We start from the raw sequence: 127,563 nt of genomic DNA, 5'->3' as shown, positions 1-127,563 counted from the left end.
ACCAAAGCCATTATGTTCTGTTTGTGTATAAATGTGCGTAGGAGTGTGTGTGTGCGGTGAGTGCATGTGTATACCTAGGTAATATGCTTTAAGGCAAAAGGGGAGAAACTCTTCCCACAGCAACAGGCATGGATCAAAGTAATTGGACAGTTTGGTTCACACTTGGGCAGTCTAAAGCCCTTGTGTGTGCGTGCGTGTGTGTGTGTGTGTGCGTGTGTGTGTGTGTGTCTGTGTGCGTGCGTGTGTGTGTGTGTGTGTGTGTGTGTGTGTGTGTGTGTGTGTGTGTGTGTGCATTCTCTACCTCCCAGATCTGGTAGGAAAATACAGTGTGCATCCTTTCAACTACACACACACACACACACACACACACACACACACACACACACACACACACACACACACACACACACACACACACAATCTTTTTCCTCTCTACACTGTGTTAATAAAGGATGTCAGTAAAAGTGTGTCAAAGTCTCGCTCAGTGCAGAGGGAGCAGGATGTAAGGTTCTGCTCCGATACAAGATCAGAAAGAGTGTGTATGTGTGTGTACGTGTGTGTGTGTGTGTGTGTGTGTGTGTGTGTGTGTGTGTGTGTGTGTGTGTGTGTGTGTGTCCCCCTCTGTCAGCGCAAGGCATAGATGTAATTGTGGGCCTTTTGGGTGTTTTGATCCATGCCTGCTGAGTTTCCATGTCTCAGATCACACAGGCATTTGCTCATTTTCTTGCTGCCTGTCTTTCTTTCTTTCTTTTACTCCCACTCATTACAATCTACTGTATCTGCACTCAGAAATTTGTATTAGTCACACATGAGACACACATAATTAATACTGGCCTTCTCAAACCATTATTCTGTCTCTTGAAGGTGGAGGCTGGCAAAGAAATTAGAGAACAAGCCTAATGGATGGGAAAGAAGTGAAGGAGGGTATCAGTAAACGGACAAGGGAGGATATTACAGAGAGAGATTACAGAGGAATAGAAATGAAAAGGAGGCATTAAAAGAAATCAACCATGGACTGAAGCAACACTGCTCATGAATTTTGTTGCATGTATTCTCTCCGATAACAGTAATGTGATTGGGGGGGGGGGGAAAAATCAAAAAAGAGAAAGTTGTGAAGGAAGGAGCAGCAAAGCGAGGCATCTGAATCTGATGGTGAGTTTCTTTCATTCTTTCATCCTTCCTGTTAGTTACGTGTCGGGAAACTGGGACAACAAAGTCCATCTGGAGCTCCGACACACTCCTGAATCCAGATAGAGAGCAACACACACACACACACACACGCACAGAGAAAAGTATCCTTGATGTGTGCGGTTGTGTTATTGACTGATGTGATAGGGGATAAGAGGGAAATTACCATCTGAAGGTGGTCTGCGTTTTATTCAAATTAGATACACACATATGCGTTGTGCTTCCATGCTTGTGAGGGCTCTCTATGGCAGAATGTATTCCCCATCCCATTAACTAAAACTTTAAAGGGCAACTCCATCAATTTTGCACGATGATGTCTGTTTACAGATGTAAGAGTTATTGCTTCTGCTAAAAAGTTGGACGAAGACTGTTGATGCTTAGGAGGGAGCTGCATGAAAGCCAAATAAATTGCTTCCAGTGACTTCACTTGAGTCAGCACAGGCTGAGAAATAAATTATGGGGCTATGAAAGTAAACTTGCAATACTTTCCATAAGGCCTCAGTCGCACAGGACTAGAGACCAGTTGCCAATCTCTGTTCAGTATGGAAAAAGCTGTACTCCCATTGACCCACTAGCAGGTTGTCACGGTCACCAGTTTTTTGAGCGGAACAGACCGGCTTGCCTGAAAACGCTCGCTGACCGGAAAAGTGCAACTGAAACCAGAAACAGAGAATGTTTGCATGCAAAGTAAAAATTGTGACTTAACCTGAAACCAACAAGTTTCAAAAGGCAAAGCTTTTACTTTAAATTGAGAATTGAGTTGTCACTTTCAGATCTCAAAATAACGAGCTGAGCAACAAAATTCGAAATGTTGGGGGTTATTCTCAGAAACATCCCATAAATTCAGCGGTCAATCTGTTTTTTGTCCATTAAAATCCTCCCATGATGAAAGAGGTCATGTGTCAAACTTCCTGTAAACTTCTGTCAAAAAATGCCACATTTACAACAAAAACAATATCACATGACTGTTCCACTCAGGAAGCAATCATTGGTGTTTGCATCAGTGTTTGCAAAGGTCGCTCTCTATAAAACTGGAGTTTTCAACTAACACCATGTGATCAGCATTTCTGACTTTCCCCATGTGAGGGAAACCCCAGAGTCATGAGGAAACTAGATATAAAAGGTACAAAATCATGCCAGAAAATTCCAACGTTCTTATGGGGCCCATCTGTGTGGAGTTTGCATGTTCCCTGGGTGCTCTGGCTTAATCCCACAGTCCAAAGACATGCATGTTAGGTTAACAGGTTGATGCTAGTTGTGAGTGGCTGTCTGTCTCTCTGTGTCAGGCATGAGATAGATTGGCGACCTGCCCGGGCTGTACACAGTGATGGATGGGATAGGCTGTCCTTGAACTGGATAAGCAGTTAGGAAGATGAAATGGATGGATAATGTACAGTAAGATGCTACTCAACCTTTGAATTACAGTTTTTGAGTTGAATTAACAGACTTAGAGTACACACACACACACACACACTCACTCACATTCCAAAATCCTTCTGCCTTGTAAATCCTTTAGTCGGTGTGAAATTATTTTCTGTTCAATTATATTAAATGCTGTGCCTCCAGATGAATTTAATTGCAATCTTCCTCTCTCTGTGTGTGTCTCTCTCTCTCTCACACACACACACACACACACACACACTCCCTGCCTCATTCATGTGATGGGCGGGTGCTGCTAGTGTGGCAATGTGGAGAGGTAATTATTTGCTTGGCCGGTCTGAGCCTGCTTTGAGTCTCAAGGACGGACTCGCCTGCAGCTACAGTACCAAGCAACACAACAGACCAAAGCTGGCAGTGTTAATGCCTGTGTATGATGCAGTGGTCGTGACTTGAATGAAAGTACACTGTTTGGTTGTCATGTGTATGCATGCTGAATCTATAGGTGGCGTATAGCTCATCTTCAGAGCTTTATGCTCCGCGTATTTTGAAAACAAGTCTTGATGGGTGTATGCCTATATGGAACAATAGCTTTTGTAGTGACATCCCTGGAGGTTCACACCTCAGGGAATCAGCACCAGAGTCCCGCCATTACACACACACACACACACACAGAGAGAGAGACACGAGCGAAGTATAATAGCAGGGATGCAACAACCTCAATTTCCTCAAGCTGGAAATTGAGGTTGGGAAGGAGATTGTGGAGAAAAGCAGAGAGTGTGGGTGGGAAGGAAAACAAAGGGGGTAAGTAGAGATTTTTCGAAACGGAGCCAACCGTAGGGAAGAAAAGAAGAAGTGGAAAGAGGAAGAGGGAATAAGTAAAGACAGAGATTGGAAGAGGCCCTTTGGAGGATGAACATCAGTCATGAGAGATGAGCTGATCATCACAGCAAGGCCAGACAGATAATGTTTCACTTTCTGGCCCTATAAAATCTTTTACGACAGCTTTCCCTCGATGCTGCTACCTATTTTTATTTGACTCTGTGTTTGTATTTATGTGACTTTGAGAGTGCGTACTTGAATATTTATGAAGTACATGTGCACGAATCAGATGGTGTGCTACAATTTGCATTTACCAGCTGTATGTTAGTGCATGTGTCACGTCTGCAGTGGCGGACGAAGATTGAAGAGAACGTGGACCCAAATGCAGATGGAGGTGGATATTAACAAAAATAGAGCCTTTATTTTGGGCTCCACAAAACACTACAAACAAAAGGCGATGGGAGGCTGTGATAAACTAACAAAAGCCTAAACTGGGGAACGCTAAACATAAAGACATGAGGTGCATAGAAACACAATACAGAAACTGGGAACCTGAGACCTGAAGAAACTTGGGACTTAGGAAACATGAGGGAGGTAAACAGACAACCCAACAACAGACAGTGGAAGACTGAGCACTAAATACACAGAAGAGTAATGAGGGGATGAGGACCAGGAGGGAAGCACAGCTGGGACTAATCGCACACACACAAGACTGAGAGGAAGCAAAACTGAACACTCTAACACCAGCTGAGGCACTATCAAAATAAAACGGGAAACATGAGACACAGACTGAGACGCGACCACTAAATTACAGAATATTAATAATTAAAACATTAACACTGTTTTGAACACCAGACCCAGTACCATGACAGTATGCATGCATGCGTGAATGCACATAAACAGGAAGCTTATCAAGGGAGGAGTGTGTGTGAAGGGACTTTCACGGTGTCATTTTCTTGGGTGTGGGTGTGTGTGTTTGTGTATGTTGTTGTAGAGCCATAAAGTTGCGCTAGAGAGTTGTGAGTGATAGCCTTGGACTACCACAGCCAGGAGACCAATAACAGTAGGCCGCTCAAGGAGGCTTCTGCCAAGTGACCAATGATTAGATCCAACTGAAGGAGACCAGAGCCGAATGACCCGTCATTCCTCTGTTTCATTCCCCCTCTGAGCCCCATTCCCAGCCTCCCCCATTAACAGGAGTGCATTTCCACCGTGAGTAGCACAGAAATGCATTGGTTTGCTCTCTGACTCCTTAGTTGTTGGGGTTTTTTATAGTTGTGAGGAGGGCTCAGTGGGAGAGAGAAGGCCGGATTATAAAGTTATCCAGATAACCCTTTAATACAGGGTCTCTTAAACTCAACAGCACATAAATGAAATGTGAAATCTATTCTCGGTTCCCAGAACACAAGCTGATGTAAATATATAACCACTCATGCCTGGGAGGAATCCACTCGCAAGAGGGAACACAGCCAAATTGATGCTGATGCAGAATTTATGTTCAGTTAGGAGTTACGAGAGTAAATCAATGTGCAAGATGGGTATGTAAATTATTAACTTAGCTGCCATTTTAACAACAAAAAACAGTAAGTCAAACACAGACTGTATGTGTACAGTCGAATGTAATCATTGAAACTCATTTAATTGAAAGTAATTCTAGGATGCTGTATCAAATATCAAATATATGTTGTAACTGTTCTTATTTTTGTTTGTTTGTTTCTAACATGTGTGGTCATTTCGAATTTAATGCCACCAAGACATTTCAAAGACATTTTATACCGACTCCTGTGTTGTTTCACCTCATCTTTTCTTAAGATGATCTGTAGCTTATTGGGAAGTGAGGAGACCGGTGTCTTGGCAAAGCCTTTTTCATTTCCTAATGCTCCGTACATCACCAGGAGGGGACAGGTCTGAAAAGTAGGACAACTGCTAGACTGCACCATATGCACGTGTGTATCATTTAGTATTAAAGTTGACTTCAGATATGAAGGTTCCTTAAGACACGTGCATTAATGCAACCTAATTGTATCACAGATGCTGGCTTTTGAGCTGTGTGGTAAAACAAGCCAGATGTTGCCCCTATGCTCATCATTTCCTCAGAGTATTGCAAGTTTAGTTCATTCAGACCAAAGGACAGTTTTCCATTTCTTCTTAGTCCATTTTAAGTGATTTTAGTAGAAGAAAAGGCATTTCTGGATCTTGTTCATGGTTTTTTTTTCTTCTTTGTATACTTTGATCTTGAATCTGTGGATGGTGGAATGAAAAATGTTTTTTGGAAGTGTTCATGAGCCAACGAGGTGAATTAAAAACAGAAGTGTAACTGTTTTTAATGCAGTGCTGCTTGAAGGCCCTTTTTAACAGAATAAGTGGGCTTTAATCTAAAAAAAAATACCCCTGAGCATTCACACAATTACAAGGAGGCGAAACCATAGACAGTATAAGAGACGGACAGAGCCACTGTGACATCACTCACTGGTTAGTGAAGCTGAGTGTTATCACCATCTCGTTGTTTTGAAACCGGAAGAGACAAAAAAGGGGCCAGTGCTGAAATCTCTGACTCTTAATAACGACCACTTTACAAAATGAACTTGATATTTTATTCAGTATGACCTGAAACAAGCGACTCACCTGATCAGGAAATGTTTGCTGTGGGAGTCGTGGGTTTTTGTCTCACAAACCTTTGTGCAATCACAGGACTTCCATGTTGGTTTCACTTTTCAAAAAACACATCCATTTTCAGTTTCTATGGTCTAAACACAGCATAACTTAAAAAAAAATAAAAGATCACATTATTTACAACCCCACCAGTTAAATGACAGATTTGTATTGGAAATCTCAGGATTTGTGCTCATGCATACATAGATGTTATGTGATAAATTTCTCTCACTGTGGGGAAATTGCACAGACTCAGTGGTAATTGGAAAGTCACATGAAATCAAAGGAACTATTATTGTATTATACGTCTTTGCAGCCCTTCACTGCACCTGCCTTTATATGTGCTATGCCTTGTGGTCTCTCAGCCTGGAGAATGGTCTCCAGAAAGCAGAATACTGCCGATAGATTTAAATTAAGGTTGTTTAGCTCTTTTGCACATGTGAAATATGTGTTTTTATACTAAGTTGGACTCCCTTTTTTCTTCAAAACTGCTTTCATTCTTTGAGGTATACATTCAACAAGATGCTGCAAACATTCCTCAGAGATTTTGGTCTATATTAACATGATGGCATCACACATGCTGCATATTTGTTGTGAATTTTTCATTCTAACACATCGCAGAGGTGCTTTTTGGATGGTGGAGGCCATTTGAGCAGCGTGAATTAATTGCTATGTTCAAACAACCAGTTTCAGATGATTTAAGCTTTGTGACATGGGGCTATCAGACAATGGGCACATGAAGGGATGGTTCAACGGGTTCAACAAGTATCCTCAGATAGGCTGTGGTGTTTACACAATGCTCAGTTAGTATTGAAAAGTGTATCAAGATAATACCCCCCACACCATTACACATCCAGTAGCAGTCTAAGCCACAAAGCACCTGAACCTATCCAAATGTCAAGGCCCTTCAGACCAAGCCACATTTTTCCAATTTTCTATTGCCCAATGTTGTTGATCCCATCTGCATTTTAACCTAAGTTTCCTATTCTTAGCTGACAGGAGTGGCCTCCTGGTGTGGTCTTCTGCTGTTGTAATCCACCTGCTTCATGGTTCAACATGTTGTGCATTCACAAATGCTCTTCTGCATGCTTTGGCTGTAACCAGAGGTAATTTGAGTTATTTTTGCTTTCCTATCACCTCAAAGGAAGCTGATATTCTTTTCAGATCTCTGGCATTAACAAGGCATTTATTTTCTCCCAGAGAATTGCTGCTCACTGGATACTTTCTCTTTTCCATTGGGGAGACGGTTGTGTGGGATCATCACAGTAAATAAGCAGTTTCAGAAATGCTCAGAGAAGCACATCTGCCATGTTAAAAGTCACTTAAAACACCTTTCCTCCCAATTCTGATGCTCAGTTTGAACTTCAGCAGGTGTTCTTGACCCTGTCCACATGCCTAAATGCACTGAGTTGCTGTCATGTGATTGGCTGATTAGATATTTGCATTGTAATCCGTTAAACAGGTGTAACTAATAAAGTGGCTGGTGAGTGCATGTATAAATAAGTCCAGTGTCTCTAACAAGTTAAAGTGTTTCCTTCTAAAGGAGTATGATGTGTCACTGTGAAATCGTTCTCGCTTCCTTGACTTTTTGTTACTTCTTTGCTTTAATAATGATGCTGCTGCTGGTTTCATGCTTCCTCAAAGCCTTGGTTTATGTGTGTGTGTTCTATGTTCCTGTGTCTGTGTGCGTTTGTATTGACTTTGTAGTATTGATCGGATAAAGCAGCAGGGTGGTCCTGCACTTAGTCATCAGCACATCCTGAAGCTGAAGAAAAGCCCTGTTTCTCAGAACCTGGCAAACAAAAGCGGTGAAAGTTAAATCGGCCGTATTAAACTGCTCCTCTCAGTCATTTATTTATGGAAAAAATGAATCTCTCCGACTGGCTGTTGCTCTGCAGGGCCAATCTATGAGTAACACATCTCCCATCTGTGTAATTCACAAACTGACCTCAGCTGTTTGACTTATTGATTTTTGCTAGAGTGGGACTCCTAAAGCATCCCTCCCCTCCTGTTGGTGGGACTCCATCCAGAACATAAGGTGTTCCGGCTCTCTGGCTCTGGCAAATCCTGTGGTCGTCCCGGGGTTACTGCGGGAAGGGAAGAAGGTTCTGCCTGGCTGGGCCGCCGGGTGCCCCGAGTGTGTCTGCATGGGATGGCTCCCACAGGGCCCACTCCCACAGATCATTATTGTCCATGAATAGCTGCTGCATTGCAGATGGAGAGAAAAGGGGGACGTGAAGGAAGGAGCGTAGTAATGGATGGATGATAGTAATGGCTTATAGAGAAGAAGAGTAAGCTCATGTGCATGGGCCAAAAACAAGAGACATGTCTGTCTAAGATTGTGCATGTGTGGTGAAATCTTATTCTCAAGGAAAACTCAGGCCTTCCCGCTGTGGTGATTTGAGGCAGTGCAGGCTATTTTCAGTATCTGCGTAAGAAACAAATCATCACATCAGTGTATTGCAGCCAGCTTCCAAAAAGTGTAAGATTGTTCAGAGGCAATAACATGGACGGCGACTCAGAGAAATAAGGGTGCAGAAAGGAGTGAGTGAACACCATTAGACAAGGTGAGTAAGAAGATGATGAAGAGGTTGTGTCCACCGCCTCATTACATTTTAGAGTCTCTGATTACCATGTAATGATTGCTGCAGCCTCACAAACCTTCGTGTTCACTGAAAGCTACAAAGACACCTGTTTGTCTCTTAGCAGCTCTGTAACGACTTATTACAAATTATCCTATGTAACCTGAACCGTGCCCTGTTGTTGCAACCAGAGTCTTAACACTAAAGCTCTTTTTTTTTTTCAAAGGTGAATACCAAAATTGTTACTATGTGAAATTCAGCCTCACACTAGTGGGATGTTTGTTGCATTTACTTGAAAATCACAAAATTAACTGTGGCGTCACCCGCTGAACTCCACATTTGGAAGGTTTTAGCTGTTTCCCTGTTGCTTTATTTTGGAGCCAGATGTGGATTAAAGGGTGGAGCAGTAGCTTGGTTGGCAAGCTGCACTCATAAGCTGCGTGGGTGCAATGCGCACACACATATCAGCTAATTAGCGTGGACTTTAAAAAAAAAAAACTACAAGAATTTCCCTCAGCAAAACTGAAGTACCACACAGTGAACCGTAATTTGTTAGATAGTCCTTTAAAAATACACACAAATGCAGTTATGGGGTTCCTTAAAGGTCACTGTTGTCTGTGAATTCTACTGACATACACCTGGGGGGACAAGAGAGGTGACAAAGAGAGACCAGGTAGGGTGGAGCAGGTGGAGATGAATATGATTTGTGATTTATGCAGTGTTGGGTAAGTTACTTTAAATTAATAACTTAGTTACATTACTAGTTACTTCTATCAAAAGTAACTCAGTTACTTCAAGTTACTCGTTACTTTCAGAGTAACTAGTTACTAGGGAAAGTAACTTTGGTTTTACTCAGAATTCTCTTGTTAATGTGTTGCTTCCGTAACTGGATACCCAGCAAGATTGCCAGTCTTCTAGCTTGCTTACTTGCCACAAGTGCACTGTGCCACCTACCAATAGAAAGGAAAAAATAATGTGCACATTTCCACGAGAGAAATCCCACGCCTGATTCTATCCTAGCCTGTTTTTTACATCCAACACAAAAAACTGCAGTCGTGGTGCTTTTGATTGTACTCAGAACTCGGAAATTCTGCCTTCTGAATAGGAAGATGTAGGTAACACCAGACTGAAGATGAGCTGCACACAGAGCTGGACTGGGACAAAAAAATTGTCCCGGGCATTTTGACTAAAGACCGGCCCACCATTATAGGAAAAACCATAAAGCCTTTGAATGAAAATAAACACACAGTGATGTACACTGTTCTGATGGTAAATATGTATCAATCTATCAATCGTTTGTTGTAAGACTCAGATAGTTATTTTCTTTAAAAGTGAGACATTTTAAATGAGAATAAGAAAGTATTTCCTTGTGCCCCCCTTTCCCTTTTAATGCCCTACATGGACCCCTGGCAACACTTTGCTAGACCCGCCCCTGCACAGTTACCAGCTGTCAGCTACTTAGAAAAGGATCCTGGTGTTATTTGTCTCTCAGAAACAGTTCATAACTTCTCTTCAACTCATTCATTCACCTAAAAGGTAAACCTGTTTCTCCATCACAGCTCTGATGATTCAGGAAGGACATCTCCTGGTTTCATCTTCATGTTTCCCTCTCACCACATAACCAAACCGATATCATGACCAGCAGGTTTACAGCTGTGGCTCCAGCCAACATCAGCTGATACTAGAAATTAATATTAAATAAATTCTAACAACAGCTGATCAAGCTTAAAAGTGCTGCTGTTGTTTAGCGTGACATCCGCTGGTTTCCTCTTTCTGGCGCAAAGCGGACGATAAATAAACAAGAGAGAAAAGCCGATCAGCTGATCATTGATCAGTTTCATGATTGAAGTAGCAACAGGAGAGGGAGGGGGAGAGAATGAGAGAAGAAGAGGCAGCTGTGCAGCATAAAGACAGAATAAATCCAGCTTTGTGTCTTTTTCATTGTAGCTGAAGTCCGGGACAAACTGTTCCTTTTCACCTCAATACGAAACGCGTAATATTTTCTCTGAATACCAGACAATTCCGTTTTTTACGGGACGGTTGGCAACTCTAATAATTAAACTTATGAACAAAATAAAGTTCAACATCAGTAACATAGCACCACCCAGCTGTATAGAAACTCCGTCATGCTAGCTAGCACGCAGTACGAAAAAGTCAGCATAACGAAAATAAACTCCACCTAAACTTGGTTCATATCTGACCCAGGTGGACTGCAGGTTATAACTTCTTACCTGAAGTTCAGTTCACCTGACACTCTCGGACCAGTGGCCGCTTCGGGTCTCTCCTCTTGCCTCCCTTTTCCTTCATCCACCTGCTGGCCTCCACCACTTGCTATTGTTATTGAATCTGTGGAAGCTCCGCGATAGCCACCACACGAAGTAACGAATAACGAGCCTATCTAAATCCCAGTAACGAGTAACGCGTTCCTGATTTTGGCATAATAACTAGTTACCGTGCTCGTTACCACAATAATAACGTAGTTACTGTAACGCGTTACTTAATAACGCGTTAGTCCCAACACTGCATTTATGACAGAAGAAAAGTAGCAAGAGTGAAAGGGAAAGTTTATAAGATGGCAGTGAGGCCTACTGTGATATATGGTTTGGACACAAAGAAAGAAAAAGGTGGAGCAGGAGGTGCTAAGATTTTTATTGACGTTGACCAGGATGGTGCAGTATTAGAAATGAGTGTATCAGATGGACACTTTGGAGAAACGGCTGACATGGTCCTCCATGTGCAGAGGAGGGATACAGGATACACCGGACAAAGGATGTTGGAAATTGGAAGAAGTTGGAAAAAGAGGAATACCATGGATAAGATTTGTGGATGTAGAGAAGGCAGAGAGATGAGGATGCTAGGGATGGGGTGTTTCACTGTGGCAACGTCTAAAGGGAGCAGCCAAAATATGAAGAAGAAGAAAGCAGCTATGCATAGAATGAAGTCATACAGTTTGTTAATGAAGAAATTTAATACCCACATCAATATGTTACTGCAGCTCAAGCTCAAGGTAATTATTTGGTTAATAGTAGCTTAGTTCTTGGCCACATGAGGAGGAAGCTGAGTTGGAGCGTATGGGCCTGTGCAGGTAAGACTATGGGTACCCCTCACATCTCTTTGGAGCTAAAAAGAGGTTATTCTTTAGCTTGTATAGGTAGTTGGAAAGCACGATTCTGCTACAATTAATATTAATTTGTTGAGGCTATTCTGCACTAACAGTCGATCGTTTTTTGTACTTTGGGGGAAAACATGGCAAAAAGTTCTTAAACAGCACTTTTCTACTCTATCTAAACACTCAAAGTGCTTTACACAACATGCCTATATCTAAGTTCATTAAGTGCTTTTATCTAACATTCACACTCCAATCAAGGCATCAGAGAACACCTCAGGGTTCAGTATCGTGCCCAAGGTTACTTTGGCACAAGGGCTACGGCAGCCAGGTACTGAAACACCAACCTTCCGACTAGTGGCTGACTAGTCTACCTTCTGCACTACAGCCACCCCCAATCTCTCCTGCTTTACTTCCAGCTTAAGTTATTTTTGCACTTTTATTACTGTAATTATGGATTTTACCCTGTAGCCTGTAAAGGTGGCCCACTGCACAGGTTTATTAATTATACAGGGTGTGACTGTGGAGTTTGGTTTTTAACCTGTGATTTGGGGACTTGTGCATGTGTGAGTGCAAGCCAAACTGCAACAGTTTGACAGTATTGCCTCTCCTCTTGTGTTTTTTTTAATAAAAGTGCAACGTGAGTTAGGTCAAATACCCCCATTAATACTTTTTAAAGCTAAAAAAGTTTTAAGTTGTAAGAATTTTTTGAAGTAGTATCAAAGAACAACAACAAAATGTTCACTCTGCCAACTCTGTATTTTGCAGCAGGTTGTAAACATGCATTTTAAGGCTGTACCGTTAGACATTTTAACATGGCTGCCCGTGGGGACTGACTTTAGGAGGCAGCCTCAGGCACCAAGTGAAACAGCACTTTTTCTTTTTTTCAGCTTTGAAGGTTGCATCCTTTTAGTAAACAAGCAATTTCACATTTTTCACGGACTTCTTACATTTTCCAGAGTGGTCTGGGATTAATCGATAGAACCAAAAATTACTTTATCGATCCTGAAAACAGTTAGCAGCAGCCCTAGTTGGTCGTTATTTTCATTTTGATCGACTAATCGACCTCAGCGCGCACAACAAACTGCCTGTCTGCTGGCTTCCATCTCCTATTAATTAATATCGACTGATTGTCTGGTCTGTTGAGTAATGACGGGGAAAAAGACGGTGATGGTGATGGTCCACTCTCTTTCAGCTCTGTGTCATTTGGCAGAGCTGTGACATGAACGTGTCCTTGTGGCAGATGTTTGTGGTTACTTGAAATGCTCTGGCTCTTAAGAGTAGATCTCCTCCTCCTCTCTCCCTCTCTCTCTTTGTGTGTCTGTATACTCCGCTATATTCAGCTCACTCCTCCAGTCGCGGTTACCGGGCGTGCGGTTGCCAGGAGAGACGCGCGTGCAGTGCAGTGTACAGTTTTAACGGCAGAGCGGCACGGGATCTTCCCCGCCATTTCCTCGTGTCGAGCCCTGGAATGTCGAGTAGCGGCTCGGGCTCTTCCTCGCGGAAGGAGTTCGATGTGAAGCAGATCCTGAGAATCCGATGGAGGTGGTTCGGTCACCCCGCGGTCCCTCCGCCTCACTCCCCGCCGCTAGGAGACTACTTCCCCGGCAGGAGAGCGGGCGGCAGCTCCGGAGACGGACCCTCAGTTAGCGGCTCTAGCAACTCGAATTCAAACAGCGTAAACCCCAGTGCGGGGAGTCACGGCGGTCTGGTGGCCAGTGGCAGCGCTGGGTCTAACCTGTGTAACGGCAGCAGCAGAAAGTTTGCTGATCCGGCTGGGAGTCGGGGCGGTCCGGGAGGAGCGGCAGCTGGAGCGACGGGGAGCTCCTGTCCCCGCTCGTTCAGCCAGCCAGAGTGCCGAAGCTCCTCCGCAGCGCTGTCCTGGGTCTCCCCGCCGCCTCAACGTCGCTCTCGCCCCGTGACGAGCATGGAGCCCCCCGGGGAGGCCCCTGCACCCCAGCTGGTGTCCGAGCCCCCCGGGGTTGAGGAGGAGGAGGCGGCGGCGGCGACAGCAGCGGTGGCGGCAGCAGCATGCAACGAGGAGAACAACAACCACCCGGAAACAGACTCCAGCTCTTGCAGGTAGTAGTAGGGGGATGCTGTTGGCAGTTTCTGACTTTTCAGGTGAAAGTTGTGAGCAGAATTTCTGCACTTAGTTGTGTGAAAGACGCACACTTCCCTGAAAAGTTTAAACAAGAACTCCTCGGTGTTCAACTTATCAGAAGAGCATTTGGCAAGCTGTAATTCTTCTAGTTGGGCTGTTTGCAGTCTAGTGCGTTGTTAAGATGGGATCTACTTTCATTTACGTTGGAATCATGTGTTATAGTAGGCCAAACATTAACGACAAATGAAATGGCTTAAACAAGTACAATAGCTCAAAAGGAAGAAATACAATTAAATAGAAGATGTGAATTTATTCGCAATCATGGCTCAAGAGTTGGGAGTTCGCCTTGTAATCGGAAGGTTGCCGGTTCGAGACCCGGCTTGGACAGTTTCGGTCGTTGTGTCCTTGGGCAAGACACTTCACCCGTTGCCTACTGGTGGTGGTCAGAGGGCCCGCTGGCGCCAGTGTCCGGCAGCCTCGCCTCTGTCAGTGCGCCGCAGGGTGGCTGTGGCTACACTGTAGCTTGCCATCACCGGTGTGTGAATGGGTGGATGACAGGTTGTGTAAAGCGCTTTGGAGTCCTTAGGGACTAGAAAAAGTGCTATACAAATACAGGCCATTTATCATTTATTTTCTTTATTGTTGTTCCTTTTGATCTCTGGCGCACACAGGGTCTATGGAAGCTGAATTCCCCCCTGATGAGTTAATAGAATAAGAAGGCTGTTCAGACAGCATGCTCTCACCACTCTCAACATGCAGACAGATGGAAAGATGGATAGAGAAGGTGAGGGCTGAGTACATTTGGGTGTGGTGCACTGACTTCTCCCTCCAACCAACTAATAACACTTCACCAGTCAGGCTCTGTTATTAGACGATGCATGCAAACACAAACAGAAATTCACTCTTGTGCTTATGGGATTTTCAGAGTCATTTACAATATGACTCTAGGGCTGAGCTCTGCATGTTGCTGCATACTGCACTTGACATTTGTATTGTTTTGTTTTCAGCATCAGAGTCGAAGGCTTTTATTCTTAATCCTTAGGGTTCTGCATGCTTGTGTTCACATGCGGAAAGAAGTGTGTTGCATCTGTGTGACCATCCAGCTGTAGTGGTGTGAAAAAGCCATTTAATTAATAGTTGCCTTGGAGATAGGAAAACAGGGTAATTAGGATGTCCTAACCACACTTATATTATTGTGATGCAGTTGTAAAATACGGGCAATGTTTAGGCAGCTTCTTTAGGTGTGTTTACTATACAGGCAAAATGCGTCTGGTAGCCTTCTATCGTACTCCGTGTTCCCCATACACCTCAGAAAATATAAAAGGTTCATTGGAAACAATGCACGCACATGTGTGCACACACAGCTTTCATCAGAGCCAAAGTTGATATACCTATTTTTTTAAAAACCGATTCATCTTTGATGTCTCTTCATGAACTTGTTTTCACCGCAAACGTGTATGTTTCTGCTTGTGAAGGAGAAAACTGAGGTCTTAAAAATACCCATTGTTATGCAAGGCTTAATGTCGTATCTTCAGTGACGATGGTAGTCCGGCGGCGCTTACACGGCAAATTACTTCTGCCTAATAGTAACACAAGCACGCACACACACGCACATGCCTCGTTAACACAGGCAGAGAAAATTTTCACTGCACGAGTCTGAATGGAAACGTATACGGACGAAGCCATGTCCTTGCACACATTATTGTTGCCATACCAACCCAGACATTAGTGTATGCTGCATACATGTGTAGCTTTTCAGCATGTTTGTTTTGTGGTGTGTGGGGGTTTGTTTGTGTGTTTCTCTGTGCGATTCATCCTCAGAGAGCTCCTGTGTACAGTGTGATACTCCAAAACACGGGTGGCAGAATCCCAAATGGGATCATGGGAAGGGACGCGCACAGAATCCCAGAGCGACTGAAGGCACTGCTCGGCTCCACTCATCTCCTCCTCTCCTTTTCACTTTCACACCCCACCCAGCTTTCCCTCGTTTAATCCTGGTGTACCTCCCTTACTTACCCTTTTTCTCCTCCTGTCCCACATTCATCTCTGCCCACCCCTGGCCACTCATTGCCCTCCCCCTCCACCCCTTCTTTTTTTCCCTTGCTAATGTGTTGGGAAGTGAGCGTATTAAAGAGGCTGGGAGAGAGACACCCAATGACAGTTGGGCGAGTGCCCTTGCCTGGTGCGGGGGTTTAAAAAATCTGGCTTCATGGTGTTGATTTGCCCTAGACACACACTCTCTCTTCCTCCTTTCTCTCTCTGTCCATATTGAGTGGTTGCCAGGCTCAGTTAAGGGGACTGGAAGGCAGCGTTCCCCTACTTCAAAGCCGTCTCCTCTGGCAGTATTTAGCCACACCATTCGTCTACAGACACACATCCACACACACACACATGCACATGCTAGAGAGCAGGAAAGCCAGCCAAAAAGCCTCCTTGGAGGGTTGGAACGGGATAGGAAAGAGGGAGAAAATTGAGGCAAAGATTAATGTTGGGATGAGGTGGAATGAAGAGAGTGAGTAATGAGATTAGTTGGAGATATGAAAGTTGGAACAGGACAGAGAGAGAATGCACATAGGCAGAGATGAGCCTGGCTGTATCACATGTAGGGATGGGTACCGGTATCCGGTGCCATTCTGACATAAACGGTAGTAACCAGACCGAAAAGCAGCACACATTTCGGTGCTTTATTTCGGTGCTTTTTTTCCCCTGAGATGTCATACACTTTGGATTCCAGCCAATCATTTTACCTTTGCAAGGATAGTAGGCGGGCCCAGGTACGTACGTTCTTTTAGAGCAGAGCTACAGATTAAAAATGCCCAAAGCGAAGTGGTCAAAGTCTGGCTGTACTTCTCAGTAAAAGATGCAAACTCAGCAGCCAGCAACAAGTGCTTTAAGGTGATACTGTGCAAAGGAGGTAACTCCTCGAATCTGATGAAACACCTGGCGACGCATAGCGTTTTGTTAAAAGCCGAGAAATGTGCCGTAATTGATAGCTTGCTGCGAGACCTCACATCGTGCACCTCTACTGCGGGTGTGGTGCCTGTTATCGGACCCGGAGTTAGCAACATCCCCCAAAAACCCGAAGATTAGAGTCCTGGCCCCTAGCCCTGCCAGTGTAGCAGAAATGATGAGGATGATGATGGCAGCAGCAGCCGTTCTTCTCCACGTGAGTAGCTTAATGTTGTTCGTGTGTAATTTACGTTGAGTAGGCTAACCATGTTATTACATTAATGCATGTAAGGTGAACTAGCAAACACAGTCGTAGTTACATGCGGCTGTCTTCTTATTTGATGGCACATACTCCCTTCACCCTGACCAAAAAGGCTAAAATGACCAAAGAAAAAGTGGAAAACAGCTAAACATGAGAGGTTTTTGGACAAAGTTTGTTTTTTCTCCATTGATTAAGCACTGCTTCCAGCCAAGAGTGATGCCATATATGCCCCATAGCTGCAGAAAAGTCTAACATTGTTATCTTTTTACAAAAAAACAGCTGAACATGAGAGGTTTTTGGACCAATTTTGTGTTTTCCATTCTTTAAGCACCAGTTCGAGCACTGTTTAAGCACCGGCACCGTTTCAAAAGTACCGGTTTGGTACTGGTATCGGATAAAACCTAAACGATACCCATTCCTAATCACGTGATTATACTAAATATGTGCATAAACGCACCAGGTGCACATTATTTTCTTTTTTTTAAACAGAGTGAGAGTTTGTTCATTAAAGTCACAAATGAGTTCTTATCTCGTAAGACCTAAGCTTGCATTAACTTGGTTTGAAACGGTGACCTTGTTATGCCTGCTCTAACATCAAGCAGGTGCGGACCTCCGCTTAAGAGGTCGCTTTTCTGTCCACATAAATGTAAATCTGCCGGTTATTGATAAATAAAGAGTCTTTAGCTAGAAAAATGGTTCATTATGTTAGGGCTATCAAAAACCCAAACAGAGTTGAGCCATTAAATCTTGTGTTACATCTCCAGTCTCTCTAGATCCTTGTCGGGCTTGAGCATCTGAGAGTTTTGTATTTTTAAGACATTTTTATAGACACAAGCACTAACTATTAAGCTGGCTTATATATGTTGTTAGCTCACCGTTATTACAAAGTGTTAGACATAGAAACAGCCTGGCTCCATATGGAGTGGTTCACACATTCGCCTAACAAGCAAAAGATCCTGATTTCGAGAGGAGAATCAGATCCCATGGGGATTGCATCAGGAAGAGTATCCGGTGTGAAAATGGAAGCAGCTGGAGAATGGAGAAAAGTTGCTAAAACAAAAGAACTTTTTTTTAAGGAAGAAAATGACAACTAGATGAATGTTAGAACTTAACAACACTGACCCTCAGTTGTTCAGCTCACATCTGTCCACTTATGTTCCCTAATTAAGGTAGGATAAATCATTCACTGCTCTCACTCTCCTGGATGCGCCGTTAACCCCTCGGCAGCGTTGTATCTAAAGGTGGAAAGCCAGCTTTGCTTTCTGTGTCACTCGGGAGACAAAAAGTGGTAATGTTGATTTTATTTTCCACAACAGATTTCATTTTCACACACAAATGTTCTAATTTATTTTTATATTCAATTATAATCACATTAAGAATATTTGCAACAGCCTCATTATATGCAGTAGCAGGTTATTAGGTTTGATGCTGAGCAGGCGATAGACAGTATATTGAAGGTGGCTGTAGCCACTCTGGGGTCACACTCCAGTTTGTAGACTATTGTTTTGAATCCTTAAGTTTTTTGTTTCTTTGTTTTTTAGCTAGGACTAGCTAGGGGTGGGTGATATATCCTCAAATTTTCATCACATTATTTCAAGGAAATTTGCAATAATTATATTTATGACAAGATGCCAGCAGCAACAGCATTAGATTTGCTGCTGGCAACTTATTACTTAACCTTGGAAGTTTTCAGGAGTCTGCACAGTATTGTCACATAATACAGTTTAAACTGAAATGTAGTTTCTTTCTGGGATGTTGTATCTTGGGTCGAGCTATTTAACCAGCTACTTAAAGCGCTTCTGTTGCACCATTTCCATCCACTGGGTTGCACATCAGCTGTTGCTAGCACATCCTCCTCCAGCCGAGCCTTTGTAGTCTGGTTGTACTCGATGATGCCTCAAACTATGAAGCAAATTTGTCGTTTACACCTTTAGCAAGAAGCAAGCAAGCAAAGTGTGCTGCTTTTGTTGGAGGTTGTTGAAGTAGCTTTCTTCTCTTTTTAGTTACTAAACCGTCATCGGGGAGCTAACCTGCTCTCACTCTCAAGCATGCCTGGTATTGTGTCGTTGCCAGGCTTGCTAGGGAACGTGAGGGTGTGGTGTTGCTATATCACTGATATTCTGATATGATGTAAAAATCTGTGGTGGTATAATCACGGACAGGATGACTTGACACAGCCCTAGTGTGAGCTTTTCAGCAAGGTGCATCACTCTGATATTAGTTTTCCTAAGCAAAGGAGTTTTTCTTTTTCCACCCCGAAAGAGCCAAAGAAAAGTCATAAACTTTGTAATAAATCTCTTTTTTTAACCATGAGTATTGGTTTTGTTTTCATTTACTCAGTCTACATTTCTGTTTATTAAAAGGCTAAAAATAAGAGGGAAGTTCATAAAGTAACAGTAAAACGGTCTCTTCTCCTGTATTGTGCATGCATCAATTATGTATACATGCTTAGTCACTGCCTAAAATGCCCTTTCTGAGTTGGGTGGGGGAACAAAAATACACTTTTAATTAAGATGCAGATTTTGTCTGTAGAAAAGCATCTCAACGGAAAATGTGTATACCCATAAACAGAAAGAAAAGGATGCATCCATCTTTTTAATATACAGTCTATGTTGTATACAGGACCTTTGGAGGTTGCCGTGCTCAAAACAGTTGCCTGCTATGTCTGAGGAAAACAGATAAGACTATTGGGACTCAACACAAAACAGTAAAAGCTGTAGGATGGAAAATCTAAAACAGTGAACACAAATAACCATGTAAAAATTCATGGTCAGGTGGTAATTCCCCAGTACTAAAAAAAAAAAAAATTTTAACTACACATTCTTTTGAGCTAATGAATCCTATATTTAATGTCAGTGCTGTAAAACATTTTCATCTCACAAAGAAATTCAGAGGAAATGTCTGTCTGTATTTATTTATGTGCAAACATGTATAAAAAAATATGGATCGGGAAATATGTATAGCAACTTCAAGTGCCAAGTGATAGTTTTTTTTAACATGCTACACCAATACGTGACAATGATTTCTGAGTAAATAATCCAATCTCTAAATTGTTTTGTACAAAAGTCACATTTTGTAACACCTTTTCCACAATTTATGTCTGTGTATCTCTTTCTACCTTTCTCTTTATTCAATCCTGGTAGAACATGCAAGTGAAAAATTGCAATTTAAGACAGTTTGACTTGAAACAGCTTGAGCTTTGAGCACACACACACACACACACACACACACACACACACACACACACACACACACACACACACACACACACACACACACACTTCACTAAAAGAGTGTGAGTTCTCTCCTGACTGTGGAGTTGAATTCATATTATCCTTGGAGTATCAGTTTATTTTTATGTCTTTGTGCTGCAGGGCCAGTCCTGCCTCTTCTGCTGTTAAATTAAAAATGGAAGTACAGCACTGGCTCACATAAATTAAATGCTGGTTTGGGAGTCATGATGGCTGGTAATTCACAGGGTAGCTCATCTCTGACAAACACGCATGCACAAATAAACTCAACAGTAATGTCGAAGCCTTCCTGGTCCTAAACTCTGCTCTGTCTCCTGTTGTTGGTATAAATGCAAGGAAACTGGTTGCCATTAGGGAGCAGAGTAAATTACTGCATATCCTATGGGCTTAGCTCCCATAGCTATTTAATTGGCAGATTTTCTTTAAAGAGGGCTAAATTTATCTGGCCATTTACTCCTAGTAATTGAACCATTAAAGATCTTTTGTCTGCTCCTGGCGACATACAAAGAGGGTACATTAGATGACTCAGAACAGCTGGTGTAGCTCTCTTCACACCTCTGTCTCTTTGTTCACCAATAAATCCACTGAAAGTTACTGTCTCTTTCTCTTTCTGTCTTTGTCCGTGTGTGTTTGTTGGATGTTTGTCCTTGTCTGTGTGCCATTGTGTGGGCGCAGGACGTCTAACAGTAGTGCCACGCTGTCCTCATGTGTGTCAATGGAGCAGTGCGCGTGTCCGGAGGAGTGCATGTTTACCGCTCTGTCCCATGCTGATGTCACCTTCCGCAAGATGGAGGGCTACCTGCGGACTAGACAGCTTTGTGATGTCATACTGGTGGCTGGGGAGAGGCGAATACCTGCTCACAGGTAGGAGCAAAGGAGCACTAAAATTCTAATACACGGACAGCAAAGGCTGTGATGCTAATGGTTATTGTCATTACTACTACATTCGGTAACACTTTGTAATGCGGTTTGCAATTAAGAGCGTAATTCCCCTGCAATTGAATGGATCTTTAGTGTACTGTATTTGAAATTACAGTGTAATTCTATTTACTTACAAATACTTAAAGTAGATATGCTACAATAAATAATAATACTATGAGTTAATTTTTAATTTAAGCAATGTATAAGTAATTTTAGGTAGTACATGACTTCTAGGTATTTTACAGGAAACGACACTCATTTTGAAAGTTGTATCTAATAATGGTTGTGAAAAAACAAAAATGAAGTTAGACTTTGTTTCCATCATCAAGGTCACATAAGCCTGCAAATTCTGATGGTATTTATTATTATTTGTTATTTATTTTTAATATAGAAGGGAAGAACGATCCTTATCACACTTATAATGGTAAAATACAAGAATAATTGAATAATAGAATATCGATCCTCCACATCAACATAATGAATATTATATAAAGATGTAAAAAGCCAAGATCCACTCTGTAAAATGTAAAATATTGTTTGTTTTTCTGCAAAAGGACAGTGAAATTGTACACTAGTACTTAAATTTAGTTACAGTATAATTATTTATTAGTTTTCTGTAAAGAAAAAAAATGACTTACCTTATTCTAGTGTAGCTACCTTTAAGTATGTGCATTTAAATATAATTACATTGTAATTTCAAATAAAATATATGGAAGTTCCAATAGTGCCCTTAGTCACAGGCTGTATTATAAAGTGTAAGTGATCAAGGAACTGACCTCACAGCCCATTGTTCACTCAGTGGGCTAGTTTCAGTCATTGTGTAAATGTACTGTTCATAAGGTTGGGGAAAAGTCACTTGGATGAATGACGAAACATTTCTCCCACTGAAAACGCTACGTCCAGATGAACACAATCAAACTTTTGGGATATAAAGTGTAACCTTTGTAAAATTTGTTAGTTTTGTTTGTGATTAATAATGATAATGATTTCCCAGAGCCTGATGATGGTTTCTGTAATAAGTTCAAAATCCTTACAAGAGTAAATCAAATTGAAATGCTGATGCTCTGATCAATGAGTAGCCGGCTGTCATTACTGCATTATTACAGTAAATGATTACATTATTTAAAAAAGCACTTAGTAGTAATAGTCAGCCCACGCCTGTCTTTGTATGTGGATCTCTTTAAGGAGTGGTGACTGTTTCTGAAGTCTGTAATAAGTCTTGTGCTCAAAGACTTCCCTTAGTTCCCAAAAATAAAAAACTGAAGGAACACAAAGGTTAAAGTGTGCAAATTATTTCAACTTGACGAAAGTGAGTATTTTATCTGCACTCCAGCTGAAATATTTGTAAACACACATAAAAGTCTTCTATAACAGTGGGTGTAAAGGAAGATGAAAATCCAAATAGCATTAAAGTTAAGCTGCACACACAGGGAGCCATTCAGTCGTTGTGTATGGCTGTGAAGCTGACAGTTTGATTTCGTGGCCATTATAAAACTCCGCCCTTTTGGCCTGACCTCCTTATCACCACACTGGGAACAACAAACCTTTCAAGTTAAGACTCTGCTCAACCTTTTAATTAACTGATTACTATACAGTGTAAAGGAATTTTACTACTTGAATGTGTGTTTTGTGTTACACTTGATCTCTCCACTGTTACCTTTAAAGATAATGGCATTACAAAGATAGTGGATGCGTTAGTGCTATAAATCAATATCCTAATTTATTTAATCCTTTCAGTAGCATGATAGTACGGAGCCCCTCTGATGACATGGTCCAAAAAATAAATAAACTGTGGCCACAAAATACTACTTTGTGCCCTCGAAATAGCATAACGTGCCCACGAAATACTTATTTGTGGCCACGAAATATTTCGTGGCCACACGAAATAGTATTTCGTGCGCACATCACATTGATACAATTCCTGGACAGCTGCGTATAGAGACATAAGCATAAGAGTAGGCTAAACCTATACACCATGGCCAGAGACAGAATGATTGAGTTTTACTTTTGTCATGGTCTGCGTGGCAGACCGTGGGTGTGTGGGGAAGGACTCAAAATGCGGAACTCCGTGCGATTAATGCAGTGTGTTTATTTACAGTGAAGTAAACAATACACAATAATAAATCCCTGTGCGTTTCCAAGTCCAGTGCCGTGTCTCCTTCTCAGTGCTCTTGCTCCGTGTCTCCGCTCCCGTGAAAGTTCTGCTCGCTGCTCTCCCGTTCCCGCACTCCTGCTGGAAAATCCACAGAGGAAGCCGTTAACACACAACTACAAAGCGACAGACTCGCACTCACTGATTTTGCTGGGAACACTGAAGGGTAGTCACTCAACGATCCAGCGTTGAGGAGCTCTCAGCCACACTGCTTTGTAGCTCCTCCGACGAGGCTTGATTGGTGCCAGGTGTGTGTGAGGATCCTTGGGTGTGACCGGTCAGCTGGCAGGACCACACCCACCAGGCCTGAAGGTGCCTGCCACAAATAAGTATTTCGTGGGCACGTTATTCCCATTTCGTGCCCACGAAGTAGTATTTTTTTGGACCATGTCATCAGAGGGGCTCCATATGATAGTACTGGGATTTGGTTAGATTTTTTTGTTGGAAAAGAACAGATAAACTAGATAAACCAATGGAACGGCGCTGGAGCCTATATTTAAACATGCACACCACGCCAGATTTTCTGTGAGCCAACATAACCAACTTCAGAGTAGTTTTTTCACTTTCTATGGTTTCTGCTCGCCACATCGCTGTGAATCTCTCCCTGTGTGGACGCAGCTTTAGGCTAGATGAAATGTAATGTTCTGCCACTTCATGGCTTGCTATCATTGTGTTTTTTTTATTATATCAGCTGTCTCAAACTTGCACTGTTGGCACTGTCATCTCATTGGAGGGCCGCTTTAGTGCTCATGTAGTACAAAAAACAAACAAACAAACAAACAAACAAGAAAACACCCACTAATATTTGCGAAAATGTAGTGTTTTGTTTGTTTTTTAAAATTTCTAATATTGTATAAAAAGATTAAACCCCCCCCCCCCCCCCCCCCCATTCTTAACTAACTGAAGCCTTCATTGAACTACCAAATAAACAAATTAGTACTCTCTTTTTAGCCAGACACATGGCATCACTTCTGCTATAATTTTGTTCATATTTAACAACATAAAAATGCAGACATAACTGTACACATTAGTTTTTGACTGCTAGTGAAAATTGTTTTCTTTACACATGAATCGCTGAACTAACAGAGCTAATCCCTCAACATGTTTGTACTCTCTGCTCATGTTGCCTTCATATTAAATAATTTTTTGCTTCATAAAGAACTTATTTTAACATTGAACTCAACAACAAACAAATCCTCCCTAGCAAAAAAAGTAACTTCAGGCGCCAGATTGCTTTATATTTCTTCATGTCAACATACACGTAGGGGTGATGTGGGCTGCAAGTGGCCCCTGGGTTGCGAGTTTAAGACCCCTGTATTACCGTACTTTCCACACTATAAGGCGCACTTAAAATCCTTTAATTTTCTCAAAAATTGTCAGTTCGCCTTACAATCCGGTGTGCCTTATGTTTGAATTCTGGTTGTGCTTACTGACCTCGAACCGATTCTATGTGGTACACGGCGCTCAAACATCTGTGAAAAAATGTAGTACGACCTTGGTAAGCTATGAAGCCGCACCACTTGATGGATTGTCGGAGCATTACGGCTACTGTAGTCAGGAGCCTCGCAAACTCAGAGTAATCTGGGTCCAAAACTCCGTCCCTTCAGGTCCCAAAGTCAAACGAGCAGTCCAGCACACTGAGAGTTAAAAACTGTCTATATTCTTTTAACTTTAATAAAATGATCAGCGTTGCTGCTTCACCAGGTTTAACAATTACGTTTAACATCTAGGTATCCATGAAAACAGAATTTATTCAATTTAACAGAGTTAGAAGTTAGCAGGAAGTTAGCTCGCTAGTTTCACTAGTTACCTAAACATGATATACCATGTTCTTATTGAGAGATTTCTGAAAAAATTAAAACGTACAGCTCTGCTACCACTTCCAACATAAATGAAGACAGGAAACTGAACAGTAGTGACGTTTATAGGGTTACTGAAGTTAGGCTACCTGGTATATAATGCTGTGCTATGTGATCGCTAGCGACACAGCTATGTTAGCATAACACAAAGCATAACACAGTGAAGCTGGAGGATGAACCACTAACTAATTAAACGTGAGGGTTCCCGATGGTTTTTGACAAATGCAATTGCATGGCAGGATGCTGTAAACAGACCAAACTTCAGTCAGGAGAACAACGGAGATAATCCAACCACAAGATGAGGTTAGTCATTAATATACTGCAACAACATGGGAATAGAGCAGCTGCGAGAGGATTCAACATTAATGAATCAATGGTACGGAAGTGGAGGAAGCAAGAAGAATGAGTTGAGTAAAGTTTGACTTATCTGACTGTTTTGTTTCACTTAATGCGCCTTATAATCCGGTGGCTTTATGTATAAAAACAGACCCATTCATCGACCGTGCGTTTTATAATCCGGTGCACCGATGGTCCGAAAAATATAGTATATCAATATGTATGCTAATATAAATAAATCATCCCAGTCTATCTCTTTTAAAAGATTAAGGGCAGATGATAAGAATTCTCGTGATTAAAAAAAATACATTGAAAGTCGGTCAGTAAAGCACAACACCTAAAGGTACAAGTGCCATCATATATATGAAGAAGACACTGAAAACAGACAAAACTTCAGCCAAGAGAGTGCATCAAATGACACCATCCTAAAAGTGTTTAGTTATTAATATAACTCTTTTTGGTTTGAATTATTTTACCACCAAAAAGTCATGATCCCGAGATTGATCTTCATGCCAAAATCTGAGCTGTAAAGACAGTCAATATTTTTAAAAGAACAGACAGTGTCCAGGACATCATGAGCCTAAGGGCTGGCACAGTCACTCTATAGTAGCTTAGCTTAAAGAATAGTGCTAATATAAAGCTGTAGAGGACGAGAGTGATAGCCTGAATAGTTTTTTTGGACTGTTCAATACAAAAAACAGTTGAAAAGAAACAGCGTTTTAAAAATAAATAAATAAAGAGAGAGAGACAAGAGCCTCGGCCAAAAAAAGGGGGGGGGGGGGGGGGGGGGGAAATCGATGTGTCATCTGCTTAATAAAATTTGTCAACAGACAGACATGAACACCTGCCAAGGTGCTCAGAACTAATTTTGATCCCACTTCAGTTTTTCTCCAGGTCACGCACACACAGACTCACAAGGCAAAAACAATACAGCAGCTGGAAATAGTGATTCTACTATCACATACATGCAGCAGCGTTATAATTAACTCCCGAATGAAGTGCTGACACATGCACCACAACATCTGAACACGTGCATCTACACTCACGCATGAACACACGGGCACGATGACACATATACTGCACACGCAGGATGTTTGGAAAGAATCTCTCACAAACAGCAGAACCACAGTCGTGCTCCTAGGATTTATTTTTATAGTACCTCTGTACCATATGTACCAGAGTCTGTTTGAACCATGCATCAGTCACATGCCTCCACTGCACCGCCGATGTTACTCCCTGGGCATATGGCCACTGGCGAAGCAGCAGGGTCCATCTGCAGGGATGAGACAGAAAAGTGGCCCTCCACCAGCAGAAAGGCTTCTTTTCTCTCTTTCTCGCCTTCCTCTTCTGCCTCATTTGATTTAGTCCTCCAGGCACAGATGGTGACAAACAAAAGACCCTGCTGTAGGAGAATCTTAATGCTGCATGTGAAAGAGTGTGTTGGCGTCTGAAGTATTTGAGTGTTCGTTTGTCTCAAGTGTGTGTGTGTGTGTGTGTGTGTGTGTGTGTGTGTGTGTGTGTGTGTGTGTGTGTGTGTGTGTGTGTGTGTGTGTGTGTGTGTGTGTGTGTGCCAAGCGGTAGGAGTACGACATCTTTGTTTGAAAGTGGTTGTTTTGTTAGGGATTGATTTTGTTATATGTGTAGGATAAAAGTGCTTTTCTGGGACTAAAATATACACTCCCTCTCTCTCTCTTTATCTTACATGTAAACAGACAAATGCAGTGTACACGCTGAGTAGGCTACTTGTACTGCGTGTAGCTGCTTATCTCTTGCGGAGTTTGTTGCAAACAGTGCACTTTGAGGAAAACCCAACCCAAAACTCTGTGAATGCATAAATATGTTGAGCACAGTTGTACCTTTTAGTCTCTGTGGCAGCACATTATGTTGCAAATCTATTTTTGTACCTACTTCTCTAAGCGCTGCCTTCACCGATTTTTATTAAGTATACCATTACCTTTTGTTTTTTCTTTTTCTTTTTTTTACCATCACTGTATATCGACTGATAGGTAGGTGCGCTGCGGTTCATTGTTTCCATTACTGCAAGACCAAGAGTCTTCAGTTTTGCTGATACACTGCGGGGGATAATAGACTGTAGGGCCCTTTAGAAGAGCCAATAGAATCAGCTATGAGCTGAACTTTAACAGCGGGTTTATAAGGTTGGTTTTACAAGAATAAAGACTTTGATGAAGAAAACTAACTAGTGGGTTTTGCCAGTGTACATCTGGTTAACCTCAGCCCCTCTGTTAAAGGGCAATGCACAGCCACTTCCAGGAGCTTTTTTCTTATATGAACCACCCAGGTCTGTTTGCTCTGCAGAGGATGTGACAGTTCACAATGGGTCCTGCTCAGAGTATTGTAGTGTGTTGTTGCTATAGCTGAAAATGTAATAGACTGATATTTTTTTTCAGCTTAACCCAAGTGTGATGTGAATGTGTGTAGTAAATCTGATGGTTCAAACCATACGTACCATTAGGATTTATTCTCTGTACTAAAGTCTGTACTAAATTTCAAGGCTTTGGCTGGGAATGGAGTTTTGAGGGGTAACCATAGGTAGTGCACATACTTTAAAATCAATTACAGCAATATATGGAAGAAATCTGTGCTTTTCCTACCATCTGATAAAATATATGACCAATACACATGAGCTAATGAAGACCCAATTAACAAAACTGTTCCAGGTAAAAAGCCCCAAAATGGATTTAGGAAATCCCTGGACTGGCAGCAAAGCTATCAGTTAAAGGTCCTTCTCTTCTAACTCTGTATTTCAGAGATACTGCAAAAAGTTGCAGTATCCAAGCAAGTCTTTCTCACGACCTGCTTGTTATTTTCCCCTCTCTGTTTTTCCACTACTGTGTCTCTATACCGAGCATCACATCCACACTGAAACACAAACAGACACACTGTTCAGTTTCCAGCGCTTGCCCTCCTTTCCTGAGTCCAACTCGTCTGTTTCCTGCTCTCTCCACTCTGGCATTTTGTCTTCTCTCTGCTCTTTCCATTACACGTTGACACACTGCCTGTCTTGTCTCTGTCTTCAGTGCAGTGCATTTGTGTTTGTGTGCAAATAACCCAGTGCTGTATACAGCCTGTGTCGCTCACAGCTAGTCAGACAGAGACCCATGAAAAATTAAGGGAACATGTTTGTGTGTGTGCACCAGGGAGAGAGGGATTGGGGGGGGGAAGATACCTGACTAGAATACTGGCAGAATGACTTCCTGCTGACTGTAGTGTATTTTTGACATCTTTGTCTGCACAATAAACACACACGCACTTGCACACACGCTCACACAGCTCTTCTCTGCTTCAGGCTATCTGTCAAGGTCCCAGTGTCACACTCAGTAATGAGACTATACACATTCAGTGCATGCACACACTCATGTTCAAGTAGCCACAAACAAAGCCAGTTTAACATGTTAATATGAGTCACAAGTTTATGTCATCATTCAGGTCATGTTTGGGACTTTGCTTGAACAAACGTTCCGAATTATTTTTACGTTAATCAGTTAAACTGACTAGTTGCTGCACCTCAAAAGGTTTACTCGGGAGCCTTTTACTCAGATACATTTAGATCAGATATCAAAAATATATGTCAATGGCATTTTGCATCCTTCCTTGGAGGTTTCATGTGCAAAGGCATCTCTAGCAGGAAGTAAATATTCACCAACGAGTGCTGTTGTAATGCCTAGATGTTTGTGTGCCTGTGTGTAACTTAACAGTGGCACGAAAGGTTAATGGATTGTTGCAGAATGGAATTAATTAACTGTCTTCTTACAAGTGACCTTAAGATAATTTCACTCTGTCCTTCATCTCACTTTCTTTCCATTACACTAGCTAACTTCTTCCTCAGACTTTCCTGCCAATAAATTTTACATTAACCTTGTCTTATTATAATCAAATTTCCCCTTCTTTTCTTTCTGTCTTCTTTCTTCTTCCTTTATCTCATCACTAGATTTGCTCATGTTTCTGTTCTCCTTTTTTTAACCAAGGGGTATGAGTGTGTGCAAAAAGATTAAGAAACTAGCAGTGGGTAAATTAAACACATATCTTATTCAAAGAGTAAAGTTACATCTTGAATTAATGTATACTATATAAATGAGGGGTGTCAAGCAAGGCCCAACTGAGCACACTGGATAGCATTGCAGAGGAGGGCTTCACTTTTGACTGGATCTGGCAGTACGATAGAAGGATTGTGTGGCAAGTCATTAAGAATGGATCATGAGAGAATCTTCCAAGCCAGAGGTCTGAATCATCATGAGTTAGGTTTTACAGTCTTATTAGGGTTAGGGTTAGGGTTAGTCTTATTACTGTGTATTTCTTTGAAAAGTTGTAGCTGCCATCTCTTCTTTCTTAGACAGAAATCTGGCTGAATGTTGTTGAAATAGCATTTATGTTTCTTTAAAGATCTCAGGCTCTGCATCATTTGTTTTTTTAAATGGATGGTTGATAAAGTATGTTTTTACACTGAAGGTCAGGGGACACTAGGTGTCTTTTTTAATCTCTACTGATGAAATAATTACTTTTTTTTCTTTACCATTTTCTGCACACACTGGTTTCTAACTCATTTTTTTCCATCTCTAATATAAAGGTCTTTCAGCGACCTTCATTTTTAAAAGGAGATTATATAATGAGACCTTTACATTCCTAACTGCTGCAGAAATCTCACCTGGTGCTGAAGTCTGACCAATTTCCTTATTCCTGTACACTTTAACACTTAACGTAAAGAGGTTAAAAGAGACAAATCAGTCGATTGGGACATTTAGGCTTTTACTGTGGCTGTATGTTAATATCAGATTGGAAGTTTCAGAAAGTTGAGGGGATTGTTTTTAACCAAAGGCATATGCTGTTTGACAATGCAACAAGCTTTATTTATTTTTATTCCTTAAGGTTTCTCCTCCTGTTTCATTCTTCAGATGGTTTTGTTGTGCCTCTTCTTTCTCTTTTCTGATCTGTGTTCTGACCCAATCCTGTCAGCGAGGTCAAAGTGAACTTTTTCTGTTGCTCCATTACAGCCATCCGTCTTCTGTGGCTGATCCCTGACACTCTCTCCTCACAGGCTTGTCCTCTCATCTGTGTCTGACTACTTTGCTGCAATGTTCACCAGTGATGTGCGGGAAGCCAAGCAGGACGAGGTGAAGATGGAGGGTGTAGACCCTGATGCATTGTGGGTCCTGGTGCAATATGCATACACAGGTATATAGTGGTCAACTTCCCTTTTTCTTTTTAGAAAAACAGGATGATCTTTAAGAAGGAATTATTGTTTTTTTTCTTCTCTGTAGTAAATAGTGCTTGGCTGTGTGGTTCTCTTCCATGTGCATGCACTGAATAGCAGCAAGACAAACCTACAGCATAGAACAGAACAGACATCAGTGACAGCATGCATGCCATCAGTTCAGTTACATACCATAAGAAGGAGGAGCTGGACTGGAAGCGGGTTGCAAAGTGGCTTGCAGAGGCAAAAGCATAGAAATTTGCAAATATGCTGCTGTGCCATTAGCGGATGTGGGTGGGCATTGACATCAGCTTTTATCACTTAACTCTATGTTCACGTTACTCTTTACGGATACATGGCCACTTCTTTTTTCATGATTTTGGAATTTTAAAAAAACATTAAATTGTCGACAAATGCACCAAATTCTCTATTTATATATTTATACTGCAGTACTCTGCTTTTATTTTTGATGATAGATCTCATAACACCCAGTATTCTTAGAATATTTCACTTCCAGTAAATATTCATTATCTCTAGTTCAGTACATACAACCTGTTGTCTAGATGAAGATGATCTGAACGCTGTGTGTACATTCTTCATAGTTCATAGTTTGGTAGTAGTTTTGGCACTGTTGGCAGATTCGGAGTCCTGCAGGAAAAGGAAAACAGCATCTCCATAAAGCCTGTCAGCAGATGGATGCTTGAAGTGCTCTAAAACCTCCTCGTAGAGGGCTGTGGTGCCTTCACATTAGAAATGCTGCAGACAGTTGCTGCAGTCTTCTCAAGACTTCAGTGTGCGGTGCATCCTGATGCATTGACACTAGCTTCAGTCCACTCCTTGTGAAGCTGTTCAAAGTTCTTCAATCAACTTTTCTCTCCTCAAACTGCACTCATCCCTGTTGCTTGTGCACCTCTTCATTCCACACCTTTCCTCTCAGTACTCTTGAGTAGCCAGTCTTTTCAGCAATGACCTTCTGTGGCTTATCCTCCTTTTGGGGGGTGGAAATGATCATCATCTCATCACCATCTAGAAATTGTGCTCCAGCATCAGTATATACAAATATGAATGCATCAATACAATATACAAAATATACATGCAAAATGCAAAAGTAAACTGTGTGGTTAGTCCGTTGTATACTCCATTACAGAGAGTATGAAGACATGCTAGGATTAACAGACCAGGTCCTGTACAGTACTCTGCAAGATCTAAATTATGCAAACAAGCACCAACATTACTGTGAGCTCAACATCTATTAATGGCTAAGATCTCCAGGAAGTCTTTTCTAGCTGCCTTTACATTTTCTATGTTAACTAAATATTTAATGATTATTCTCTTTTTAAAAAGATGAACACACGTGATCTTGTTGCAGTACTGCAGATCTCTTAAATAACATTAAGTCTCATTATTTCCATGTTTTTATGACGTTTTAAATTCTCTTTCTTCACCATCTTGCTCCTCTGCTCTTCCCTTCATGTCATCCAGGCCGTCTTGAGTTGAGGGAAGACACCATTGAGTCTCTGTTGTCAGCCTCCTGCCTGCTGCAGTTGTCATCTGTAGTTCAGGCTTGCTGTTCCTTCCTCATGAAGCAGCTCCACCCATCCAACTGTCTCGGCATCCGCTCCTATGCTGATGCTCAGGGCTGCCATGACCTGCATCGGGCTGCTCACGCCTACACCATGGTGGGTACAAAGCCAGTTCACATCTTTGTATACCTCCCCTGCTTGTAGAATCACCACACGAAAATGAATGAAAAGACTGCTTTGGGAAACGCAGTGCTGGAAATGATGTTGCAGATCTAGGTAGATTGCAAGTCTTTAACAGTGACATGTAAAAACAATTAAGAGGATTCTTTCACCTTTAACCTCAGTACAGCTTTATTCAGTAAGACTCCAGTCACCCCCAGCCTTCATCTTATTCTTGGTAACAAATTGGCTCCTCATTCACACAGCACCACAATCATTATTGCCACAATGGCTGTTTTTCTGCACAGAGTTGCTATGGTGACGGTGAAATAGCTCCTTCATCGACTTGATTATTCTTTTTCTTGTTCTCTTGTTTTTTTGTGTGGTGTTTTTTTTTTTTACATGCCTCATTTTTCATCCAGCGTCACTCTGCGTGTCTGTCTCTGTCTGTAGTACTGTTCCTCTCTTTTTCTCTCCAGTTCTCTGTAAGTGGATTATTGTTAAGGTTTAATCTCGGGTAATTATGTCATAAAGGTGGCTTTCTTTGGGTGTGACTGTCAGTGTCTGTAATTCACTCTCAAACACACGTTCAGACTCACAAAACTTACAGGATTATTGCAGTCTTTGTGTAAGAGCTAAACAAGAATGACTTCGACACTGCTTAGATTCCTACCTTTTTATTCAGGTCACATTTTTTTCTCTGTTTTTTCTTTTAATTTTACAGATGGTAGAAATATGTTGAGAGTTTTTTTTTTTTTTTTTTTTACATCTAATGAGAAATAAGCTTTCACAAGATTGTGATCAGCTGTAGCTTGTTGGACTGTTTGACAAAAACACGCAGGGAAATCTGCAATTTAAGGAGCTGCAAATAGACTAAGCAATTAATCAGTTCATTTAGCAAATAACTGTCAGATTAACCGATTACACTCATTAATTTTTGTCACATCATCTCTTCCCGTCTTGTGACTCAATAGATCTCATATTTTCTCATCCAGATCCCCTTTTGCAGCTTTTCCTCTCAATTTTTATCTGACCTTTCTCAAGCTGTAATTTCCTCCTCTTTTTTCCTCCCTCCACTTGTATTCTTCAAACCCTTAATCCCTTTTCTCTCTCCTCTCAAATCCTCTCTGCTGTTCTTCTTCTTTTTCTTTTTTTTTGCAATGCATTATTCATCTATTCTAACCCCCTCCCCCCACTTCTGTCTTTCTCTTCCAGTCCATCTCATCCATCCTTCAGTTTTACTCTAACCTTCTTTGCACCCCCAGGAGCACTTTCTGGAGGTGGTTGGAGGCCAGGAGTTCCTCCTACTACCAGTGGAGGAGATGGAAAGGCTCCTCACATCTGATGAGATTAACGTGCCGGATGAGGAAACCGTGGTTACGTCTTTACTAACCTGGGTCCGTCATGACGCTTCCACTCGACAACGCCACCTACCCCAGCTGCTGGCTCATATCAGACTCCCGCTGCTGCAACCACAGGTGAGAGCGTCAAAGAGGTAAATGTCACTGGTTACCAAGAAAATTAAAATGGTAAGATTTAACAAACAGATGCACAATACAGAGATCCTGGTGAAAATTCAATTAATTATCAGAGTTGCATTAATAAGTAGACCCGGCAGCTCTGAAAGGGAATAAACTTAACATTGCATAAGCTTATCAAAGGCGTAAACATCGGATAATGCTGCTCTGTGTACTTTGATTAGATGTGTTACTGTTTGATCACAAGCGTTTCCTAACAAAATTTAGACCTTTTAGATCTCCAAACAAAAGAAAATTGCTCAATGGGTAAACATGAATTTTATAGTTAAAAAAATACATTTTGCTTTCGAATCAAATTTAGACATACACAGACAATTAGACGTGTCTGTTTAAAGGCTAACAACTGGTCAACCAGATTTAGCCGTGAACACGACATGTCTCGATGTGCGGCGCTTCATGGGTTTCTTCGAATAAAAATATATTAATCGCTGTTAGCTAACAAAGAGCACATTGTGTTTATATTGTGTTGTTGACCATTTCACTCAGCGTGCTGCATTAGTCTTTGCTTTTCAAAGCTAGAACTGCATGAATATTTTATTGATTTTATTTTGGGAGATGTCAAAGATGCTTATGTCCTCATATGTGTAACAGCAAAGTACACGGTTGGAGTGTGCATCTGTCTCCCCCCTGACGGTGTGCTGGCCAAATTTAACTCGTCCTTTTTTTCTCTCCTCTCGGGCCTCTTGGTTATAACCTGTCTCTCTGTCTCACTGTCCTCTTCAGACAGCTGGGGACCATAACCATTACTCTGTCAGGTGTGTCATAGCTCTATGTGCTGTCTAGTATGTGTGGCAGGTATCTGACTTATACTGTAATGCTCAGAAGTTTTTATGCTAAGCAGAACTTCACTTACTGCCCAGGGCTACAGGCATAATCAGACACACACTTTTTAAAACCTTAATTAACTGTGATATCTCTCGTAACTGCAGCTAAATTATCTGTTCTCTTCATCTCCCTTATCAACAATTTCCCTCTGTCCCCCCTCAGGTCTTTCCATTATCTCTGTCAGCATCTATACATCGCCCTGTTTTTGTTCTTTGGCACTTTATAGCATGAACAGCTCAGATATATGGCTTCGCCCCGGTCAGCTGAAATCACAAGTAGCTGTAACATGTAACCAGGGAAGAAGATGGATGGCAGAGGGGTAAAGCAGCAGAGTGGCAACAGAGCAGAAGAGGCACAGAGCCAAGGGTTGATTTTTACCTTTAACAGTGTATCATGTGTGACAGCTCCTCCCCCACCGCCACCATGACAAAATGACAAATAAGCCAGCATTCAGGATCCTCACGAGCTGTGAAATGCCAATAGAGTGAAACATAAACCTCACACAGACAACCGATCAATATTCATCAGCCAATTAGTTAGCTCTCTATCTAGGCCACCATGTTATTATTCATCAAGAGGATGTCAATTCACCAGATGAAATGTTTTAATTCCCGATCCCTGTTCCCACTCATACACATTCACATATATATTCTTCATCGAATCTCCTCAGAAGTGCATCAGCCTGACGGTACACACCAAACAGCTGTATGACAGCTTGTACAATATCTGTGACCAGTGGAAATTTAGCGCTTTTAGGCAGGATGACAACCGACAAGCAGGTCTGATGGAGCATGTTGGCACCTGAAGCCTACGTGGGTGTCTTCATCTGTTGGGTTTATCTAGGCACAAACCCCGCTGGAACACAAGACACTCAACTGCACGACAAAACAAGGCAAGAATGTGCTCTCTGTGTCAGCCAAAGTTGAGGAAAAGATTCCTTCACCTGAACTCAGCTCACTTCAACTGATTCCTTTGCTACAGCCCTTTTTATTGTCACATACAAGAATATGCAATTACAAATACACGTGACATTCTTAAGCAGGAATATGAAGTGTGTGTGTGTGTGTGTGTGTGTGTGTGTGTGTGTGTGTGTGTGTGTGTGTGTGTGTGTGTGTGTGTGTGTGTGTGTGTGTGTGTGTGTGTATGCGTTTGTTTCCAGCCATACTATATGACCTTTCAATGAACTTAACCTGTATGTATGAGGTATGCAGAAAAGCAGAAGTAAGCGTCTTGCTAAATGATGATGTGCAGCCACTTGGACACAGTTCACAAGAATTGGTAATCCTTCTACACTATTTGTCAGAATTTAATAAAACTTGCACATGATGATCACTTAATAGGCCTTCACCCAAATTATCCTCATGGTGATAAATTAACATATTCCAGGCACGTTTTTATAAGAACTGTTAGTCCTATTTTTTGGGTCAGATTAGTGAACCAAGATTAGTTTGCTCTGGATATGACCGTTTGCGAGCCTATTTGACTTCTTTGTTGGGTTTTAATTCTTATTAGTTTGTACAGTGCTGCCAGCAAAGCATCATTTTCTTTCTGTAATTCTTCTCTCTAACATTCACACCCTGACGAATGTGTCAGGAGTGACTCAGGGTTCAGTATCTTGTCCAGTGTCTGACTGTGATTGAACTACTAGCCTTCTGATTGGTAGATGACCTGCTCTATATCCTGAGCCATAACGACCCCAGCACCTTACTGTGAAGCCACGATTATAGAAAAAATTAGACTGCAAAGCTCTTCAGATGATCTGACAACAGTTGAGTAAATTAATGAACACAGCCACAGCCAGTTTATTTCAGTAATAGTAAAGTAATGGCAAAAACCAATGCAGCCTACCAAAAATAGTGCAAAGTCTTCTCCCAAGACAGGCACAGCTTGCTGCTTGTAATCTGGAGAAAAAAATATAAATGTAAGTTTCTCTATGTGATATCTCAGGAAGCAAAATTGGCAGTGTAGACCAGGGAGAAGAATTAAAATGAGATTTTATTTTTCTGTCATGGAAATTCAGTAAAACACTTCCCCTTGTTTTGTTTTTTAATTTTTAACAACACTACAAGGTCAGAGCACTAGTGAAAAGATGCTATTATATTTATTATGGTGTGCCTTGGCTCTTAATATGTTTATAAGAATATGGATTACTGCAAACCTGAATCGAGATGTATTATATATTTAAAAGCCCGCCTTCCAACAACACAATGCTAAAAAAACAAATGTTGTAAATCTAATACGACAGTGCTAATATGCTAGTTTATTTCACAGGTATAATGTTTACTTACCACTTAGATTTTCACTTTAATACGTGAGGATGCCAGCATTTTTTTTTTTTTAGCACTGAATGAGTTCATTTCTTGTATTTTTTAGTGCTAAATACAAGATATGGTACAAGTATTGGAAAAAGTAAATATACAGCTAAAATGATGGCGCTAAAATGAAAGAGACTGTGGCTACCATGACTGTATGTGGAAAAAATGTCATGGCTGCACGCCCAGTAGTTCCTGAGATATTACAGTCAGGCCTAAAACCAGTGAACTGCCTCAAAGGACAACATTAAATCTGAAATGATTAAAATTGTATATTAAATTATTTGCATAGCAGTATTGTTTGTAAGTTGTGTTTTGTGGGAATTTGTGCAGTGGTATGGTGTTCACAAAAAGTCAAGATGGAGAGGACAGCTAGAGCAAGAGCACATCCAGCAACAGGGACACGCATAAGGAATAAAAAATGTGTGTAGCTGGAAGATGTGTGTATGAGAGTGTGCCTTTTTTTTTTTTTTAGAAGAAGACAGAGCCCATGCTGCCCCTCTCTCTCTCTCAAGCGTGAGCTGAAACAGAGAAGATAACACAAGTTTCTCTCTGCCCACTATCTTATCTTATCTTATCTTATCTTACTGTGAGGTAAAGAGAGGACGGAGAGGACAAGGTGGGACGCCTGCAGCAAGCTGTCTTATCTCATCCTCCACATTCAGTCCTTCACAGAGAGATGTATAAATACCACCGGAGAGAACAAACACTATTTTTTTTCGATCTGTCCGTTTTTTTAACACACATGCACATGAATGAATGCGCAAATAGGGTTCGCCGTAATTTGTCCCTCAGTGATTGTACGCAGTAGAAGTGTGGGTTCACCCTGGTGTGTAAGCTGCTTATCCATTTACCATGCCTGCTTTACGCTCTCCACGTCTGGCGGGGGGGAAATTGATTTTATATTCAGTGACCAAGTTGAATTATTTGAGCTGAATGTTATTTGTGTTGGTGGGAATTATGGAGGAGAACACAGAAAATAAATGAGAGGGTAAAAATAATAATCGCTTTCCTCTTCTTTTTTATTTATCTTCTAGTTCTTCCATTATACCTGCTCTCTGTGATTGAATCTAAGTGACTGTCTGAACATGCGGGACAAAAACAGAGATGCAGGCATTCTCAAAGTCTAACCTAAAATGACTTCGAAATTCACACAAACACACAAACACAAACCTATCTAAATGTAAATCATGTATTCCCCCCCATGCTTCAGGGAAAACTTGATTCTTACTACCATGCCTCTCACAGGCAGCAGTTTCCTCAGGATGTGTTTTCAGGAACAGGCTGTGGATTGCTGCAGCCCCTGGGTATTTGTGTGTCTGTCTTTGCGCACGTGTGTGTGTGATTGTAGATGAGGTTATAGGGTGTGGAGAGCTGATGAGATGTTGAGGGCAGATTAGTTCTCTAGTGTGTCAGATGATCAGTGTGTGCGTGGTCTCGTGTGCGAGAGCGCATTAATGGTTGTTGGTCTGATCTCATCTAATCTCTCAATGAGAGAGAGCAGCCTTCTTTCGGCTCTTGAACCTCTTCAATCAGCGATAACATCGCAGCCAACATGTCCCTACACCCATACTGATGTAGCACATGCGTGTGCCCTCCATATATTCCAGCTGCAGCTGTCACATGATTCTGCGTGTTGATGCCTTTGCTTTTTTTTCTCATTTCTTTTTTGCATGTGTCTGTAGTTCCTAGCGGACCTTGAGAGCAACCCTCTCCTCCGGGAGAGGGTAGAGTGCCAACGCCTCCTGATGGAGGGGATGAAGTATCACCTTTTACCCCAGCGTCGGCCCCTGCTTCAGAGCCCCCGCACTCGGCCTCGCAAGGCCACCGTAGGGGCCATGTTCGCTGTGGGTGGCATGGATGCTACGAAAGGTACAACAGCATCTCACATCCAGACACAGGTGATGCTGTGGTAGAGGAGGACTGAGCTTACAGTTAAACTGTGACAAATGCTACAAACTGAGAGTCGGTAACTTCCATTTAGAAAAGCTTTGTTCTGATTGATGCCCATTACAAACAGAAGATTTCAATAGATGGGGCATCTCTGCTCACAGCCACAGCTGACATTACCATATTAAGGGTATTCCTTCACTAAACAGGCTGTTTAGGGTAATCTGAAGGGTTTTTTTGCTTAAAGGAATTACTTGTACATTTGCTGACCGCATGTGTAGTGTGAGGAACCGAGTCGGTTCTACAGGAAGTAAGGACAAGCATAATAGGTTCACCTTAATAGCTTAACAGATTCCACATTAATGAGCAGCTCCTTTAGTTCTACCTTTAAATGAAATATTGAGCATCAGTGTCAACAGGTTTAACACTATCCTACAACTGTGAGAAGGCGTTATCAAGAAGGTGCAAGTTTGAATTGTTTTTTTAATGCATAAAAGGACAAAGTGTGAAAAAGTACAGTTTAGAGAGTTTCAGAATTAATAGCACGTACTTCTTCTTCTTTCTTTTTTTTTTTTTTTTTTTTTTCAGGTGCCACGACTATTGAGCAGTATTGTTTACGTCGAGACGCCTGGAGGCAAGTTGCCACCATGAGTGGACGGAGACTACAGTTTGGTGTAGCAGTCCTCGACGGGCGTCTCTACGTAGTTGGAGGGCGAGACGGACTCAAGACACTCAACACTGTGGAGTGTTACAACCCACACAGCAAAACCTGGAGCGTCATGCCCCCCATGTCCACACACAGGCATGGCCTAGGTGAGGGAAGTTTGACAACTTATATTTTCTTTTCTTTTTGCTTTAGATTTTGAATTTTGAGTCAAGAAGGTAGGTGTCCTGTTTGGGCTGTATTTATACTTTATCCCAAATTTAGTTGCCTTCGATACACTCCTGCATGTCTTCACTTTGTGCTGTTCTATAAACTGGACTTTACCTTACAAATTTTGATCAAAACAGAAGCTTAGATGCACCTTACAGACACACCCTGCTCCATTGTGGATAAACTGTGTCCCAAAGATATTAAGCACTGTGATATAAAAGTAAAGTTTTGAAGAAAAAAAATATTTGGTTATGAAATTGGATTCAATCCTTCAAACGTTGTCCTTACACTTGCTTCCTAACGCAATAAAGTGACAAAAAAGAGCAACTCAACTGCAGCGGATCAGCAGATTCGGTGCCACGGCTCAAGAACACTTCAGCAGGCTGGTTTGAGCCCATGTTTCTCATTTGAAAGGCATCTCCCCACTCGCAGCAGTGTCCTGCTATTACTATAACAACATTTGATAAGGCGTGCTGTGCTGTTTTATTGTGTTTACGAAAGTGTGCAAGTGTGTGAACCATGGTGGGTTTTCAAACACATCTGGCAGCACAGATGTTTAGGCAGATAAATCCCTGAAGTACAGAGGTGTCAACATGCTGCTAAATCTACATGCCTAATGCCCTGGGTGTAGTTGCACACACACATAAAAACTAACACCTCTTGTCCTAAAAGTATGATGCTTTATATGTGTGATGCTTTGCTTATCCTGGCTGATTTGGTTTTGAGAAGTTTTCATGATTTAATAGTACGTGTGTTTATCTTCTGCAGGTGTGGCTGTTCTAGAGGGACCCATGTATGCAGTAGGAGGACACGATGGCTGGAGTTACCTCAGTACAGTGGAAAGGTGCAAAATAACTTCACACTGCTGTTTTTTTTCTGTGATATCAACCCAGCTTTTTAAAGGGTCAATTCATCCAAATTATTAAATAGTGTCACTTACTTTGTCTGGTAGTTAGTCATATGGGTAAACTTGGGTTTGTATGACCAGGTTTTGCTGTTCATATCCCTGCTTTTTTATACTGTTTTTCTGTGGAGAAACGGCTGTCTCTCTTTAAAATGACATTTTACTGTTGACAGATATTTTGATTCCCTTCTTAAACATTACATATTTCATTATTGGTAAGGCCTAGGTCACACTGGGTTGCAACCACTGGTCACGAGGAAAAAATGGACGTTTCCTGAGCAGTTAGTGAGGGTTGTTTGAGTTTGATGGCAGCTGCTGTGAAATGATTGCTAAAGCCCCACTCACACATTTTTCCCTAGTGACTGGAGGTTGCCAGGGAGTTGCTGACCGGTCTCTAGCCTGTGTGACTGAGACCTTAGAGATACAGGTTTTTATGCTGTGCCTTGAGCAGGATTGAGAAATTACACTGTGTCTGTCAGGTGGGACCCTCAAGGACGCCAGTGGAGCTTTGTTGCAAGCATGGTTACACCTAGAAGCACAGTGGGAGTAGCTGTTCTCAATGGCAAGTAAGTGATCTCACAGTTCCCCTCAGGTAAAAAGTTACTCAGATTTGCTTGTTCTAAGTTATATTAAGTGCATTCAATATTAGCGCATCTGTTTTAGCACAAAACACAGCTTTGGCCGTTTGTTATGGAGTGTAGACGTTTTGGTTTTGGAATTAGCATTTTGCATCTGTTACACATAGCGAGCCATATAATTTGTTAGTTAATTCAAGTTTAAAGGGCTCCAAAAGGCATCAACATCACAAACGCAATGTTTGTTGCCCCTGATATGTTGCTGTGGACATTTGGAAGTAGCAGAATGCAACCTCAATTGAAATATAAATGTAAATATAAAAAAATAAACTAGGATGCTCAAAGTGCAGCATTAAATTACATATTTCAAAGTTAAATAATACCAATACAGACAAGATACTACAAATGAATCATAGTGCAGGCGCCAGGGGGGTTAAAATGTGATATTCTATATTTATTTGAATGACTTTAAGCAAAAGTATCTGCCAGCTAAGCTTGAAGCCAGTGTTACCAGCTGCTGATATTTCTCTCAAAAATCAAATAAAAAATAATTTTATGCAAGATGTGACTTGATACGTGTGGCATAAAGAGAAGATTTTGTAAATATTTTGTCATTTGAGAAACGTGAGACCTGAAACCTTCACAATCTCGCTCTTTGTTTGGAAGATAAAAGTGTTACGTTTATACTACTGTCACTTCCCACCTTCTTCTGTAAGACACGTGAGGCAGTAATGGAAAGCATAACAATATTCATTCACACACATGCACACACAGACGAACATTTATTTAAATAGCTGGATTTAATAAGGCTTTAGGGCTTTTAGTGCCTCGCTGGCCAAAGAATTGGAAGTTATTAGAATCAAATATTGCATGTTGTTTTTATTATTCAGGGCCTCAGAGACAGTGAAATGCTTTATAGATGCTAATTAATACAGAAGCAACGGCTAACCTTGCCCAGCAGTTTTGTGTGTGTGTGTGTAGTGTACTGTATGTGCTGTGTACTCTCAGAGCGCTTTGCCTGATGGAACTTATTACTTGCTTGACTGGCCCCGTTTCATTTTTTTCTTTACCGTCCCAACTTCACATCCATGGACACACACACACACACACACAAGGACACACACACAGACTGACTGCTCAGGGTTGTGTTGCACCAAGAGTGATGGCTGATTGATTTTTCCCACCTCATTTTGCCCTCAAAAAAACCTTCACAAGCTACACACACAGACACACACATATGCCTGTCTTCCACCTTGTACCATCTGCTTCAGTGTCACTAAATTGAAAAGGGACTTCCAGGGTCCAGAAATGTTCAGAGGGATAACACCATCTTCCCTCTTCCTCAGATTGTATGCAGTAGGAGGTCGTGACGGCTCATCCTGCCTGCGTTCAGTGGAGTGTTTCGACCCCCACACCAACAGGTCAGAGACCGGGGACTTCATCTGTCAGCAACTAATTGCTGTCTCCTATTTTGTTTCCTGTCTACATGTTCCTCTAGTGAAGCGCTTCTTCCTGTTAGGTTATTTACCCACAGATCAAAGGAGACTAGTAACCCTCACAGGATGTTAGAACAGACAACACTGAAAAAAGCTTGTCATGTACTTTGATTAAGGTCTACTGGAAGGACTGGAAAGAGTAAAGTAATTTTCAAACAATATGTTTCCCTCTCCTTTTTTTCTAACTGTATTCTTCATTTTTAGGTGGAGTGGTTGTGCCCCTATGGCTAAAAGGCGTGGAGGTGTGGGCGTGGCCACGTGGCACGGGTTCCTGTACGCCATCGGAGGCCACGATGCTCCGGCGTCATCCCTGGCATCTCGGTTAAGTGATTGTGTGGAAAGGTGAGTCCACATTTATGAATGTGTTTGCTTGATTTGAAATATGCTAAAGTATTGTGGTGCTTATAATGTGTCTGTCATACAGTGGCAGCGTTTGTAAAATTAATGGAAAGATTTTAGTGTCTTTTGAATCCTCATTGCAATGTGCAGAATTATTACTCATTAATCTTGCTAATGAAGATACTAAATGGGAGCAGGATTTGACCTTGATTTAGTATTGTGTGTATTATAATTGAGTGTAAGACTACTGTCAGCGCATCAGTAAGAAAGGACATTTGAATCTCTGCTCAAGGACAAAGATGCAGCTGCTTACATGAACAAATGAACTGGACAGTGCAGCACACTGTGGCTTTGGTAGTGGGAAAGCAAGTGTGATAAAGAAATCACAACAAAGATTTGTGTTCTTGACTTTTCTACCACAGTGTTTGATTGTTTTTAACAGTTTTGGTTGTAAAATCGTAGAAACGTGCTGATTTCAATTATTGGATATATGTATATATATATGTGTGTATATATATATATATATATGTATGTATGTATGTATGTATGTATGTATGTGTGTGTGTGTGTGTGTGTGTGTATATATGTGTGTGTATGTGTGTGTATATATGTGTGTGTGTGTATATATGTGTATATGTGTATATATATAATGTATAATAATTTTTACGTTATTTTTACATTTACATTAATTCTGTATATATTGTATTTCGCAGGAATAGTTGAACACCTTGAAAAATGGGCTTATTTGATAGGTTGAAAAATTCCCTGTGAAATATTTAGTTGAAGTCATTTTTTTATCTGCTTAGCTTTGCGCACATGTTGCAAAACAAGGAAAATAGTTTTCCTGGTTACGTCCAAAGTTTGAAAAAATACAGGCGAGCAGATCTACAGCTGATGAAATCCTACACATACATTTAATTAGGTACATGTAGCTGCTGTAAGAACACAGTTTGTGATTTTGGTGAGACTAACGTCACTATTTTATTGACTTGTTTATACCTACCCACACTTTATTCCAGATTTGGCTGGTGAGCAGAGATCTCTGTAAAGGTGTGTTAGTGTCATACAGTGATGAAACAAATCTGTGAAGTTACTGTGTCCAGCTGTTTTGCTAAGAAGTGGTCACAGCATGTGACTGAAGCAAGATCCTGTCATTTCTGTTTTGTGAAATTAAACAAATGAGATGGCACAAAGTGAGGGGTGAAAATTAGGTATTTATTTTTGAATAGCCTGTTTTCCTTTACTTCCAGTATTCATGTTAAGCTGAGCTAATGAACATCATCTCACGCCAACTTCAAACCACTGAACTACAGTGTGAACTCCTATGTGCAGGTATGACCCTCAGACAGATGTGTGGACAGCTGTGGCTCCCATGAGCATCAGCAGAGATGCCGTAGGTGTTTGTCTCCTTGGTGATCGTCTGTACGCTGTGGGCGGGTATGACGGCCAGGTGTATCTCAATACTGTGGAAGCTTACGACCCTCAGACAAATGAGTGGAAACAGGTACTGTATGCAGACACGTGCACAGCGCAGCAAATCTGTGTCTCTTTAACCTCATTCACTGCATTTTGTGTATTCACAGCACTTCACTTGTTCCACATTTTGTCATGTTCCTGTCTCAGAGGTCCATGGACCATTAGCCTGGTCTGTGCTCTGACACTGTCAACTATTTGACCTTATATAGACAGGTGTGTGCATTTCCAAATCATGTCCAATCAACTGAATTTCCCAAAGTGGACTCCAGTCATGCTGTAGAAGCATCTGACCGATGACCAGTGGAAACAGGATGCACCTGAGCTCAGTTTGGAGTGTCATTGCAAAGGCTGTGAATACTTCTGTACATGTGATTTTTTTGGAATTTGAAAATTTAATTTAATTCAGTTTGGAATAAGACTGAAAGTATGACAAAATGTGAACCAAGTGAAGCTTGAGAGTATCCAGAGAGGGCATCCAGGTATGAACACACACACACTGATTGCAGTTCAGTAAAAAACGTGTAGTAAAACACAAATGTACAATCAGTAGATGAAATGTATAAACACTCAGTCACAGTTTGACCTTCCCACAGCTCCTCTCCGATGTATCTTGGCATGTTTTCATTGTTATGTAAATGTGTGTTTTCCTCCTGCTAATATTGTCCTTGCCGCTGGATATTGCCGCTCAAAGTTGAGTGATCTCATTCAGTGGCTTTCAGGAGTCTCTGCCACTCTTCAGTTTATACCCCATCTCCCACGTAGGCTCAGAGGATTTCCAACTTTGGTTGGCAGATTTTTCTGTTAAAATTTGCCATTTTAGAGACAGGCACCATGCTGAGAACAAGAGAGGTGTGGGAGGAAGGAAGCAGAATGCATTGAACTGCTCAGACTGGCAGGGAGGGACGAGGACAAACTCAGATGAGAGAAGAAATGCTGAGACCATTAAATATGTCCTGTATCTACTGTCAGAGACTTAAACAAACAAATCAGTTGGTGTATTGTCAGTGCCATCCTAGTGGCATCACTTCCACTCTTGGCTTTGGCACAAATCTGTCAGTCTCAATAATGCCAAATCGAGTAATATAGGTGCTAAAAGGAGGCTCAGCATGGTTTGTCTGTGCAGTAACAGTGATGTCAAACATAACCACTGATGCCTTCTCTTTGTTCCTCTTTTTTTATTATTATAAATTATGGGGAAATGAGTCCGTTTGTTCAAAATGATATTAGAAGAAATTACCTTGGCATTTCGGCATAAAAACCTGTCAGCTGGTTCAGGTGGTTGACTCATGTCTGCTGCTGCAGTTACAGCTTCACTGTGTTCCCCTGAAACTGTGCTGTCACCACTTACTGATGCTCTTTAAAACACCACCTCCACCACTCGGTTATCATCGTCACTTTCTGCTCCCTGCTGGGCTCACTGTTGATATCAACAGCATGCATTCCCTGCAGTCACATAATAACCCATTTCCTTCCGTTCACTTTCAGGACCCGTTTACTCCAAATAACTATGATGGGTTATTTCCATCTGCAGTCAGTTTTTGTTTGGCAGCATCACTCTATTCTGGGATCTCCCTCCCATTCGGTGCATTTACAGTTCTGGTCAAAAGTTTACGTACACACATCACTGGCCTGAGTGTTTTTTAAAGTCATTAAAGATGTATGCTATACAATCATTGCACCCTGGAACAAAAACAGAAAGAAATAACGAAATAGCCCAAAATTATCGTGGCCATGAGTGTACGTAAACTTCTGAGCACAGCTATACACACAAGTCAAGTCAAAAATAGCACGATAGGGACACCGTAGGTTGCAAAGAGGCTTGCAGAGGCAGCAGAGACTGCAGCTGAAGCATCTTAAAAGTAAGCTCTGGATGAGGTTTGATAGTAAAACTGAAATTGGCTGCCACTGAGATCATCCATCACCACCTAATAGATCCAGACTGTGGAGAATAGCACACCTAAAGCAGCCAACAAAGTCATTTCAATTCTGTTTAGCTTTTTTTTTTTCTCAAGCTTTAAATTATATCAAGTAGTCTTCATTAGTAAATTCGGCGTAGTCAAGAGAGTGCGCGTCTGTGTATCAGCACGTGTGTGCTATCCATCTGTATATGTTAACAAGGTGCTTATAAACTTTTAAGTCAAACAGGATATTATCATTCCCATAGAGTCATGTTTCTAGTTAGTTTTTTGTTTTTTTCTGGTATTGACTCGTGTTTTGGGTGGTAAAGTTTGAAGGTTGGCGGTTGGATTCCTGGCTGCTCCAGCCTGCATGCCAAAATATCCTTGAGCAAAATACTGACCCCTACAATCAGAACCCAAAGTCCCGATGCATTGATTGGAGTGTGATTGTGTGTGTGAATGTTAGATAAAAATCACTTGTTAAAAAAAGTGCTCTTTGAGTAAGTAGATTGCTGTATAAGAATCAGTCTATTTCCCATTATTTTGGATCACTACCCTCGGGCACGGGGCAGATATTCTGCTGTAGATTTATTTACAGCATTTGTACTCAAAACTGTTTTTTTTTATTGAGCCAAAATCAATAAATTTGTTCCCCCAAAAGACTAAAATGAAATTAAATAATTGCTCAAGTGAGCTGCAGACCATTTAAAAATATAGCCGTATCCAAATTTGCAGTCTTTACATTCAACGTTTTCAAAACTATGAAACAATGCAAGTCAGTAGTTTAATAGTAATTTTCAGTTATATAAACAATCCACATCTCTGACTGTGTTCCTCATGTTTGTCCTGTTATCTTTGCAGGTAGCACCTCTGTGTCTGGGCAGGGCAGGCGCGTGCGTGGTGGCTGTCAGACTGTGAAAGCACAACCTCACATAGTAGATGGCAGACTGTTCACCATATGGCTCGCAGACCCTCCTCTTTGCCACCGCCGACACTGCTGGGGACACCGAGAGGTCTTTCCGGCCACACCAGGAAACTGTTTGCGAACACTCTTCAGCAAAGACACATTTTACTCTGCGTAATGCCGACTAATCCTTCAGATTTTAGGCAGATTAGGGTTCAGGTACATGTCAGTAGCTCTCCGATAAAGTTCTCACGTCCCGATACTTTGTGCCACAGAAGTGAACTGCCAGAAATACACATGGCAGAGAGGAAATCTGCAGTGTTTATCCGAGCTCGACAGAACAGCTGTCCCACACATACCGTACGTGCACGTGTAAATCTACACGGCTGCTTTCAGCTCCCATTTGTGCTGAGTAAAAAGGTGGAAGACAGAGCGAGATTGTCAAAACTGCCTCATCACGTTACGCTCTTCGTTTCTCCAAACAGTATCTGATGCTGTGTACTGATGCTATTTTAAGATAGTCCCTATTATTTTTATGCTGCAGTTGGCAAGTGCTCTTCTTCCCCTTGCTTTTTCCCACCGTTACCCGCCGACAGATGAAAGAAAGACTTTTGACATAATCAGCACACCCTCACGAACAGCGATTCTGTGAGGAACTACAATTTCATGCAAAAACATTTCATGCTTCATCAAATATTTCTGCGCATATGTCTTCCATGTTGCATCAGCTCACATCTGAAGCCTCTGCAATGCTGCGGTATGAAGTTTATCTCAGCTTTTTAATATTTTATTTTTCTTTAAGTTGCGCCAGAAGATTGTCCAACTTTTGACTTCGTTATTTGTTTTTAACTGCCATTTTTGCACAACTCTAGGTCCATTAAGCAGGATATTTGGGTTTGAAGTGTGTGTGCGTGTGTGTGTGAGATGATAATGGTGATAACACTGTGGTCCTTTGTTGATCCCTGCAGGAAAATTTTGTTTTCAATTTCCCCCAGACCACAGGGTCAGCTATTTACAGACAGGGTCTGTTCAGCTACCGTATTTTTTCCCTCCGCTGTAGAGGTTTCTTCATTTCCTGTGTGTGTGTGTGTGTGTGTGTGTGTGTGTGTGTGTGTGTGTGTGTGTGTGTGTGTGTGTGTGTGTGTGTGTGTGTGTGTTGGGTGCTCAGAAATTGCAAGGAGTATATTTTTATCTCAAATGAGAATCTTCCCCTCACCACATCTTCAATTCCCTGCTGCTTTCTCTTCATCCCCGTTTTCCCACTTCATCACCGCACGTACACACACACACACACGTTTGCTTGCACCGCTTTGCTTTAGAGCCCAATTTCAGGCCCAGAAAAATGAACAACAGACCATGTAATGAGACCATGAATTTAATAACGTTGATTCAGCCGGTGCCGATATTTTGTTTGATGTCGAGTTCAAAGCGTTATTGGATTCGATGCTACTGTAGACAAAACATAAGACATGAGGGGCAGATGAATGCTGTGGAACAAACTGTGGGTCAGGAAACGTAAGGAATGCAAGGTTCTGACAGCAGATTCCCTACCGGCACACGGCACAAAAATGTCATGCTGCATCCTTAATTGTGCATTTCCTGTCTGTTTCCTATTGGTCATGTTGTGCGTGTGTGTGTTTGTCTGTCTGTCCAGTGCAGAGCAAGGAAACTCCTGACAGTGAGAGGCAAAACAGGCTTCCTCTCTGAACTGACAGATGTAGGGCTAATGTAGCCCCCAGGATGCACTTTACAAACACACACGGACATATCGCACACACACAAAGACACACTTAACCACACAGCTGAAAGCCAAGCGCCCCAGGAGCCGGTGAAGACTGAAAAGCCGCCCAAATTTGCCAGCTTGACATCTAAAAAGCGGAGACGCGAAGGCTCTCAATTCCCCTCTGCCGAGCTGATGTTTATTCAAGCCTAATGCACTGCTGCATTATTCTATTTTCTCCCCCACCCTCGCTTGCTTCTTCAAACCTGCCTGGTGTTTATTTAGAGTAATTCTCTTCAGATCACAGCAGAAGAAGTGTGTCATCTCCACTGTGTCGTATGATTTCAGCAAGAGGTTAAAAATAACATAAAACACATTCCAAATCTAACTATAACTGTATATTATGTACATAAATAAATATAAAGTCTGAATGTAGTCTTACTGCATTACGGTGTCTATATTATACACTTCCCACTGAAAATGCTGTGTGTTATTGTGTTTTGTTTTTTGTAACATGAATTCAGATGATGAAGCGATGTAATAAAAGCGGTCAGTGGGAAACTGCACAGCTGCTCGTCTTTTACAAAATACATTATGTATGTACAATATATGCTGCTGTAGCTATCATTGGTCTTTTATACATTAAAGTCAAGATGTGATTTACCACTTCCCGTGGCTTTTTCCCTGCTCGACAGAGGCGTTTTAACAGCAACAGCTAATCATGTTTATGCTACAGATGTTGCAGCTGGCAGTTTGCATTTGTCACATTCACAGTAAATGCCACTGTGGTGTAAATTTGGCTCTTATTTCTAACAGCACCCCCATTGGTGCGACTCCAGCCAAGGCCCTTTGCAGTTCAAAGGTTTCTGTGCAGGTTTTTGGCTGCTGAAGTGCAATTCTGAATGTATTTTCATGTGCCTGGAGGTTAATATGGATCCTCATTAGTCTTAAGTGCAGCTCCTCAAATGTAAAAGCTAAACACTGAACCAGAGACGCCACAGCTGTTCGAGGCAGAGTGGAACAAGTGTGCAGGGAGGAGGAATGGGGGCAGTTTATAGATATTTTAGCCTCAGGACAGTGACCAGTAGGCAAGTGATTCACTCTGATATTTATTGCAGAGGAAGCTTTAAATCATAAGTGCTTCTGACAAACGACTCCCGGTGGCGTTCAGAGATGATGCTGGTGACCTTGTCTTGCCGCCTTACTGCACCTGAGTCTATTTCCCCTGACAGCAGCAAGAGGGAGACACAAAGTGGTCTGCTTCATTCTGCATCCTACACTTGGAAATAACCGGTAAACACTTACATCTGTCAACATCTGCATCAACGCAGCAGCAGAATAAAGCAGATATGCTGTGCAGTCAAGCGCTTGTGAGACCCACAAAACTGTATTTTTAATTCTAGTAAAGACCCTAAAGTTTGTGGAGACTGACTGGTGTGAGTGTGTATAAAAAGTGTGTATAAAATCCTTTATGTGGCGCCCAGTAAAAGCACTATATGGCTTCAATAAAGAGCTGGAACAAACAGAAGGAAATGACAGATACTGTGAATTAAGAGCAAATTTCCTCTTCATTTTGGGGAAAACAAATGGGAAAAGGTGCGTTCATTACTGATGGTGTCATCACGGTGCTGGCACTCGTGCAATCCTTCATCCACAAATGGTGTCATCACTTTGCGGCAAACTCGATGTGTAAATTTTTACACGTGTTTGTTTTGCCTACGTTTTAATTGCAGCTTTGAGAAAGAAAGTGTATGAGTGCACTTTGTTGTGTTAACACTGTCAGAATATTGATTTGCAGACTAAAAATTCATCATAGATGTTTACAAGTCAACATCATGGTGACAGTTTTGTCACAGTTGTCGCATTTGGAGCTTTTAAACCACCACGGGTTGAAATTTGACTGTTTTCATATCCGTGATCACTGGGGCGAGAAAAATCATCAGCTGAAGATTATGAGATGCACTAAAATAAAAAGCTCCTTAGGAGGATCTCAGTGGTTACTGACGCGGATCTGTCGACTGCCAAAACTGCCTCCTAGTATCCAACACACACAGGGTGACTCCATCTTGCATGTGTTGTGTTTGGATTGCTCTGTATTCTGGTTGTGTGGTCTTGATAAGGGCTCACTGTATAGTCTAGGACTGATTCTCAGTTTCAAGATTGTATGTAGCATGATTGCATGTAGTGCTGTAATAATGCCTTTTATCTTTTATCAGTATTAATAAATGCATATACAGCAAAAGAGAAATAGGATTGTCGTGCAGGGGTAGCCCGAGGTTCAGTACCAATTAACCTGCCAAAAATAGAATATTTAAGGAACTGCTCTCCTGCTAGGCTCCTGTGCTCTGCTAGACACTGAATGCCTAGAAAGTGTGGAGAAAAAAATAATACCACAGGATTGACAAAAACCTCCAGGATCAGATTTGTTTAAAAGAAGGGAAAAAAAAAATCTTAAAAAGAACATAAAGATATTTCAAAGTATCTTTTCAGGGCAACTTGTAACACCTACATAAAACTTGCATGATTCCTGGAGGGCAGAAACATATTCATTTGGGATTTTTTTGTGAAAGAATAAGGAGGAAGGAGCAGAAAAAAAATACCATGAGAATCTCATTTCCTCCGCAGCTGCAACGATGGAAAGCTGAAATGGTTCACATAATAAAGGAAATAAAGGAAGTCATTTTCAGTGATTATCTGTCAGCTTTCACTATGTCATATAGACCTGCTTTCTTTATATTTCGTAAAGTGCAGCAGTTCCTTTTTTCTTTCTATTAACGCACCGCATCCTGCATAAAAGCTCTGCTCGCATTGTCTCGTTGGCAAAAACACTTTCATTCATTTTTCATCAGCTCGTTTTTTCATCTCTCTCTGCTCTAATTTTACCATTTTGCTTGAAAATCATACAGCTGCTCCCTTCAGTGCATCTTAATGAGATCTGAGTCAGCAGGGTGTATTCTGCTTCAGCATGCCAGAGCACAGACAGGAATATTTGTGTGACACAGCTGGCATTTCATCCCAGCTCTCTGCCTGGGTTGTACACGGATCATCAGAAGGTCATCAGCATTTTCTTTCTGCCTATGGGCAAAATGAGGTAACACAAGGGAGGCAGAAGTTTCTCCTAATTTATATCGGGTGGGTCATTCTGTAAAGCACTGAGAAAAGCACTGAAATTGGTTAACTTCCAAAAAGGACATCAGTGAACACCCAGAGGACAGCAGAAATGAAATGGGACAAAGATATGCAGATAGGCATGCCTGGAGAGTAGAAAGAGATGTTCTTTAAAGAAAAACTATGAAAAGCTGCCACCTGCTGGATCTGTGGTGAAAGCATGATTTCAGTTAACTTCAGGTGGGCTTGATACTTGTAACAATAATGCTGCTTGGAAAAGGTGAAAACTGGCCAGTGGTATTAATTTGTGGTGTTACTTACATTTTCTTTTTAAAGCTGCAAGTCTGTATTAAACAGTTATGCTGTGAATATCCTCACCTAAGAATCAGTACTGTTTACTGTTTGGTTAATCCAGTTATGAAGAAGTTTTTACTCTAGAGATCCAAGTCAGTGGAGTTATGATGGCTGAAGCAAGTTTGTGTTTGCAAGCACTGAAGTGCAAATTTTGCTTAACCTACTTTTTGGATCTGAGAGTTTAATTTGTATTCGATGTTTTGTGATGTTTCGAAAGAACTGTGTCTTTGCATAAAGGGATGGAAGGCCTTGGTGTTCCCCCATATAAGCTGGAGGAGGTGGTTGGGGAGAGGGAGGTCTGGGCTTCTGTGTTTAGGATACTGCCCCTACGATCCGGCCCAGATAAGCAGAAGAAGAAGGATGGATGGATAATAACAATTTTTCATGCCATTTATTGCAGTTGATTAGAAAATCCTGTCAGAACTGAAATGAATTGTTTTCTCTCTCATGCTATATGCAATGCTCACTTTCTACCTGTTTTTTAAAATAATGTATTAATTATATTCCCAGAGCAAATGAAATACAGAGAGACTTTATGTTGGGTGATTTAGCTTTGTCCATTGGTTCAACAAACTTTGAAATCATTTTGAATCTGGACAATGATTCTTGATTGTGAAGGAGATCCTTCACAAGAGACAAGGTGGAACATTTAACTTCTGTATTTTTCATTGCACTTTTAACTGTAACACCCACTCACTTGTCGAGCCCTGATTAACTCACGCTGATTTTATTGTTTGGACTTCATCATTACAAGATCACATGGGCAGGTAGGAAAGCAAGAACAGTCCTCATCCTATTTTTGTAATATAAGCAGACAATTATATAGTGGAACATCCACGATGCATATCAATATACAATTGTCATGCCCCTAAAAGTACAGCGTATTTACGCTACTTAAATATGCTACATCCAGATGAACAGAATCAATTTTTGGAGATTTACTTACCTTGATGATTGAGCCTGCATCAAGACGGACAGCGTATTTACATTGTGAACAGGAGAACTTCCACAAATAATCCCCTATTTAAAATAACTTATAGTATAATTTGTGTGTCCTTTCATGTAAAAATGCCTGAACACCTTACACACTACTTAAAATGACTTACTCACTATTTAACATTTCTTAAAATATAATTATTTGTCTTTTCCTGTAAAGCCTTAAATTATTCCCTCTTATTTTAGTGCATCCACACCGTTTGTTGCATGCTATAATATGAAGGGCAACCAGTACATATCTGTTCTGAGATAATGCCCAGAGCATTAAAATTATTTGCTGCCAAAGGCTAAATTCACATGCGGAGAGACATATTTCAGTTCCTTCGGCTTTCTTCGGTGTCCATTATTTAGTAATCTGTGTTTTATTCTGTGTATTAAATATAGAACAAATCCATATTAAACAACACCCACTGTTAAATATGAGACCTCCTCTTTATCTTTTACATCTTCTTTTTACAGTGTTTGCTTGAAACCTGTTGATCGCTCTAATCTGTACAGAACCTCATTGGCTGCTGACTGTTGCCATGACAGCGCCAAACCGCAAACGCTTCAGAGTGAAGGATTGTGGGTAATACATACACATATCTGTAAATCTGAGATGCTTTGAGAAGTGAATACCTGTCCTTTCCAATATTTAACGACAAAACAGCATCGCGATGAAGGTTTGTACCAATAAATTAATTTTATTTTCGTTCACTCATTCCATTCGTTCCACACGTTTAGCTGGATGCTAACTGCGTTTATTCACCTCCTAGAAACCAAGCGTTAGCCAAGTGTTAGCTGAAGACAGACTGAACGTCGACCAAAGTCCACTAAAAATGTGTGTTGCGTTGTGTATTATCCAATAATCGAACAAACGGGCTGTTTTGGCAAACATAGTCACAGTAATGATAACAAAAATCTCTATACTCACAGCTAAAATAATATTACCCATAGCACCTTTCTCCTTTGTCACCCGTCTTTTTAAACAGCGTTTTTTGTGCGTTTTTGTTAAAATATTTTAGGTTGCTGAGCTAATCTTTGTAATGATAACGCAGACATGAGTTTAAGCTAAGTTAAAATAAGTTAGTTGTCACTTTTCTGTTTTATAAGTAACTTCTGCGGGTGTATTTTGTTGCATCCAGTACATGGGTATGTTGTACACCTAGCTATCTGGCACATGTTTTGATATAGTTTGATTAAGGAGCTTTCTAGACGATGCTTTAATATGTATTTAGAAGCAAATAAGATGAAACTTTACGTTGAAGTGGCACTCCATAAATTTAGTACTGTATGTCTCTAAGGTTGGGGCGCTAACATGAAAAAATAACTTAATTGAATTGCTAAAACTTATGCCAGAGAGAGACTTTGAACCTCTCCAAAAATTCATCCTCCCCATACATAAGTGGCTTTGAAGACCGTGGGGTGTGGACAAATAGGTGAGAAATGTGAAGTGATACTAATCAATAAAACAGATTTATTTGGGGAAACAATCAGTTACCAGGTACCCTGAAAAATTTAACTTGGATACATTTTCTTGGATTTGACAAGAAGATGATGAGCGACTCCCTTTTCTGGCTGTGTTATAATGCTCTTCATTTTGACCTATAAAATTGGTAGAGTGGGAAAAACAAACCTATAAGGACATGTTTAAATCCACAGAGTGTTTTTGTACTTGCTGAAAAAGCCTGGGCGGGATCTAACCTGCTGTACAAGTGGCAGAAAAGCCTTGGTAATTATATCGCTGTTGCAGGGTGAGTATGCCTTTTTGATTAACAAAATAGCTCTGAGAAGGCTGTGTAACAGTCTGCTATTTGTCTTCGACTGAGCTTTATTTTCAATCACACAGACAGGACAACACAGTGAAAATATTTGATCGACATGGACACAAGTGGACTGAAATCAACCTTCCAGGGTAAGTGTGAGAAAATCACTCAGATTCCAGTTTTGTGTCATCTAACAGTTTTAGCTGATTACCACTGAATGTTCAGGTTTTCTTAATAACTTCCTTTCTCCTCTTTCTCTGTAAGACGCTGTGTGGGGATGGACTGGGATAAGGATGGGGACATTCTGGCAGTGATAGCTGCAAAATCCAGCTCCATCTTTCTCTGGGATGCCAGTGTCAGTAAAACATCCCAGATAGACAGCGGTATGAGGTACGACCATTTCAGAGGGAGAAAATAAAACCCCATCATTCTACTACAGTTAATTGCTGAATAAGTGATGCAAGTGTTAGTCATTGCATAATTTCACTGCAAATATGTTTTTTTCCCTGTTTCAACAGAACACTAATCTTGAAATAAGTAAAGCTAAACATTTTGTGTTCTCATTGTTGATGGTTTCAAACAGAGATCAGATGTCTTTCATCTTGTGGTCAAAGACTAGCCCGCTGTTGGCAGTCGGAACAGTCAAAGGAAACCTGTTGATCTACAATCAGCAGACCTCACGCAAGATCCCTGTGCTGGGTAACACACAACACAACTGTATATATAATCTTGGATGGTTTAATGGTCTTTAGTCTGTTCTGTAATATTGATTCTCTGCCTCCTTCTCTCCGAACTTGATAGGCAAACATAGCAAGAAGATTACCTGTGGCTGTTGGAGCTCCCAGAATCTGCTGGCTCTGGGGAGTGACGACAACACGCTGAGTATCAGCAATCATGAGGGAGACACCATCAGACAGGTAGTCAAATACAGTAGTGTGCAAAAATCTTAAATCAGCCCTCATGTCTTATAATTTTTTTAATGTTCTTTAAGAATTGTTTTCCAGTTTTTCTGAAGGTCTTTCAGAGTTTTTCTTTGGACATTTGCTGCTTTTTCACTCATTTTCACTTCAGTCTGTGCTTTGTTTGTTAAGCCATTTGATCAAGGGATCATTCAAGCCTAAAGAAGGCTAACTCAAAGTGTGAACCAGTGTTGATTCTTTACATAACAGACAGCTTAGCAAGCAGGCAATTTTAAGTTGTATCTTTAGGCATTTTGTTACTATACGCCTGTGACAAAAACACATAATTTCTTTGGTTGAATCTGTAAAAAATGCCAAACATAACACAGTGTGACAGGCATAATGTAATAGTACATAATGCACAATAATACATAATAGTATTTTTGCACCAACAAGGTGATTCCCAAAGAGCAGACCTGTTTGTTAAAGCCACATCAGAAATGGATTCAATGGAAGGGTGGATGTTAAGTAGCTATTCAGGAAACAGGGAGAAAAGGCTGAGGTACGCCAAATTAAATCTGAACTGGACTAAAAATCAGTCACAGCAGGCCTTAATGACCGAGTGTACTTTCTGATCTTTTGCCAGACAACAGTTCGCGGTGAGCCTGCTGAAATTTATTTCTCGGTGATGAAGACGGATGAAAGGTCAGCTCAAGGAGAGAGCACAGTGAGTCTGCTTTCTGCTAGTTTCAAATTGAACCTGTACTGGAGATGAATTTTAAGAAGGTCTGTTTGAACATGACAGCTGGGATTTGCAGAAAAGTAAAAATCAATTTTTCTTATGAAGGGGATAAAAGGTTTAGGATGTCTGAAATGTGTCATGGAAAAAGTGCACGTTATTCCACCCTTCAGGTGAGTGTTTCTGTGGACAAGAAGATACTGATGCTTTTCAACATCAACGACCCTGGAAACCCAATAGAGCTAGCCTTCGAGCGTCGCTATGGAAACATTGTGTCCTACCGCTGGTATTGCATCTGTTCACACACACAACAAGCTTTGGTAATCACGCTTGAGTTATTTGCAGTAAAACGTGTTCTCTCGCCATCTTTGTTGCACTGTGTAGGTATGGTGATGGGTATATACTCATTGGTTTCTCCCATGGATACTTTGTGGTCATCTCCACACACATCAGGGAGATAGGATATGAGCTCTATCAGGCTCACAACCATAAAGACTGTCTCAACAGCGTGGCCATCTCCACAGCACTGAACAAGGCTGCGTCTTGTGGGGACAACAGGTACGCAAAACACCACCACTCTTCAGAATCTTCGTGTGATGTTAAAAAAAAAGTGTACTTTGTTGGTTTTTTTTGCCCCACAAAAATCCAGAGAGAGAGGGAATGAGCTGTGTCACACTTATAGCTGTAAAGATGGACTCAATAGTGTGGCCATCTCACCAGCATCAAGCGAGGATGCACACAGACTTTCAGTAAAGCAGCTGGGCTGCCATTTCAGTGTTGTTTATTTTTTTTTAATTATTTGTAAATGGGAAAAATCTAACCCTGTGCTTCTGCTCCAGCATAAAAATCCACGAGCTGTCAGATCGCAAAGATATCAGCAGTATAATTCAGCTGGATGATGAGAATAAAGGTGAGGCTGTTGTTTTTGTTTTGTTTTGGGGGTGTTTTAGGGGTTTTTTTCCGCCATCCAGGTAGTCCATCTTACATTCTTCAATCACTGTGGATCCCGCTGTGTCTCCTCCTACAGGTTTGGATCAGCTGAGCTGGACAGATGACGGCCAGCTGTTGGCACTTTCCACACAGAGAGGGACGCTCCATGTCTTCCTGACAAAGCTGCCCATTCTTGGCGACAGCTACGGCACCCGGCTGGCCTACCTCACCTCCTTGCTGGAGGTCACTGTCTGCAACCAGGTGGAGGAGGTAAGGACACACACAAACACGGATTCTCTTATAATTATCATCAGTTATTATTCTGAAAAAACAAAAAACAGCAGAGATAGGAGAGTGGCTTACTGCTGGCAACAAGATGAAAAATAAAACAAGAAAATCAGCAAAAAACAACGAACTCAAACAACTTGGATTAAAAACCGGGTTTTTTTTAATAGAGTCGAGGGATTAGTGCACTCATACAGGCTCACAGCAGCCCTTAAACAGAGGAAGGATTTCTTTAAATATGTAATATGTAATATGAGAATCTGCTGCTGTGTTTTCAGGAGAGTCCAGTAACGATAGAAGTGGAAGTAGAGCCCACATTCATTGCAGTGGGACCGTACCATGTGGCTGTGGGGATGAACAACAGAGCCTGGTTTTACGCCCTGGTAGACCAGGAACCAGGTGTGTGTGTGTTTGTGTGTCCAGTGAATCAGGTTTCCAAGAGTGAATCACTGCCCTTCTACGTCCCTGAAATGTCTCTGTGTGTCTCAGGTTTTAATAAGCTGAAGGACATCGAGTATTTGGGGACAATAGCCAGCATGTGTCTTAACTCTGACTACGCAGCAGCGCTGTTTGAGGGGAAAGTCCAGCTCCATGTGGTGAGCCATCTGGTGACTGATCACCGAGCAGGTTTCATCGTTTTTTTTGTTTTATCTCATGAATAAACTACAGGCCTCCGTATATGTGTTGTGTTTTTAGATTGAAGGCAAAGATCAGGACGAGAAGAAGCAGATGAAGCTTTTTCCAGACAATGACAGAAAAGGCCGCATCCTTTGCCACGCCCTCACTGCTGATTTCCTCTACTATGGCACTGATGTGAGTGCGATCAGAGAAAAAAACCCACCTTTGTACAAAATCTACATGTCATAGTTATATGAGGGGACATCAGTATAACACTGTCAGTCATTAAATATATATTTTTTATCTTTAGTTTAATTGTGTTTTTCTTGTCAGTCATATTTGTCCTGTTTCCCCCTCAGTGTTTTGTTTATTTGTTTGGTTTTTTGTCACTTGCTAACATCACTTGAATTTTTGTTTTTCTCAGTCTGGAAGTGTGGTGTCTGTCCTGGTGGAGGACTGGGAGACAGTGAACAGCTACAGCCATTCAGTTGGTGTGAGGAAAGTGTTCCCTGATGTTATTGGCACTCGACTGGTGTTCATCGATAACAAGAACAGCGGCTTCCTGCTCTCCCCTGCAAACGTCAGTGATTTTTAAAAGTATTAATATTCACCTAAATAAAAAAGCATATAAAGTACCTGAGCATATTGTAGTGAAACTTTATAATAAGATAACAAATATTTTACCAAGATGAATGTCACTGTGTGTTACATTTTGTGGTAGTAATAGAAGCAGCAGAAACCACCATCTGTACAACACCACACTGGGTTTTAAATCAAGCAATCAAGATATGATTGAAGTGCAGTCTTTCAGCATTAATTTGGGGGCATAACGTCTTTAGAATTACAGTAACATACGTGTGTGTGTGTGTGTGTGTGTGTGTGTGTGTGTGTGTGTGTGTGTGTGTGTGTGTGTGTGTGTGTGTGTGTGTGTGTGTTTGTTGCAGGCAACAGAGTCCTGCTTTGAGCTCCCCAACTTCTCACCCACCATCACAGGAGTGCTCTGGGACAACTGGCATGCAGACAGAGGGGTGTTTGTAGCCTATGATGATGACAAAGTCTACACCTACGCCCTGCATAAAACCACCATCTATGGTAGGGGGATGGCACCACATCACGGGGCGGTAATGAGAAGGTCACATCAGTGCCCACATGCATTCAAATCTACTACAGGTGATATTTTTAAGTGTATTTCCTCTCTCTGTTACTCTGCTCAGGCCCACAGGTGGTGTTAGTAGGGAGCACTGCGCTCCCCTTTTCCCAGAAGCCTCTGCTCTTTCACAACGGTGAGCTGACCTGTCAAACGGCGAGCGGTAAAATCAGCGAAGTGGAGTTGAGCACACACTCATTCCTGAAGCGCATGGCGACAGACTCAACGGCAGAGCTCAGCAGGCAGCTCGCCCAGGCTCTCATGCTCAAAAGGTCAGCGATGCTGGAAACACTGAACTGTGTGTGCTCCAGGTGGAAAAGGCCTTAAAGTGATATCGCTGTTGGTTCACATGCAAATGTTTAATGTAAGGAATGAATTTGTCCCGTCTGCAGTCGGTTTTGCTTTGCGCTGCTTTGAAAGATTGTTATGAAGGAAGAGATTAAAGTTATTAATTTGAAACATTTTTACCAAACTTCATTTTGATATAAAAGAAAGCATCTGAAAAAGCCACTCATCCCTTTTCACTGATTTACTTTTCTTACCCGCTTTTACATTTTCACTCAAGATAAGCAGTCTGTTAACTTACAAATTTGCAATTTTAGGGCAGCCAATGACGACTTTGATGGAGGCGAGAAGAACCGTAAAGGACTTATAAATAACATAATCTTCCTGTCCAGGTTCCACGAAGCCTGGGCTCTGTGCAAGTCTGCAGGCACTAATGCAGACTGGGCAGAGTTGGGCAAAGCCTGCTTGGTCCACATGGAGGTTGAGCTGGCCATCCAGGTGTACCGCATGAGTGGCAATGTCGGCATGGTGCTGTCTCTGCAGAGCATCCAGGTATACACACGTTTTCCTGATTAGACATAATCTCACTGAAAGTCCTTGATTCTAATGTGTTTTCATAAAATGATTTTAGCATTAGATTTTTAATATGCTATTTGGGTATGTGTTTATTTTACATTTGTTTCTGTTTTTTAATTATGCTCACATCCCTCTGTATGTTTGGTTGTGTTGATTAATTTATGATGCCATCAACCTGCCAGGGACCACGGATGTAAAGTAGCCTGTACAGCTAAATCTGGCATATTTACTAGTTATGCTCTCATGTTAATTAATATGCATTGTCCCTTTTAAATAAACATAAAAATAATTTGTGTGTCACAGATTCTTCCTGACAGACATCGTCTCTGTCTGTTCTAATTTTAGACTGGTCCACTTGTTTCCTCTCTCATTTTCTCTTAGTATTTATGTCATTCTCTCTTTCCAGGGTACAGAGGAAATGAATTTACTGGCAGGACATTTGGCCATGTTTCTGGAGGACTACAACCGGGCCCAAGACCTTTATCTGTCCTCGAGTTCCCCAGTCGCTGCTCTGGAGGTGTGTTTGCGTCTGTGTAAACATTTAAGAGACTGAAAATTGACTCCTTGCATTTTTTATGGTGTCACATGCATAAAATGTTAAGCTGTTCATTACAATCATGAGATTTTACTGCATGCAGAACATCTGTAACGATAATATTGTTAATGTGGTATTGTGTGTGTGTCTTTGTGTGTATTAGATGAGAAGAGACTTGCTGCACTGGGACAGTGCTCTCATGTTAGCCAAGAGGCTAGCAGAGGATCAGATTCCCTTTATATCCAAAGAATATGCTGTTCATCTAGAATTTGTGTAAGTGTTTACACACACGGCACAGGTTTAGTACAGACCTGATTTGTCTACACTCTCATTAAATGTCTCACTCTCTCTGTTTGTAGTGGAGATTATGTTACTGCGTTGGCACACTATGAAAAAGGCATGACCCACAACAGCAAAGTAAGAGAAATCTCATGTTGACGATTCAGTTTTTTCCTTTTAAGGGATGTTTGTGACTTAGTGTTATTTTTTAAGTGTTTCATAGCTGAAAATGTCACCTAGAGTCTTATCTCCTGCTCACCATCTCCCTGTATTTACAAAGAGGACACTTGAAGGCAGGTTGGAGGGTCGCTGTACATCAAGCACAAGTTACAGATTACAGATTATATTCTTTCTATTTGTTGCACAAGATGGCAGTTGAAGGTTCTAGTCAGAGGTGAAGGAAATAAAGCAGTTTTGTGTTTGTAGCCATTTTTCTCATTTTCCCCCTCTCTGGGCAGTTCCAGGAGCACGATGAGGCGTGCCAGGCAGGTGTGGCCAGGATGTCCATCAGGATGGGTGACATCAGGAGAGGAGCCGCTCAGGCTATCCAGCACCCGAGCAGAGTTCTCAAGAAGGAATGTGGGGCCATACTGGAGAGCATGAAGGTAGAGTCAGCCCCACATTTTTGGCAGACATTTCCACCTAAAAAAGCATCCCTAAATTTAGTCAGTTACAGCTTGAAAACCATGTGACCAAAATGAAAAACCTCAGGCTCCACGGATAAGGGACATCTGTGGGAATTTAAAAATATAATAATCCCTGTCCTTATTGCGAGTCCAGGGGAGATTTGACAAACTGGAGCAAAAATTGAGTGTGAGTAACAGCCTTGTTGGAGTGAGTCTCAGCTGCGTCTCTACCAATTTTATAAGCAGAAATATACACAACATATGCTGTGTATATTTTAGTCAAAGTCTGTCTTACTTTGTTTGTCAGACTTTGAAAAATGGAGACGACTGCATTTACAGATCAGAGGTGGTGTGTCTTGTTCATATCTTCATCTGTGTGTGTTTTTTCTTAATCACAGCAATACTCTGAAGCTGCTCAGCTCTATGAAAAAGGACAGTATTATGACAAAGCGGCCTCTGTCTACATTCGCTGCAAAAACTGGTGAGGCAAATATGAACAAACCCTGACTAACATATCCAATCTGCACGTTTCTCATCATCTTGGTTGGATTTTACTATGTTTTGCTTCTTTCTCAGGACAAAGGTGGGAGAGCTGCTTCCAAATGTCTCTTCTCCCAAGATTCATTTGCAGTATGCAAAGGCCAAGGAGGCGGATGGCAAGTAGGTTGTTAGTTTGTGTACCTGTGGCTGTGATGTGTGGATCGCTGAAAGGGAACCTGACGTCCTGAGAACTGTGTGCACAGATACAAGGATGCGGCACGAGCCTACGAAAGCGCGAAGGACTGGGACAACGTGATCCGCGTGCTACTGGACCACCTGAACAACCCAGAGGAAGCTGTTCGCATCGTCAGAGAGATGCAGAGCATCGACGGAGCAAAGATGGTTGCCAGGTAGGATTTTACTGACCTTAAAATCCAACAAATAACTCACTTTTTTAACATTTACTATAAAAGGGACAGCTTAACAAATTAAAGGCACTGAGTGTACAAAAACATTGGCAGTACCGTGTTATTTTATTAGTGACCTCTTGAGATTGAAGGTTGGATAACTGGTGCCTGATACATTCGCATTCACAAAGCTGCAACCAATGACTATTATTACTATAGATTTAGAGAATTGAATGTCTTTGAGGCCTGTAAATGTTATTAACAGGTGATGGATGACAGTTAGGAGGATCACAGTAGAAGCTGGGAGTAGCTGTGGTTCAGTGTACTTGATGTTTAAAGGCTTTAAGGATTCATTCCTGTTAGGGTTGGTGCTCATTAATTTTCTGTCAGCTCTGTTTGTTTCCGCTTGGTGATTTATTTATTTTTTTCCATTTGTCTGTTTGTGTGCACCCCAGGTTCTTTCTGCGGTTGAACGACTATGGCTCAGCCATCCACTTCCTGGTTTTATCCCACTGCAACGACGAAGCCTTCCAGCTGGCGCAGCAGCACGGACAGATGGAGGTCTACGCAGACATCATCGGTCAGCCTGTTTCTGGAAATGTGTTTCCCTTTTGCAGTGTTTGCTCGAGGCCTGAGCTGTTTTCTCTTTGTGTTATTCTGTTTCATTATGCGTAGTTTTCACTGTTGTTTCATGGCTGGTGGGTTTTGTGTTCATCAGGTTCTGAGGCGACGCAGGAGGACTATCAGAGCATCGCTCTGTACTTTGAGGGAGAAAAGAAGCACCTGCAGGCTGGCAAGTTCTTTCAAAAGTGTGGACAGTACAGCAGAGTAAGAGCGATGAAGTCACTCATCAGTCATGCTTAGTTTTATGACTCCTGTTATTCAGACGGCTCTTTTCTTTCTGGACAACTGTCAGGCGCTGAAGCACTTCCTGTTGTGCCCTAACTCTGAAGACAACCTGGCGATCGAGATGGCGATTGAGACGGTGAGAGCTGTGAGCTAAAGAGTGTGTGTGTGTGCGACATTTCTTTTATTGATGTGTGTGTATTCCAGGTTGGCCAGGCCAAGGACAACTCTTTGACCAATCAGCTGATAGATTACCTGATGGGGGAAAGTGACGGCATGCCCAAGGTAACTGGATCACTAGAGCCTTTTGTTTCAGGTTGAACTCAGCAAGCATATTCTGATTATTAAATTATTGTTCTGCAGTATTTTTACTTCCTTTTCTCCCTGTGAATATATTCTTTGTAGCGCCTTCAGTGAGCAGCTGTAGTCGTGAGTTTTCTGTTTTTTGATGTAATATTAAAAAGGACCCAGAAGATTTAGACTTTCTTCACAAATGTTGTGTTTCAAGAGGTAATGGGACAGCAGATCTGTGATTAGAGAGCAGCCGGGAGTTTGTTTGACAGATTGTCTGTAGTAAGCATTACTTTGAAGGACTGAAGAAGAAGAAGATTTTCAATACTGCTGAGGCTTTCTTGTTTTAACTCTAAGCACTTGAGGCAGTTTTCTTATGCCTGATGGTTAAAATAGGTGAGTCTCTGCTGTAGAAAGGTGTTATTTTTTTTCCTGCAGTCAGGATGGACCATCACTTGCATAATGTCTGATGACAGTTACAGTGGAGCTAGTATGTCAGCAGATAATATTTTTGAGTGTTAAACTCTAAATAAATGAATAAATGCCTGTGTTTTGGTAACAAATGTTGCTGACTGTGTATCTGCAGTATTTTCTAAGCTTGCTGATATATCAGAGAAAATTTGCACATGAGCCATTGTTAAGAGAAAGTGGGCAAGTGTTTGCTATTTATTCTCTCATTTCTGTTTGTTGAATTTTTAGTTTAGTTTAGCTTTGCAAGATTTTTATGTGTCAGTATCTCTTGCTTTAAATTATCCACTGTCCATTTCCTAAACCATGTGTCACGTTTATTGGGAGTGACCAGGATGGACTAGATTAGAAATGATACACTGGAAATACACTGAGATGGTTTGGATGTGTGCAGAGGAGGAACTGTGGATATACCAGACAAAGGATGTTGAAATTGAGCTTCCAGGCTGGAGAAAATGACAGACCACAGAAGATGGCTCATGGATGTCGTGAATGGGGATATGCGGAGGGTTGGTGTGGCAGATGATTACGTTAGGGATTGGGTGAGAGGGACAGAGATGATTTGCTGTGATGACTTGTAAAGGGAGCAGTTGAAAGTGGGTGGGTCCCAGGGGAGTTAGAGCTGTCCCAGCTGTCACAGGAAGCCTCTGATAGATGGGTCACCAGTCGGGCAAAGACACAACTTAAACCGGATAGTTTTGCAGCTGTTACTGTTTTATGCAGCTAGAGCCCTGAGTAAATTTGAGAGGGAAACTTTTTAAATCTGTTAGTTCATGTTTCTCTTTTCCTCCCAGGATGCAAAGTACCTGTTCCGGCTGTATATGGCCCTGCAGCAGTACAGGGAGGCAGCTCGCACTGCCATCATCATCGCCAGAGAAGAGCAGTGTGCAGGTGCAAACAGATTCACACAAACATATTTATGTGTGGGCAGCAACAGCACAATAAAACATGCTTACTTCCAATCGTTTGTGTGTAACTTCCAAAGGGAACTACCGTAATGCCCACGACGTGCTGTTCAGCATGTACACAGAGCTGCAGGCTCAGAAGATTAAGATCCCTGCTGAGATGGCCACCAATCTGATGATCCTCCACTCCTACCTACTGGTGAAGGTGAGTACAGCACACGTCTGTCATGCAGCTGCTCGGACGGTCTGCAATTTCTGTCTTTTTGGACAATTGTAAATTTAAAGCTGAGGATAGAAAAACAACAGCAAATGAAAGACTGTAATACAGAGTAAACCCCAACAATCAGATGATGTCCTTTGAGCAAGCATCTGGTAAGAGTGGGAATGAAAAACTCCCTTTTAACAGGAAGAAACCATAACCAGGCTCAGGGAGGGGCCGCTGTCTGCCTTAAAGGGTGGGAGGGTTGGGATAAAATGAGCATGTCCTAATTAAAAGATTTTAGTAGATGTTCCAGATGGAGGCGGAGTCGAAGGCTGGCCATTATCGACAGGGTCGACTGTGTTGTTTACATATAAAACTACAAATACAGACTTATTTCTTACCTCTGTGGGTCCATCAAAGGGTCCTGGACTGTTTGACTCTTAAAACTATGGTTTGACCTTTTCAGCACGATCCTGCTATTTCCAAAGTATAAGAATTACATTCGTTATGTTCTATTACTGCCACCTACAGTGTACTGTATTTCAGTAGTCTTTTTAAGGTAACAAATTGTGCTCAACATATTAGCCTGTAATTATCAACATTGCAGATGTGGATAAGTTTCAAACAAAGTGCTCCTGATATTGTCAGAGCTCACACAACCACCTTTTTGACTCCTGCTTCTCGTTGTTGTTACATTTAGATTCATGTAAAGAGAGGAGACCATTTAAAGGGGGCACGGATGCTCATCCGCGTCAGCAACAACATCAGCAAGTTTCCTGCACGTGAGTCAACCCGTCAGTCCGATTCACATGATGGCTGATAAAACCTAAACGCTGGTGAAAAGCCAAAAACTCATCGGTGTGTGTTTGCGTGTGGGTAGATGTTGTTCCCATTCTGACGTCAGCAGTAATCGAATGTCACCGCGCTGGACTGAAGAACTCGGCATTCAGCTTCGCTGCCATGTTGATGAGACCGGAGTATCGCAATGACATCGACACCAAATACAGGAAGAAGATTGAGGCGATGGTTCGGTGAGTCCGTGTGATCCTTACCCTCTTCATCCATCCTCTGCTTTATCAGCTCCTCTTGCCCATTCTGCCCCTGACTCCTCATTTTAATTCCCATCTGCACCCTAGTCGCCCGGATAAGTCTGAGCTGGAGGAGGAAACTACTCCGTGTCCCTTCTGTGGCTTCCAGCTGCCGCAAAACGAACTGCTGTGCATTTCCTGCAAAAACAACCTGCCCTACTGCATCGCCACGGTACACAGGACGGCTCGCTCACACACTGTGATGCTCTTCACCAAGACAGACCCGTATACTCTTCATCTGATTCTCGATCCATCTGCTTCTTCCTCAGGGTCATCACATGCTGAAAGAGGACTGGTCCATCTGTCCTCATTGTGAATTCCCTGCACTGCACTCACAGTTCATCCTGTAAGTGGCACACTCACATCTAAAACCATAGTGAGCAGTTCACCAGCAGTGGGTGAACTGGTTTCCCTGTTGACTATTTTTGAACATGACAGAGTCAAATTTGTTTTTGTTATTTTGCCAAAAGTTATATTTTTATTGGAGCGCTGAATACTTTTCCACCTTTATCAGTAATCTTAGTAATCTTAATGTTCACTTTAAGAGGAAGCTTCTCTTATTTTAAACATTAGAGTGGTCTCACCTCCTGAGAGTGAAGCCATCTACACTGTCAGCATTTCATTGATGTTTAACAGTGATTCATACGGGACAGACTCGGCACTTTATTTCCAGTTTTGATGCGTTCATAAAAATCTAAAGCGTGTTTTTAAATCGTTTATGTTATGATCTAACAAATTGAAATTTAAGACGATCCATAACAAATGGTGAGTAATATAAAGTTTTTACCGATTTCCTTGATCTTCACCTAATTCTCACCCAAATTAAATGAGCTCGAGCTGTTGTTGGCATCTACATCGCATTTGCAGAACAGCACATAAAACCATTGAATGGTCACTTTGTTATTCTAGTTTATGTGATAGAAAGTTTTCAACGCCCTTTTTTCAACAACTTTTTATCTTTTCAAACAAACAGGAAAAACCCATTTAACCACTTCACCATGTCTTTGTGCTAAATAATGTTAAAAGTACTCTGGCTGTATTCTTTCTCACCAAAGAGAAGCAGAATCAATTAGTGTAATTAATAGAAATTTTAAATGTTCACGTGTAAACTGAACTTTGTTCCAGGTTGCTGGAGAGGGAGACATCATGTCCTATGTGTTCTGAGAGTCTGAGTGCCAGTCAGGTGATAAAGATCTCTGACTGTGCAAAATACCTGCAAACCTACGAACCTGATGAAACCCAGTAAAAGTACAACAGACATCAACCAGAGGGTGGGTGGTTGGGTGTGTGTGTGTGCGTGTGTGTGTGAGAGTCTGAGAGAGAGAGATATGAGGACAAGTAAGTCACAGGTAGCACATTTGCACTTTGCTGTAGTTTGCAGAGCAGGAGGCTGTAAAGAGAGCGGGTCTGAGCCGTATTCTGAGGATTCAACATCAACTAGGTCAGCTGCAGCGAGCTGGTGGCTGAATTTATAGTGTGTGTGTGTGCGCATGTGTGTGTGTGTGCGCGCGTGCGTGTGTGTGTGTATAAATATATAAAGATGTCCAAATTTCCCATTTTTAATATGGTAGTCCAGTGTGTTTGGGGGAGGGGGGTCAGTAAATGTTCTGTATTCATGTTTCTAACAAAATGTGTATTTTCAATAAAAATGTCGTTTTTTTTATTATTAAGAAATTCTATTTTATCACCATTGGTATCAAAATTGTGCAACAAGCTCATTTCCAGAGCTCAAGCTGAAACACTTGAGATCTCTTTGTGTCTCTTTCAAATTATAATCAGTCACTGCAGTACGACGATACACCGAGGAGAGTGGAAGAATTTCACCTCTCCTCTGGGTTACTGTCTGAGCTTACTTCAGATTTTCTTTCAATTATCATCCATGTAATTCTTGTTCAGGGCTCTGTGAAGCAGCTGTTGTATAGAACTTGGGCCACAGTCCAAAGACATGCAGTTAGTGGGGTAAGGTTAACTGATGATTCCCCCTGCAACAGACTGGTGAGCAGTCCAGGGTGTATCCCACCTCTCACCCTGTGGCAGATCCGATCAAAAGGGCAACCATTTAGTCACCACAATCTGCAGTTGCTCACAGCTGAGTCTGTCCACAGTTGGATGCTTTTTCTGTTGAGTCGATTTAATGCAAGTTTGCTCGGCTATCGTCAGGATGGTGGTGCATGAGATAAGCCCTCTTGTTGGATCCTCAGAATATTTAACATTTTTCAACTATATACAAATATAGACAAATTGTTCAAATAAGTCACTAGGCAACACATTTCTCTATTAATACTCGTGTATTTTTGTTTGGATTTTTTTTTTTTTTACAAAATTGCAATTTACAGGAAAAAGAAGCTGTGCTGACTGCAGAGCAAAAGCATTTCTGTACTGTAGTTGTAGAAAAAGAAACAGTCCTCCAGCCAAAGTCGCATTATCAGAAAGAGTGAACGACACTCCTGATGAGACACGTTCCTACAGAGATGTACAGACATGATGGTGGTGGAGCGAGAAGACTACGCACATCATTTGTTCAGTATGGTGAGATTTGGAGTTAAAAAAAAAAAAAAAACCAGGTGCGACGCTCCTCAGTCTGTATTCAAGTGTTTAAAGGGACCAGTTTTACTACTTTGGATAGATACAAGTTCAGAGAACATCATCAGTCCAGTCCAGGGCAGCTAGTTTTCTTCCTCGGGTCATTTCTTAGCCTTGCCTTTGCCTTTGCCCTTGCCTTTGCCCTTTCCAGAATCCTCCTTCTTCTCCTTGTTTGACTCCTTGGTGGGTTTGGCCTTCTTGTGCTGCAGGGAAGAACAGGAATGCATGTGTGAGAAATATACAGAAAGGTGAACTTAACACTTATAATGATCCCAGAGCTTGAATGCACTCACCTTAATCATAGCGTCTGCTTTGAGCCCCTCTCCTTCGTCTTCAGACTCCGGATCTTCCTGGCTTATTTCCTCCCCTCCCTCAAAGTCTCCTCCCCCACCACGGCGGCCTTTCTTCACCACTTGCAGGGAGTATGGTGTTAGGTGGACCTCTTTATTGTATGTCCGTGTAAAGGCGGCCTTTACCTGGAAGGTGACAACGACAGGTGTCAAAAGTCGCTGGTTGTTGGGACGTAAAGACATCCAGTTCTGTTCTCATGAGTCGCAGAGATTGACGAAGCAATTTGAGATCATTCACGTCATAACTTTGGTTTTAAAGGTACTTTTTGTTATTCCCTTCTGTAGATTTTTAACATTTTCACCACCACCAGGGGGCCTCAGTAGTAGCGGTCATTATCAGTAGGAAAACTTTTAAATGTTGCCACCTCCTCACCTTGGAGTCCAGTTTGGAGTAGGGGTCGGGCTGTCCTCCCCAGACGCTGATCTCCATGATGCTGTCCACGTCCTCCTTGATGAGCTGATAGTCGTCCAGCAGCTGCACGGCTTCGGCAGCGCCCTCTGCTCCGTGCTTCTGGAGTGGATTTAGAATCGCCTGTCGCAGGTAGTGCAGGTAATCCAGGTTGACCGCCTGTTTGCTGCTCAGTGTCCTGAAAAGAGCCAAGCAGATAAAATAATTCAGTGTTGCAGCAGCAGTTTGAGCTCAGCGATGTGTTAAAAGCATCATTTTAAGACGATAAAGAAGAAACACTGACTTTAAACCCATGTGCGAGGACAGCTCCTGCACGATGCGTGAGTGTTTATTGGTCGAGGAGTTCTTGCCGAGCCAGCTGGGGAAGATCGGGAATTGATTCATGTAGCCTCTCATGAGCTCGCCTGGTAACACACTGGCATAAATGGCCTGCAAATATGCACACAGACACACACAAACACAAGAAGAAGTATGATCAGGGGCTTTCATCAGAGAAGCACCTGTGTATGCATCCCACAGGGAGCCTTTCATCAACGTTCAAGGCTCACTGAGCGGCTTTCTGTCCTGTTTTTCACGCTCTCATGATAGCAATGCTTTTGTGTGTGTGTGTGTGTGTGTGTTAGTTACCTGGGTGGGTAGCAGTGACCAGTTTTGTCCTGAGCGGATCCGTCTATCCACCAGATCGCCATCACAGATGGAGTCAGCCGTCTTACTGAGCAACACCAGGTGGGACTTCAGGTTGCCACTGCCAAAAAAAACAAAGGAAACGAGCAAATTTAAAATAAAAGTTTGACATCTTGGTCAATTTTACGCATGGGATGAAGCAGGTGGCCTCTCTCACCCTGCAGCAGCTGGGCGCACGTGCAGGTAGTTCTCCTGGACGAACAGCGGCGCCAGCGAGTAGTCGTGGAAAAAGAGGTCCGACTTGTCGATGAGGCTCATGCGGGCCGTCTCCTCCCCCGAGGCAAACACCTTCCTGCAGACGTCAAACGGCCCGAGCTTCATGTCCTTGCGTGCGCTGGCTGCGTCGGACTTGCACTGGTCGTACGTCATCACCTTGTCCTTGGCTGACCACATGCTGAGATTGTGGATCACCTGGAGAGGAAAACAGCCACAGTGGTAAGGAGGTAACCACAGGACACAACCATCTCAGGCTCGTTATGAGTTGACGCTTTGATTTCTTTACCTGTCGGACATCCTGATTGGAGGCTAAAATGATTTCGTTAAGAGCTGGGGGCGGGATCCTGATTCCCTCCTTGAAAGCAATGGACATCATGGCTCCCTGAGAAATGAAGAAGTAAGCGCGACTGTCATAGATGCTGTTTGCTGTGGTTTCTCTGGGTGACTGAAACTCTAGTGTTCATCACTCTGTCACTTAGCACAAACCCAACTCCAAAAGCAGCTGGGACACTGGATTACATATAGATAAAAGGAGGAGGAAACGATTTTAAAACCTCACTAATAAAATCCACAATAAAAGAAAACACAATTAAACACAGAAAACATCTCAAATGTTTAAACTAAGCTTATTTAGAATTTGATGGCAGTAACAAAAGGCTCAAAAGTAAGTGGTACTAAAAAGAAACATCTGGAGGAACATTTAGCAACTAATTGGATTAACAGGCAAAAGGACAGTGACATGACAGAGTATTAAAAATAAATCTTACAGAGAAAAAGGTTCTCAGAAGTAAAGACAGGCAGAGGCTCACCAATCTGCAGAAAACTGCAGAACAATTTCAGAATAATGTTCCTCGATGCAAAATTGTAAAGAGTTTGCGAATATTATCATCTACAGTTAATCTCCTCAAAAGATTCTGACAATCTGGAGAAACCTCTGTGCACGAGGACAATGCCGAAAATCTTCAGGCCCTCGCATTAAAAAACACACAAGTTTGTCATGCAAAGCTCTGATTAGTGTTTGCACATCTGGAAAGGCACCATCTATACTGAAAGCTATATACAGGACAGATGTGTGAGTACCTTGATTTGTTCCACTCGCGGTCTCTGGAAGCGGAGATCGAAGCAGTAGTTGGCCAAAGATCTAATCTTCTGGTGGTTCCGATCGTTGCACATGCAGATGATGGGGATCTTTGAATTTTTAATAAGGCCGATCATTTCCTACAGGAGCAGAAACACATCAATATCGAAGAAACAACAGAAATAAACCAATAAGCATGTGATCTAAAGGTCAGCTGGAGAGGTCTGAGGATCAGACTGAACTATTTTCTGTTGCAGTTGCTCAGTCGACCATCAACCAGCGCTGAAACCTGTGAGTGCTTATTTTCCACATTTCCCTAATCTAAAACTTTTAACTTATAAAAGTTAAGATCTCTACAGTCTGTAAAAAAAAATGCCGTCATTTACCTGAATTCCTCCGCGGTCCTCGTTACCAGCCATGCCGTCGACCTCGTCCATGATCAGCACGTGTTTACTGCTCACTGTCTGTGACGTGCCTGCAAAACGCCAAGAAACAAGAAGAAGGTTTAAGTGTCACTGATTAATCGTTTGTATGTTATGTTAATTTATTAAAAAGTTTGTCCAGCATGCACTTCATAAATATTGTAAAAGCACAGCCAGAGTTGCTGTTTAAGAAAAAGTGGAATAAATGAGCTCTTATCTACTTTAATGGAGAAGTCACTGCTGTACGAGAACAACAACCACATCTGTTTACCTTTGCTGTTTTAATAACAGCCTGTGCACAGACTGCGTGTCATTTTTAATCACTTGTATAAAAGGCAGCTGAAAGCTGGAGTGACCTTTGTAGAAGTTCTCTATGCTGGTGTTGTTCAGCGACTCGGCGACGACCTCCTTCAGGCTGTTTTTGCTGCGAGTGCAGCTGGCGTTCATCTCCACATAACTGAAGCCCAGCTCCTGCAGGACAACACAGACGCAGTGAACGCGAGGCTGAGATTAGAGCGGCGTGCTCAATACGCACACAGACTGCTCACAATAAATCTGTGTGTGTTTTCACGCTGACCTCGCAGACCAGGGCAGCCGTGGTGGTCTTTCCCACCCCTGGCGGGCCGGAGAGCAGAGCGGCTTTGAATCCTGAGCCATCGTCTTTCCCTCCAAACTTACCAAACCGAGCCGCTGCATAGAAGAAAGCAGAAAAGAACACACGCAGACTTCAGCACAGACGGGTTTAAAAAGCTGAAATCGACCAAAAACAAATCACGTTCAGTCTTCTGCTACCTGCTGGTTTGCCGCTGCCGTGGTTTTTGTACCAGTTCTGCAGCCAGCGCAGCAGCTTGTTTGCACAGCTCTGGTCCCCCTGCTGGCCAATCACAGCCTTCAGAGAGCGTGGACGGTACTTGTCCACCCACAGCAGGCTGCCACCCTCTTCTGTGGGTGATGGAGATGATTGTTCTGGGACAGAAGAAGAAGAGGTAGCAGAGGAAAGGCCCAGCTCCCTTCGCGCAGTTTGACCCGAGCCTCTCCCGGGTGGAGTCCCACCGTCTCTGGTCTTGGTACCGCGGCCTTGTGCCTGTCCCGTCTTTGAAGGGCTCGGGGTGTGAGGTGATCTGGAATTACCCTTAGAGGGAGAGATCTTCTGGGCCTTCGGGGTGCTCTTTGAAGCCTGGCTTGGAGGCGTCTTGGTCTTTGTGGTTTTGCTCTATGTGACAAAAGCAGAGGGTATAGAAACCCAGCGGAAATGGGTAAAATTCATCTTTTAATGTAAAGCGTTTATTCCGGGAGCAGAAATGAGCAGCTGTGACACAAGATAAGTTTATATATATATATATATATATATATATATATATATATATATATATACTTTTTTAGTTTAACTGATGTACAGAAGATTAAATCATACATTACAGGATAATTTCAATACTGACCTCAGCTTCCGCAGCGATCTCATACTTGGACTTCTTTCCTGGTTTGGTTCCGATCAGCTCCAACAGACCGTCTTCGTCGAGGATCTGGGTGCCGAAGCTCTCCGCCTGAGAAACGCAAGAAACAAAACTATGGAGCAAAATGTTTCACGTGTGTGTGGGAAAAATAGAGGATAATAAAGAAAAAAGGAGCAATTTTTATTATCATTTTCTGCCATTTTTTCGTATCTGGAGCTCAAACTGTTTATCCTTAAAGTCTATCTTAATTTATTGAATTTCCTTATTTTCTATCATGTGTATTGATAAAGTACTCATAACTCACATGATCGGTGCTGGAACAGCTAATCCCTGTGAGATAAAAGCTCGGGCTTCAGACAGTTTTTTCTATTGATGTCAAATCCTTTAATATGGTGATGCATTCATGTTCAAAGAGATAATCACCTTCTCCAGCTTCGATGCACCGCTGTCTCGGCCCTGAATCAGGTAGGTGGTCTTCTTGCTGACGTTGCCCGTCACCTTGCCTCCGTAGCGCTCGATGAGAGATTTGGCGTCTTCTCTCTCCATGGACTCGAGGACGCCGGTCAGGACAAACACGCAGCCCTCCAAACAGTTTTCTGCTCCCTGGAAAACACAAACCACGCAGGCAGTAAAGCAAAGGCAGCGCAAGCTTGCTGGCCAGCTGAACGATGGCGTCTACAGCGAGCACAGGTTACCTTCGGGATTTCCTTTGAGCCCAGAGCTCGTGGTCCATCTCTGTTCAGGAAGTTCCTGTAAGCTGAAGAGTTGGCCTTCTTCTTCTCTTGGTCGTCAGGGCTTGTGCTCGTGCTCTGAGACAGAGGCAAATAATCTGGGTTTTAAATTGTTTGAAGTGGATATTTTTATCTATATGCTCAGGTTTTTTCTTCCTCTGATCTGATAGGTCGTCTGTGTGGCTCACCTCCGGTTTCTTGGGAGAAGTCTTAAGTGCGGTGGGCGTGGTTCCAGTTTTGGGGGTGAACGTCTTCTCTGAGATAGATGAAGCGTGGGGCTCCTTTTTGGGAGAAATTTTCATCTTAGTAGGGGTTTTGCTCTTTACCCCTTCGTTCTTGTCATCATCCTTTTTCTTCATCATGGCCAGTTTGGAGCTGGCTTTTACAGGAGCTGTGGTCTTTTTGGGAGACGGACTAACCACATCTTCAGACACGCTGGTCTTCGAGCTGCTCCCAGGGGCGGCAGCGTCTGTGGCTTTCTTTTTGGGGCTCGTGGTCAAGACTTGTTTTTCATCAGAGCCTTTGCGAGCCTGGATGGTTGGGAAGACAAAAGAAACAAGACTTGAAATAAACTTGAGAATTTAATTGCACAAACCTTTTTAACGCTTGCAGCCTTTACCTTCTTCGCTTTTGGCTCTTCATCCAGCATGGCCAACGTTCTGGCAAACTCCTCATCCTCGTGGACCTGTTTCTCCAGCTGAGAGTGAAGCAGCAAAAACATGAGAACAGCAGAAGAGCTGTAATGAACTACGGGTCAAAGCCATCTGTCAATTTACTGAGCAGCTCTAATTCAAAGTCAAATAAACCAGCAGTGGCTGATCAGCCTACCTCCATGTCCTCTTCCATCTGCAACTGCCTGGCGATTTCCTCATCGCTTATCAGGTCGTCTGTGAGAGTCGGCTGAGGAGTTTTTACAAAGGATCGTTACTGAGTCATGAGAGGATGAGTAAAAAAAACAAGGAAACACACACAGAAGTAATGCCTCAGTACTCACAGCCTTTCGTTTGGTGCTGGCTACCAGCTTCTTGTCCGAGCGCTGAACACTCGCGCTGCCAAAGTAATCGAGTACTGATGTGGGGGTTTGTTTGGACTGAGGGGGCGGAGCTGACTTTGGGGTGGAAGGCACAGGAGGAGATTTTGGTGTGGTTTTTCCCTGGGTGGAGGATGGCTTGACGGGAGACTTCCCCGACTGTTTGGCGTCCGCTTTTGTCGTTTTTGCGGCGCCGTTCTGTTTGGATTTGGAAGTTTTCTTCAAGGACTGGAAGTTGTCGCTGTCTGAGTCTACAAGCAGAAAAGAGAGGCCTCCTATCACGCGTTTATAAAAAAAGGACATTTTCCCTTTAACGCTGGGGTAAGAGCACATCTGAAGCATCACCTGTTTCAGAGACGTACTGCACGGGATCTTTTTTGTTCGTCTTCGCTTTCTCTTTGGGGGATTTCGACTTCCTCACTGGCTCCTCCTCATCTGAGTCTGAGCACAAACACAACGCATCACTAGAACCCTGCACAGAAACGGGCTGCAAGGCTCCAAGAAACTCAAAGTGGAAGGGATCATGAAGAAGATTAGGTGAGGAAGAATGAGCTGTGATTGGTCAGGAGCACATGTGAGACTGTTGAAAACTACAACATTTTGACCCTGCTAGTTCTTCTAGTTCTGAGGGGGTAAAAATTCAACTTTTATAGGGGGCTAATAATTCTGTCCTCATCTAAATCTACAATCTATTTCCATTCATCTTTGGATGAAAATATGAGGCTAAATCTTTTGTAAACTTTAGAAAATGTGTGTTATCTTTTTTTTTTTTTTTTAAATCCAGATGCACAGTAGAGCCTGAGGATGCTGCAGGTCGCTGAGTCCCCGCATACATCTCATCAAACAGCAATAAACTACATTTTAAAGGAATGTATTTTAACAAATCCTTTAAAAACCTTAAGAAAAATAACAATGCTGTTACACCGAGACATCACTGTGGAGGAAATGCCTACCCGAGGCTATGACTGCGTGCTTCTTTCGTTTTTTCTCCCCATCCTTGCGTTGCTCCTCAGTTTTTTTGCTTTTGACCTACAGAACACGAAACCACAATAAAGCCGGATAAACAGGATGAAGAGGAACAGAGAAAGGAGACAAGGAGAGGGGGCAGCTCCTCACCTTGTTGGCCTCTTTCTTCTTCTTTTTCACCTCCTCGTCCGTTGACGAGGAATTCTTCTTCTTCTTCTCCTGTTTGTCATTTCCGTTCGGGGCAGGTTTCTGCACCGCAGGCTTAGCCGACGTCGGTGCAAAGAACCGCCTGATGTCCTGCACACACAGAAGAGTACAAACTGTAAGAATTACAGAATTACGTAAAAGGAAAAAACAGGGAAAAAAATCACTTTTATCAAAACTATACATCCTGACTCATAAAGTGCCTGGGAGTAGGAGCTACGAATGCAAAACTATTTCATTCTTTGACATCTCAGTGAGACTTTGTATCCTTCCATCCTACCCCATCCACATCTTTGCAGCTCAAGCACATGATCTCATTTTGCAAATTAGAAAAGATGAATTTCACAGTCAAAGGCAGCTATATTCATTTTTTCCCCAAAAAGTGGAAATCTTTTATTATTTTAATTATTTACCAATCTTGTCTGTAGACTAGCTCACTTATTTTATACCTATTTGTAGTTATTTTGGTTCCCCAATAACTTATTTTACTTAAATCCATTTTATTATGCTTACTCAGATACATAAATTAATACCGACTGGCCCTCCTTGATAATATATTCATACCCACTAGTTCCTCCCTATATTTTCCCTAATTGAATGAAGCCATCCTCTTCACTCTGCTGCTCCCATTAGTGGACATAACCACCATCTGTCACACCAACCCTCTGCATGTCCTCACTACATCTATGAATGTTCCCTCATCCTGTCACTCCCAGTGAAAATCTTAGCATAAGGACATTTCCTTATGCTAGGTTTTATGAGTTTACACCACGAGTCAACTTTTGATTTTACATCAGTTAATTTAGCTTTTTTTAAAACAAACAAACAAACAAACAAAACGATTTTATCTTTAGTTTTATTTAAGTGAATTAAAATCACCTTATTGGCACCCAAACAAAAACAAACGTATTCAAAGTCAGCTCAGTCTTTTCACTCATGCCACAGATGTTGCTGCTTCACTGTAGCCTGCAGTGCAGCTGTGAGGAAGCATCTGCACCTGTGTGTGTCCTTCTACACCCACTGCTTCATGGTTTTCCTTTAAACTGTCACCCCTCTGCATGTTAGTCAGTGTGCTTCCACAGCAGACCGCACAGCTACACAAACTACAAACTGTACGCTCTTACACTTCACAGATTTCACCTTCTTCACCTGCTGCTCAAAGCTTCACCTGAACCAAAGGATTGAAGTTTATCCTCTTTAGCAGGAGCTAACTGCGCACTGCGCTTCATCATCATCATCAGTAGCAGCAGCAAGGTTTAACCACACAACAGCATCATTTCCTCCATATTTACCCGCTGTGTTTATGCACACAGGCTCCAGGTTTGAGTGAAAAAGCAGCTGAAATATGTCACGTACCATTATGAACGCGCTTTCTCGCTGTGTTGGTCTGTTATCAAAAAAAAGTAAGAAAAAGCTTCAACTGCTTGGCGCGAAGCAAGAGTCCGCGGTCGCCTGGAAATGACGCTCCGGCAGCTGGTTGGCGTGCGTCACCGCGTCACCACGAGTACGTTTTTTTATTCGACTAAAGAAAACCTAAATGTTTACAGATATGTCAAGATAAATAAATAAAAAAAAGTTTAAAACAATAAATAACAAAAATTATTTTTTTGTTGTGGTATAAATTAGCAGATTTTTTTTTTGCATTCATTTCTTATTGTGAAGAATTTCCGGTAAAATCTGCGCGCTTTTACCACTGAAAGCAATGAGCTGTATCACTGATTTGATAATGCTCGACTTTCATATCCATAATTGTAGAATTGAAAGTAAAATAAATAAATATATGAACTAAAATTAAACTCAAAAAATGACCACAATACATATGGTTTGAGCAATCAATACAAAATAAAAATAAACTGTAGTGTCTGCACTGTTTGAATATTGTTTAAAACTTGAATAACCTACAGATTCTAACTAAAAATGCAAATACAAATAAAAAAAAACAAAAAACTACTCTCCCGGAGGAAAACACCACTCAAACTACTTCCTTTCATTTTTTCCCCCCAGCAAATCCACTTTCTTGCTTCCGCGTTATTGTTTGTTCTTTAAAAAATAATAGTATGAAGAAGAGAAGCGACCTGGATGTATTTAATCCGAGTTGTATAGCCCAAATAATTTATAGATACTGTGAGGAATGAAGGTTTAATCTTTTTTTTCTGCTCCTCTTGCATTTAAACGTGAGACCTTCACACAAACCACACATGGTGAGTTTATGAAAACCTTCAGGTTAGGTTGCATTTGAGTTCCTCTGGTTTTAGAACAGGTTGTCTGTTTGACTCCTGGTCCTCCTGAAGATGTTCCTGAGGTCAGACAAACGCCTCACACATCAAACCACCTCAGTCTGTGTGAGACTGAAGTATCAGCGCTGTGAGGAGTCTGAAATGCTGTGCTAAGAACAAAAAGTAAAAATCTAGGTAACAAATGTGACATTTGTTTTATGCAAGTCTTAGGGTTAAATCTTTTGCTTTTAGTAGTCTGTGTTCGTTTACATGTTCAAAATTAAAACTTGCCATTCTGGCAACAAACCAGTGGATGTGCTGGAAACTGTCTGTGAATCACTTTGGTCCTCAAGAAATCTCAGTATTTTCACAAGCTCCTCAGTGAATCTGATCCATCAGTTTTATTGTTATTATAATGAACTACAAGGAAAAACTGACCATGAGCTTAGCAGAAATTTAACAAAAACAGTATACTTGTATAAGTAAAAGAAAATCAGTTTTGGGGGCACAGTGTTGTAGTGTTTAACACCGTCGCTGAGCATGATCCCAGCATTCTGTCCACGATGTACTTTGCATCTCATCCTGTGACAGCAGGGATCCAGCCCATTCACAGCCCTTAAGTTCATCGGTGATTACAATGTCTTTAGTTTTAGTATTCAAAACCTGGCCGGTGAAACAACCTCTAACAAGCACTGTTTGATTATTAATATTCATCCTGAATTTCTTAAATCTTTCCTCTGAAACAGAACAACTCAAACTAACAGTGAAGCTAAACTAAAACAAGGAAATCCACTGAACAAAGTGAAAATAAAAATCTTCAAATCTTAAACTTCTGATGATGGGTAGAACTACCCCAGTGACTCTTTCGTGTGCAATTTATAACAATATCAAGATTTTGCTGAACTATTCTCAAAAACCAATAAGAAAGGGAGGCAGAGACTGGATTAACTGGAAAACACATTAGTTTATTGGTCTTATTAGCTTGTCATTAGCACTGTGCTGTGCAGGAACTTCCTGATGTCCTTCTTTCCGACTGTGGTGGTCTGCTGGATCAGGGCTGCTGGAAACAAACAGAGGAGCCGAGTGTGAGGACAGAGATCAACTGAGTGGGAGGATTAATGAAGAGTTTACTTCAAAAATAATGGGCAGCTTTAGGAGCACAGATGCACGCTGTGGTGCACATTCATGCAAACAGTGACGCCAAAAGCATCCACACAAACACCACATGGGGCTGGAAAACAGTTCGTATCAGTTACAGCTTTTATGAAACTGGTAATGATCTGAAACTGCCGATAAAATGTTAAAATCCCAGTCAGATTTTTGGAGATTGATTCACACATGAAGGCGACTTCATGTAAGGAGTATTTATTAATGGAAAATAATTTAACTACATCCATGAGCCCCAACAAATAAGTTTAAATAAAGTGGAGCAGCAGCGCATTGTGTAAAAAGATCTGAAAGAATGAAACCATTAAAAGGAAGAAAAACCAGCAGAGCATGCAGGACAGGAGGATGGTGATGTCTAACCTCCGAGAGTGTAGGTGTAACTTTTACTGTTCCGGTTCCAAGACTGTTCCCTTCTCAGACACGTAAATGCCGTCCAAGAACTTCCTGATATCCTTATTTTTGACAGTTGTGGCCTGCTGGATCAGAGCAGCTGCAACAGAGAAGTTGGGGTGATAAGTAGCACATCACAACAGGATTACACAAGATTCAGGAAGGACTGTGTGACACACTGTTTGCTGTCTTTTTGGCTCCAAGTTCAAATTTCATCTCCAACGTGTTTACTAAGAATCTGGATACAAGTCCAGAAAAACCTGATATGTCCCTGAGGCAGCGGTCTCATACCGACCCTCCTTTTTATACATGCAGGTCGAGCTGTTTGGATTGTAGCATGTGAATCAACAGGTAGTTAAAAAGGTCTAAAAGCATCTCACACTCGCATCTCACAGCTCCATCAGGGATTTACAGGAAAATCCACCTGCAGGAGCATTTTGACTTTAAACTCATTTTCAGAAATTATATACAGTCTTGAGTGGATTATGGTCAGGTGACAGTTTTTGGCCTTTGTTTGACATCAATATGATATTTATACTCACTGCTGTATAACAAAGCTTTGCCTTCAAAAGCTGAGCCAAAAAAAAAACAACTAATATGGACAAAAACTAAAAATACAGATTCTGGAGAACAACTATAGACTAGCAAAAAAAAAAAAAAAAAAAAAAACCCAACTGAGGTGGAGCGATGGGGTTTTTGTTCATCAAAGTAGACGTGCAAACACAAGACCGTGCTCAGTCCTTAATGTAGAAGAGTGAAGGCGAAAAATCAACTCAAGGAGAAACTCAAACTTACAATAGTCTAGAAACACTGGTGAGATCAGACGCTGTTCTTCTCTGATTTGAGTTTATCCTCTTTCCATAATTTCATTTGAGAACCTGAACTTAATGTCTGTCAGATAATCGATAAAACCCTCACTGCACCCCAGTAAGGAGAACAGTAGGACTTTAGGTGGAGGGAAACTTGATCAGAAGTCAAGTGTGATAAACTGGATTAGCAGCTGCACTGATGTCCAACTGCATGTAGTGTGTACAGATGATGTGCAACAACTGTCCACAGAGTCCAGTTTTCCAACCATAAGGTCGGTGACAAACATCCGCTGATGTTTTATTCACTCTTATCTACACCGAGCATCAAGGTGACACTGAATCAGTTTCAGGACGGCTGCGACTGAAATAATGAAAAACTTCTCATCTGCTGGTGGAGCTTGACATAATCATATCATTTCATCCTATGGTGTAGAAAACCTAAAGAGGAAACAGCAGGCAGACGTACCAGAGTTGGACACCAGCTCAATGTCGTTACCCTCCAGGACCAGCTCGTCCTTCTGTGCGGCTGAGACTGAACACAGCACACCTGAAAGAGAACAAGGACAAAAGTTTAGTCTTATTATACAAAATTAGAAATGTTTAAAAAAAAGAAAAAACCTCCACTACATTTTCAGAAATATTTGTCTGTGTTTTGTTTTTTCTGTACTACTTGAACACTAAAGTGGCCCTCCAATGAGATGACAGTTCCACCAAATAATAAATATCCAGCTTCAGACATTACATCACCAAAATGAGGCGAGCTCAGGATCTTTAGATCTGCTGAGAGAAAAGTCGATATGCTTAACTGACCATGTTTGAACTCTGAGTGCAACTCCAGACTTCATCACAAATTAAAGAATCTGCTTCAATGACTCCACAAAGTCTGCACGTGCCTCACTCTCTGCCAATTCTAAATCCCTCCTCAGAGACTCACTACACCAATTAATCTGTATGTGCCTGGCGGGACTGTCGATCGAGGACGCTGAAGATATCTATCTATTCGGAACCGTGATAACAGGATTCATGCTGATCGGAGTTGGCTTAGCCCTGGTTTATCGGAGAAATAAGAGAGCGGAACCGGCTGTTCAAACCCCCCCAAGGCTGCCCGCTGGAATCGCAATGGAACGAGGCGCAACCTCTCACAACGAACGTAATATGGTCAACACCTTTGAGACGCTTACAGCTGCTGTGAAGGCTCAAAACAACACCGTTGAGCGTATGAGGGGAAACATCAGAGAGAGGCCTGCTCAAAATGAGACCCTTGAGCGACAGTTGGAAGACATCGCGGAACGGATCACTGCAGTTGTGAGGTCTCAGAATCAAAAGAATGACAACACCATGGAACAGAAGTTTGATACCATCATGGGGAGGCTCGCGACTCTCCAACGGGAGATTGAGAGGCCAGTGTCAGAGTGTTAAAGAGCAGCCTGAAAATTCTCCTGGGCTGCTCGCATGGAAATTAACAAAACCAACATGAACATTGCGGATCCCCATCACGGCGCCAGCTGCAGGCCCAAGGCTGGAGCCGAACAATCACTCCCTGATAACGACTGTGTTACGGCTATTCTTCCCATCCCATGCAAGGACACCTGGATTGGCTGGAGGACTGTTTACTTAGCCTGATAGTTCAGCTGAGACAGTGTCCTTCGGCCTATGGACACGCACACACATACACTTACACTGATAGGCACTCACTCATCCCCCTTCCCTTTCCAACGCCTTCGATTCTTGTTTCCTGCGAGGGAACACGGCGGGTCTGTGTGCCGCGCTGGAATGGTAGCACTGTGCAGGGCGGCTGCTGTGTTCACTTCGGATTACTCCTCACCCCCCACCCACCCCTGTGGCTTGTCATGTCTTCACAATGTTGTGCTGTGGACATTTATGTGCTTTTTGTGCAGAGGAGTTTTTTTTTGTTTCCTGTTCTCATGCTGTCCTACCATGGAAGCATAGCTTGAGTAGGGGTCTCTTTTTTTCCTCTTGTACTTTCCCCATTGTAGTGTACATTTCAATGTTTTTTCTCTGATTCTACCAATCTCCGACCTGTATCCCCATGTAATGTTTGTGCTATATGTGTAAGGTCGGGGGGGGTCCCATTTCACTGCAGGGCAACCTGCATGTGACGAATAAAGCTTTGATTGATTGACAAAATAATTTCCTAATCCATAAATTTAACGAGCCCTGGTTTTCAAATCAGCCGTTAGCAGTTTTTGCCCAACCAGCAGCTCGTTCAGCTTCACAAGTGTGTGAATTTCATGATTTTAGTATGATGCCTCTTGGGCTTTGAACTGATGAAACAAAAGATCAGAAAAACAAGTCTTTAATGATCTTTAAAGATAATTTGACATTTTGAAGACTAAAATGATAAATTCACTGTGGTCCCTTCCATCTGGCTATTTTAACTTTTAATGTGTCACAAGTATTTGTGTCTAATCAACCACAAACCCAATATGAAGTTATACATAACTTCCAACTTCTCCTGACAAAGTCATTTACGCCACACCTCAGAAACTTTGAATATTTCTGGACTTCACACGTGCCATTCTCATAAACATTTCCATGATGTGACGCAGACTCACCACCCCTCATTCGGACACGGCGAATGTATTTCTCTCCCAAGAAGTTCCTGATCTCGACCAGGGTGCCGCTCTCCTGGATGACCACGTTGATGGGGAAATGGGCGTACACGGAACGCATTTTGTACCGGAAACCCTGCAGTGGCACAAAAGCATGAGAGGCAAACAGAATTGATGCTGGAACAATAGGCAGGGTCAGCCAGAAGCATGCACAGGGTTTATAACTGGACCGACTGAAACAAGCATATCTGAGCTCTCACCAAAGTGACTCCCTTGATCATGTTCTGGACGTGGCTGCAGATGGTGCGGACTGTGGCCAACTCCTTCCTGTTTCCCCACCATTTATCCACACGAAGCTGAGGAAAAAAAAAAAAAAAAAAAAAAAGCACAGCAGCTCAAATCACTTGCATGAAACAGGTGTTGAAGCAATCAGCCCACATGTGAGCGAAATACTGGCCTTGCAGACCGCCATTGGAAAATGCAACCACATTTACCTTTTGCAGTAGCTGCTGTTTACCTGTTGCGATACACTAACTACACCCCGGCTAACAGCCTCAAATCTGACAGGAACACATGTCAGAACACCAAAAACCAACTCTGTCGTCCAAATGCATTAATGTCAGTATACACTTACTATACAGCAAGTGCAAACCACACAGACTATTGGACACATTCTAGAGGTTTTAAACGAGGGGCAGCACGGAGGTGTGGTGCTTAGCCCAGTAAGAAGGTCCTGGGTTTAAATCCACTGGTTGGCCAGGGTCTTTCAGTGTGGAGTTTGTATGTTCTCCCCTTGTTTTGTTCTTTCAGAGTATCCTGGTTTCCTCCCACACTTCCAATATATGCCATTCATCCGCTTCTCCTTTTCAGGGTCACAGGGGGCGCTGGAGCGTATCCCAGCTGTCACAGGGCGAGAGGAAGGGTACACCCTGGACAGGTCGCCAGTCTGTCGCAGGGCTAACACACAGAGACAGACAACCATTCGCGCTCACATTCACTCCCGCATTCACAACTATGGGCGACTTAGATTGATCAATTAACCTAACCCCACTAATTGCATGTCTTTGGACTGTGGGAGGAAGCTGGAGTACCCGGAGGGAACCCACGCAAACACGGGGAGAACATGCAAACTCCACACAGAAAGACCCCGGCCTGATGGTGGAATGAACTCAGGACCTTCTTGCTGTGCGGCAACAGTGCTGCTGTCAAATATATGCATGATACATTAATAACAAAGTGTGCCATAGGCGTGAATGTGAGCATTAACAGCTGTCTGTCTCTCTGTGTTAGCTCTGCAATAGACTGAAAACCTGTTCATGCACCCTGCCTCTCGCCCTATCACAGCTGGGATTGGATCAATTGAAGAAAACAGTTGGATGGTTTCAAACGCTGATATCATCTCAGTCACAGCCAGTCAGATATTTCAATAGTTTCCCTCTAAAATTAAAGACTTTTTCTACAACTTGTTCTTAGCACTGTTGACACCAGCCGTGTATGTATTAAACCTTTTTTTCAACAGTCATATAAACAGCCCTGTACAAAAACTCATTCTGCAATCCACTTATGGCACTTTTAGGCAAAGCACATAACTGGCTTTTAGGATTACTCCCATTTTAAGACAATAAATTGACATTTTAAGCCCTTTATCTACAAACTTCGCACTGAGCAGAGTAGTTTGAAGACCCGACCAGTTCTTAAAGCACTTTTCTAAATGATGCAGTTGTTAATTTTACATATCCAACCTCAACCAAAACAACTCACTATTTAAATCTGAAAACTTATACACTCTAAAATCACACATCCTTAATACCAAACATGTGTGATGCCCTCCTGCCATCACATCCTGGGGCTGCTAACTTCACTTTAAGTAACTTAGCATTATTCTGGCTCTTTCATACCTTCTTCTGTTTCTTGCCCAGCAGGCTGAGCTCCAGGTTGATGTGGTTGAACTCCCTGGTGAGCTTGCCACGGGGGCCTTTGACAGTCACAGTTCGGCCCTTCAGCCTCACCTCGACTGCCGCACAACAAGCACAAATATAAAAAAAAGGTTAGAAGCTACTCTACAGACAGGACATAAATACATCTGTGTGGAAAACTGATTTTCCCCTTACCATTGTCGGGGAGGTCGACAGTTTGGCTGCTGAGAATGGTCTTCATTCTGTAAAGAGACAAAATAGGTGCTTTCAACTCTGAAAAGTTTGACTGGCTAAAGATTCAGGCTAAAGCGTGTATGCCTTTATATCTGTGATATTAACAGCTCCACAATGACTGTTTACTAAAGTTCGGACTGTGAGATACAGGCACACCACACTGGTGTCAGCAAGCTTTAGCTACAATGCTAACAGAAGTAAGCATTAGATAGCTGACCAGCTCCTTTCATGAGATACCGATACAGTAAAAACGTTAGAAGTTGTTAAATAACACCTGGAGCCGCGCAAACGCCATGTTTAATATGAGCATTGTTGAATCCGCTGTGGGCCTCAGCGCTTACAGAGCGCCAGGCCTCAAGCATCAAACCTGATTAAAACTAACATCATATATCCCGACAGAGCTAAAGTAGGCTACAAATACAGATTATGGTGAGAAGTGTAACATATTCTCAGTGTGATGGCTCAAAATCGAGCGAAATATAGGTTTAAGAGACATAGATGTAGTTAGATGAAAGCAAGGCAACAATTTTTCGGTTATCCTCACCTCGCCGGTAGCAGAGGAAAGGAGGAAAGGACGACGTCACCACGCAATTGTACGTGCCACCAGCAGGCATTACCAGACGATCGAGGAGCGCATATTTTGGATGTAAATATTTGAACAGAGGTGTCGCAAACCACCAAAAAGATTCCAAAAGTTAAAGAGCAGCGTTTTCTGTTGTTATTTTTTACTGCAAGCTTTTCAAACATTTTATTTAGCTTTGCTGCATTCGAGTGGCATCGTACAGTCTACATTCAGCACTCCCAGAGACGCGTTCGCTGTCACTTCACTGCAAAGGGATTTCAACATTATAACTGATGGGCGATTTCGCTTACTTAAGTATTGTATAATATTGAGTATTGTCTCTCAATTTGAATCTGATTCAATTTGTTAAATAGTATTTAAACATGTTTTCATGTAAGTCCCTTTCAAATTATCATCATTAATGGCCATCTTTTAGTCCATCTGTTGCCTTATTTTGTTTTAGAAATTTTTTAATGCTGCCATAATGTTATGTTCCAGCTCGTCTAGTCTTCATTTTAAAATATATCTATAACCCATTAAGTTCGTAAAAAAATCACCTACGTTGAAATTTTAGCTCATTTTTTTTAAAGAATACTTTCCAATTCTGTCCGCTTCACGTGAAGCACCAGACCAAAGCAGTCGTTCACCGAGGTGCTATCCCAACGTTAACCGCCTGCTAGCCAAAGTCATGGCGCTACTCAAGCAAAGTTGTTGCGTAGCGGGTCGTTTCTCCACAAACCACCTATGGCTGAGTCCCAGATGCATCCCACACGTGAGTAGTTAAATTCACAACTCAGTCTAACAAACTTGGGCTCGGATAGTCTATTAACGGCTCCAGCCGGTGAAAAAATCTGACTGCGGGCTTCCCAGCTGGGTCTGTCAGGAGGCCTCTGACAGATTGTATGTGTCTAAGCGAATATGTAGTTTAGTAGCCGGAGTCGTGACCACCTTGTCAGTGTGAATTGCCGTGTGTAGAAACACAGAGAAGCTCCTGAACTAATCGTCAGTGTTGCTCTGCAGGTTTACACCAGCTGCTTATCAACCAGACCCTCCCCGGAGAGAAGTGACAGAAAGAAGGAGCTGCTCAGAGACGACGGGCCTGACCTGCAAGACTTTATTTCAGGGGAATTATCTGAAAAAAGCAAGTGGGCTGAGTACAAAGGTACCCTGAAGAGACAGAAGGGAGAGAGGTGAGGCTTCAGGCCCCGGGGAGCTTGAGCTTTGGTTTGAGTCCATGTTAAGATGCTGGCATGTCTGAGTTTTAAACTCATGATCACTGACAAAAATAAACAGACTGCATTTCACTTGTAGCAGCTGTTGGATTATACTAAATGATAGGTCGACTATCATTTAGTATAGAAATCAGCATCTGCACGTTTATTTTGTTCTGTTAATGCACACAAACAGAAGCTGAGTCTCTGAGTCCAAAACTTCATCACAAACACTGCTATAAGCAACGCTGTTAAAGCTTCAGTAAAAGCTAGTCAAAATGTTTGCATTAAACATTCAAATGGAAAAATGGATTTCAGAGGAAATATAAAAGTGTTTGTTGGATAATGAGCTGTTGGCCTGCTCGGCTCTACCATAAATGTGCAGACACATGCTATAGAGAACAGTTCAACACCATAATGAGCATTAAAGGCGAAGTCGACACATGCAAAAAGCTTGGTTAGCGCCCTGCAGCCAGTCACAAAAGATGCAAGTGAAGTTGAGATTAAGAAAACGACTGTTTAGTAGCAAAACGCATCCAAATGCATGCAGGATTTTTCATCATAGAGCTCAAAATACAGATGAGGACAAAGTTATTACATGTAGGGGCATCAGGCAGACCTGAGAGCCTGCCACTAATTCTCAATGAGCTCTTCCCCGTACTGCAGGCTCTGACCTAGCAGGTTTCTTTATTATCAGTAAACGTTTTTTAGCAGTATTTAGACACAGATACTTAGAGATGAGAGCACTGTTAGACACCGAGCTGTCTGCTGTTGTTCCTGTCAGGCTGCGGCTTCCTCCATGGTTGAAGACTGAGATCCCCATTGGAAAGAATTACAACAGGCTGAAGAACACCCTGAGAGATCTCAACCTTCACACGGTAAGTTTTCCGTCTGTAAGTTGTCAGGCAGCCCAGCTGCTTTTTGGCTGCTGTTAAAGAAATGTTTGAGGTGCAACTAATGTGATCTTTGAAGGTCTCCGCTGATTCGCCTTCACACTGCTGTAGCACTGACGCACTTATCAAAATATTGCAGTTTCTCAGCTCACTGAACGGCACATGCTACGTTTTTGACTATTCAACCTTCAACAGAAAGGCTGAAAAATGTTTAATAAGATAAGAAAGAAATTTTGAAATTCCCGTGTAACAGCAGCCAAAACATTAAACAGCCCATTAAAACAGTTTAAATGCAGTAGGATAGCTCAAAAAATTCCAAAGCTTCCAGCACCCAGTTTGGATTTCAGCAGATGGCTGCCCCTTCCTGAGCCTGGTTCTGCTGGAGGTTTCTTCCTGTTGAAGTGTTTTTTGTGTTGTTGTTTTTTTTGCCTTCCCTCTGTCACAAAGTCCTATCTCATAGGAGCTCATCTGGTTTTGGAGTTCTTTCTAATATTGTTGGGTCTTTACCTTACGATATAAAGCATCTTTAGATGACTGTTGTTGTGATTTATGAATAATCTGTCTGTTATCTCAGGTGTGTGAGGAGGCCAGGTGTCCGAACATCGGGGAATGCTGGGGAGGAGGAGAGTACGCCACAGCCACAGCCACCATCATGGTGAGTCTCTGCTGCTCTCTGAATTTACTTCCAGTTTTTGAAGAGGGCAAAGAAGCACTTTAATCTTTAATATTCACCATCTGTTCTTTTATGAACTGGCGCTGCCATATCAGTGTTTTGTATTTGTCTGGATTCTTTGTTCTATTTTAGCGAGATAATGTATTTGTGTGTGTAGCTGATGGGAGACACATGCACCCGTGGGTGCAGGTTTTGCTCAGTAAAGACAGCACGTCAGCCTCCGCCTCTTGACCCTGACGAGCCGTACAACACAGCCAAAGCCATCGCCGCCTGGGGACTGGATTACGTGGTCCTCACCTCGGTCGACAGAGACGGTACTAGTTTCTTACCTGACTATATCTGCATGAGTCTCTTGCTGTTGTGCATCAGCAAGAATTACATGAGTGACGATCAACTGCATTGCAATTTGTAGAATTTAATAACATAAAGCTGTAAAGAAATCAGACTGTTCTGGTTTTAACTTTCAGTTTACAAATACAAAAATGTCCACAAATTAAAGATAAAATTCAAGGCATTTTCAAAATATTATATATCATATATATCTTAGATTTTTCTTCTCTCTGTATTTTTGTGCAGATATTGCTGATGGTGGAGCGGAGCACTTTGCTAAGACGGTTACTAACCTGAAAGAAAGGTAAACACGACTCCGCCCCTTTTGGATTTATTACATTATCTGAATGTCTTTGTAAAAGCAACTTTGATCCTGCCTGCTAGAAATCCTCAGATTCTGGTTGAATGCCTGACTCCTGATTTCCGTGGAGACCTGGCAGCGGTGGAAAAGATCGCCCTGTCGGGATTAGACGTGTACGCCCACAATGTGGAAACAGTGCGCGAGCTACAAAGGTACTGAGGGATTTTTAATAGACTGTAAGTCCTCAGAGTCAAAATCTGAGCATCTAATTTCTAGTTCTCCCATTAAAAAGCTTAAATTCATGGTCATAAACACACATTATAAAGCTGGCTCGTGTGAAGTATTGTTAAAGTTAATAACAACATGCAATGTCGTTACACTGCAGTAACACATGTTGACCAGCAGGTGGTGCAGCAGAGACATTTCTCAGATGCACAGTGATGTTTGTCGTGTATTTACAGGCATGTACGTGATCCCAGAGCAAACTTTGATCAGTCTCTGAGCGTCCTGAAGCACGCTAAAAAGGTCAAACCGACGGTGCTCACCAAGACCTCCATCATGCTGGGGCTCGGAGAGACTGACCAACAGATCGTCAGCACTATGACGGGTGTGTAGTCCGCTGTCTCACGCACACACACATTATAAAAAATCAGACAAACTCTACAGTTTTCTGACAGGATGTCATTACAGAGTTGCGAGAGGCAGAAGTGGACTGTCTAACACTCGGGCAGTACATGCAGCCGACCAAACGCCACCTAAAGGTAAACACTCCTACTGCTGTGCTGCTGGCTACAGACACATTCACTCTGACTCTGTGCGTGTCTTTGGGATTTAGGTGGAGGAATATGTCACTCCAGAGAGGTTTGCCCACTGGGAGAAAGTTGGCAGTGACATGGGCTTCACCTACACAGCCAGCGGACCACTGGTGCGATCCTCCTACAAAGCAGGTGAGAAGTGATGTTAATAAATGTTTATTAGTATTTTTTGGATATATTAATATTCAACATGTCCAGCCAGTGTGCAAAGAATATTAAATCTCTATATGAAATCATTTTAGTTACATATTTTTAACTTTGCACTTCTGGAAACATATTATAGACTTTGTCAGATAAACATTGCAATTTTTTTTTTTTAAAGAGACGATCAGGTGGGGAAAAGAGTGCCTAATGAAGTGCACAAATCATCCTCGTGACTGTCCAAAGCCAACTAAGCCAAAAACATTCAAATAAAAGTGGAGATATTAGGTCAGAGATAAAAAAAATAAAAACAAAACACTGTGATCAGGGATATCAACTATAAGCATAATTATATGATTGCAAAGACAAAAGAGAGACAGTTAATTTGTTTCAGTTAAGAAGAGAAATCATGTTATTAAACGTGGCTTTGCATTTTCAGACAAATTCAGCAGTAAAACTTGGGCCAAATCACTCAATAAAAATTAGATCAATTCACGTGGTGGAAATGAGCTTCCTCTGAAGGGCGGGTGGGCTCCCCCTCAGAGACAGGAATGTAGAGCTCAGTCATTTGGAAGGGAATCGGTGTGGATCTGCTACTCCTCCTCCTCCTAAATGAGGTATTTTAGGTATGTCCTATTTAGAGGAGGACCTGGGGCAGACCCCACAGTAGCCTTAAGAGGTTATCTCTCTCAGGTGAATTGGGAATGCTTCAGGGTCCCCCATGGAAGAACTGGGATAAGTGGGCAGGGAAAGTAGGTTTGGGGATCTCTGCTTAGACTGCTGCTCCTGTGAACGGGACAAGAAGCAGAGGATGGATGAATTCAGTGCATTTCTTCTTTTCTTTCTTCACAGGCGAATTCTTCTTAAAGAATCTACTGAAGAAGAGGGAAACAGAAGCAGCAGAATGAGGAGCCTGCTGTGTGCGTTCAGCTGTACGCAGTGACAAAATGAGCTTCGTCCATCTGTAACGTAATGCACCGATTTAAAGTACAGCACAGGAAACATGTTTAATATTAGTACAATGTTTGTGGGAGGCATTAAATAAAGCTACAGAAGTGACAATAACAGACTTGTAAGTACAGGGACCATACTCTAACTGCTGCTCTGTGTTCCCTGAGAAAAAGCCAGAGGGCTGCATTTTAAAGAGACTATCAAAGAACAAACAGCAGACACGTTGGGTAACCCGAGTGTCCACCAACTCGCCCAGCTGTCAGGAGCAGAGGCTGTAATTTGCTTCCGCTCCTTGGGGATTCCTAAATCCCATCCCTCGTCTCAGTGAACTTTGGGTTTAAAAAAAAAAAAAAGCTATGTTGAGACAACGCCGGTCTCTGCGATTCTTTTGGTCCTGGTAGAGATCACGCTGAGATGTTTCCATGTTTTACACAATCCTTTTATTACCCATTATTCTTACAAATGCATCTGGAGATCAGCACACTGCAGTCCTATGCTAAAGGCTGATCTAAAGAACTCCACACAACAGTTACAGTTATAACCTCTGGTCTCCTCCCCCCTACAGTAAACACCCCCACAATGGAAATACACTAGTACAGTGGCCAAGGGTGCTGACACCCTGACCCCATCTCCTTTTAAGGTAGTGTCCCTTTGCCTGCCCCTCACCCTCAGTAATTCTTGCTTCCTGGCCCAGGTTGATTGTCCTCCTGCCCTGCACCCCAGTTCTTTGTTCCCATTCCAGGCCTTCTTACACCCATTAACGGCCATATTGTAATATTACAATCAATCCCAAACTATATTCTCTTTAACTATGATGTATATTAAGGAATCTATTCTCAACAGCTACTGACCTTTAACAGTGGGCTCTGTTCACGATCACCTTGTTGTGGAAGTTTTCGATTAAATAAAGCCTACAGACGAGCAGTAGCTAACACTCTTTAATCCAAACACACAAAGACAACAGACAACCAAGTTGGCGGAGAGCCTGCATGACCGCGGGGCAGACGGTCAGCAGAGTCTCCCTGAGCCTAGCATGGCTCCCAGTTAAATACCTTCTTCAGGAACAAAAGGCAGTACGCAGCTGTTTCACACCTTAAGGTTCACACTCCCTTGCTACCTCCCAGAGTCCTCTGCTTCCACCAACTTCCTTACTAGACCCCCACCATTTGTCTTACTGTATGAGTGTGAGACATGTTAAAATCCAGTGGCACCAAGGCATTATACAATAAAATAATGTGATTAATACATAAGTAAAAGAAATTCCTATACAATCTTCATGTCTGCTTCTTTAGAACTGATTTAATGAAGCAGGATCCTTTTTTTTTTTTTTTTGGATCAGTCTTGTGATACAAAAACAAGAAGCACCATCCATCCTGTACTGTGTGGAAGAAAGGTACAAAGCAAGGGCAATTAGCCTCCCAGCAGGTAAATGGGTGGCAAAAGATTTTGATACCCGTGTATTTGCTGAACAGCCAATTTGGAAGAAAGTGCACTTTTTCTAGAGTAAAACAGTGTAAATGTCACAGCTGGACAAGAAAGATGTTTGTGCTGCACACCGATCAGTTCAAATGTACATTGATATTTATAGAAATAAAAGTCTTAAAGGTCACATTTTTGCAGTTTGTCATTTCTTAATTATTTTTTTTTTATTATTACTTTTGAAACAGACAAAACAGAAAAATTTACTTGCATTGGCCCTTTTGAGTAAACAGCCACAGATATTGAGGACAGACTAACATACAGTAGATTTATAAAAAATACTATAAGTATAAAATTTGTGATTTAGAACAATAGTTGATTGTACAGTAAATATAACACTCAGGCTGATAGTGTTCATCAGAAATCAGTCCAACAGGTGTACCTGATATGTGAAATGTATAAAACTAACCGCATATGGAATGCTTTAATCAAAAACAAAAAACAATCATTCACAAATTTTGGATTCAAGGATCAGCAGCTCTCATCCAATCCCCCCCACACACACTGTTCATCGGGCATGATACAGCATCTGAGGGAGAAGGATCTGGATTGTTTCACCAGCTACAGGGGGGGAAAGGCTAGGAGGAATCTGCTGCATGTTGAGTGATGAAGAAATGAGTTTCAGACTTTTGCTTTGCTGGTGGGAACGTCGCTGGCAGTGATTCGAGGACCAGCAGCTGCTGGAGTGTAGGGGATTCGTGCTGGTGTCACCTTTTTACCGATGGTCTCAATCTGCAGACAGGAAAACAAACAAACCAAAAAAACCAAAACTTAAATACTTTGGATTTTTACATGATGGAGGGGTTGGAACTTTTTTTTTTTTGTAAATCTTACCTGGAAGCCAAGGCTCTGGAGATGAGGGTGAAGGTGGTCCAGCACTCTGCGGCCATCAAACATGAAAGCCGGCTTCAGCATGTTCTTGTAAATCTTATCGTAGTCCAGTTCCTGTGGTGGGATTAAGCAGATATGACTATTAAAATGTTTTCTCACATATTCCTCAAATACGAAGCATTTAAAAAAAATAAAAGTAGTAGTAAAATGTAACTGGGACCTTAAACATGTCCCACTCTGTGCAGATGACCAATGCATGAGCGCTCTGGCAAGCCTCATAAGGGTCTGATGTCACAGTCACCAACTCAGACACTAAAAATGAAGAACAGTTCAAACAAATTAGTGTTAGTGAGTGCTGCTTTAGTTACTGATAAAGCAACTGAAAGTTACTGAGATCTCAGTGGCATCTAAGAGAAGCAATATCTAATGTGGTTCTCTCTGCTACAGCTGCCACGCCCGCCTGCTCTTCACACCTGCTGTTTGTGAGGGACAGCCAATCAGAAGAGAGGAAAGACAAACACTTTCTGCACCAAGGCCCAGTAAAAGCCAAACAATGATCATTTTGAAATGTGAATTGTACCAAAGTTCAAGAATGAAAATATGGAGCAGGAATGGAGCAAAAACAGGCGATGTTTAAGAAGTTTAGTCGCTTCTGACATGGTGTGTCCCTATCCTATCTTAGGTTCTCTTGAAAATGTCCTTTACACCCACCCAAAGATAACATTGGTGGGTGTAGAGGACATGATATACTTTGTTGGCTTAAATTCTCCCCAACAGACAATTTGAACTATTACAGCACAGTCAGAGTTACAGTTTTATAAATCTTATTAAATACATCCTGGAATTCTGGTTTATTTTCAAGTCCTATCAGATTTTATTATCAGAAAAGGAGTAGTCATTTAATAGTTTTGATCTTAAAGGTGTTTGATTATAACATCATTACCTCTCCTGTCTGCATGTAAAGTGTCAAGCTCGAGCCCGTAACCAGTTTGCTTAGCAATGCCCTGTACAAAGGTAACACCACCCACAGAGCAGCATCTCTATAGCTCACTTATTACCACATTACAATCATGTTTATTTAAGCTGTCTGCAGCCAGGTACTGAAGTGAGCTGAAGGTGTCTTTACACTAAACCACCTGGTTCACTCATACAGACATGAAGTAAATCAGGGTGTTGACAAAAATAAACTACACAATGAGTTTTTCAGTACTGCACTGGAAACTGCAACCTGCAAACTGCACACACACCTCTCTCTGGGTTGTCCTCGGAGATGCTGGGCTGGGAGAGGTCGTGAATGATTTGCTCTTTAAGGACTTTGGGGTCATAGATGAACAGCTTGGCGCCCTCATCCATCAGGTACTTAGAAATGTAGATACTGGACGACTCCCTGGAGTTACACAACACACGTGCACACACGAACACCTTGATGTCAGCTCCAATCGAGGTTACAGTTCACAGATGCACATTAAAGCAGTCAGCAGTGACTCTGCAGGTTTTGTATGTACAAAGAGCAAACCCAGGGTTTGAAATGGGCTCTTCATTATCCTTTCATACACTGAGGTTTATGATTAACAAAAGTTTAACAAAGCCATTTCAAGTGAATCAAAACGGGAAAGAAATGGCCAAAATAAAAGGAGGAGACCCACCTCGTGTCACCCGTGTCCTTTTTGAAGGAGAAGCCCAGCAGGGCGATCTTTTTGCCGGTAACAGTGTTGAAGAGACAGTCGATGATCCTGCAGGCAAACCGTCGTCTTTGGTACTCATTCATGTCGATCACCTTAAAAAAAAATAAAAAATAAAATAAGTGCTACTGTCACTACTCAGTACTAGATGTACAAGTTGTTTAATTGGAAATAAACAGTTATGTCCAAAATGTTCTGCATTGATTCTGCCACAAAATCTCCCTTAGCCTAAGGCGAAGTGTTCAGTCATTCGGGAGAGGCTCTGACTTCAGCCACTACTCCTCCTCATCTAAAGGAGCGTCGCTCTCACCTGCTGCCAATAGGAAGCCACCTCAGGCAGGTTGAGGGCCTCGCACAGATACACCAGATTCAGCACATCCTTCTGGAAACAGCTTCCACCGAAACCTGTACGAGGCATCAGAAACAGCAAAGAGATGAACGGGAAACATTCGTACATGTTCAGCGGATGTGAAAACAAACTGTCTCTCACCTACGCTGGCTTTAAGGAACTTGTTCCCTATTCTCTGGTCCATGCCGATCGCCTTGGCCACTTCCTCCACGTCGGCTCCAGTGGCCTCGCACAGAGCACTGATACTGTTGATGCTGCTGATTCGCTGTGCCAGGAATGCATTAGCTGCCTGCACACAGACACACAGGAATACTTGTTTAGCTCTGTGATAAGGACAAGTACTGTGATAATCACTTACACACTTCTCATACACCAGGCCACTCAGCGATGACAGAAGGAGACTCACAAATCCAATTAAAAAAAGTTTATTTTTTTTATCAAACGAACAAAGACCTGAAATTGAGCCGTGGTGTGTGTAATCAATGTGATCCGTAGTGCAAGTGAATGCACGAGTCAAGAGATGGTGCATTCAAGGACATTTAGTCCAACAAGCAAACCAAGAAGCCACAGAAATCAAATGTGACTCAGGGCAGGAGAGACGCCCAGCAACTAACTCCAAGAGCTTTTATAGAGCACTGGCACTGGGCGAAGATGTTACTGAATGGAAACATTCAGCCAGAGCGCTTCTCAATTTCCTGCATAAAAGGACCGCTTCACAGACAGACTGAAAGGTAGGGTGGAGTGGATCGTCTCACACACATGAAATAAATAACTAAATACAACGTTTTCGCTAAATGAGTAACAACTAGCTGATTAAAATTGATCATAGAAATTAATTGACAGCACAAAGTAAAAGTTGATGTCTTAATAATTTACACAGTTTATTTTCTACAAGCAGAGTTCATCTATCTGACCCTTTTTCCATGTTTTATATACCCTTCAATATACGGATTAAATAAAGAGCAGCTATTTGGAAACAGATTAATAAACACAAATCTAATCTATGTAGTTCTGGTAATTTATTTTTTTATTGACTGTTAAATATTAAAAATATTAATCATGAGATATTTTCCAAGAAAACTGGCCTTTTTTTGCAAACGATTAATAAATTGCTACAACAACCAACAGATTTACGAAACTGTTCTCTGTGGTCGACCTCACCCAGAGGTTCACTCACCAGCTTTGAGAGCTCAGATGACCACGTGTTGGTGGTGATGATGCGCTCCTTGGGGACCCAGTGCTCATATACAGCACACAACGCTCTGATCGCCTTTTGACCTTCAGCAGTCTCATCTCCACCAATCAGGACGCGATCTGGCTCCTTCAGATCCCGCACCGCCGTTCCTTCTGCGAGGAACTCTGGGTTGGACAGCACCTGAAGCGGCAGCACAACTTTAGAAACAAGCAGCTCAGCAAAGGTCGAAGAGCTTTGTTCACGTGACGGTACGCACTTGCAGGTTGAGGCTGGGTTTGGTGTTGGCGTCAAATATCCGTCTAATGCTCTCGGCGGCGCGCACTGGCACCGTACTCTTCTCCGTGACAATCTTGTAGCCGTCGGACATCTCGACAATGCGCCGGGCGCACGCCTCGATGAACTTCAGGTCAGCCGCGCGACCTTTCCCCATCCCGTAAGTCTTTGTTGGGGTGTTCACCTGGAGGAGTGCAAGGAGAGGTGCAGTTTAATTATGTCAGTGGGCCAAACAAGCAAAACCAGTGTGTGATGGAGAACCCTAATGAAATTTTGGTCGATCATTATCGGCCTGTGTTGAACTGTATATTTGGAACAAGATAGAAACTTAATGCAGAAAGGAGAAAAGTGGAGTAAATTAGAAACTGTGTCATTACAGAGCCGTTACACATCACAGCTGAGCAGAACGTGTTCTGCATAGCATGTTACATGCGTTGCTGAGAAGTTAAATAATAAGGCCACAATCTCCTCTTTTAAATACAACTGAAGACTGACAGACATCTTTCACTTATATTCAACCACCGAATATCCAGGATCAGTCGGGCTCTAGGGCTGTGTGTGTGTGGAGCTAAATGATGGACTCACAGAGATAAAGACGAGGTCTGCGTCCCTGATAGCCGAGTCTATGTCTGTGGAAAAAAACAAATTTCTTCCTCTGCATGATTCAACCACCTCCTTCAGTCCAGGCTGAAATGGGAGGAAGTGAGAGGCCGTGTTAGTAAGACAGCAGGAAAAATAAACGTGAAGAGTGCAACACCAGCTCACAGTGACCACTGACTAACCTTAAACTACTCACGATGATGCAATACACCGTGGTCAGAGTTGACGTAGAAAAGTTGCAACACAGTCTGGAAGTAATTTAGGTTTCATTTTGTCCATGAGGTGGAGCAATGTTTAACAAAAACATTTGCCTGGAACTGTTGCCTGGCTACACCTACTCCTTTAACACTTTAATGAATCTGAACACTTTACTGCTTTTCTGAGATGCTGAATATTAATCTCAAGCTGCACATATCAGGATAATAGCCTATGACCTACTCCTGCTTGTTAAAGTTTAACCAGATCTCTAATAATTAATCTTGTCCTACTATCCTCAGCGCCACGTTTTTTGTTTTTTTAAAATAATGGCACGCTACCTCATAAATGGGCAGAGTGTCAGAATTCCAGGCCTTGATTCGGGACTCATTGACGTCCACAACAGTCACTGTGATTTCCGGGCACATCTGGGCGATGACGCTGCATGTTGGGCCTCCTACGTAACCCGCACCAATGCAACAGATCCTCTTTATTTGAAACATCTGGGGAGGACACAACACAGAGCTATAAAGTTATCAAGTGAACACACTTCCCTGCAAATAAAGAGATAAAGTACCCATCAAGCAAGCCTTATTTGTACACATTTCAGTGCTTGCCAACAGCTTATCAGTGGGTTTGCCAGATAAGAAAATAAGAGGAGGGGGTCCCAAGGAGTCCTGGACAGTTTTTGCTCCAAATCACTTAAAAAAAAAAACAATTTATAAGGATTTGAAGATGAAGAGTAAGTAGTAATCGATGATCTCACTCATAATTTCAGCTTCATAACAATACAATCTTTGTCAACAAAATCTTTTTTTAAAAATGAATTTGCTATCATGAAAGTCGGTATGTATATGAAAAAACATGAAAAAACTGTGGCTCAAATAGTCGAGGACAAAACATTTTAACAGCATCTCAAACATATTTCTAATAGTTTAAACGTTATAGATCCAGTTTCTCTGCAGATGATGACTGGAATATTAGTGCATAAGAAGCAAGTAAAACGCTACCATCCAACTATCAAAATAACAGAAAATTACAGTAATGACTAGTTCCGTCACAGGAAAATAATTGCTTTGCTGATGCCTCAACTTTACAAGTCAGGTAAGCTGATTCCCTGTTACACTCAGAGGGGAGTGGCTCCTCCCAAATAATTAGATTTTCTGTCTAAAATCCTCCTCGGGAGTACTTCACCTCCTCGGTGGTGCCGCGGTAATAGTTGCCAGGTGCACAGTTGTAGCCTGGTGGAATATAAAGAGCCTTTTATTGCAGCTCAGCCACGTCAAGCAGAGATGAAAAATGAGCCCTTTATCGGTGATGCCTTTCACTTAGTTCGCGTTGATGTGGCACATCGACAGGAGAACGATGAAGCTACTTTAAGTTCTGTTCCTTCAAACAGGGAGAACTAAACACGAAAATGAATGAGTGGGTAAGTGTTTGTTGTCAGCGGGTTAGCTAACGGTTCGTTACCTCTGCCAGCTCGACAGTCTCTGAACTTCAGTAATGCGCAGACTGTGTTAGCTCTTCCGCTAAATGTGTCCTGTCCCGGCGTCAAACCCACGGCCACGGTTCCGTTACACACGATAAATGAAAGCAAACCAGAGCTCGACGTATAAAAACCACACCAATGAAATCTCTGCAACAACTTTCCTCACCTGGACCTCAACCTAAAGTGAAGCGCTTCTTCGGAGAAACCACTATTTATTTACTGGTCAGACTTCCGGCATCATACCTTCAAAGTAAAAGCATTTTACACCGTTATATAGAGAGCTGTGGTTAGAAGTTTACAGTCATCATGGACATGAATGTCATGGTAATTGTTCTTTTTCCGAGATGAAATAATTGTATAGTATCCATCTTTCATGACTTAAGACAGCAAATATTCGACTGACCAATTCTCAGAACAATGCAAAGCTCCATGGAACTCAGTGGAGATCTAAAAGGGAGAATCATAGCTTCATAGTCAGGAAGGTCTCTTAGAGCCACTTCTAAACAACTGCAGATTCCAGGGTGATTAGTTCAAATAATTGCACAAATTATTCAAACGTGTTCAGCAACAACCCAGAGACCACTAAGAATCAAGCCTGCCATTAAGAACTGCTGGAATATCAACCCCCTAACCTCAACCCTGTTGAAAATTTGTGAACTACAGTTAAAAGTCAACTCCATGCCAGGAAAGCAACCAATTTAAAGTTGTTTTTTTAAACCATGTTTAGAATTCTGTCAAATAAATGAAAGAAGCTTGAAGCATTTCTGAGATGCTGTATTTGAATCTCAAAGGTGAGCATATCAATACAGCCTATGACCAACTGCTGCTAGTTAAAGCTTTACCAGATCTCTAACAATTAATCCTGTCCGACTATCCTCATATCAGCTTTTTAGATAATGGTATTATGAATGAGAATTAACGGGACCCATTGACCTCCACAACAGTCACCGTGATCTCTGGGCACATCTGGGCGATGACTCTGCATTTTGGGCCTCCTACATGTCAGTTAATTCTCTAATTCCATTTGAGCTGTGAAAATAGGAGCCTGTGTAAAACAATTATTCAATATTTAGTTAAATCCCCAGAATTAAAACAGGAAGTCTGCACCTCAAAATCTACTGTGGTGGTGTACAGAGGCAAAATACAAAAACCTGTCTTCCTCCAAATACTTATAAACATAACTGTGGGTGAGAAGTTATTAAGTAATTACTGAAATGCCCTTACAATACAAAAAATAAATAAATCATTTGCAGGTTTGTGAGTTCTTCTTAACCAGAAGACAAAAATAAACATTAAAAGGGAATCAGCAAAAACAACAACAACAATGTTAAACTGCTTTACTGCACATTCTCATGTTAAGCCCTAATTGTCTGTTGTTTTATTGAAAATTTTATCTTAACTTTTAATTCTAAGTTGTTTTTCAACTGTAATTTCAATCATAATATGATATTTAATTGGGTGTAACGTGTCCTTGAGTGCCTGTAAAGGGCCTTTAAATACATTCATTATTATTATCATCATTATTATTATTATTATTACATGCTAAAGCATAAACATATTTATAAAAATAATCAAATACAATTTTAAAAAATTAAATACATGAATTTTTCCTTGACATATCACAAAATCATTCTGTCCCACAACTGTTTCCAATTTTGCAAACATCTGAGTTAGAAAACATATAAAAATATAAACACACACTAGATCTGCTGTCTAATACAAAATCATATGAAAGTAGCTATCAGAGAACAACATACATTACAAACTTGCATTTGCAAAAACATGTAACATAGCACCAACAGACATTACACGGGTGTTATGTTACATTTTATTCGTCATCTTCGAAACGGTATGGTTTTATTTGGGGGGCTCCATGGTGGAGGTGGGCTGTCTCCGAGTATCTCTTGTATCCGTCTCTCTTCTCTGCGTCTCTTCTGCTCTAGATCTTTCCTTGCCTAAAGAACAACAAGAAAATCTGTGACACTAGCCACAAGGACAAGGACTGCTCACACATACAATATATTCAAAAATACTAGATTTGTACACCTGATAACAACGCCTTATACAACCAGAAATTAAGAAGACCGTGGGACAGTGGTGTGAACCTCATATTTAACTTAATAAAAGTTCAAATCAATTATGTATGTAACGGGTACTGACAGGGATGATGTGATCTCGTCTCTATAAATTAGTCTGAACATCGAGGGGGAAGATGGACTTCAGGCAGACAAAACAAAGCTCTGAGTCAAAGATCACGCCCATTATGATCTCAAGACACGTGTACAATTTCATAACTGTGGTCATGCTGTGAAAGCTCTATGAAATGGAGAGAGTTACTGCGCTACGAGTCACGCACATCCAAGGCAACACAACAAAAAACTCCGAGGTCAGGAAATGATTAATCAAAGAGGGAGTAAGGCTGGATATACAATACTGGGCAAAAGTCTTGAGCCATACCTGGTGCAATACCAACAAGCTTGAAAGTCAATATTTCATACGAATACTTTTATTACTGCATGGTGATCCACAAGAAAAAACAAAGAAATCCTCTAAAAATGAGTTCAAAAATGTCCAGCAGACCTTCAGAAAGCCTGGAGATTTATCACTCAACGCCAAGTCTGGCTCCTTGGAAGCAAAATATAAACAAATGAGGGATGGATCAACAGTTTTGCACAGTACTGTACATATTTAATTTGAGCTTTATGTGTAAAATGCAGGCTCATTTGGCCAAAAAGTTACACAAACAAAAAATATATTTAGATGCTGATTTAATCTACAATCTATATAACGTAAGGTTCTGATCTTATTAAGCTATCACACTTTTTTTTATTTTAAAAACTTTCAGAAAAAATTCTCAGAAACAGAATGAGGTAAAAGCATTAAATCAGAAGAAATTCACAACATTTTCATTAAAGATATGCTGAAACAGTTGGTTGAACGTTCAGATTTCCCCCTCCTGAGCAGTGAAATCTGTCAGTGCCATCTAAGTAGTCACAAAAGAAGAGTTCACACTGGAGCCTGGTCGCGACTGCTAAGCGAGAGACCATCTGTCTCATGAACAAAAAAGGATGCGGCGAGCAGCACCTCAGATGCTGGTAATAATCATTAATAATTCTACTTACCAGCCAGTTTTCATACACCTCTAAAGCCATTTTATCTCTTTCTTCCTTCATGTATTTCTCCTCCTCCGCTTTATTTTTGATTTCTTTGCGCTCTGACGTGAATTTGTCATCGATAACTTCTTTCTTCTTTTCACACCTTAATCATGTTTAAAAAGAGGATTAAAAAATCAGTATACATGACTTTTCTGTGAGGTTTTTAGAAATAAACAGTGGATGAAGATCTGAGCTTTGACTGCCATCTGGTGGGCGATATTTTTCAACCCGGCACCACAGCTGTTACAAGTTTTATTAAACATATATGCACATTTAAATCTATGTATTACCACCACTAAAAGCAAAGCTCAGTCATCTTTTGGATCTGTTGTTCAGACCATTCTGCAAAAAATGAATTCTCAGTGCCTTAAAAAAAGAGATATCTCTTTTCATCACCTTTAAATAAATGGGACAAATTAATAATGAATGATTTCCACTCACCAGTTAGAAAAGGCAGACCTGCTGTCCCTTTTTCTCACCTCCTCCTGTTCTTTGTTTTTAAGCTTCAATTTATTTTCAGCCTCCTTTTGTTTTCTGTAATTCTCTTTTAGCAGATGATCATGGTCACGTTTCCATTTCTCAAACACCTTTAATTGTTATTAAAATACCAAATTAACCTCACGGATACACACAAGCAATCTCATTATAGGTGTCAGAGTGATGTATGCTTTTACCTGTTGAGCAGTCTGCCTTTTTTCTTCTTTCTCCTCAGCTGCTTTTTGTTCTTTTCTAATCACAGCTTCCTTCTCTTTGGCCTTAGATTTGAGGCTTTCTGCCTTCTTTTTCTTCCAAGCCTCATAGAACGCAACAGCATCTTCTTTTTTAGCCTCCTCTTCCTGTTTGTTTTTTGAAAAAAATTGAAGAGCATCCATGTAATCTTTAAAGCTTGTAAGGTGCTCTGTAGTTTGTCTAAAACACAGATGACTCACCTTTTCCTTTTTTTCTTTCAACATGGCCTCTTTCTTCTTCAGTTGCATGTTCTCCCTCGACTTTTCCTTCTTCTTTTTGAGCCATTCCTTGTAAAAGTGAGGGTGGATTTTACTGGACTGAGAATGTGCTTTTGATACTCTGAGGCCCGCTTAACACATACACACATTCATTCAAATCTAAATGTTCAATGTGCAGTACATTGTTTTCTCCCAACAACTCACACGATTACGAAACACTCTTTTAATTTAGATTAGTAAAACCACTGCTACTCTATATTTAGCTGCATGGTTCTTCGGAGCAGTGCTGAGTAAGGTTTTCATTGTCTTTTACACACAGACTTTTAACTGTAGATATAAGGGTACGTCACAGTGCTTTTCTCCACTGCATGGCTGACAATGTAAAAAAAACTAGAAAAGACAACACCCTCAGAACCACACCGACCTGATAAATGGCAGCTCGGAGGGAATCTGCTTCTTGTGGCTGAGACTCTTGTAAAGAGACTTTACGGTCCAGAACTTTGAGAGACCCCAAATACTTGGACTCCACTTTCCTGGAGCATGCACTCTGAGATCTTGGAGTGGTCTTAGAGTGAGAACTCAAAGTCCTAATTTAAACAAAACAACAACAGAAAGGCCAGCTAAGTGATCAGGTCTGCTTCACACATAGAGCTCTGCTACTGCAGCTTGATTACCAACCTTGCTTCAACAGATTCCTCAGAGACATGAGAGAGATGAGCTGAGGGATCTCCTGAGCATCCCTGGAAGACAACAATGCACAGACTGAGCTCTTAGACTCTTGAAATGGAAGCAACCGGACTTGATTTTGGTTCGTGAAGATGTTTGACCTCTCATCCACAAGGCTTCTTCTATGTGTTCAATCTGGAATGCAGCGTAATGACGCATGCCTTGATTCATACCTTCAGACCCTCATGTGACCTTTAATAATTACAAGGTGGGTCAACAACTCTCAGGACCACCTCCAAGAGGACGACCTCGCTATAGGTTAAATACACAGAATTCTCCATCAGTTTTTAGAACATAAGAAGCCTCTTAGATGACATGTGTAACGTCTTCACAAACCTACAAAACAGTCCTGTTGCCTCAACTCAAGCGCTTAAGACTACCATCAGCCGAGTGACTGAAAACCCACACAAACTGAAGCTGGAGCTCTCCTCAGAATAAGCTGTGATTCATTAAAAAAAACTAAACTTCACAGCGACGTTACACAGTGCAGAATATGTCTTACAGTAAATTCTTCAAATGATGTGGAGTAGTTCCTCTCCTGCTCTTTGCTGTCATCAGAAATAAAGCCATCTAAAACAATAAAACAAATATTAAGAGCATTAATTAGACATGTAGCAAAAATATTGGTTATTTTCTTTTGACTTTTTAATGATTATTATAATGTGGAGTGATTGATTTTTCTCCCACAGTAGGTTTAAAAAATATATATATATATATATATATATTTAAACAACACATTTTTCTACATTTTTCTAAAGTCCAGATTTTAATGAATATTTTTTGTGTTAAATTTTGCTGCCCAAGTCAGTGCATAACTAATCAATAATTGCATGCAAACTCCAATACCTATAAATATAAAAGTATTTTTATTCTCCTCTTCCTTACGATTTGCTAACGTCACACCATATTATCTGTAGTTGCCCTTTTTTAAATGTCCTGAATAAAAAGAAAAAAAGGTTTTGAAGATTTTTTTTGTGATCATTACCTTTCGATCCAGAATCAACAGTGGACTTTGTGAGGAGTGCAGACCGTGCACTCTTATTTGAAGAGGGTGAAACTGTGTGGTCTCCTTCTGTCCACTATGATGAAACAACATCACAAACATCCTCTGATTATGAAAAGTTTCATTTTAGTTTGCAGCTTAAAACACTGATTAACAAAGCACAGCTGGACTGCAGCTCCTTACAGCTATGGTGCCAGATGTATCAGTTGAGAGAGGAATTGATACAGAAGAAGTCTGAGGCCTGCTGAGATCCTGAAAGTCTTCAGCTGGCTTCTCTGAAGTGTGAAAGCTCAATCTTAGGGTCCTTTGCCGGGGTTTAGGTCTTGGTGGCTCCCTCTCTGAAACACTATCTGAATGGTGACAGGTGTAAATCTAAATGTAAAATCTGCACTGATTCCTGATAGCAGTATTGTGTATTAAACTAAACAGACCTGCTGAAGCTGTGTGGTTCAGGTCACATGTTGATAACTGTGAAGTCTGTGAGCTTTCTTCAGCAGCAGAGCCGCTCTTTTGCTCTGGCCCTGGAGTTTCCACCACGCTGCTGTCAGATGGTAACGGTAAAGGCATGTCCAGGAGAGTATCGTCTGATGTTTGGTATGACAGAGATTTACTTGAGCTTTCTCTTGTGATCTGAGGATCAGCTGAATCCACACGAGCATTTTTAAACTGTGCGTCATCTGTGGAGCGTTGTGAAGATGCTGACCCATTAGAACTATCACGTGCAGCCGTGTGTGAGTCTAGGGGCTCGTTTTTTTCTTGTGACTCTGACGCAGTGGTGCTGTTGGAGGGAGAGCTGATTCTTTTTGTTTTCAGGAATGAAACTTTCTTTGTCCTCCTGTGTTTGTCTTCATCATCTGAGAGGTCAAAGTTGTTAATGATTTTGGCTTTATTCTTCCCAGCTTTGAGAGGATCTGTCTTCTTTTTTCTTAATTTAAGGAGTCTGTTTAAAAAATCTGAAAAACAAAAAGATAAACTGTCAACACACACACTGTTGTTGTTGTTGTTTTTAATCAATCATCTTCTTCCCTCCCACCCTACCCCTAGCATCCCTTTCTGTCACACCAACCCTCTACATGTCCTCCTTCACTTACATCTAGGCAGCTCTACCTGCAGCATCCACTATCCCTCCTGTGCATGTCTTCAAACCATCTCAACCTTCTCTCTAGCTTTGTCTCCTGACAGCCTAACCCAAGCTGTCAATCTCAGTCGCTCCCATTGAAAATCCCAACATCTCCAGCTCTGCCACCTCCAGCTCCACTTCCAGTCTATTTTTCAGTATAACGCTCTCTAAACCATGCATCACAGCAGGTCTTACGTCCATCTTTTAAGCCTTCCCTTTAACCTTCGCTACTATCCCTCTGTAACAAATGAACTACTCCATTCACTTAGAGTCCTTTTTAGATATAATAACTCTTTTTCGTTATACCATCTTCATCTTCTTCGAAGTCATCAGAGTAGGTGTACTGATCTGTCTTGGCTTTGGTCGCCCTGGCAGAGACAGCAGCCTGGAGTTCATCCTAAAGCGACATAATTTCAGGTTAACATGATTCTCCTTTAATAATCAGGTTTAACTGAGCCGCTCATTTCTTATTTTGTTTAGAAACGGTCCTTACCTGAAATGTTGTTCTTTTAGATGTTTTCGGACTTTTTGAATAAGCAAGAGTCCCGTACTCCTGCTCGGTCATCCTAAAGCTGTAAACAGCTCCCTAAAATGCTAGCTGGGGTTCATTCGCTCGAGCTAATTAGCCTCTAAACACGTTATTAACCTCCCGTGCTGCTCTTCAAGCTTAATCACCTATTCTATACATATTTTTATGCCGATGTATAATGATACACGAGACCCTAAAGTCACGCTAGCATACTGAAGATACTGTGGGCTAGCGAAGTTGTTGATGGTAACCCAGGGAAACAGACGGACAGTTCCGTTTTAGCACTGCGCATGCTTAGAAGACTTAGGACAAGACTTGTTTCGGAAGGAATATGTTTGTTTATTTAATTATTAAAATGTCTAAACTATTGTGTTCAGTGCTTGGGAGACATGATTCATAGTTTTATAGTCCAAAGTTTATTTAAAGGTAACAAGAAGGCTAATTAGAGATAGACTATTTAAAACCTTCCTGCCGTGTTCAGGTCAAATCTGACCGATTTACAAATGTAAAAACTCATAACTATTGTGTTTTACATCCGATTTCCTTGAGGACTTGTGGCATCCTCCACACGATGCACTTGAACATCTAAAAGTGATGAGCACCTCTTTCGTTGAATTTTGAGTTTTTTAGGAAATTAATGGGAATCCACCCCTCACGCCCCTTTGGCCTCTGACCCCCTGAATACCTCACTGAATGGCCAAGTGAATGACCACTGAACGACCCACTGACCCACCCACTGAACTGAATCTGGTGGTGAAAAATGTTTCTTATGTTAATTTAAGAGCTGTTAAAACTGGCTGGTCACTTGTGACCAGAACACTACATGTAAGGGAAGGGGGGTTGCACACAACCAGAGGGCTATATAGCAAAAACACAATGAAGGAATTTTATGTGAAAAAATACTGTAACGTCAGAAGTTATCTACTTTATTTACCCAGTCTAGCCTCAAATTGATATTAATAAGGACCACTTTTTTTTTTGAATAAGTGATTTAATTATCAAGAGGAGTAATCACATAAATAATAATGGATTGGATTTATATAGCCCTTTTCAAGGCACCCAAAGCGCTTTGCAATACCACTATTCATTCACTCTCACATTCATACACTGGTGGAGGCAGCTACAGTTGTAGCCACAGCTGCTCTGGGGCAGACTGACAGAAGCGAGGCTGCCATATCGCGCCATCGGCCCCTCTGGCCAACACCAGTAGGCGGTAGGGTAAAGTGTCTTGCCCAAGGACACAACGACCAGGACAGAGAGCCCAGGGATCAAACCGGCGACCTTCCGGTTACAGATGCGATTTCCAACCCCCTGAGCTACGGTTAACATTGTTAAAATTTATTTTGAAAATACCTTAACTAGAGAGAGCCTAATCTTTAAGGATGACAAACACATACAAATATGCAGTCCTGTGAAAAACTAAAGAATCACTTTTAGCAGCAGTAACTGGAAGAAGTGGTTTTCTATATGATTTAATCAGTCCCTCATATCACTGTTGAGAAATTTTGGCCCACTGTTTATTACAGTATAGCTTGAGTCACTGAGATTTTACAGGCATTTGTTTATGCACAGCTCTCTTGAGGTCCCTTCACTGCATTTCAGTCAGGTTGAGGTCTAGACTGGGTCACTGCAACACCTTGATTCTTTTCTTTTTCAGCCATTCTGTTGTAGCTTTGATGCTACAACAGAAAGACCATCAGTGGTTTTGTTGAATACTCAGAGTCACCAACTACACCTGATAATCAAATGTTTAAAAGTGTAAGTGTTACATTCTTACTCTGGCTGGAAGCATATATCAATTATAAATCTGATGAGAAGGAAATGTGCCAGCTTCACACAAAAACACAGCCAAGCTTCAGACATAAGTCTTTTTATTTTCTGTTTTGTTGTAGGAAAAGTGCATAGTTGAAGCCCTTTTACTCTTAAACAGTAACAGTGTAAATTGAGGTCTACTTGATGCCACCAATCATCTCAATAGTCTCATGGCTTCCCCATTGATACCATACAATTGACCCAGCATTTTCAATCTTTCAGCTCTTCCCCGTGACCTCGCAGAACAACCCTAGAAAGCCATAGTACAACATAATTCAGAGGACTTTCGCTGATAATGAAGAGCAGCCAGATTCAGATGTGTTTAAAACTCCCTCCATGCATTCAACAAATACTCTTCCATTTTAAGATTAATGCATGTAATTTCTGGTATCACAGACACCCTGGGATATATCCCAAGGCTCATATACACTTTAATAACCACACACTATACAGATGTTCACAAAACACAAACAGACTCACTCAGCTGATGGTTCTGAAAACATGTGGGTTCAATGGTTTTGTTGCTTTGTGTGGGTCAATACAATAGGAGGGAGCTATATATTTATTTATGGTAAGGCTCCAGTATCGGTAATGTTCCCAATTAAAATGTGGAAAATGAAAAATCATTCCCAAATAAAGTGAAAATCATAAAAGGACCCCTCAGTATTGCCATTTCAACACAAATAATTCGAAACTAAAAACTCACATTGGCACGTTTCATTAATTTCCACTGACAAACCGTGGTACTGAAGTTGTGAAGCAGAAACTTTGATTGCGTTCATCTTTTAGAAAGCTTAATCTGTACACAAGACCTCCAAAAGGAATCAAAAAAGTGCTAATAATGTATTATTTTGGGTACTAGTACAATTTTCTTTTAAAGCACAATAATACACACAATCATCCTAACATACGATGATATAACTGCAGATAGTTTCATTTTGTCAAATGAGGCTAAGCATCTCTGTATTACTGGAGGTGAATAATAGTTTTCTCTGGTGTGTGCATCAAATATTTTGCTCACATTTTACAGATCAACTTCAATTTTGTCCTTCAAACGTGCTGCTGCACCACCTTATTTAAAGGGACAGCCTTACAGTCAATATAGCAGAGCCGACTACCTGCTTGAGTCAGATGAGTATCTCACCAAGGCCTGAATGTAAACACACTAGACTTACTCACTGCATTAAGAATCCTATGTTGTGTTACTGTAATGAGACTATAACCTTATCAAAAAAATTCTGCAGGGTTAAATATGAAACTAAAACATGATACAAAATGTCATGGTTACTGGCACCGTATAGAGTTTTATCTTCATAAAGTAAGAAGTGTGGAATGTTTGAGAGAGACTGAAGGACCCTCCACCCTTTGTTATTTCAAGCACCGGAAAAACAAATTAACGATTCAACAGGAACTCTTTACTACTGCCCCCTCCCTTCTTCCCCGATTATGTGACACATTCCTTCATCATAGATTTGCATCCGAGTCTCTGCAGATCCGCAGGCATCAGAGCTGGGATCAGGGACCAGCTCTGATGCCTGCGATTGCTCATTTAAGCAAATCCAACTGATATATATTTTTAAGCCACAGCTGTTTGGTAGTTGAGTGTGTACTTCTGCTATGAAAAGCCATGTGTCGTACCAAGTTTTATATTTTTTATGTGATTGTGTTCAGCTATTATCACATTCCTCTGGATAAAATCTTTTAAATTAAGAAATGCAACTGTTTTTAAGAGAACATATTTTGCTTTTCACCATTTTCCCCATGTGTGTCACATATATGCTTTTACATGGGTGGATGCTCATACTAAATACGGTCAAAGTTGCTCAGTTTTTTCTACTCTTCCTCCTTTGTGATGTCAGTGAGAGCAGTAATCCTTAATTGATATCAGGCTTGTAGCTCTGACTGTAAGCATAGAAGCTACACCCACCTTCATTTCAAATTCTGCGCATGGCAGCGAATAAGAATGAAGCTGACTTAAAGAGGGAGGGGCTAACACCTCTCCAGCTAAGGAGCTGCACCAGGACAAGTATAACCTAAAAAAGGATCATTTCAAACTCTAAATCATGCCATTGTAATTGAGTAAAATAAGTTTTGGAGCTGGACATGAGCTATAATAGGTCCCCTTTAAATATCATAGTTGTGCTGGCCTCGTTGATCAGTTGGACTCTAGTAATAAGAAATCAAAGACAAGTCTGTGGCAGCATCAGAAGAAGAAAGAAAAAGATATGTGAGGGAATGTTGACAGAAAGACAGATGGTGCTGTCCTGGTTGCAGCTACTGTGCAACTCCAGTCAGAGGAGGTGTACATTTGCTGTTTGTTTGGCTCCACTGCTAGTCGATAGGTGGTGCTGGGGGCTCTCTTCCATCACTCTGCAAAAAACAAAACAAACCCAGAAATAAATAAATAAATAAATAAATAAATAAATAAATAAATAAATAAATAAATAAATAAAAATTTTGGGTATAAATACATGAAAAAAGACAATGTTTTTAACCTTTTTTTTTGGTTTTGCCTCACAGATAGTGTGCAGGCTTGCAGCATTTCCTTTCCCATCATTCTGGTACAAGTTAATCTGGGTTTAATCTTCCAAAGAACTCTTTTAGATGTTGTCTGCAAAAATCTAATCTGACTTTCTTGTCCTTCAGAGTAACCAGTGGTTTGCACATAGTTTTGAATCCTCTGTATTTCCATTCTGGAAGACATCTTTGCCAAGGTCATTGTAGACGATGACAAGTCTACCTACTTGAGTGCTCTTGACTTGGTTAGATGATGTGAAGCTGTTTTTCTTAGCCAAGGAAGAGTTTCTGTCATCATCCATTTTACTTCATCTGTGGTCTTTCATGTATTTTGGCATTGCTGGGCTTGTCAGAGCATTTATTCTTTTTAAGAATGTACCACACTTGGCCACTCTTAGAGTTAGCTATATTTTGTTTTTTTGTTTTCCTGCACCTGTTGCAAATCCTTGTAAATAAGGGAGCAGCTGTAAGTGGCTTTTTGTGAATGTATTTTCAAAGATCACTGGGATTTAAAAACTCCTAGCATGGAATTACCAGTCAAATCCAAAAATGGCTATAAATATTTTACTGATTTTTAAAGGCTTAAAAAGTGTCCCTTACAAAGGTTTGAACCACGATCCTTTGGGGAAAACTTCGCAGTGTTTGGAGCTGAAGTTTCAGCTAACAGACATGGCCACATACCCCTCAATTTAGCCCACTTCAAATAAGCCGTTTCTGTACCTGTAGCTTTAAATGAAATGATGATCTGCACATGCCCACATGTCACAAGTAAACCTGCTATCATAAAAATTAAAAAAAAACATTATTGGATCCTGACCATTTACATTTCCTGTATTGCTAATAAAGCAGTTGGTTATGATGAGGCTACACTTCACAACACAAAAGGCAACATGCAAACACACTGACACACACACCCTCCTCCTAGTATTTCAAAGATAAGGTCTGAAGTTTCTGCAGTTTCTCATTAGCCATATAAAGCTAATGGCGACAGTGGCATCAAGAACAAAAGTAATCCACCAAGTCTTGTAAATCAGCACATAGTCTTTGAAGATTTAGCAGACCTGCTGAGACATTTTAGCATTAGAGATGGGACAAGACGCTATAGATAGTAAATAAAAATGTTTGTGAGGCAGCTGCTCATTATAGTCACTTTTTGTAGACTCAAGTATAGCAGAAATGCTATTCTTTCCTCTTTTTAAAATAAAAAATTAGATTATAGGAAAGTCTTGCTGTTAGAGTTGAGCTTTGCAACTCTGCGGATTTTTGTCACATACACATAAAAGGGAAGGAGAACCCCCCAAAACCATAATAACCACAATGTCATAATATGTTGTCCTTAAAATAAAGCTCCAGTTTGGTCTGTGAAGGACATCACAGAATAAATATTAGGTTCCTGGTTTCTATTCAGGGAGAGAATTAGTCATCTTTGCAAATATTAACCTATCCGCTTTGAAATACAGCAACTGCGTTTTTTGCATTGGGAAATAATGTTACTTGTCTAAAACTCAAATAATACACACAGTTATAAAAATCAACAGAGCTATGACAACAACATTCCCAAGAATTACATTTATTATTACTATTAGTAATGTTTATTGACAGAAGTGAAAAGGACAGGAAAGCAGGCAGAGAGAAATTCAAAAATCAAATGTTTAGTGGCAGAAAAACTTGTTTGGAAGCGACTTTATGTTAGTTTTACTCTGAGATTTTGGTTGGTTTTATGTTGCAGCCTTTTGTTATAAAAGACATGTGCCTTGTCAGAGAGGTATCAGGTTTGTCTAATCCCCTGACCTCATTACAACAAAACCTTTTTTTATTTCAGATGACGCAGATTTTCCTCCGTGCTTCCCCAAGTCTCTTATCGCAATGACTAAAGGTCCTGTGTTTTTAGGCTGATTGCTACATAAACACTGGTCTATGTTTTTTTTAAACATAAGTTCATGCAGCAGCTGTTAGCCCTACTAACTCTGCAGTACACACCAGATGTAAAACCTTTTTCAGTAATATTTTTACCACGAATTTCCTGAAGCAGAATACAGCGTATTAACAACCAAATTGGCTTTTCTATTTAATCATCTGTGATAATAGCTCTCTTTCATTCATAGCAATCAAACGTTGCATTATTAGATTCAAGGAAATATGTTTCCCTGATAAAACACCTTCCTTTTTATTTAATGTGCACGTGGTATCTGGACTGTTCAGGTGGAGGCAAAAGGGAAAAAAAAAAAAAAAAAAAAACTCCAGTACTGTGCAAAAGTCTTGAGCCACACCTCATGTCTTTATATTTCGTTTTCAAAAAGCCAGACTTTGCAGGTAGTTAATGCAAGGCATTAACTAGTTTTGTGCATACACATAACAGGTAACCTAGCAAAGACCTTTGTCACTTTGTCTTTTGCAAAAACATTTTCCCCATTTCTTTAGTTGAATCTATACAAAATGCAAAAGATAACATGTCAGGAAGTGTCAGGCCTAAAAACACGTCTCCGGCAGATGAACATCATCTCAAAGTCTTGTCCTGCACCTGCTGCACCTTTCTAATTTTCCTAGCAAATATAAAGAAATGAGTGGCGGTTCAAGACTTTTGCACATTACTGTACGTCTTTACATTTCAGATATATTTGTTATGTAAAATGAGTGTGATCTGCACTCACGTTGCGGGGTCCACTGGGCTTGCCAGAATGATGGGTTCCCCTGAGACTGGATGGGCGCAGCAAAAACAGGACCAGGGCTAACACCGCCCATCCCATCAGAACCATGGGGAGGGTCAGGTCACCTCCCCCGCCCACTGACCCACTGGGACCTGGCACTGAAGAAAAACAATAAAATAAAATAAAATACTTCTTATTCAGACACACATTTGAGTCCTATCGTGCGTTCAAACACTTACAAAATGTGAGCTACACTGAGAGAAGTTCATACATACGTTCCTGAGGGCACTCTGTGTCTGTGCAGTAGGACTGAGATTGCCTCAGCTGGAAGAAAATTACAGAAGAACAAAATGATTTACTCTTTGCCCTCAAACTGGGAGGAAATGACACTGCCTACTAACTTTGATTCATTAACCAGCAGAGATATTGTGGTGAGTAGTGTTACAAAGCCACCATCTGAGCTCTACCTGGTTCCTGAGATAAACACTATAGCTATGACGAAGAATTATTTAGACATCTGAACAACATCCTTTAACACTGTAAGCAAATCAGATGGCCCAGTGTGTATCCAGCTCTCTGCCATGTAGGCTACACCTGTGCACCAAATGTAAATTAGGTCAACTGTAAGCTGCCATACAGTAACTATGAACTGTGTCCTTCATGAAACTGGGAAACTCACAACAACAAATGTTATATTTTGAAATAAGAAGAGCCAAAGTATATTTCCAAGCACAATACAAGCCTGAGAGCAATAAAACTGTCTTTGCATGGCAGAGCAGACAGGCTGTCAAGACAAACACTGAGCAGGAACCAGGATGTAGCTTTGCATTTCCTTCTCCCCACATCTCTTTAAGGCTTGAATTTACTTGCAAGTTGATCTTCGTTTCCTTTTAAACTTCAGCTGATGATGTTATCACTTCACACCACATACTTTGAATATTTTGACATGTCTACACGCCGTCTCTTCAACTTAAATTAGAGGCGATTTAGAAAACCTCCAAGCTGTGTCGCTTACCAAATTGATGAGGCGCCTCATTGCGTACTCCTGCGTGCAGATGCACTCACAAGGGTCAAAGCCTCCCTCCGCCATTCCTCACCAGACAGTATCCACCTGAAGAGAAGTACAGCATGTAACTAGGACGTACATGAACAACTGAAAGAAACCTAACACTCCCTCTTGTTCTACAAGCGCACACTGATTAGGGGGAGGAGACTGTTCAGGTAAGGAGACTCTGCATAGAGTGCTGGCGTTTCGTTTTGCTGCATGTCAGCAACAGTGAAAAGTTAATTTCGGTTTTCTAGCTTTTGCTGGGAATACCAACAAATCCCCATATTCCGCCAATCTCACAGTTTCATCGCAGTAACCTTGAAAGAGAAAATAAACTTTAACTGTGGAATGTTGAGCCTCTATTTAAAATAGCCTTCACCTTTATCACTCTATGAAGCCCTTTATGAAACACCATGTTGGATCATTCAGAGCTGATTTCTGCACTCTCAGTGTATTAGCATGTTTTGTATGAACATACTTTTTAAAAAAAGATGAATCCATATGACACAAACTAGCAGTCCAACTATGAGCTTAGAACCTGCTAATAAAGTGGCTCATACTAGCAAGAACTTGGATGATTGCTGTCATTATGAGTGACAACGGAAGATGAGCTATTTCTGGCTTGGATAAAGCATTGATGGAGTAAGATCAAGCTGGTTAATGCTGACAATGATGGAGGTGAAACACACACTGACAATGGTTCAAAAAACACCCCCCCAAAAACAAAACAACCACAAACACACAGATGTCTGCTACAGGTGTCTAATCGTGGTTATCAAACCCATAACAAACCCCAGATGAACTTCTAAAGCTCATAACGATACTGAAATACATTCATTTCCACTTTCTTGGGTACACCTTGCCAGTACTTTGTTGGGCCCATTACATTACCAACAGCCTCAACAATTCAGGCCGCTGAACCATCATCTTATATGAAACCTGAAAATCCATACTTTCAGGCTGTTTACGCCAAATTCTAACTCTATCATCTAAATGTCACTGCACAAATAGAGACTGGTCAGACCAGACAACATTTTTCCAATCTTCTGTTGTCAATTTTAATGAGCCCATGTGAACGGTAACCTTCCTATTTCTAACATGAGTAGCACCAGGTGTGGTCTTCTGCTGCTGTAGCCCATTTGCTTCAAGGTTCAATGTGGCAGCTCAATTACTGCCCACAGAGTCACAGAGGTTATAACAGAGAGCACAGAGTTTATTTTTTGCACTGATAATAAATCTACAGTGTAATTGTTGGATACATCTTTACACTGAGTATTGGTTGATTATAAAAGAGCTCATATTAAGTATAAAAAACTGCAAACTATAAACTAACTGAGGCTTCTGCAAATGGATTTGCGCTGCTATGAGCTCTGATAGAATCTCAGTTTGTTGAAGTAAACCGGCCAGTGAGCAGGTTGGGTTCACACAGTGTTACCCCTTGGACACTGGCTCAGAGTTCAATTTAATGCTCTCTCTGGAACAGAAAACCCAGAGTTTCCCCTCAACTCAGGATTAACAAACTCAGCCCCTGTGGGCGATCGTGGCTCAAGAGTTGGGAGTTCGCCTTGTAATCGGAAGGTTGCCGGTTCGAGCCCCGGCTCAGACAGTCTCGGTCGTTGTGTCCTTGGGCAAGACACTTCACCCGTTGCCTGCTGGTGGTGGTCAGAGGGCCCGGTGGCGCCAGTGTCCGGCAGCCTCGCCTCTGTCGGTGCGCCCCAGGGTGGCTGTGGCTACAATGTAGCTTGCCATCACCAGTGTGTGAATGGGTGGATGACTGGATATGTAAAGTGCTTTGGGGTCCTTAGGGACTAGTAAAAGCGAACAGAAATACATACAGGCCATTTACCATTTACCATTTAAATTAGACCTCATCCTGGAATAGGACCCAGCAGTTACTGAAACACAGCCCATCTGGCACCAACTTTCACGCTGTGTTTAAAGTCACTTAAATCCCCTTTCTTCCACATTCTTTTACAAACTATGAACCTCAGGAGTTCTTCTCGACCTTATCTGCACGCCTAAATGCACTGAATACCTGTGATGGGATTGGCTGATTTTACTGGCTGACATTTCTTTCAAGATTATATCTTGTTATCATTTAAAAACAAAACAAAAAAACAAAACAGCGGCCAACATATATACAGTGATTAGGATATTTTCAACCACTTATTTTATTTTCATGTTTCTTGCCATGCATCCACCAGCACACAATAGACATCCGAATTATCTGTCTACACCACAAAGAAACAAAATAAAAAAAATAAAAAGCCAAACATGTTTACCTAAGACTGACTACACCCAGCGGCCAGTGATGCACACCTGGCTAAACCTCACAGCCTTCAGCGAAAGATTGTGTAATAAACTAGAGGGCTGTTGGGTGAACTTTATGGGCATTCTAAAGGTTTCATTTGGTGGTGCTGTTAAATTTCTATTGGCTTATAGCTAGCTTTTTTCCTCCACCCCACTGTCGTCAATGACAGTAAACTAAACAACACAAATATGTGAAGCAACGTAGTGCAACAACACCACAAACAACCTGAATCAACACAGCTAAAGCCGAAGACCGTAATCTGTCACTGCGCGGCTTTCCGATTAAGACTGCAGGAGGTTTAACATCAGACATACAAAGGTTGCAGTATGCCTGCACTTTTGCGGAAGTCAGCTAAAACGAGGTTAAAGACATCTACGGTTACTTCCCTGTAGTTTTAAAATTACGTGATTTAGCCTAACGTTTACACTAGCTTCTTGCTAACCCCGCCAGCCAAGCCAGAGGAAACTCACACCCATTCCACCCCCCACCCCCACTCCCTTGTCTTTAGATTGTTATTAACTGAACAAAGACATGAGAGCAAAAAACAGCGACTTACTGGAGCGGCGTGATGTTAATAAAACGATCACTGTCTCTCAGGGGCCCGAGCTGCACCGCTGCTCTACACAGAGACCATCAAACTGCAAACACATCAAACCACCGTCTGTGTTTTGTTTAATACACGTGAGCCAGCGGCTATTCTTCATCCGGGACCTCGGGAGTGGGGCGGCTCCCCGATGGCTCTGCTCTGTGTTCAGCCAAACAGCTGTCTTGCTTATTGGTCTGAAAGTCTGATGGGCGGGCCCTTTGAGCCAATCACAACAAGCAACGATCACTTTTTCTGGATAGTAAACAAACAGTCCAGTTGCCTGTCAGCTTACAGAGGCCCATGAACCTACAACATCTGTGCAGTTGTGTAATCAAATACATGGTGGTGGATTCGACTTGAATACTTTTCATTACTTAAAGTTTTCATTAGTTAAAGTATTTAATTTTTATGCTACTATATAAATGCTATTCTTTTAAATAAGGAAAACAAAGAGATACCTTTCTGCAGCACAACACATACTTTAACTTTGAATCTGGGCTTTTATTTATTTATTTATTATATAACTTATTGGTTTTATTTTGTCACTGTGGGAGTGGAAGTTAATCTATCACCATTCCCAAATAAGCTTATAAGACACCAATACTTAGAAATAAGAGCCAGAGAAGCACCAACCTGTTGTATTTTCCAAGTTTTAGAAACATTACAAGCTCAGTTACACACACCATTAACCCCCCCCCCCCTCATTGAATATAATAATATATGTGGAGGTTATTATTAATATTATTATCAATATAAAAAAAAATATGAGAGGTTCTTTACCTTACTTTCATCTGTTACCAACCTGGAATACATTCACTTCTGTGAATGAAACAAAAGTTTATTCTAGTGACTATAAAGATGCATCTGTAAGAGATGGAAGCAACTCCTTTTCTTTCATCTGGTCCCTTTAGGGTTCGCCACAATGGATCATCCGCCTCCATCTCACCCTGTCCCTAGTATCCATCTCTGTCACACAAACCTTCTGCATGTCCTCCTCCATTACATCCATTAACCTCCTCTGCGGGCCTTCTTTTCCCTACTGCCTGGCAGCTCCATTTTCAACATCCTTTGCCCAATATATCTCCTTTCCTCCTCTGTACATGCCCATACCATCTCAGCCTCGTCTCTACAACTTTATCTCCAAACTGCTCAACCTGAGCTGTCCCTCTAATGTACTGATTTCTATTCCTGTCCATGCTGGTCAATCCCAAGGAAAACTTGAGAATCTTCAGCTCTGTCACCTCCTGCTCAGCCTTCTGTCTTTTTGTCAGTTTTGACATCTCCAAACCATACATCATATCATCTTATAAACCTCCCCTTCACTCTTGCATCCTTCAAATCCCCCCTCATAACATGCCCCCACCCCCTCCATCCGCTCTCTTCTGCACCTCCAAGAGTTGAAAGCCACTGAAATGCCATTCATGTTACAAACCACAAAGGTGTGAATGCAGCTGAAAAGTTTTAAGTTTAAGCTGAAGAACTGTAGATGAAGAGTGTGTGCACTCTACATAGACAGCTGCCTGCGCCAGTTATCACAAGATACTTAGGGAGTGACAGAAGCTGCAATGTGTCTGTTAATAGCATATATGGCTTTTAACATATATGCAGAACATTACACACACACACATATACACACACACACACACACATATATATATATATATATATATATATATATATATATATATATATATATATATATATATATATATATATATATATATATGTATACACACACACATACATACATACATACACACACACACACACACACACATAGAGATACTGACCACCATGTAGATAAAATGTGAGTAAGAAAGAGTTCCCATTCCAGTAAGAACATCCCTCACAATCAGATGGAAACCATGACAGAAATGCCCTGAAGGGAAGTTACAAAAGAGCATCAACCCAGGTTGACTGTCACCAGAGCTCATTAATGAAAGTTCTAGTGTGTGCTCCATGCAGCTGCTCTATGTGTGTGTATGTTCTGGACGGACTGACGCTGAGCGCGGGCAGGCGAACTGCGAACTCTCGCTGAGCTGGAAAGAAGCGCTATACACGGTGAAAGTGAAAGGAGCTCCGTAAGTGTGGAAAGCACCGAACAGGCGGCCTCCCCCCCCCTCACACACACACAAACAAACAAACAAACAACACAGGGAGACGGGCCACGGGTGTAGCTTGAAGGCAGCAGCGGCGGCAGCAGCTCAGCAGACACAGCCATGGCCAACATTGCGGTCCAAAGGATCAAACGGGAGTTCAAAGAAGTTCTCAAAAGCGAAGAGGTGCGGTAACGCTACCGGCTTATTTTCACTTCTACTCAGCTCTTTCTTTAAAATTGTGTCAGCTCTGTTAAAATATACGCTACCGGCAGCCGTTATTGTGACCAAATAGATTTACCCTAGTCAGGTTTGGGTCCTCTGTTGCAGCAGGTCAGGCCCAAATAGGAGAACTTTAGCTAGCTTTAGCTTCAAATCAGCGTCCAGGCGAACCTCCCTTGTTATGTCAGGTGGGTGTGTTCAGGAAACACCGGGGATTCGGCTCTCTCAGCTGACAGGCCCTGAATGCCTAACAAACAACGTCGCACACCTTTGTTTTAATTACACAAGTCAAGTAAACCTAGAGTGTGTGGCCTGTTAGCGCCTCAGGCAGGGAACCGCAGCTGTTTAGCAAAGTAAATGAGTTAGCGGCAGTTAGCAAGGCTTGCTAACGCTATTTTGACATGTATCCACAGTTAGCATTAACAGCCGTGATGTTTTGCTGCAACGTTCAACAAACTTATCAGGCGTTAATCAGCTGTTTGTTAACAGTCTGAATACACTGCGTTTATTTAAAAGGTGTATGCTGTCATATCACCTCCTGCCCAACTCCTGTTAATGCTGTTTTATAGTTTTGTAACTTTGGTGCTAACCTGAATTGTCCTAGTGTTTCCTCTGGGAATGGGGCTCAAATTGGTTTTTAATGTTAACACAAAATGACACTAGCCGTGCCTTTTCTAGCAACCATCTTGCCAGGGACTTCTTGTTTTCATTTGATGTGAACACGTGAAGACATGAGCTGGGTAACTCCTTTTTCTTTCTTTCTTTCTTTTTTGCATTTGTTCCAACCTACAGACGAGTAAAAACCAGATTAAAGTAGATTTGGTGGACGAGAACTTCACAGAGCTGAGGGGTGAGATAGCAGGGCCTCCAGACACACCATATGAAGGTACTGTAATATTGGAAACGATGGCCAAGATATGTGATACTCGTCATGTGGTCTGATATACTAACGCATGTCTGCTTTTCTCTCTTTCCTAGGTGGCAGATATCAGCTTGAAATAAAAATCCCAGAAACCTATCCTTTTAACCCGCCAAAGGTATTTGCTTTAGTGCCTTTCATCCTCTGCCTCTCTTCCTTGTTCAGTTATTTTGAAAACATGTACACTTTTGTTATAGCTGGTAAAATCGGTTGTCACTAATTGCCACTGCTCATGCCTAAGTGACCCTGTGCATGGTACCCAACTCTAAAAACCGCTCCCAGTGCTGCAGTTCAAATCACTTTTAATTATGTAGCACCCATGTTTCTACGATAATAGAAACATCAATCCCCTGTGAGCAAGCACTTGGCAACAGTGGGAAGGAAAAACTCCCATATAGCAACAAGAAATCTCCTGCAGAACCAGGCTCAGGGAGCGGGCAGCCGTCTGCCACAACCAGTTGGGGGTGAGAGGAAAGCGAAAAAAGAGGGACCAATAGGACAAAAGGCAAACTAAAGGAGAGCGAACCAGAGCTTAATGATTAAATACAGTGGTGGTGAATAAAAACAGGTAGAGTAAGGAGATAAATGATGAGCAAAACATTCAGTGCATCATGGGAAGCCCTGCAGCAGTCAGAGCTTGTAGCAGCATAACAAAGGGAGGGTTCAGGGTTATCTGATCCAGCCCTGACTATATGCTTTATCAAAATGTACAATTTTAAGTCTAATTTTATAAGTAAAGATGGTGTCTGCCTCCCAAATCCAAAATGTGAGCTGGTTCACAGAAGAGGGGCGTGAAAGCTGAAGCCTCTGCCTCCCATTCTACTTTTAGACGCTTTAGGAACCACAAGTATGCAGTCCAAGAACGATATGTATTCGAAGTATAGTGTATAGTAATATGAGGTCTTTAGGATATCATGGGGCCTGATTATGCAAGATTTTGCATGTGAGTCGAAGGATTTTATATTCATTTCTGGATTTAACAGTGAGCCAATGAAGAGAAGCGAGTATGTGGCACTTTGACCGGAATCAATTTATAATTCTTATGAGCATCAGAGTTTTGAGGTAAATTCAGCTATTATGCTTCAATTAACAAAACCTTTTTGTGTTAGTGCTCTAACAGAGAACAGCATAACGTGACTTGTAAACAGCCTTTTCAGGTTTCTGGTCACTATTAGCTTGTATGTTAAAAGCAAAAGAGAAAGTCTAATACTGATAATAGTGAAAATAAACATTTATTGTCTCCCTCCTGTAACCAAATGAATCTTGTAAACATACCTTCAACACAGGGGTGGTAAGAAATCAATCTTTCCCTGAAATGATGTCACCAAATAACCTGTTAGGTAACAGTTTACGGGTTTAAACTACCGGCGTTTGGCTTATACAGTAATTTAAATGCTTAATACATCAAGTTAATTTGTCACTTAGATGTAAAATGCAGTGGTGCCATAAACTATAACTGCTGGCTCATTAATTTGCAGTATTTCCCTCGCAATGGCTTGCAATACATCAGGACATGGTAAAATGACAGCTACTGTAGTGTAGCCTGGATACTGACATATCTGTTGTAAGAAACTGTAAATATTTCTTCTTTCTGTCACCTCACGTTCTTCTCTAGATAACGCTTCCTCATCTGTATGTCCTAGGTGCGCTTCATCACTAAGATCTGGCATCCTAATATCAGTTCTGTGACCGGAGCAATATGCCTGGACATTTTAAAAGACCAGTGGTAAGTGCAAAGTATCTGAACTGTTCTCAGTGTGCCTGTGTGCTCCATTCACTTAACCTGCCCTCTCACCCTCTCTCAGGGCAGCTGCTATGACCTTGAGGACAGTGCTGTTATCTCTACAGGCTCTCCTCGCTGCAGCAGAACCAGACGATCCACAGGATGCAGTAGTAGCAAACCAGGTGGGAAGGACTTAATGCACGACTCGCATTTTGTCTGCTTATAATCGGATATTAAAGTACCAAATTATATTTGGGTAACTGTACGTGTCTCGGTACCTGGTGTGAACTTGTGTCTAAAATAAAATCTGCCATATTTGCTAGTTCATTTTGTGATGTTGCTCACAGACCTGTATTTCTGAATCCTCAGTATAAGCAGAACCCAGAAATGTTCAAACAGACTGCGAGGCTTTGGTCTCACGTCTACGCGGGCGCTCCTGTCTCCAGTCCTGACTATACACGTAAAATAGACAAACTCTGTGCCATGGGCTTCGATAAGGTCAGAACCCCTTTGTTTTTGTTGTGCCCTCACATTTATAGGTAAAATTTAGTTACACTCTATCAGCCAGTTTCCCAAACATTAATCGTCCCTTGTTTTAGAGCAAGGGAAAAATTCACTGAAGCTCTCCATTAAAAAAGTAAATAATGATAAAATAGTTTTTAGTCTAAGACTAGGCTTAATCGCTGTCTGGGAAACTGAGCTTATATTTAACATAATAACATCATATTTTAAGAAACATGCTTATTTTCAGCTTGATGGCAGCAACATGCTTTAGAGACATTTAGAAAGAGCGATGCTCATCACTGTTGCATCACATCTTCTTTCAACAGCATTTTGTGCTTGTGAAACAAAGAGAAGTGCTTTTGTTTTGAAAGCTGTTGCTTCATTCTTTCCTAATAAGACACGTGAGCTGCTCAGATTGAGCCCTTCTACCTTTTTCTTTTCTCATCTGCTAATGAAATGCTCAAATTCTTTGAAGTTTTACCCTCCCACACCCTCTATTCACTTCCCTGAAGACTTGTTCCATCTCTGGCGCCATGTTTTTACCCAATGATAAAAACGAAATATTTGGTAATGAACAGTGAGATGCGGCGTGTCAACTTTTTAGTTTGTTCAGCTGAATGCTGGACAAACTCATACCATGACGAGCCATCTGTCATGCATCTGTTCGATTACAATTCACAAGAATCACTACTCTTGCTGCAGTTTTGGTCAGATTTAAACCAACTGGCACACAATGATCGCCTACACATTACAGTAACCTGTGAACTGGATCGACCGCTGCATGAGATTAATTGGTGTTCTGGTTTGTTGCTGGCATTATATTCAATACGGTCATTATACACAATAATATATGTGTATAATGTAATTTTTTTGGAGGGGGGTGATTTGAAGTTGGATGGTGATGTAATAATTTTTAAAATGATTTTTACCCCTCAGCTGTAAAAGGCTGACGGAATATTGACATCACCCTGCAGGGCAGCCGGGCAGACAAGGTGAATACCTAAATTTGTGAATGCGATAACTCGAGGATGAGGCAGCGTGTCCCCTAAAAATCTTGGAGAAGTTTGAATCTCAGAGACCTCAATGTTAAAGTCAGAGGTCAAGTTTTCTGAAAATCTAGTGAATGCGATAAGTTGAGAACAAGGCAACATAGGATTTTAAAATTGATAGCATAGATGTGTCTGGTAGGAGGCTATTGGGTAGCATTGGCAGTAGCCAGAATTTTATTATCATTAGTATTTTTTAATAGTCTTTATTTAAACCAGAACGTTTTACAGGTGCAGAAGTAAGAAATGAATGGGGCATGATATACAGTGCTGATAAGCTGGAAACATCAGGTTATAACTTATCTTTACATAGTTTATTCACATTTTTGTCAAAGGTATTGACGGCCTTAATTCTCAACTCATAGGTTTTTTTTTTGGGGGGGGGGGGTTTCACTCTGTAAAGTCCTTCAGCAGTGCATATGGTTTAATGTTGGGGGCTCAACCATTTCCTCCTGATGGCCTTCTTACCTGCCAGAATTAAGGCTTTAAGTAGTAGATTGTAGTTGTAGTAGATAGTATGTAGATTCCTTCCTTTTTATGTCTGTGGATCTTTTTTCTTTACTTTATAGTTCAGAATAGTCTCTAGTGTATAAATAACTTTCTCAAAATGGCTGGAGCCTTGTAAATGTTGGCCTTGCAAGATGGATTACACAAAACACACACAAGTATTCATTTGTGTTCGTGAGCATGCATTCTTGAATTTATTATTATGCAGTAAGCTTATGCAAACATTTACATTACCGCAGTACTTAAAGACAAACAAACAGTATATTTAGCTCTCTCCAGTGGGTTTCTTGTCTCGTGGATGGACTCCAGCTGCAGTTGGTGGTTCTTGTTCTCTGCAGCCTTTGTGAGATCTGCGAATTCTCAGATGAGAATCATTTTTCAACTTTTCTTCCTCCTTTTATACAGAATGCAGTAATAGCGGCCTTGTCTTCAAAATCCTGGGACGTGGAAACGGCGACAGAGCTGCTCCTAAGCAACTGAAGCCAGGTGTGAGGATCCAAAAACCCTTCATCACAGTGTCAGCTCCTCCACCACTGCCTTTTGTTACACAGAAAACAAACACCCCATCCACCATGGCAGTCTGAGCCTTCTTTTATTACCAGTTTGTTTGCTACTAAGTCAACACCAGTAGCGCTGCATTTGCCAATATGCACAGCACCCCGTTGCCTGCCGAGTCTTTACTCCCACCTACCCAATATGTGTATTTCAGTATTAAGCCCTCCCACCCTTAAAAAATGAAGAAAAAAAAATCCACCCATGCCTCCAGTCTTCCATGCCCTTTAAACACATTATTTTTTCCCCCCACAAATTTCCTTAAAGTTGTAAAGGATCGAACAGCTGCTGTAATCAGGTGGATTTTCCAGGGTAAAATGTAAGGAAAGGAAAGCCTGCTGACTGCTTCTACACTACATTACCGTTTAATTCCTTCGGCAGCCAGTTGGACCGTGTGTGTTTCTCTGCTACAGACTTTTAGTACTGTAAAGAAAGAAAAAAAGTCTTGCTGGATTAAATTTTCTTGACTGGATAGTGCTGTGCATGAGCAGTGTAATGTTTTTTTTCTCCTGAACAACCTTTCATTGATGCCTCAATCCACTACAGAAGTTTGGATGTACAGGTTTTATTTTCTGTATGTAGACTTAGAACAAAATCACACACACACATCTGCCAACATCTGCACACATGCACAGAAGAAAAATCTGTAAATAGATCTGTGTAAATTTGAAAATACAGTGGGGATGTACTTTTTTTTTTTCTTACATGGCATTGTAAAACAGATTTTAAATATAAACTATGCCTAGTTTACAATTGTAAGGAGATAAATGTGTTCATGCTTTTGTGATCCATGAGAAGTCCCTCTGAATGTATTTTATTTTATTTTTTAAAGGGTGGCACAGCCAAAATCTTGGCCCTCATGGCACAGGAGCTAACAGCCAGCTCAGCCACTTTTTCTGCTATCATCTACAGTCCAACTTTTTTTTTTGTGTGCACGTGTTTGTCCTTTCATGTTGTTGCCTTTATTTTGATTTGGCCAGATGATGCAGTGGGTGTTTGTTTGGTTTAACACCCCTCTCCTACACTCTTGGATCTCACAGGACTCATTCTATATAATCAGACACCTGGAACTTCTGATGGGGAAAGCCACCAAGCACCACCCAGTTTGGCGTTACACTGGTAGGGAACCAAAGCCCTACCGAACACGTTGATGGAAAGCGAATGGAATTTTTTTTCAG

At 41.5% G+C, this 127,563-nt stretch overlaps 9 protein-coding genes across 11 annotated transcripts; 4 read left to right on the top strand and 5 right to left on the bottom strand.

Moving 5' to 3' along the window:
- The first annotated feature begins 13,046 nt into the window (after positions 1-13,046).
- klhl5 (kelch-like family member 5) lies at positions 13,047-48,688 on the top strand. Its single transcript, XM_085409943.1, has 13 exons — positions 13,047-13,809; positions 20,969-21,157; positions 30,615-30,751; positions 32,253-32,449; positions 33,718-33,930; positions 38,813-38,999; positions 39,606-39,830; positions 40,660-40,735; positions 41,275-41,361; positions 42,717-42,791; positions 43,071-43,208; positions 44,538-44,709; positions 47,441-48,688. Exons 1-13 carry the CDS (start codon positions 13,199-13,201, stop codon positions 47,495-47,497), a joined length of 2,364 nt encoding a protein of 787 aa, XP_085266069.1. The 5' UTR covers positions 13,047-13,198; the 3' UTR covers positions 47,498-48,688.
- Positions 48,689-54,189: 5,501 nt separating this feature from the next.
- wdr19 (WD repeat domain 19) lies at positions 54,190-69,654 on the top strand. Its single transcript, XM_085409940.1, has 36 exons — positions 54,190-54,323; positions 55,303-55,394; positions 55,490-55,555; positions 55,671-55,796; positions 55,990-56,105; positions 56,208-56,323; positions 56,952-57,032; positions 57,218-57,330; positions 57,429-57,602; positions 57,884-57,954; positions 58,072-58,244; positions 58,538-58,658; positions 58,749-58,855; positions 58,956-59,072; positions 59,302-59,457; positions 59,822-59,969; positions 60,092-60,296; positions 60,702-60,861; positions 61,292-61,402; positions 61,584-61,693; positions 61,780-61,837; positions 62,158-62,304; positions 62,724-62,806; positions 62,902-62,985; positions 63,069-63,215; positions 63,668-63,792; positions 63,931-64,040; positions 64,129-64,197; positions 64,266-64,343; positions 65,612-65,708; positions 65,803-65,927; positions 66,625-66,706; positions 66,805-66,955; positions 67,061-67,184; positions 67,282-67,358; positions 68,138-69,654. The coding sequence occupies exons 1-36, from the start codon at positions 54,318-54,320 to the stop codon at positions 68,256-68,258; spliced, it is 4,047 nt and encodes a 1,348-aa protein (XP_085266066.1). The 5' UTR covers positions 54,190-54,317; the 3' UTR covers positions 68,259-69,654.
- rfc1 (replication factor C (activator 1) 1) lies at positions 69,282-78,629 on the bottom strand. The gene is made up of 23 exons (XM_085409942.1): positions 78,496-78,629; positions 77,086-77,232; positions 76,923-76,998; positions 76,315-76,410; positions 75,934-76,220; positions 75,768-75,839; positions 75,559-75,636; positions 75,128-75,469; positions 74,904-75,017; positions 74,632-74,811; positions 74,194-74,298; positions 73,547-73,967; positions 73,332-73,444; positions 73,111-73,225; positions 72,719-72,807; positions 72,335-72,472; positions 71,541-71,636; positions 71,196-71,449; positions 70,982-71,099; positions 70,638-70,783; positions 70,319-70,532; positions 69,889-70,071; positions 69,282-69,798 (listed from the first exon to the last, which is right to left on the bottom strand). The coding sequence occupies exons 1-23, from the start codon at positions 78,496-78,498 to the stop codon at positions 69,697-69,699; spliced, it is 3,489 nt and encodes a 1,162-aa protein (XP_085266068.1). The 5' UTR covers positions 78,499-78,629; the 3' UTR covers positions 69,282-69,696.
- Positions 78,630-80,299: 1,670 nt separating this feature from the next.
- On the bottom strand, positions 80,300-87,058 carry rpl9 (ribosomal protein L9). Of its 2 annotated transcripts, none has more exons than XM_085409935.1 (8): positions 86,989-87,058; positions 86,406-86,452; positions 86,193-86,308; positions 84,555-84,650; positions 84,298-84,430; positions 82,188-82,268; positions 80,883-81,012; positions 80,300-80,412 (listed from the first exon to the last, which is right to left on the bottom strand). In XM_085409935.1, the coding sequence occupies exons 2-7, from the start codon at positions 86,449-86,451 to the stop codon at positions 80,906-80,908; spliced, it is 579 nt and encodes a 192-aa protein (XP_085266061.1). In that variant the 5' UTR covers position 86,452; positions 86,989-87,058; the 3' UTR covers positions 80,300-80,412; positions 80,883-80,905. The 2 variants fall into 2 exon arrangements, with proteins under 2 accessions (XP_085266061.1, XP_085266060.1); XM_085409934.1 differs by having other exon boundaries at positions 80,300-80,415; positions 86,989-87,055.
- Positions 87,059-87,496: 438 nt separating this feature from the next.
- Positions 87,497-93,446, top strand: lias (lipoic acid synthetase). Its single transcript, XM_085409933.1, has 11 exons — positions 87,497-87,778; positions 88,027-88,196; positions 89,002-89,095; positions 89,685-89,765; positions 89,941-90,097; positions 90,360-90,417; positions 90,498-90,626; positions 90,876-91,021; positions 91,105-91,175; positions 91,250-91,361; positions 92,223-93,446. The coding sequence occupies exons 1-11, from the start codon at positions 87,695-87,697 to the stop codon at positions 92,276-92,278; spliced, it is 1,158 nt and encodes a 385-aa protein (XP_085266059.1). The 5' UTR covers positions 87,497-87,694; the 3' UTR covers positions 92,279-93,446.
- A 463-nt stretch (positions 93,447-93,909) lies between these two features.
- ugdh (UDP-glucose 6-dehydrogenase) lies at positions 93,910-100,616 on the bottom strand. Its single transcript, XM_085409932.1, has 12 exons — positions 100,396-100,616; positions 99,267-99,428; positions 98,716-98,817; positions 98,114-98,314; positions 97,840-98,037; positions 96,804-96,951; positions 96,624-96,718; positions 96,278-96,408; positions 95,879-96,018; positions 94,852-94,943; positions 94,635-94,745; positions 93,910-94,532 (listed from the first exon to the last, which is right to left on the bottom strand). Exons 2-12 carry the CDS (start codon positions 99,426-99,428, stop codon positions 94,422-94,424), a joined length of 1,491 nt encoding a protein of 496 aa, XP_085266058.1. The 5' UTR covers positions 100,396-100,616; the 3' UTR covers positions 93,910-94,421.
- Positions 100,617-101,084: 468 nt separating this feature from the next.
- map9 (microtubule-associated protein 9) lies at positions 101,085-108,173 on the bottom strand. The gene is made up of 13 exons (XM_085409931.1): positions 107,859-108,173; positions 107,672-107,762; positions 106,677-107,198; positions 106,429-106,595; positions 106,228-106,321; positions 105,745-105,812; positions 105,195-105,256; positions 104,941-105,103; positions 104,499-104,585; positions 104,244-104,405; positions 104,011-104,156; positions 103,537-103,672; positions 101,085-102,369 (listed from the first exon to the last, which is right to left on the bottom strand). Exons 1-13 carry the CDS (start codon positions 107,928-107,930, stop codon positions 102,250-102,252), a joined length of 1,890 nt encoding a protein of 629 aa, XP_085266057.1. The 5' UTR covers positions 107,931-108,173; the 3' UTR covers positions 101,085-102,249.
- A 1,575-nt stretch (positions 108,174-109,748) lies between these two features.
- On the bottom strand, positions 109,749-121,348 carry smim14 (small integral membrane protein 14). Of its 2 annotated transcripts, none has more exons than XM_085409939.1 (5): positions 121,214-121,348; positions 115,887-115,982; positions 115,147-115,195; positions 114,875-115,029; positions 109,749-112,076 (listed from the first exon to the last, which is right to left on the bottom strand). In XM_085409939.1, exons 2-5 carry the CDS (start codon positions 115,959-115,961, stop codon positions 112,038-112,040), a joined length of 318 nt encoding a protein of 105 aa, XP_085266065.1. In that variant the 5' UTR covers positions 115,962-115,982; positions 121,214-121,348; the 3' UTR covers positions 109,749-112,037. The 2 variants fall into 2 exon arrangements, with proteins under 2 accessions (XP_085266065.1, XP_085266064.1); XM_085409938.1 differs by lacking the exon at positions 121,214-121,348 and adding an exon at positions 118,787-118,946.
- ube2kb (ubiquitin-conjugating enzyme E2Kb (UBC1 homolog, yeast)) lies at positions 120,774-126,850 on the top strand. The gene is made up of 7 exons (XM_085409936.1): positions 120,774-121,098; positions 121,927-122,020; positions 122,113-122,171; positions 123,697-123,779; positions 123,859-123,958; positions 124,146-124,274; positions 126,239-126,850. Exons 1-7 carry the CDS (start codon positions 121,036-121,038, stop codon positions 126,311-126,313), a joined length of 603 nt encoding a protein of 200 aa, XP_085266062.1. The 5' UTR covers positions 120,774-121,035; the 3' UTR covers positions 126,314-126,850.
- Positions 126,851-127,563: the final 713 nt, after the last annotated feature.

Source organism: Rhamphochromis longiceps, linkage group LG6 (assembly GCF_057381845.1).
Source record: "Rhamphochromis longiceps isolate RC_006_pf linkage group LG6, R_longiceps_female_GT1.1, whole genome shotgun sequence".
Classification (NCBI taxonomy): Eukaryota; Metazoa; Chordata; class Actinopteri; order Cichliformes; family Cichlidae; genus Rhamphochromis; species Rhamphochromis longiceps.
Note: the sequence above shows the minus strand (reverse complement) of the source record. Positions and strands in the feature narration are given on the sequence as shown.

What these genes read in the sequence shown, in the direction of transcription:
- ube2kb (XM_085409936.1), top strand. Translation starts at nt 121,036, where the DNA reads ATGGCCAACATTGCGGTCCAAAGGATCAAACGGGAGTTCAAAGAAGTT. An exon ending in ATCCTTTTAACCCGCCAAAG is followed by an intron (nt 122,172 to 123,696) that starts GTATTTGCTTTA and finishes TGTATGTCCTAG; the next exon opens with GTGCGCTTCATCACTAAGAT. An exon ending in GACATTTTAAAAGACCAGTG is followed by an intron (nt 123,780 to 123,858) that starts GTAAGTGCAAAG and finishes ACCCTCTCTCAG; the next exon opens with GGCAGCTGCTATGACCTTGA.
- ugdh (XM_085409932.1), bottom strand. Translation starts at nt 99,428, where the DNA reads ATGTTTCAAATAAAGAGGATCTGTTGCATTGGTGCGGGTTACGTAGGA. An exon ending in ACACTCTGCCCATTTATGAG is followed by an intron (nt 98,818 to 99,266) that starts GTAGCGTGCCAT and finishes CTCCCATTTCAG; the next exon opens with CCTGGACTGAAGGAGGTGGT. An exon ending in AACCCAGCCTCAACCTGCAA is followed by an intron (nt 98,038 to 98,113) that starts GTGCGTACCGTC and finishes CTGCCGCTTCAG; the next exon opens with GTGCTGTCCAACCCAGAGTT.
- smim14 (XM_085409939.1), bottom strand. Translation starts at nt 115,961, where the DNA reads ATGGCGGAGGGAGGCTTTGACCCTTGTGAGTGCATCTGCACGCAGGAG. An exon ending in TGAGGCGCCTCATCAATTTG is followed by an intron (nt 115,196 to 115,886) that starts GTAAGCGACACA and finishes ATTTTCTTCCAG; the next exon opens with CTGAGGCAATCTCAGTCCTA. An exon ending in AGCCCAGTGGACCCCGCAAC is followed by an intron (nt 112,077 to 114,874) that starts GTGAGTGCAGAT and finishes TGTTTTTTGCAG; the next exon opens with AGTGATGGAAGAGAGCCCCC.
- rfc1 (XM_085409942.1), bottom strand. An exon ending in AGATCGCTGCGGAAGCTGAG is followed by an intron (nt 73,968 to 74,193) that starts GTCAGTATTGAA and finishes TTTGTCACATAG; the next exon opens with AGCAAAACCACAAAGACCAA. An exon ending in CATAGAGAACTTCTACAAAG is followed by an intron (nt 72,808 to 73,110) that starts GTCACTCCAGCT and finishes GGCGTTTTGCAG; the next exon opens with GCACGTCACAGACAGTGAGC.
- wdr19 (XM_085409940.1), top strand. An exon ending in CAGATAGACAGCGGTATGAG is followed by an intron (nt 55,797 to 55,989) that starts GTACGACCATTT and finishes GGTTTCAAACAG; the next exon opens with AGATCAGATGTCTTTCATCT. An exon ending in GCCAAGGAGGCGGATGGCAA is followed by an intron (nt 62,986 to 63,068) that starts GTAGGTTGTTAG and finishes CTGTGTGCACAG; the next exon opens with ATACAAGGATGCGGCACGAG.
- klhl5 (XM_085409943.1), top strand. Translation starts at nt 13,199, where the DNA reads ATGTCGAGTAGCGGCTCGGGCTCTTCCTCGCGGAAGGAGTTCGATGTG. An exon ending in AGGCGAATACCTGCTCACAG is followed by an intron (nt 21,158 to 30,614) that starts GTAGGAGCAAAG and finishes CTCTCCTCACAG; the next exon opens with GCTTGTCCTCTCATCTGTGT. An exon ending in TTAAGTGATTGTGTGGAAAG is followed by an intron (nt 43,209 to 44,537) that starts GTGAGTCCACAT and finishes TCCTATGTGCAG; the next exon opens with GTATGACCCTCAGACAGATG.
- map9 (XM_085409931.1), bottom strand. Translation starts at nt 107,930, where the DNA reads ATGACCGAGCAGGAGTACGGGACTCTTGCTTATTCAAAAAGTCCGAAA. An exon ending in TCCGAGCTGCCATTTATCAG is followed by an intron (nt 104,586 to 104,940) that starts GTCGGTGTGGTT and finishes CACTTTTACAAG; the next exon opens with GAATGGCTCAAAAAGAAGAA. An exon ending in AGGTCTGCCTTTTCTAACTG is followed by an intron (nt 103,673 to 104,010) that starts GTGAGTGGAAAT and finishes AACATGATTAAG; the next exon opens with GTGTGAAAAGAAGAAAGAAG.
- rpl9 (XM_085409935.1), bottom strand. Translation starts at nt 86,451, where the DNA reads ATGAAGACCATTCTCAGCAGCCAAACTGTCGACCTCCCCGACAATG. An exon ending in TGATCAAGGGAGTCACTTTG is followed by an intron (nt 84,431 to 84,554) that starts GTGAGAGCTCAG and finishes GTGCCACTGCAG; the next exon opens with GGTTTCCGGTACAAAATGCG. An exon ending in CCGTGTCCGAATGAGGGGTG is followed by an intron (nt 82,269 to 84,297) that starts GTGAGTCTGCGT and finishes GTTCTCTTTCAG; the next exon opens with GTGTGCTGTGTTCAGTCTCA.
- lias (XM_085409933.1), top strand. Translation starts at nt 87,695, where the DNA reads ATGGCGCTACTCAAGCAAAGTTGTTGCGTAGCGGGTCGTTTCTCCACA. An exon ending in GTCCCAGATGCATCCCACAC is followed by an intron (nt 87,779 to 88,026) that starts GTGAGTAGTTAA and finishes GTTGCTCTGCAG; the next exon opens with GTTTACACCAGCTGCTTATC. An exon ending in AAGAGACAGAAGGGAGAGAG is followed by an intron (nt 88,197 to 89,001) that starts GTGAGGCTTCAG and finishes TGTTCCTGTCAG; the next exon opens with GCTGCGGCTTCCTCCATGGT.